This window comes from Carica papaya, chromosome 8 (assembly GCF_054855325.1).
Source record: "Carica papaya isolate Zhongbai chromosome 8, ASM5485532v1, whole genome shotgun sequence".
Taxonomy (NCBI): Eukaryota; Viridiplantae; Streptophyta; class Magnoliopsida; order Brassicales; family Caricaceae; genus Carica; species Carica papaya.
In genome coordinates this window covers 22,619,014-22,763,192 of record NC_142316.1, presented here as the reverse complement: position 1 = coordinate 22,763,192, position 144,179 = coordinate 22,619,014, and positions in this window count along the sequence as shown.

The following is a 144,179-nucleotide window of genomic DNA, read 5'->3' as shown; positions in this document are numbered from 1 at the left end:
CTACATCCTCCCGAAGTGAATTATTCCGGGCCGCTCGGTTTAGTGGGGGTCTTCCTCTCCTCATCTCTCTGCACCTGCATTTCATAAGGAATGGTTGAGTAACGATTTATCGGTGAGTATTTCTTTAAGCATTATTGTGTAAGGGATGGGTTCGAGGAATGCGGCTCTGATACCAACTGTAACTGCCCCGGAAATTTAAATGAAATGTATGTATTAAAAATCTCAAATGCGGAAGCGTAATAAAAATTTTGATTAACATCCCTTACACAATAACCAAAACGTACTTAAAACATGAAGGAACAAACTAACTAAAAGAGATACTCGAAATAAGAACTATAAATATAACTATGAAGTCTTTAGGCATCCCCTTCGTCGTCTTCCTGCGGAACAGGCTCAGGAACAACGTCTTCCTGATCTGAAATGATTAAATAAGGAATGAGCTACACCAGCCCAGTAAAGACATCACACTATCTCACCGCCACGGAAGTAAAGGTGGGTAGTAAACAAAAATGACCAATGAAGCCTAATTTATAACAAACTCGTTTATTAACATAAAAACCTTTACTGTCCACTTACCTCGGTGAGATCCACGAAAACAACATATGAAAGTAATAACATTATCATCATCATGAAATCATATAAACTTTATAACATAACACTTACCACGCCTTTGTATTTCAATCATTAAACAACATATTTTCCTCTTTTACCAGCCTACTAGTATCCATCGGAATCCATAAGGGGTCCCCGCTACCCGTGAACCATTAACATTACAACCTGATTCCAGGGCCGTCCCCATACCCCATCTAGTATGGGCGCCAAAACACATAAGGTCTCCATACCCCATCCAGTATGAGATACCACGTTCCCGACAAGGTTCCCTACGGACCCGGTCCATCCACTATCTCCGAGGATATCTAGTCAGGCTGTCCACATTTTCCACTTATCAATTCACATAATCTTTTTGCTTTTTTTCTTAATCTAAATCATCCAATCATACACAACATGTAAACCAGTAATTGACACCAAACAAGACAAACACAGTATCGGGTTCACCATAATACAAACCATAATAAAAAAAACCATGATTCATGCATACGAGACCATAACATAATTACATCAAACATCATGCTACATTTAATACTGAAAATTAGATCAAACAATAACGGACCAACACTGTATCAGACTCGGGCTCCATTGGCAACCTCAATCATTTATACATCTATAAAGTCTCAAAATACCGTTTAATTATTTATTAAGCTTTAATACCGTAATAGGAAAAAGGGTGAGGGGTCTTACTTGTTTCGGGGTCTTAAATCGACTCTACCATACGCCTACGGGCTATCCCTAATTTTTCTGAATTTTTTTCGGAAAACTAAAACGCATTACCGGTACCTACACGTGTCCCAAAAAATTCCAAATCATACCTAGGCCCCCTTTCGGCCAATATCATAATTCTGGCACAGTGGCTCCGTCGCCCGCGGCGACAATTCGCCTCGGGTTTGCCGTTTTCGGTCGAATTCGAGCAAACTTGCATCGGTCCCTGCGATAAAACAAACCTAGGGCCCTCAATGGGCCAAAAAATCATGAAAACTGAAACTTACCTGCGGCAGTGCTCTCGGGTGCGGTGGCTCCTCCGGCGTGAGTCACATTTTGATGTTTGGCTCTGATCAACCTGTAGAGAAAAGAACGGTGATCACAGTGGTATAAAATTTGCATCGAACGGAGGCTGGAAAGGGCCTCATCGGAGGCAAAAATAGAAAGGAGTCGCGGCGGCACCGCCGGACTTCAGCTGGGTTTTTCGGGCGTTTGGCTGTTGGTTTCGCTCCGGTTTAGTCATAGGCAGACTCAGCATCGAAAAATGAGCCAGGGGGAGAAAGTTTACCTCAATCGGCGGTCGGAAACTTCTCCGGTGCGGCGGCGGGTGGCGGCGGCCGGCTCCTCCAGCGTCTGGTTCTTCTTCTCCGGCGAGGCACTGGCGGCTAGGGTTTTGTGGTCAGGTGTGGGTGGGGTTATTTATACCCTTTGCCTTTTAATCTCAACCATCCATCAAGATTAAATCTGGACCGTCCGATCGCAATTTAATTGGGATTAAATATGGGCCGTCCATCGCAATGCAATCTGGGCCATCCATCGCGATGCAATCTAGGCCGTCCATGCCTGATTGAATCTGGGTCGTTCGTACGCGTGAATCTGGGTCGTCCGTGCGCGTGGGAATGGATCTGGGCCGTCTGTGCGCGCGGATCGCCCACGTGGCCCGTCCTGTGTCAGCGCTTCCTTGCCACGCGGTGTGTCCTGGTTGGCCAGGGCTGCTGACGTGGCTGCTGACATGGCATAACTTTTTTAAATTACGTTTTGACCCACGGTTTCTGATTTTCTTTTCAAAAACACCTACAGAATCTAAATTTTCATCCCTTTTTCCCAAAATCAATTTCAATTAAATCCAAATAATATTTTTACCCAATTTTATCATTATTATTATTATTATTTTTATTTTTATTAAATTAAATTAAATTAAATTAAATAAAAATCTAAAAAAATTAAATACAAAAAAAAGAAAAATAAAAATAATAAGAATAAAATTAAAAATACTTGGGTGTTACAAAAACAAAGTTTGGTTGTCATATTAATTCAATTGAAGAAGAATTTGAATGTACAAATCAACCAACAAATGACAAAATCATCAATTAGGCTTGATTTATTTTTGTTAGAAAAAATGAAGAGATAGGCTAGCTGAATATAATAATTTGTTGAAATATGAGAGGAAGAAGTAAGAGAGACTAATTGAGAAACTCAAGCTTTGATTTGTGGTTGATGCTAAAAGCTTTCAAGATCATGGGTATTTATAGGTACTAGTTTATTTTAATAGTATTATTAATTATCTAGAATTTTTTCTTTCAGATTTCCTTACTTGAATTAATTAATAAATTTAAATGAGGAAAAAAAAAATTTATTGCCATATTAATTCAATTGAAGAAGAATTTAAATGTCCAAATCAACCTACAAATGTAAAAATCACAAATTAGGCTTGATTTATTTTTGTTAGAAAAAATAAAGAGATATACTAACTGAATATAATAATTTGTTAAAATATGAGAGGAAGAAGTAAACTAGACTAATTGAGAAACTCAAGCTTTGATTTGTGGTTGATGGTAAAAGCTTTCAAGTACATGGGCATTTATAGGTACTAGTTTATTTTAGTAGTATTATTAATTATCCGAAATTTTTTTTTTCAGATTTCCTTACTTGAATTAGTTAATAAATTTAAATGGAAAAAAAAATTTGTTGTCATATTAATTCAATTGAAGAAGAATTTGAATGTAAAAATTAACTTACAATTGGCGAAATGATCAATTAGGCTTTATTTATTTTTTTTACAAAAAATTGAGAGATAGACTAGCTAAATATAATAATTTGTTGAAATATGAGAGTAAGAAGTAAAAAAGACTAATTGAGAAACTCAAGCTTTGATTTGTAGTTAATGCTAAAAGCTTTCAAGTACATGAGTATTTATAGGTATTAGTTTATTTTAATGGTATTATTAGTTATCCAACAATTTTTTCAGATCAGTTAATTAATTAATTTAAATAAAGATTTTTTTTTTGTAAAATAGTCATTAAACCACTATTATGACAACTCTATCCACGGTAAGTAAGAACCTTACCATGACAGACTCATATTTTTCCTACTTCTAGTGATTATCCTGTATATATATACATATATATACACACACGTATGCCAGGCAGTCTTTATTATGTAGTATATATGTGCTTCTGTGTGTGTGTGTGTATGCATGCATATATAAATATGACCATGTATATTTTTATGGACTTAGAATTTTCAGACCTAGTATTGGATGCCATCCTGAGATATCCTTATACTAAAAGACATGGTAATACAGATAAATGTGTTATACGCTATGACGACTTTACGCCTGGAGAAATTTTGCAAAGACTGCCTATTTGTGACCATACTTATCATTCTAGATGCATTAGTATATGGTTCTCAAGTGGCATATATTCATGCCCAGTTTCTAGGGAACACTGTACTAATTACAGAACATAATTATCTATAGATAAGGGTTTATAGATATAGGAACTACTTGGTGTATATATATAGTGAGAGTAAAGTTGATAACTTAACAAATGATGTACTGCATCTTAAAATGTTTAGCCCACTCTAATATATTGTGTGTGATATATAAATGTATAATTATAAATCAAGCTTTCTTTTTATTATGTACAAAATTAAATAGGTCCTGATTTTTTATTTAACTCAAACCCATTAAATATGTTTAGTCCATTCTTATGCATTGTGAGTGTGATATATAATATATAAATATATAATTATAAACACAGTTTTCTTTTTATTATGTCCAAAATCAAATAAGGTCCAGAATTTGTTTAGCCCATATTTTTTTTTTACTTATAAACCCAGCCTCAAACTAGTTGAACTTAGGGGCATCCATTTTGTTGTCTTTATATTTACTCCATTAAGTTAGAGAAAAAAAGAGTCATAGGCAAGAGTTTTTTGGAGAATGGAAAGAAAGAGAGGGAAGGATGAACAGGGAAGGAGAGAGTTACAACAGCAAGAAAAAAGAGAGTGTGAGATTACAACTGGAGAGACATCATGCTATTAAAGACTTAAATTACTTTTAATTCTTATATATACTTTTAACTATTTTAGTCATTTAAAAGAATTTAAAAATATGGGACTATTGTTTTTAATAAAATACACAATTACAATTACAAAAAAAAAAAAGATCAAAATTTGAACAGTAAAATAATGTTTTATCCTTAATATAATTTTTACAGTGTGAAATGAGCAGATTTACTATGATTCATATAATTATTTTTTAGTTTATTTATTTATTATGCATTCTATAATTATAATCATATTAAAACTAATTAATTAATTTTTTTTTCAAATTTCAAATAAAATTATATTAACTGTAATGCCCAATTTCAATTTAATGTAAATTAAAATAATTTATGCAATTTTTTAATTTTTTAAATTTTAATTTAGTGTAAAAATGAAGAAAATTTGATGGAGGATGGAATTGAAAACGATTTTGGAAAAAATTGGTGAAAATTTGGGTTATGGGAGTATTTTTGAAAGAAAAATTAGAAAACAGGGGTCAAAATACAATTTAAAAAACTTGTGCCACATAAGATGTCCGATCAATAGCCCCGGCGAACTAGAACGCGCCACGTGCGAACGGATGCTGACACGGTGCCACGAGAGAGGCCAGGCGGGCCACCAGCATGCCCGCGATCAAACAGCCCAGATTCGTTTCCACGCACACGGACAGCCTGGATGCGTTCCCTCCCTAAACACGATTAGATGGTCAGATTTAAATGCATTAGGGTTTAGTGTGAAGAGGGTTATTTATACTCATCCACTTTTAATGTGGGTTGTCCATCGCATTTGATCTGAACCGTCCGATTACGATTAAATAAGAAGTGAATCTAGACCAATCATCGTGATCTAATCTGAACCGTTCATCGCGATCTAATTTGGACCGTCCAATTGCATTTGAATCTGACCGTCCCATCACGTTTGGGGAGGGAACACATCCAGGCTGTTCGTGCATGCGGGAACAGATCTGAGCCATTTGATCGGAGGCACGCGGATCCCTGCGTGGCCTCTTGTGTGGCACCGCGTCAGCGCCCGTTGCCACGCGGCGGGTCCTGGTTCGTCGGGACTATTGATCGAGCATCCTACGTGGAAAAAATTTTTTAAACTACATTTCAACCTCCGATTTTTTATTTTTTTTTCAAAAATACCCTCAGATTCTAAATTTTCACCCCTTTTCCCCAAAATTGTTTTCAATTTCATCCTCCATCAAATTTACTTTATTTTTACTCTAAAGTAAAATTAAAATGTAACGGCCCCGGAAATTTAAATGAAATGTATGTATTAAAAATCTCAAATGCGGAAGCGTAATAAAAATTTTGATTAACATCCCTTACACAATAACCAAAACGTACTTAAAACATGAAGGAACAAACTAACTAAAAGTGATACTCGAAATAAGAACTATAAATATAACTATGAAGTCTTTAGGCGTCCCCTTCGCCGTCTTCCTGCGGAACGGGCTCGGGAACAACGTCTTCCTGATTTGAAATGGTTAAATAAGGAATGAGGTACACTAGCCCAGTAAAGACATCACACTATCTCACCGCCACAGAAGTAAAGGTGGGTAGTAAATAAAAATGACCAATGGAGCATAATTTATAACAAACTCGTTTATTAACATAAAAACCTTTACTGTCCACTTACCTCGGTGAGATCCATGAAAACAACATATGAAAGCAATAACATTATCATCATCATGAAATCATATAAACTTTATAACATAACACTTACCATGCCTTTGCATTTCAATCATTAAACAACATATTTTCCTCTTTTACCAGCCTACTAGTATCCATCGGAATCCATAGGGGGTCCCCGCTACCCGTGAACCATTAACATTACAACCTGATTCCAGGGCTGTCCCTATACCCCGTCCGGTATGGGCGCCAAAACCATGAACCTCAATATCCCGTTCGGTATGAGGGTGAAACGGGACGTCCCCATACCCCGTCCGGTATGGGCGCCAAAACACATAAGGTCTTCATACTCCGTTCGGTATGAGAGACCACGTTCCCGGCAGGGTTCCCTACGGACCCGGTTCGTCCACCATCTCCGAGGATATCTAGTCATGCTGTCTACATTTTCCACTTATCAATTCACATAACCTTTTTGCCTTTTTTCTTAATCTCAATCATCCAATCGTACACAACATGTAAACCAGTAATTGACACCAAATAAGACAACACAGTATCGGGTTCACCATAATACAAACCATAATAAAAGAAACCATGATTTATGCATACGAGACCATAATATAATTACATCAAACATCATGCTGCATTTAATACTGAAAATTAGATCAAACAATAACAGACCAACACTGTATCAGACTCGGGCTCCATTGGCAACCTCAATCATTTATACATCTATAAAGTCTCAAAATACCATTTAATTATTTATTAAACTTTAATACCGTGATAGAAAAAAGGGTGAGGGGTCCTTACTTATTTTAGGGTCTGAAATCGACTCTACTGTGCGCCTACGGGCTGTCCCTAATTTTCTTGAATTTTTTTCGAAAAACTGAAACACATTACTGGTACCTGCACGTGTCCCAAAAAATTCCAAAACAGACCTAGGGCCCCTTTCGGCCAATATCAGAATTCTAGCACGGCGGCTCTGCCGTGCTCTGGCGACGGCGCCGCCGCCTGCATCGGTGATCCACCTCGGGTTGGTCATTTTCGGCCGAATTCGGGCAAACTTGCATCGGTCCCTGCGATAAAACAACCCTAGGGCCCTCAGTAGGCCAAAAAATACGAAAAACCGAGACTTACCAGCGGTGGTTCTCTCGAGTGAGGCGGCTCCTCTGGCGTGAGTCGCGTTTTGATGTTTGGCTCTGATCAACCTGTAGAGAAAAGAACGGTGATCACAGTGGTATAAAATTTGCATCGAACGGAGGCCGGGAAGGGCCTCATCGGAGGCAAAAATAGAGGGGAGTCGCGGCAGCGCCGCCAGACTTCGGCTGGGTTTTTCGACCGTTTGGCCGGTGATTTATCTCCAGTTTGGCCATAGGCGGACTCAGCATCGAAAAACGAGCCAGGGGGATAAAATTTACCTCGATCGGCGGTCGAAAACTTTTTCGGTGCGGCAGCTGGTTGCGATGGCCGGCTCCTCCGGCGCCTGGTTCTTCTTCTTCGGTGAGGCACTGGCGGCTAGGGTTTTGTGGTCAGGTGTGGGTGGGGTTATTTATACCCTTTGCCCTTTAATCTCAACCGTCCGATTGCGATTTAATTGGGATTAAATCTGGGCCGTCCATCGCGATGCAATCTGGGCCGTCCGTGCCTGATTGAATCTGGGCCGTCCATAGGCGTGAATCTAGGCCGTCCGTGCGCATGTTTGATCTGGGCCGTCCGTGCGCGCGGGAACGGATCTGGGCTGTCCGATTGTACGCACGCGGATCGCCCGCGTGGCCCATCCCGTGTCAGCGTTTCCTTGCCACGTGGCGTGTCCTGGTTGGCCGGGGCTGCTGACCGGGCTTCTGACGTGGCACAACTTTTTTAAATTGTGTTTTGACCCCCAGTTTCTGATTTTCTTTTCAAAAACACCCCCATAATCAAAATTTTCACCCCTTTTTTCCAAAATCAATTTCAATTAAATCCAAATAATATTTTTACCCAATTTTATCATTATTATTATTTTTATTTTCATTAAATTAAATTAAATTAAATAAAAATCTAAAAAATTCAAATACAAAAAAACAGAAAAATAAAAATAATAAGAATAAAATTAAAAATACTTGGGTGTTACATAAAAAAATTAAAAAAATTAAAAAATTACATTTAAATCAACTTAATTACATTAAATTTAAACTTGGGCATTACAACTCTCCTCCCCTTAAAAAAATTTGGTCCCTCAAATTTGATTATTTCACTCACAATCAAATAACCGTGGATATTGCGCTCTGAAGTCTGATTCTAGCTCCCATGTGGCCTCTCTTGGCGTGTGATTCTGCCATATGACCTTAACAAAGGGAATTTTCTGGTTGTGGAGTAATCTGCTCTTTTGTTCTACAATACCGACCGATACTTCCTCGTAGGACAAATTCCCCTGGAGTGGAAGAGGTTCGTGGGCCAGAACGTGATAGGAATCCGAGTTGTACTTGCGTAACATGGACCCATGGAACACATTATGGACCCTGAAAAGTTCTGGAGGCAGTGCCAGTCTGTAGGCGGCGGTACTAATTCTGTCTAGGATTTTGAATTGCCTAATAAAGCAGGGATTTAATTTTCTCCTCTTGCCAAACCTACTAATTCCTTTGAAAGGCGTGACCTTAAAGAACACCCGATCACTTTTTTTAATTTCCAAATCCCTCCTCTGGGCATCTGCATAACTCTTTTGCCCACTCTGAGCCGTCTGAATATTCTTCTTGATCTTAACTATTTTGGCTATAGTCTCCTCTACAAGGTTTGGGCCCAATAGTTTCCTATCACCCACTTCTTCCCAGCAGATCGGTGATCTGCATGGATGGCCATACAATGCCTCATACGAAGCCATACCAATATTTGCTTGGTAGCTGTTGTTATAGGCGAACTCTATCAAGGGTAGATGGTCATCCCAATGGCCCCAAAAGTTAATAACACAAGCTTGGAGCATATCTTCAAGTGTGCGGATCATTCTTTTTGACTGTCCATCGGTCTGAAGGTGGAATGCAGTACTAAGGGATAGTTTCGTTCTTATGGCTTACTGAAGGCTAGACCAAAATCGAGAAGTGAACTTGGGGTCCTTGTTGGACACTACCGTCACTAGCACTCTATGTAATCTGATTATTTCTCGGATGTACATTCTTGCCAACTTGTCCAAGGGATCAGTCATCTTGATGGCCAAGAAGTGGGAAGAGTTGGTAAACCAGTCAACTATTACCCAGATGGCATCATGTCCCGAGCGTGCCTTAGGTAATCCTGTCACAAAATCCATGGTGATATGTTCCCACTTCCACTCCAGAATTAGTAATGGCTGAAGAGCCCACCTAGCCGTTGATGCTCTGCCTTGACCTGCTGACATACCAAACACTTAGAAACAAAGTTAGATATATCTCTTTTCATCATGTTCCACCAAAATCGAGGTCGCATACTTTGGTACATCTTAGTGCTTCCGGGATGCATGGCAAATTTTGAGCTATGGGCCTCTGTCATAATGTCCATTTTTAACTCACTATCACCTGGAATACACACTCTGTCCTAGAATCTGAGCAATCCATCCCCAGAGACTCAGAATTCTGAGTTAACTCCCTGTTCTGCATCTTTCTTGAGGGCTGCTAGGGTGGAATCAGCAGACTGAGCTTCCCTTATTCTATGGATTAACTCAGGCTGAATAGTCAAGTGGCCCAAACATGTGACTCTCTTCAGGTCCTGAAGCCGAACCTATTGTGCGGCCCCTATCTGCCTGCATTCTGAAACCATCAAATGGGCTAATGTACCAGCACTCTTCCTGCTAAGCAAGTCGGCTACCACATTGCCCTTACCCGCGTGATATAAGATTTCACAATCACAGTCCTCAAGAAGTTCTATCCACCTTCTCTGACGCATGTTGAGATCTTTTTGAGTGATTATGTATTTCAAATTCTTGTGAACGGTATAGATCTGAAAGGTCTCCCCATACAAATAATGGTGCCAAGTCTTCAACGCGTGAATAATTGCGGCAAGTTCTAAGTCATTGGTGGGGTAATTTTTCTCATAACTCTTCAACTGCCTGGATCCATAAGCTATGACCTTCCCATACTGCATCAAAACACAACCCAACCCTAGGTAGGAGGCATCACTGTAAAGTGTATATCAACCTGATCTGCTCTGCAATGTAACCACAAGTACAGTAGTCAGCCGCTTCTTTAGTTCTAAAAAGCTTCTTTCACAGTTCTCGTTCCACTCAAACTTGACATTCTTCTTTTTGAGCGGAGTCAGAGTAACAGCTAGACTAGAAAACCCTTGCACAAACCTGCAGTAATACCCTGCCATCCCCAGAAAGCTACGGATCTCCTTAACCAAGGTTAATTTTTCCCATCCGAGCACTGCTTTAGATTTTTCGAGGTTCATTGACACTCTATCCTTTGATATGATGTGTCCTAGGAAGGTAGTTTGCTCAAGTCAGAACCCACACTTACTCAACTTTGCATACAGCTTCTTCTCCTTGAGAACTTGCAAAACTTGAGTCAGATAGTGAACGTGTTCTTCTCTACTCTTTGAATGGATCAAGATATCATTGATGAATACAATGACAAACTGATCCAAGAATTGTTTGAAAACTCTATTCATCAAGTCCATAAAGATGGCTGAAGCATTGGTTAGTCCAAATGGCATGACAAGGAACTCATAGTGTCTATACCTAGTTCGAAAGGCTATTTTAGAAATGTCTTTTGCCCTGATTTTTACCTGATGGTAAGTTGAATGCAGGTCTATATTGGAGAAGACCTGGGCACCCTGCAATTGATCAAAGAGGTCATCGATCCTGGGGAGGGAATACTTATTCTTGATCGTGTCCCTGTTCAGACCTCTGTAATCAATACATAAGCTCAATGTCCCATCTCTCTTTCTTATAAATGTGACTCCGGCACCCCATGGGTACACACTATGTCAGATGAATCACTGTCCTACAATTCTATGATCTGTTTCCTCAGTTCCTCCATCTCAACACGGCTCATGCGGTAAGGAGCAACCGAAATAGGCGGGGTGCCTGACTGAAGGTCTATGGTGAATTCGATTTCTCTGTCCACTGGCAACCCAAGTAGTTCATCCAGAAACACATTTGAAAAGTCTCAGACTACTAGAATCTCTTGAATATAATTTTTTTTTTAGTTTTCCAAGTTAGAGAAAACAGTTGGGTTAAAGTACTTGATAATAAGAAAATTTGCCATGAGAGAACAAATGTTAAACAATTTTATTAATTTGTAAATGACTCCTCATTAGGAGGGTTGAATACAATCTTTTTGCTAAAATAATGTACAGTGGCATGATACGCCGCTAGTCAGTTCATTCTTAAAATTACATTAAAGTCCTCCATGTCAATTTCTATTAGGTCTACGCTCAATTTTCTATCTGCTATATCTATGACGCAGGCCCTGTATACAACCTCCCCCAGTAGTGTCCTACTTATAGGAGTAGAAACAAACAACACATAATCAAGTTTTTCAGGTAATACATCTAATTTTGATGCAAGAACATGTGAAACAAATGAATGCGATGCACCAGTATCAATCAAGACATGAGAAAGATGGTTACATATAGTGAGATTATAAACCTTGTCCTGGATAAGAGGTCTGGTCTGGTTCTGGTTCTTCGGACTCCCTTGCATAATATTGGGCGCTACCACATATGCGGCAAATGTTGTTGAGGCGATAGTAGGGTTGGTCCCCATGATCCTTGCTACAATACTGACAGATCTTGCCGCATCCTGCTGCTGGAACCTGAGGGGGAGCTTGAGTCATCGGCCTGGGTCTCTTGTTCTGTTGAACAGGTGTAGTAGGTGTAACACCCAAATAAAATAAAATTTTATTTTATTATTTTTATTTTTATTTATTTGATTTTTATTTAATTTAATTTAATGAAAATAAAAATAATAATAATGATAAAATTGGGTAAAAATATTATTTGGATTTAATTGAAATTGATTTTGGGAAAAAGGGGTGAAAATTTGGATTCTGGGGGTGTTTTTGAAAAGAAAATCAGAAACCGGGGGTCAAAACGCAATTTAAAAAAATTGTGCCACGTCAGCACCCACCTCAGCAGCCACGTCAGTGGCCCGGTCAGCAACCCCGGCCAACCAGGACCCGCGGCGTGGCAAGGCAATGCTGACCAGGGAACGGGACACGTGGGCGATCCGCATGCGCACCATCGGACGGCCCAGATCCGTTACCGCGTGCACGGACGGCCCAGATTCACGCACACGGACGGCCCAGATTCAATCAAGCATGGATGGCCCAGATTTAATCCCAATTAAATCACGATCGAACGGTCCAAATTTAATCTTGATGGACGGTTGAGATTAAAAGGTAAAGGGTATAAATAACCCCACCCACACCTGACCACAAAAACCCTAGCCGCTAGTGCCTCGCCGGAGAAGAAGAACCATACGTCGGAGGAGTCGGCCGCCGCTGCACCGGGGAAGTTTCCGACCGTCGATCGAGGTAAATTTTCTCTCCCTTGCTCGTTTTTCAATGTTGAGTCTGCCTATGGCCAAACTGGAGCCAAACCACCGGCCAAACGGCCCGAAAACCCAGCCGAAGCTCAGCGGCACTGCCGCGTCCCTCCTCGGTTTTTACCTCCGATGAGGCCCTTCCCGGCCTCCGTTCGATGCAAATTTTATACCACTATGATCACCATTCTTTTCTCTACAGGTTGATCAAAGCTAAACATCAAAACGCGACTCACGCCGGAGGAGCCGCCGCACCCGAGAGCACCGCCGCCGGTAAGTCTCAGTTTTTTGTGATTTTTTGGCCCACCGAGGGCCCTAGGGTTGTTTTATCACAGGGACCGATGCAAGTGTGGCCAAATTCGGCCGAAAATGGCCAACCCGATGTCTGATTTGAGATTTTTTTGGGACACGTGCAGGTACCGATAGTGCGTTTCAGTTTTCTGAGAAAAAATTCAGAGAAATTAGGGACAGCCTGTAGGTGCATTGTAGAGCCGTATTCAAACCTCGAAACAAGTAAGGACCCCTCACCCTATTTCTTATCACGGTATTAAAGCTAAATGAATAATTAAACTGTACTGTGTAACTTTATATATGTATAATTGATTAAGGTTGCCAGTGGAGCCCGAGTCTGATGCAATGTCGGTTTGTTATTGTTTGATCTAATTTTCAGTATTAAATGTAGCATGATGTTTGATGTAATTATGTTATGGTCTCGTATGCATGAATCATGGTTTCTTTTATTATGGTTTGTATTATGGTGAACCCGGTACTGTATTGTCTTATTTAGTGTCAATTACTGGTTTATATGTTGTGTATGATTAGATGATTGAGATTAAGAAAAAAGGCAAAAGGTTATGTGAATTTATAAGTGGAAAATGTGGACAGCCTGACTAGATATCCTGGGAGATGGTGGACGGACCGGGTCCGTAGGGAACCCTACCGGGAACGTGGTCTCTCATACCAGACGGGGTATGGAGACCTTATGTGTTTTAGCACCCATACCGGACGGGGTATGGGGACGGCCCGTTTCACCCTCATACCGGACGAGGTATTGAGGTTCATGGTTTTGGCGCCCATATCGGACGCGGTATGGGGACGGCCCTGGAATCAGGTTATAAATGTTAATAGTTCACGTGTAGCGGGCTATGGATCCCCAGGGATACTAGTAGGCTGGTAAAAGAGGAAATCTGTTTTCTGATGATTGAAATGTAAAGGTATGATATGTGTTATGTTATAAAGTGTGTATGATTTCATGATATTATAAGGTTATTATTTTCACATGTTCTTTTCATGGATCTAATAGAGGTAAGTGGACAGTAAAGGTTTTTATGTTAATAAACGAGTTCGTTATAAATTATGCTCCATTGGTCATTTTTGTTTTCTACTCACCTTTACTCCCATGGCGGTGAGATAGTGTGATGTCTTTACTGGGTCGGTGTAACTCATCCCTTATTTAACCATTTCAGATCAGGAAGACATTGTTCCCGAGCCCGTTCCGCAGGAAGACAGCGAAGGTGATGCCTAAAGACTTTATAGTTATATTTATAGTTTTTATTTTGAGTATCTCTTTTAGTTAGTTTGTTCCTTCTTGTTTTGAGTACGTTTTGGTTATTGTGTAAGGGATGTTAATCAAAATTTTTATTACGCTTCCGCATTTGAGATTTTTAATACATATATTTCATTTAAATTTTTGAGGCCGTTACAGTTGGTATTAGAGCAAGGTTTTCAAGGCATGAATGATTGCGGCAAGCTCCAAGTCATGGGTGGGATAGTTCTTCTCATGATTCTTTAACTGTCTAGACCCGTATGCTATAACCTTTCCATCCTGCATCAGGACACAACCCAGGCCCAGATAGGATGCATCACTATAAACTGTATATCCTCCCGATCCACTCGGTAAAGCCAGCACGGGTGCAGTGGTCAGCCACTTCTTTAATTCTGAAAAACTTCTTTCATAGTCTTTATTCCACTCAAACTTGGCATTTTTCTTTGTGAGTCGGGTTAGAGGAGCTGCTAGACTGGAGAATCCTTCAACGAACCTGCGGTAATAACCTGCCATTCCCAGGAAGCTACGGATTTCCTTAACTGATGTCAGCTTCTCCCAGCCAAGTACCGCTTCAACCTTTTCAGGATTCACTGATACCCCTTCCTTCGATATGATGTGTCCTAGGAAGGCGGTCTACTCAAGCGAGAATCCACACTTACTCAACTTCGCATATAACCTCTTGTTTCTAAGGACCTGCAAGACTTGGGCCAGATGATGAGCATGTTCTTCTCTGCTTTTTGAGTAGACTTGGAAGTGGGAAGACCTGAGGGGGAGCTTGAGTCATTGGCCTAGGTCTCTTGTTCTGTTTAACAGGTGTAGTAGGTGCTAGTCTGCGGTGTGGGGCTGAGGACTTGAGGTTCCTTGTTACTTGAGGGAAAGTGCGAAGGCTCCTCTCCACTAATTGTGCCTTGGCCAGAACAACCGAATAGGTACTAAGCTCGAGCACAAACAACTACTATCTGATCTCAGGACGGAGACCCCACTCGAACCTTCTAGCTTTCCTGCCTTCATCCATCATGCTCTCAAGAGAATATCGACCCAACTCTAGGAACTTGCAAGAATATTATGATATAGTCATTCCCTCTGGATCAAGTGTGCAAACTCCATCTCCTTCAGATATCAGAGATGCTCTGGGAGGTACTCTGCAAGAAAGGTCATCAGCAACTATTCCCAAGTGACTAAAAAAGGGAGGGTGGTCTGTTTGAGTTGCCACCAACGGTCTGCTTCTCCCACCAGCATGTAGGTAGCAAAGATGACCTTCTGTTCAGGGATCACCCTAAGGGTCTTGAAGACCTACTACGTCTCAGATAACCAGAACTCGACCTCTTCAAAGGAGGATCCCCTTGTAAAAGTTGAAGGATTTAGCCTTTTATACCTTTCTATGTAGCCTGGGTCCATCATGAGAGGAGCTGAGTCCCGTGGATGAGGGACTAGGTTGGGTTGAGGATGAACTGGATGGCCCTGCAGTGGTACTTGATGATACAGTGGAGGCATTGGATTGTATCGTGGTGGTGCCAAGTGATGCAGTGGCTGGGGCACCAGATCATATTGCGGTGGTGCTGTGGAGGAGTAGGGTCATATCGGAGTGGCTCGAGATCCTCCCGCTACAGGGGTGGCTCAACCTGTGGCAGTGGGGGAGGGTCAGGTAGCTCCTTCCTTTCCTCCTGGGCCTGCTGGGCAACAATGAGTCTCTCTACCATCTTAAATAATTTGTCAACATCCTCTCTAAGAGACCCTCCGGGGCTACTCAGTTTAGTGGGGGTCTTCCTCTCCTCATCTATCTATACCTACATTTCACAAGGAATAGTTGAGTGAGAATTCATTATTTTTGGTGTTTCCTAAGGGTTTTATGTAAAGAATGGGTCTGAGGAACGCGACTCTAATACTAACTGTAACGATCCCATAATGTCCAAAAAAATAAATTATAACTTAAGTGCGGAAGTGAAATAAATAATTAAGATTTACATTCCTTAGACATAAACTTAAAGTCCTAAATAGTGATACGGGAATTAACCATTTGAAGAAAATATAAAAAAATAAAGAAATAAACAGAAAAAAGAATAAAACTGGTATCCTACTCACAACCCTCTTGTGGATCAGACTCTGGATCCTGGTCCTCTTGATCTGAAATGGTTAAATAAGGAATGAGATACACTAGCTCAGTAAGAATATCACCCTACTCACTGATACAAAAATAAAGGTTGGTAGAAAATCAAAACAACTAATGAAGCACTTAATTAAACAAATACATTTCTTAATAATAAAACCATTTACCATCCACTTACCGTAGCGCGATTTTCAAAAACAACCTATAGAGACAACAACATAGCACTTATCATGATTTCATATGAAATTGGTAACAGGCACACATTATAAATCCATATTCAATAAGTCAAATAACAACATTTCCTTTTATTGGCCTACTAGTATCCATGGGAGTTCATAGAGATGTCCCCACTACGTGTGAACCCGATAAATCAGATACTATCATACATTTAAACTATAGAATAAATCAACAGAGAACAATTTCTGATTCTGGCTCCATTAGTAACCCGTAATTAATTATAAATATTTTCTAAGTATCACGAAATACCATCTTATTTAAAATTAAACTTCAATTCCATAAAGGAGGATAGGATGAAGGATTCTTACTCGATTTGATGCTCGAAATGCTAAACTATTGATTGTGCCTACTGGCGGTCCCCGGGTCCCCTGAATTTTTTTTCAGGAATCAAAACGCATTATAACTACTTAAAAATGTCCCAAAAAATCCAAAATCAGCCTCGGGGTCCAATTTTGGCCAGTTTCAAAATTTTGGCACGGCTGCTCCGCCGTACTCTAGGGACAACTGTCGTCGTCCGCAGCAGCAGTCTGCCTCGGGTCAGCTATTTTTGACTGTTTTAGGTTGAATTCAGTTGATTTTGCATCGATCCCTACGGAAAACATATTAAGGAGCCTTGGTTAGCTGAAAAAATATAAAAAACCAAACTCACCAGCGGCGGGGTACTCTGGTGCGACGGCTCCTCCAGCTCACATTGCAGTTGGGTGTTTTGCTCTGGTCAACCTGTAGAGAAGGAAACGGTGATCACAAAGGTTGAAAAATTATGCCGAATGGGAATCAAGAAGGGCCTCATCGGAGGTATTTTGTGAAATTTCCTGTGGCGGCAACGCTGGGCTTTACCGGCAGTTTTTGACTAATCAATCAGTCCTCTTACTATGATTTGGCCATGGGGGTGTTTAAAATTGAATTCCGAGAAAGAAGGGAAATTTTTAACTTTTTTGGTGGTCAGAAAGGGCTCCGGTGCGACGGCGGGTGGCGACGGCTCTCCTTCCTGGTGGCTGGGTCTTCTTATCCGGCGAGGGCGACTAACGGCTAAGGTTAGGGTTTGGTGTGAAGAGGGTTATTTATGCTCGTCCCCTTTCAATTTGGACTGTCCATCGCATTTGATCTGCACCGTCTGATCGCGATTAAATAGGAAGTGAATCTGGATCATTCATCGCGATCTAATCTCAACCGTCCGATCGCATTTGAATCTGATTTTTCAATTACGTTTGGGGAGGGATTGCATCCGGGTCGTTCGTGCGCGGGGGAACGGATCTGAGCCATTCGATCGCGAGCACGCCGATCGCCTGCATGGCATCGCGTTAGTGTTCGTTGCCACGCAGCGCGTCCTGGTTTGTTAGGGCTGCTGATCAAGCATCCTACATGGCAAAACTTTTCTAAATCGTGTTTTGACCCCGATTTCTGATTTTTCTTTCAAAAATACCCCCAAACCCAAATTTTCACCCATTTTTCCCAAAATTGTTTTCAATTTCATCCTCCATCAAATTTACTTCATTTTTACTCTAAAGTAAAATTAAAAAAATTAAAAAAAAATTAAAAATTACATTGAAATTAACTTAATTACATTAAATTTAAACTTGGGCATTACAAATATAGTTTTGAATTTATGTATGTTGATATGATTATCTTATTTATTTTATTTCATCTCATCTTTTCAGCACAAAAATTTTATAAAAGATACTCGTTTTGTAACATCATGATGTTTATATGAATAAATTTTTGCTAAAATTTTATTTATGCATTAGGGGCATTTTGGAAATAAAAGGAAAGCCCATGTAAATTTAAACAATTGAGAAAAACCATGAAAATTTATTAATTGTATTCACAAGAATATAATTGAAAAGCAAATATTAGAAATGGGCAAAACTGTAATTAACTAGGAAACCCATATGAAAGAAAATTAAGCGAAAGGGGGAATAACGTAACTTTAGAGAGGCAGGACACCTCAGCAGATGAAACTTACAAATAATGCCCCGCCACATGGACAGCCACGCCAGCTGACCTGCACATATGGTCAGTTGCGTAAGCAGGAGGGTGTGCAGATCAAACTACTAGGATTCTAGATGCCGATCGAATGGCTGAGGGGTAATCCGAAAATGAGTGGTTGGGACTAAAAGCCAGGAAGGTCAAACGACCAGGAGAACAAACAGTCATGATTTATGGAGTAGAGAGATCCAACGGCCCAGATTTTTCTAGGATAAAAAGTATGAAATTACCATTAGTGAGGCTTAATCCTACAGTCCTTCAATTTCCATGCACATAAAGATTGGATGGCTATGAAATTTAGGGGTGAGTATGAATAGAGTGGTCCTCTACCCCCTATTAAGCAGAAGCAAGACGAAGAAGAGAGAAGAGCGGTCAAGTTTTGTGGAGAATTGAGGTGTCGGGTTGCCGATGAGCTTTTCACTTCTCCTTCCTTTGCTATTTTGATTTAATTCCTCATTCACACCATGTATGTGTTTATACGTAGATTTAGAAAAGGTTTAAAGCTGGGAGAGAGGGAAACTTGAATGCCAAGAGGAGCTCCAACCCCCCTTTCCATTTAAATTCAGGTAAAGTGCAAGTTGCTATTGGAAGTCCTTAAAAATTAAATCTAACTAGTGGGTTTATTTTAATAAGAAATTTTATGCAGGATTCAACCTGACGGAGACTATTCACTTGTTTTTATTTTTTTTTAAAATTCTATTTTTCTAGCTTCAAATTTTTTTTTTGTTGATGGATGAAAACGAAGAAGGGAGGTGAGGGTACGTGTAAGGAAAGGTTTGAAGTCAAAAACAAATATTTATATATATGCTTCTATATATATCTATCTCTGCATGTCAGTACATATATATTGTGTGTGCGCGCGTGTGCTTTATGTGTGTATATATATACTTATTTATGTATATATGTATACATATATGCATGTGTGAGTATATGTAAACATTCTATATGTGTGCGTTTTCTATATATATATATATATATATATACTTAGTGTGTGTTGGTTCATAAATATACATATAATCAATACATATATGTATATAGCTATATAAATGTGTGTGCGTGACTGTATGCATGAAAATATTATGTATGCGTACAAATACCTGTGTACCTAAATGGAGTAAAACCCAGAATAGAAAATAGGTCGAACTAAAAAAAATACTCCAAAATTACTAGTGGGTAGAAACCAGAGTATATAACTTATGAAATAAAATAAAAGAAAAAAATGTACATAATAATAGTAATAAAGAAGAAGATATGTTTAATAGGGAGTTTGGGCTATCGGCCCAATTAAAGGATGAACTTGTAATGGGTCAAATAAAAGAGCACTGGTGGGTTTAGGCTTGTGGCGCCGTGGAACACTACATTTAATTATGAAGTTTGGTAATAGATTGAATATAAAAATCTATAAAGGGCTTTATAAGGGTATTAATACACCAAGGAAGAAAAAAAGGAAAAAATGTTATAAATACTTATAATCAAATAAAAAAATAGACCCTGTATGTCTGATAAAAATTAATTAGAGTGATTTTATAAATTTAAATTGGATTACACCGTAAAAAATATAAAGAAAATACGTGAATAACTATTAGACAAAGTAAAGGAAATTAAAAATGCTTAATGAGAGTACATGGGAAAAATTTAATTGAGAATATGGAGATTAAGACTTTTCATAAGGTCAAAATTTTAAAGAAAAAGTCACTAAAATTCAAATAAAATAAGAGTAAGAAGATACATTCACAAAGTCAAATCATAGTAGTAAACTTCAGAGAAATTTAATAAAGACTATTGAGTGAAAATTTGGGTCAATATACGGAAAATTTTTAATAGTACGAAACTGTGTGATACATCTAACTATTTAGTCAAATATCAAATGTGTGAGGGTGTGTATATGATCAAAATCTCGTCTATCTAAGTGATAGTGAACCCTATTACATGGACGATAAGGTTATTATACACTTTTCCTCTTGTATAATTATTATATATGAGAATAATGTTATTGTGCATTGTAGCTACTGTGTGATCTTATACAAATGTGATGCTATTATTGTGAATTGTATCTGCTGTGTGATTTTGTACAAATGTGATTAATGTTATTATGCATTGTATTTGTTGTTTGATCTAGTACAAATATGGTTATTTTACTATGCACTGTATTTGTTGTGTGATAAGGTAAAAATGTGATCATTGTTACCGTAATTGTATCCACGTTGATAGTGGTGTCCCGATAATGCTTCATGATAGTAAACTATAGTAAATTATATTAATTATTTAAATTAATTTTCTAAAAAATACTATTGCCCACAGCAATATCTTATATTTACTTTTAGCTCTTTTAGTCATTTAAAAGAATTTAAATATTTGTGATTGTTTTTTAATAAAATACACAATTACAATAACAAAAGAAAATAGATCAAAATTTAAATAGTAAAATATTATTTTGTCCTTAATATAATTCTTACATTGTGAAATGAGCAGATTTATTATGATTCATATAATTATTTTTTAGTTTATTTATTTATTATAATCATACTAAAATTAATTAATTTTTTTTATCAATTTTTAAATAAAATTATATTAAACTTAGACAATTGGAACTATAATTTCTATTAAAATTAAATTACAAAATTACTTAAAGCTTTTAATAAAATTATACGTAACACAACACAAAAAAATTAACTTTATTTTAATAGTATTATTAATTATCCAACATTTTTTTTTAGATTTTCTTACTTGAATTAATTAATTAATTTAAAATGAGGAAGAGAAGTTTCGTTGTCATATTAATTCAATTGAAGAAGAATTTGAATATACAAATCAACCTACAAATGGCAAAATGATCAATTAAGCTTGATTTGTTTTTGTTAGAGAAAATAAAGAGATAGGCTACCTGAATATAATATTTTGTTGAAATATGGGAGGAAGAAGTAAGAAAGACTAAAAGCCTTCAAGTAAATGGGTATTTATAGGTACTATTAATATTACTACTATTACTACTACTATTATTACTGCTGTTGCTACTATTGTTACTATTATTACTGTTGCTATTGTTATTACTGCTAGTACTGCTACTACTTTTACTATTAGTATTACTACTACTACTATTGTTGCTGTTGCTGCTACACTATTATTACTACTACTACTGCTGCTATTACTACTACTACTGCTACTGCTGCTGATGCTGCTACTGCTGCTACTGTTGTTACAGTTACTACTGTTACTACTACTACTACTGCTATTACTACTACTACTATTATTACTACTACTACTACTTTTTTTTCTTATTATTATTATTATTATTCTTCTTTTTTATACATTCTGAAGCGTAACCATACGAGTGTTCCTCTTACAATAATAAGTTGTTGAATATTATTTTATTTTTTAATAATAATAAAACTAATTAATCTTTGTTAATAATTAGTTAATTCATGAAAATATTAGATTATTCAATTTAAAAAATATTTTAATATTATTTAAAATTATAATATTTTGGATGGTACCAAATAGAAAGACTACCAATGTCTTTATAGTAACATAATCAAATAGCAAACCAAAAGGTAGTTTTATAACTTTTATTTTTAAAATGTATTGATGTATATACGTGTTTCTATTATAAAGTTTATATATTTATGAAGTAAGAAAAGTATTGATGCATATATGTGTTTGTATTATAAAGTTTATATATTTATGAAATAAGCAAAATAAAATAAAATAATTGTCTTCTTCATAAGAGGCAAAATATTTTCCAAAACAAAATAATTTCATAAATAATTAATTTCATGATATCTTTTTATTATTACTTTTTAAAGTTATATCTTTTAATTATTAACTAATATATAATTTTGTGAATTTAAATATACATAAATTTAAAAATAAAAAGAATATTTTGAAACCATGCATCACTTCACACAGTGTAATGACCCGCTCAAAAACCCACATACAAGTGCTGTAAACTAACATATCAAGAAAATAAATATATATATATATATAAGATAAATAAAATTCGAGAAAATCCAAAACATGTGTTCATACATTCATGTAGTTTCGAAATTCTACCAATTGAATGTACAAATTTTCTCTATCTATCCTACTGTTTCTTGCTGTTTTTTTTTTCTTCTCCTTTTCAGCAGCATTGTTCTTGTATTCCTATTCACTGTATGAACCTCTATCTAATTTCACTCCTTTACAACTTTAGTTTTTTCTTTTCTTGTTTCTCCATGTTTTCAGAACTAGGTTGACTGGATCGGGATCACTCTCCTATTTTATTTGATATGAAAAAACAATATTAAATAATATAATTAACATAAAACGTTCAATAAACCTAGATCAGCACCTCAAGCAATCAGAATTTACATTATAATGCAGTAACTCATTCACCCTGGTGGGTGTTTTCCTCAACTTAAATCACTTACCTGTAATTTACTCTTATCCTATAACGCCTTGCAACCTATAACAGTCGAGACGTCCTATTTTAAATTACCAAGTAATACATACTTGTCAAATTCATCATCATCTAATTTAATACAATCAGAAAATTCCTTACAAATATACATATAAAGGGCATAACCTCCTCCACGTAATCAAGTACACTTAGCTTCCTATCAACATACACTATACCATAGTGAATAACAAAGATGTTTTTATACATGTGTGTTAATTTTAACTGTTATGTCTGTATGAGTATAATGGCATAAATCTCACTTATTCTCTCCTTGTATCCCCTATGTATTGAATTCCACTGGTGGTGAATCATGTCCTGATTCTTGCTTCATTACATCTGTAAATAAACAGGAATGAGCCTACGCATGCCCATAAAGTTAAATTTAGATTTAAACAATGTATTAAAATCAATAAAATTCCTAAATTGGAGTCGCCCTCAACTCTCTCTCTCACTCCAGACAGTCCTCTTTTTCCCTCTATAGGAAAATTGTAGATATCTTAGACTTTCCCCAAAGCTCACAGGTACAAATAGCCCGCTATCCACTTCCCTTACTTGTCCCCAATAGTCTCTCTACTCTTTTTCATCACTCTCCCACTCAAATAGCCATTTATCCCTCTGCTTATATGGTTCCCATCACACTATTACCTAGATTTCCCTTGAATTTCACCATAATTACCATGGCAGCACTTATTTCATAACCCATACGTTACCTTGGTCTACCCAGTCGCCCCTTTCAGCCACTCCTTTGTAGGTTAAAACACCCTCCCAACACAATAACCATCTGCTACATATTCTCAGTTTTTAACCTTACCATTTGCAGTTCCATCTTTCACATTCTGGTTTACCTATTTCAGGATATTTTTCCTCACTCTTCAACCTATGTTCAACTTAATTTTTCCCACTCATAGTCCCTAAGTGCTCATTTTGTTCTACTTAATAATTTCATACTAATATGCCACCAATCTGTATGCTCACATTGTAACACCTAAATTTGTATTTTTATTATTTAATCTATTTTAATTTTTATTAGAATTTTTGATTAATTTTATTCTATTTTAATATTTAATTTATAAGGTTTTAATTTAATTTAATTTAATTTAATAGAAATAAAAATAATAATAATAATAAAATAGGGTAAAATTATTTTTGAGATTTAATTGAAATTAATTTTAGGAAAAATGGGTGAAAATTTGGATTCTGGGGGTCTTTTTGAAAAGAAAATTAAAAACTGGGGGTCAAAACGTAATTTAAAAAAGTTGTATCACGTCAGTAGCCACGTCAGCAGCCCAGTCAGCAGCCCCAGCCAACCAGAACACACCGTATGGCAAGAAAGCTTACGCAGGACGGAGCCATGTGGGCGATTCGCGTGCACGCGATCAAACGGTCCAGATCTCACGCTTACAGACGACCCAGATCTCACGCACACGGACGGCCTCGATCTCACGCATGCAGACAGCCCAGATTTAATCACGCACGGACGGCCTAGATTTATTTCTATTTTAATCGCGATCGGACGACGTAGATTAAATAGTGATGGACGGCTGAGATTAAAAGGGAAAGGTTATAAATAACCTCACCCACACCCAACCCCAAACCCTAGCCACAAGTACCCTCGCCGAAGAAGAAGAAGCAGTCACCGGAGGAGCCGACCGCCGCCACCCGCCGCCGTACTAGAGGATTTTTCGACCGTCAAACAAGGTAAATTTTCTCCCCTTGGCTCATTTTTCGATGCTGAATTCGCCTATGGCCAAATCGGAGCCAAACCACCAGCCAATCAGCCAAAAAATACCGCCAAAGTCCAGCAACGCCGCTGCGGCTTCCCTCGATTTTTGCCTCCGATGAGGCCCTTCCCGGTTCCTGTTTGATACAATTTTTACACCACTGTGATCATCGTCCTTTTCTCTATAGGTTGACCGGAGCAAAACATCAAATCGCGACTCGTGCCGGAGAAGCAACCGCACCTGAGAGTTCCGCTGCCGGTAAGTCTCGATTTTTCGTAAATTTTTGGCCCACCGAGGGCCATAGGATTGTTTTATCGCAGGAACTAATGCAAGTTTGGCCTAATTCGATTGAAAATTGCCAACTCGAGGCGGATCGCCGCCTCGGGCGACGGTGCCGTCGCTGGACCACAACGGAGCTGCCGTGCCGGAATTCCGATATTGGCCGAACAGGGCCCTAGGTCTGATTTGGGATTTTTTGGGACACATGCAGGTACCGGAAGTGTGTTTCAGTTTCCTGAGAAAAATTCAGGGAATTTAGGGACAGCCCGTAGGCGTAGTAAGAACCCGATTTCAGACCCCGAAACAAGTAAGGATTTCTCACCCTATTTTCTATCATGGTATTAAAGCTCAATAAATAATAAAACGACATTTCATGAATTAATACATGTGTATAATTAATTAAGGTTACTAATGGAGCCCGAATCTAATGTATTTTTTGGTCAGTTGTTGTTTGATCTATTTTACAGTTTTAAATGCAGTATGGTATTTGATGTGTTTATTCTATAGTTTCGTATGCATGAATCACAGTTTCGTTTATTATGGTTTGAATTATTGTGAACCCATTGTTGTCCTGTTTGGTGTTCATTACTGGTTTACGTGTTTATGTTTGATTGGATAATTAAGACCAAGAAAAATGGAAAAGGTTTGTGATTTGATAAATGGATAATGTCAACAGCCCAACTAGATATCTTGGGAGATGGTGGATGGACTGGGTTCGTAGAGAACCCTACCGGGAACGTGGTCTCCCATATCGGACGGGGTGTGGAGACCTTATGTGTTTTTGGCGTCCATACCGGACGGGGTATAGGGACGGCCCTAGAATCAAGTTATCAATGTGAATGGTTCACGTGTAGCGGGGACCTCCTATGGATCCCCATGGATACTAATAGGCTGATAAAAGAGAAAAATTGCTGTTTGATGATTGAAAAACAAGCGTATGATATGTGTTATGTTACAGAGTCTACATGATTTTATGATGTTTATGATGTTATTGTGTTTCATAAATTGTCTTCATGAATCTCACCGAGGTAAGTGGACAGTAAATATTTTTACTATTGATAAATGAGTTTGTTATAAATTATGCTCCATTGGTCGTTTTTGTTTTCTACCAACCTTTGCTCCTGTGGCAGTGAGATAGTGTGATGTCTTTACTGGGCTAGTGTAGCTCATTCCTTACTTAACCATTTCAGATCAGGAGGACTTGGTTCCCAAGCCCGTCCCGCAGAAAGATGACGAGTAGAGACTAAGGACTTCATAGATTTATTTATAGCATTCATTACTAGTATTTATTTTAGTTGGTTCTTTCTTTTATACGTTTAATACGTTTCGGTTATTGTGTAAGGGATATTAATCAGAATTTTTATTTCGCTTCCGCACTTAGAACTTTTTAATACATATATTTCATTTTTATTTCTGGGGTCGTTACACACATAGTAACCAGAATGATAATGTCAACAACAATTCAACGCACATTCTTTTTTCACATACCTGCAATCCTTTGGTGTTTTCCATCACTTTATTTTCCAACTCAGCATTTACCATTTTATATTGAATGTAAAACACATATTTAAACTGTAACAGCTCAAACTCTCATGGAGAGTCCTGATCGTACGCATACCATATCATGATAAAATAATCTATAAGAATACTTCACGCAATAAAAGTACACCCCTTGCATACTTAGCTCAAAATATCCAATATCCATGAGGCATGTCTAAACTCTAAAATAAATACTCACTAAAAATGAAATCAGTAACATTAATTACTGTTTGAATTAAAATAAAAATTAAACGATCTTCTAGCAAGTCTTTCACTCTTCAGGAGCGGGGTTCTGAATATCCTGATATAAAAAAATGAATAATAAATAGGGTAAACTTAATATGCAAATATAAAACTACCGACGGAGATGGTTTAACACTTTTCCCTTTAATTCAGAAAGCACATGGTATCTATACCCAAATTCATTATCCAAATCTTATAAATCATCTTATTTAGTAAATATTCAAAATTCATTTTTTCAGTACCATAACTCAAGGTATAAACAGTTCAATAATTAGCAGTTCAGTAGATATTAATTTAGTATTTTAGTATTATAAACGTTACACATGACTTTATATTTATTTTTATCGATTTATATCCTATTAACAATAATTTCATCGTGAGATGCCATTTCTGCTGGTATAAATGAGAGCAGTAAAGATCCCCTCTATGATGTGAATACATTATAGTTCAGCTCATAGTTTACAGTTTGTAGTATACAATATTCAGTTTATAGTTTCACAGTACTTATCGCTTCGCCACATCTGGCTAAAGTCATATCCACAGGTAGGGTTCACCACAGTCACATGACAAAAAGATATACACACATCCACCCTTAGTGATATCGGTTAAATGAGTTTTCCAAATCTTTTAATGTCTATTTATTTATTTCAACTCTCTAATAAATTTTCTCAGTTTTATTATTTAATATATTCTATACTTATAATATGAATACTAGAACTATTCACTAGCCTAGATTCTTCTACATATCCTTAATATATTTTCAATTACATAGCAACCAATACATATATGAATTCAGTTATCAAAACATAGATAAATAATTTATCACCAATTTTAGTAGTAAACATAAATAGGAACACAACAATCAATAGTAAAATATTGTCAGAATCCTGTGCTCAATTACCAATTATTAAACATCACAGTTTTAGTATTTTAGAAAGATTAAACTACATTTGTAATTGCTTATGCACTTACCTGATTTCTGTCTAAATCTTGATCATGAAATTATTTCTGATGTATAAAATCAACTTGTTACAGAGATATCCATATCGGGTTAATAATGAAAATTTCAAACATCCGTGTCCAGACTTATCCCTAATTTTAAACCGGATAAATAATTTATTGCATTAAAATTAAATAGGATTAATTAACCCTAAATGTAAAACACTAAATCAACAAGGTTTTTTGAACTCAACTACCCGAACTGGGTTTGTAGGACTCACTGCAACAACCACCAAAAGTTCGCGCGCCGTCACACGCACCTCCACAGGATCGCCATGCGCCGCTGCCATTCGCCATCGATTGCCGCTACAAATTGGTCAAAATTCACCGTAAAGCACTTCGCGCCCTCAGATCTGACATAGATTTGGTGGAATCCTGCCTAAGGGAGCGGTAGAACAGCAAAACACACGTCAAGCTGCTGCACATATCATCTTCTTCTCATGCGCGCCGTTGCATGCAGCACTGGACTCTCCTCTGCCTTTTTTTTCTTCTTCTTCTTCCTCTCCTCTCTTGGTTGCCAATTGATGGTAATTGTAGGCCTTCTCTCTCTATCTTCATCTCTCTCTCTCTCTCTCTCTCTCTCTTGCTCTCTTTCTGCACCGATTTCTTTCCCTCCCTTCACCTTTTATAGGGAGGGACGAAAGGAGTCCTACACGACCCTTCTTCTTTAGTGTGCAAGTCTCCTCTTCTTTCTTTTTGGCTGGTGGTAGAGGCATACACACCTTTGCCTCTTCACCTTTCCCAACCAGAGGTAAACATGCCTCTATTTTTTTTCCTAAAACGACGCCGTTTTGGGGTCTCCCAAAATGATGTCTTTTTAGTCTGTTACATAGAAAATCGTTGTCCAGCCACTCACACAACCCATCACAACATTCAGTTTTACCATTTGTCTAGGTTAGTAAATAAGCAGTAATACATTTAATATCCCGATGTCACACCCATTCTGGCCACAAGTTGGTCATTCACTTATGCAACACATTTAATAACCTACAGCAGGTTAATGCATTATACAGTAAAGAAAATCAATAGATAATGTGACAGGGAAATGATGTGAAATCTAACCCATATTTGGCCACTCACACACACATAACTATTAACACAACATACAACTCACAAATGTAATACACAATTGTTAATAATACAGCAGATGAGGTACACCATTTTCACACATTTTCCAGCCACCAGCTGGCAACACACCCACACAAAGTTGATCCACACACTAGAAATAGCAACCCATGTTTCCTTAGGAAGGTTTTCGATTTAACACCATAGTCCCCTAAAAGGTCGTCTAATTCCTCTCCCTTTTTTCTGCCTTGTAACCCTTTTCATTTTTTCCCATATCTCTCCATCCGTTCTCTCCCTCAAACACCTATCACTTATTCAAAATTTCATTTCTAAATCATTGCAAACAAAACCTACATTCTATTGTTTCGTCCCTTGACTCTTCCTCAAAACAGCCCCTGACTTCCCATCTATTTTCCGTCTCCAATGTTCATTCATACTTTTATATTTCTTTTATTTTAAAATTAATTTACATTCAGTTGTCCCTCTCTCTTTATCAAAACTGATTTATTCTTTCAGGTTACTTTTAGCCATTCATCCTATTTTCTAGTTTTTAGGACCCTAATTGATTTTCTCTAAAATGTCAACCTTCTATCATGAAAACTCTTTCAACAAACTAGATTGTGTTAGAGTCGATATGTGAAGTGTGTTGTTCTGTGACTACAAGCGTAAACCATGCTAGATTATTGAATATCGTATTGATGTTACTATAGTACATTGTGAAAATAATGGATGTGCGTTGTCACTGTAAATAGAGAAAATAAAACTATAGTCATAATTGTAACCGTTTAACAATACTATCAGCTATGACCAATACAAATAAAAGATTGAAGAAGTATGAGAGTAAAGAAAAAAGAGAAGAGAGGTATTCAATTATCAGTCTTGGAGGTTAAGGTATTAAATTATTTTTATTGAGCATTGTAGTTCATTTATTCCCATCTTTTAGAGCATGAAAACCAAGAAAAAACTCAAGATTAGCCAGAATAATGAGATCTATAGGGTGTGGAGGATATATGTTAACATCCGTTAGTGTCGACTTAATTTTTCACATCTAAACCATTATCTACCTTTCTGAAAGTGTTAACATCTCATGTTAGAGGCTAACTATTTTAAATTACACCAATGTTATAAGGGAAAAAGTCATAGACAAAGTTAATTTTTTCGCATTTTATGTTAATTCAACTTAGCATCAATTTGTGGTTGATATTCATGGATACTCATGACTCCATCTAGAGTACGGGTCATTCTAGTATATGGTACAAAAAATTTTTAAGTATATAAATCTGTGTGCTGTGGATATATATATATATAAGCATATATATGTACATATAGAAAAATAGAAAAAATGAAGGAAATAACCAACAATTGAATACGAAAAATGATTTTGAAATTTTAATCACAAGCTTAGTAATGCAAAATAAATTAAAGTCAAGAACGTGGTAGACCAAGAGAAACACACAAGTAAGTAGAAGTCTGCCACTGAACTTGTTTAAACACTTATAAAATTAATCAAGAAAGAAGGTCATAAGAACAATAAATTGAAAATAAAAGAATAGTGAAATAATAATAATACCTTAATAAAGCAAATGGAGAACCAAAGTAAGTACATTTAGAAATTTTATGAATAAAATAAATAGATAATTAAATTATGAATAATTGTCCAAAGTGGTAAAGTGATATGATAACAAAGTTTTTGGAATAACAAATGAAATTGAGAATAAAAAACGATATTAAGTTAAATTACAAATAAAAGAAACACTAATTAAAAAAATAAAAAAGGAACCAAATAAGCAATAAAATCGGAATAATATAAATAAGTTAAGGAATATTACAATAGGGGATAAAAAAATTCAAAATAACAATAAATAAAAATAAAAGAATTACTGAAAGACTATGAAACCTGTTTAGTATGTATTAGAGAAGGGGGGGTACGTGTGTAGCCATTTTTGGTAATTGATGTGCCTCAGTCAGACAAGCTGTGAAGCCCCATACTGAACATGTTTGAGAAAGTGTTCAGTGATACCCATTACTACAGGTGGAATGGGGATTTGAGTGTTAAGTGATTAGTATTTTCTATCCATGTTGTAGAAGGAATCCTTAATGCCCTCAATGGTACCAGTAAAAACAACATCATCATACAAAACTCTTTAATAAACAAAAATAGATGTCAACAGAAATGTTAGGGGTCTATTGTGGATGAGGAAGTCGATGTCCTTATGAGTATTCCGATAAGGCTGAGAAGTAGGGCTGATAAATGTGTTTGGAGTCACTCGAAGGATGGAAAATAGATCGTAAAATTGGCATACCAACATTTGATGGGTTTCCATACAAACCATGCACAATGATCATTTAACATATGGTAGTTAGAAGTCCCCTCTCCCCCCCCCCCCAAAGTAAGAATTTCATATGGAGATTGCTGAATAATATTAGTAAAATCTAAACTGCAGGAGAAAGGGATTGGAATTGTGAACTTGTGCCCTAGACGTGACAAGGAAAAAACTGGGTATACACTGCTAGACAAGACAAACCAATGACGTATTCAGATGGATGGAACATCAAGCTAAAACAATGGCAAAGCGAGAGTTAACAGAGATACTTTGCTACTTATGGTGCCTCTAACTTGAGCATAATGAATTTTTATGGACTTGAAGGATGTTTGGTGATTAGACCTCCATCTTTCTAGCGAGAAATTTTTCGCATGAATGGAGATAGGCACATTAAGTTAGAGACATAGGCAAGGAACAACTCTCGCACACCAAGTTAAGGCCCCTGTTGTGAGAAGCTCCATCATTCGGGGTCTGGAAATACAATGTGGACGGTACAAATTTTGACACAGGTTATGAGGCATGATATGGAGCAGTTTTCCGAGACTCATAGAAAGAGAATTGATGGTTTTCTCTGACATGTTATCAGGGTGCCGATCTCCTTATCTAATTGAACTACTTGGCTAGCGTGATTCACTGCAATATATAATCTCCAATATCACTGGGTTGGGCATTGTCGAAGTGGACGCACAAATGGTAAAAAATGCTTTCATGACCAATGGGGAAGATTATTCTGAGTTCAGATTCATTACTGAAGATTGTAAGACTCTGCTAGCACTTCACGCTAATGTATCCATAAGTTGGGTTCGAAGACAAGGCAAGGGTAGCCCATAACATTGCGTAGATTGCTTGTTCCCATTCTTGTTTGTATGTTTGGGAGAGTTTACCTCCCAATATTGCTGTAATGTTTTCCTAACTCTTAATGAATTGATTACTTAAAAAAATTTGAAGACACTAGAGTTTTTATTGTTTATGAATTAATCTTATTTGATATATATATATGTATATATACAGTTAGTGAAGTGCACACTACACTAAGCCACATCATCAAGTAATATTGATTTTTTATGCAATTAATTAAAAGATGCATTTAATTCATTAATTAAATGAATATATGTGTCATTTTATGAAGTAAAGTGATATGAAATGAATATATATATATATATAAGAATATACATTTTTATTAATAGATAGAAAAATTGAATGTAAATAAGAATATACATATTCTTATATGTATGAATATAAGAATATTAAATGAAATAAATCAAACAAAAAAATCATAACAAAATTGGTTGTCAGTCCATACTAGAATTGATCGGACTGGATCTAGTCATACCATAAAAATGTTCAATTTAATGTTTTACAAAATTTGAATTTTTCCAACATAAAAATTTTCTATTCTCATGTTTAATTTACTTGCTTTATGCTTGCTTTGCTTATTTCTCAATGATATTAATGAAATTCAAAAAAATATAATTATCTAGTACATCTCACCCCAACATAAAACCAAGGATGGGATGGAGGCTTGGGAAATATACTTTACCATCTTTATTTCTTCCTACCACACCTCAATATTATATACATATACATAAAACAAATATGTATGTTATACATATAACATTTAATAAATTCTTTAAAGAGAAAAGATAATACATTATCAAGTAATTTTAAGGGAGATTAATTTCATTTTAACTTTCCAAGAACACCATAAAAAAATGGAAGACCAAACTCTTTAGATCTCCATAAATTCAAAGCATAATTTTGATATCCTTTGTGTCCACAAATCAATAAGATGATGATTAGTTTCATCAACAAATCTACCTTCATAATATATTGTCTTTGTTCCATTACTGAGGCCCAATGAAAAGTGACCATTCCCCATTGAACGGCTAGGTCAACAAATTATTATATTCAGCTAGCCTATCTCCTCATTTCTTCTAACGAAAACAAATCAAGCCTAATTATTTGTTTTGCCATTTGTAAATTAATTTATACATTTAAATTCTTCTTCAATTGAATTAGCATGACAACGAAACTTTTTTTTTTCTCATTTAAATTAATTAAAGTAAGGAAATTTAAAAAAAAATTCTAGATTGTTAATAATACTATTAAAATAAACTAGATTTTTTGTATTGTGTTAGATATAATTTTATTAAAAGTTTTAAATAATTTTTTAATTTAATTTTAATATAAATTATAGTTCCAACTATCTAAGTTTAATATAATTTTATTTGAAGATTTATGAAAAAAATTAATTAATTAATTTTAGTATGATTATAATTAAAAAATGTATAATAAATAAATAAACTAAAAAATAATTATTTGAATCATAGTAAATCTGCTCATTTCACAATGTAAGAATTATATTAAGGACGAAACATTATTTTACTATTCAAATTTTGATCCATTTTATTTTGTAAGTATAATTGTGTATTTTATTAAAAAAAACAATCTCAAGTTTTTAAATTTTTTTAAATGACTAAAACAATTAAAAGTAAATATAAGACTTCTTTTAAAGTTGGAAATAATAGGAATATGTTGTCACTTAGACAAAAAACAGTAAGAAGTATAATTGATGGTTTTCTCTGACATGTTATCAGGGTGCCGATCTCCCTATCTATCTAAACTACTTGGCTAGCGTAATTCACTGCAATATATAATCTCCAATATCACTGGGTTGGGATTATCGAAGTGGACGCACAAATGGTAAAAAATGCTTTGATGACCAGTGGGGAAGATTATTCTGAGTTCAGATTCATTATTGAAGATTGTAAGACTCTGCTAGCACTTCACGCTAATGTATCCATAAGTTGGGTTCGAAGACAAGGCAAGGGTAGCCCATAACATTGCGTAGATTGCTTGTTCCCATTCTTGTTTGTATGTTTGGGAGAGTTTACCTCCCAATATTGCTGTAATGTTTTCCTAACTCTTAATGAATTGATAACTTTAAAAAAGTTAAAGACACTAGAGTTTTTATTATTTATGAATTAATCTTATTTGATATATATATATATGTATATATATAGTTAGTGAAGTGCACACTACACTAAGCCACATCATCAAGTAATATTGATTTTTTATGCAATTAATTAAAAGATGCATTTAATTCATTAATTAGATGAATATATGTGTCATTTTCTGAAATAAAGTGATATGAAATTAATATATTTATATAAGAATATACATTTTTATTAATAGATAGAAAAATTGAATGTAAATAAGAATATACATATTCTTATATGTATGAATATAAGAATATTAAATGAAATAAATCAAACAAAAAAATCATAACAAAATTGGTTGTCAGTCCATACTAGAATTGATCGGACTAGATCTAGTCATACCATAAAAATGTTCAATTTAATGTTTTACAAAATTTGAATTTTTCCAACATAAAAATTTTCTATTCTCATGTTTAATTTACTTGCTTTATGCTTGCTTTGCTTATTTCTCAATGATATTAATGAAATTCAAAAAAATATAATTATCTAGTACATCTCACCCCAACATAAAACCAAGGATGGGATGGAGGCTTGGGAAATATACTTTACCATATTTATTTCTTCCTACCACACCTCAATATTATATACATATACATAAAACAAATATGTATGTTATACATATAACATTTAATAAATTCTTTAAAGAGAAAAGATAATACGTTATCAAGTAATTTTAAGAAAGATTAATTTCATTTTAACTTTCCAAGACCACCATAAAAAAATGGAAGACCAAACTCTTTAGATCTCCATAAATTCAAAGCATAATTTTGATATCCTTTGTGTCCACAAATCAATAAGATGATGATTAGTTTCATCAACAAATCTACCTTCATAATATATTGTCTTTGTTCCATTACTGAGGCCCAATGAAAAGTGACCATTCCCCATTGGACGGCTAGGTATGCTATGTGAACTAAATACTTCTCTTCCCCAGCTCATGTAAGTAGGCAAATTCTTTAAAGAAGAAAATCTTTGTGATAGCTAAAATCTAATTTCCTCATCTTCATATGCCAATCATCCTAATTTAACATCAATAAAAAAAATTTCTCAATTAGAAAATAAAATAAATTTTACAAAATTAGTTAATTAGTACATTCATAGTTTTACCCAAAAAATTGTGAATTTATAAGAATATATTTCTAAACCATGTCCAGAAATTTTGGGAAGAGAAAAATCAAGAGAAATGTCCTTTTGAGCAGAGCAAGTGAATTAAAATATTGAAAAAAATACACATTTTAATAAAACAATTTTTTTAATGACATATGCATATTAACCTCAAAAAAAAATATAAATATCTCTATAAAATAGGAAAAAATAATAATAATCATTCTTAACCTTCCATTGTAGTTTTAATTAAGTCTGAGAATAAATTTAACCCAACATATAAAAAAAAAAGAACCAAAAGATCTTGTGACTTACTTTTACACCGGCTTCTATGTATTCATCGTTATTTTGGATGTAAATTTGACTTGAAGTAAATTTGGATGATCTAACGATAAGATTATATGCAAAATCAAACACTTCAGCTCAATTATACTTCTTACTGTTTTTTGTCTAAGTGATAACATATTATAGAAAAAAGTTTGTCTAAGTGACAACATATTCCTATTATTTCCAGCTTTAAAAGAAGTCTTATATTTACTTTTAATTGTTTTAGTCATTTAAAAAAATTTAAAAACTTGAGATTATTTTTTTAATAAAATACACAATTATACTTACAAAATAAAATGGATCAAAATTTGAATAGTAAAATAATGTTTTGTCCTTAATATAATTCTTACATTGTGAAATGAGCAGATTTACTATGATTCAAATAATTATTTTTTAGTTTATTTATTTATTATACATTTTTTAATTATAATCATACTAAAATTAATTAATTAATTTTTTTTCATAAATCTTCAAATAAAATTATATTAAACTTAGATAGTTGGAACTATAATTTATAATAAAATTAAATTACAAAATTATTTAAAACTTTTAATAAAATTATATCTAACACAATACAAAAAATCTAGTTTATTTTAATAGTATTATTAACAATCTAGAATTTTTTTTAAAATTTCCTTACTTTAATTAATTTAAATGAGAAAAAAAAAGTTTTGTTGTCATACTAATTCAATTGAAGAAGAATTTAAATGTATAAATTAATTTACAAATGGCAAAACAAATAATTAGGCTTGATTTGTTTTTGTTAGAAGAAATGAGGAGATAGGCTAGCTGAATATAATAATTTGTTGAAATATGAGATGAAGAAGTAAGAGAGACTAATTGAGAAACTCAAGTTTTGATTTGTGGTTCATGTTAAAAGTCTTCAAGTATATGGGTTTTTATAAGTACTAGTACTAATACTACTGCTACTACTTCTAATACTATCATTATTACTAATATTACTGCTACTGCTAGTACTACTGTTATTTCTACTACTTCTACTACTATTACTACTGCTACTACTACTACTACAGCTACTACTATTACTACTGCTTCTGCTACTATTACAGTTACTACTGCTACTATTACTACTATTTTTATTACTGCTATTACCACTGCTAATGCTACTATTGCTAATACTGCTACTGCTACTATTGCTACTGCTATTGTTACTGCTATTACTACTTCATTATATATAACACCACAAAAAATCTTATTTTAATAGTATTATTAACTATCCAACATTTTTTTTTTCAGATTTCTTGAATTAATTAATTAATTTAAATAAAGAAAAAAAAAATTTCGTTGTCCATAAAATTCAATTAAAGAAGAATTTAAATGTACAAATCAACCTACAAATGGCAAAATGATTAATTAATTTATTTTTTTAACAAAATAAAAAGATAGGCTAGCTGAATAAAATAATTTGTTGAAATATGAGAGGAAGAACTAAGAGAGACTAATTGAGAAACTCAAGTTTTGATTTGTGGTTGATGCTAAAAGTCTTCAAGTACATGAGTATTTATAGGTACTACTACTAATACTACTACTACTACTCCTACACTACTACTGTTACTTCTATTACTGCTTCTACTGCTGCTACTACTTCTACTACTACTGCTACTAATACTGCACTAAATGTAATAACGTAAAAAATGTAGTTTATTTTAATAACATTATTAACTATCCAGTATTTTTTTTAAATTTCTTTATTTGAATTAATTAATTAATTTAAATGAAAAAAAAATTTGTTGTCATATTAATTTAATTGAAGAAGATTTTGAATGTATAAATCAATTTTGAAATGGCAAAATGATCACTTAGGTTTGATTTGTTTGTATTAGAAAAAATGAAGAAATAGGCCAGTTAAATATAATAATTTGTTGAAATATGAGAGGAAGAACTAAGAGAGACTAATTGAGAAACTCAAATTTTGATTTATGGTTGATATTAAAAGCTTTCAAGTACATGAGTATTTACAGGTACTAGTATTACTACTACTACCACTAATGTTACTACTACTACTAATCTACTGCTACTGCTATTACTACTATTACTTTTACTGCTGTTATTACTGATACTACAACTATAGCAGGTACTACTACTACTGCTATTATTTCTATTACTACTACTGCTGCTGCTAATACTGCTACTGTTACTACTGCTACTACTATTACTATCACTGTTATTACGACTACTGCTAATACTGTTATTGCTAATACTGTTATTGCTACTACTGCTACTACTGCTATTACTGCTACTTCTACTGCTATTATTGCTGATATTACTGCTACTGCTACTGCTATTGCTACTACTGTTACTATTTCTACTATGCTACTACCACTGTTACTACACTATTGTTAATACTTCTACAACAGGCACTACTATTGCAGCCGTCACTGCTGCTATTGCTACTACTGTTACTATTTCGACTACTGTTCCTACTACTACTACCAGTGTTACTATTACTACTGCTAATACTGCTATTGCTGATGCTACTGCTGCTACTGCTTCTACTAATACTATTACTACTACTGCATTATATTTAACCAAAAAAAAATTAGTTTATTTTAATAGTATTGTTAACTATCCAACATTTTTTTTCAAATTTCTTTACTTTAGTTAATTAATTAATTTAAATGAAGAAAAAAAAGTTTCGTTGTCATATTAATATAATTAAAGAAGAATCTAAATGTAAAAATTAACCTACAAATGACAAAGTGATCAATTAGGCTTGATTTGTTTCTGTTACAAAAAATGAAGAGATAAGCTAGCTGAATATAATAATTTGTTCAAATATGAGAAGAAGAAGTAAGATAAACTAATTGAGAAACTTAAGTTTTGATTTGTGGTTGATACTTAAAGCCTTCAAGTACATGGGTATTTATAAGTACTACTACTACTAATACTACTACTACAAATGCTACTACTACTACTAATACTACTGCTACTGCTATTATTTCTAGTACTGCTACTACTACTACCACCATTACTACAACAACTGTTAATACTACTACTGTTACTGCTGCTACTACCACTGCTACTCCTATTACTACCACTGTTATTACAACTACTACTAATACTGTTATAGCTACTGCTACTGTTATTGCGACTACTTTTACTATTTCTACTACTGCTACTATCACTGTTACTACTACTATTGCTAATATTGCTACAACAAGTACTACAGCTATAGCCGCCACTGCTGTTATTCCTACCACTGTTACTATTATTACTGCTAATACTCTTATTGCTACTACTGCTACTACTATTGTTGCTACTAGTGCTGCTACTATTACTACTACTCCTACTATCACTACTACTGCATTATATGTAACACAAAAAAAAAATTAGTTTATTTTAATAGTATTATTAACTATCCAACATTTTCTTTCAAATTTCTTTACTTTAATTAATTAGTTAATTTAAATAAAGAAAAAAAGTTTTGTTGTCAAATTAATTCAATTGAAGAAGAATTTAATAGTAAAAATCAACCTATAAATGAAAAAATGATCAATTAGGCTTGATTTCTTTCTGTTAGAAAAAATGAAGAGATAAGCTAGCTGAATATAATAATTTGTTCAAATATGAAAAGAAAAAGTAAGATAGACTAATTGAGAAACTTAAGTTTTGATCTGTGGTTGATGCTAAAAGTCTTCAAGTACATGAGTATTTATAAGTACTACTACTACTAATACTACTACAAATGCTACTACTACTACTAATACTACTGTTACTACTACTACTACTACAACTGCTATAACAGGTACTACTGCTACAACTACTATACCATGTATTACTGCTACAGCCGCCACTGTTGTTATTACTACTACTGCTACTATTTCTACTACTACTAATACTTCTATTGCTACTACTGTTATTACTACTATTACTACTACTACATTATATGTAACACCATAAAAAAATTTAGTTTATTTTAATAGTATCATTAATTATCCATAATTTTTTTTAGATTTTCTTACTTGAATTAATTAATTAATTTAAATGAGAAAAAAAATTGGTTGTCATATTAATTCAATTGAAGAAGAATTTAAATGCACAAATCGACCTACAAATGGGAAAATCATTAATTAGGCTTCATTTGTTTTTGTTAGAAAAAATAAAGAGATAGGCTAGCTGAATATAAAAATTTGTTGAAATATTAGAGGAAGAAGTAAGAGAGACTAATTGAGAAATTCAAGCTATTATTTGTGGTTGATGCTAAAAGCTTTCAAGTACATGAACATTTATAAGTACTAGTTTATTTTAATAGTATTATTAATTATCCAGCATTTGTTTTTAAGATTTCCTTGCTTGAATTAATTAATTAATTTAAATGAGGAAAAAAATTTGTTGTTTTATTAATTTAATTGAAGAAGAATTTGAATGTACAAATCAATCTACAAATGAAAAAATGATCAATTACGCTTGATTTATTTTTGTTAAAAAATGAAAAGATAGGCTAACTGAATATAATAATTTGATGAAATATGAGTGGAATAAGTTAGAGAAACTAATTAAGAAACTCAAGTTTTGATTTGTGGTTGATGTTAAAAGCTTTCAAGTACATTTGCATTTATAGGTACTAGTTTATTTTAATAATATTATTAATTATCCATAATTTTTTTACTTTTATTAATTAATTAATTTAAATAAATAAAAAAAATTTGTTGTCATATTAATTCAATTGAAGAAGAATTTGAATGTACAAATCAACCTACAAATGGCAAAATCATCAATTAGCCTTGATTTATTTTTGTAGAAAAAATAAAAACAAAAGCTAGCTAAACATAATAATTTGTTGAAATATGAGAGGAAGAAACAAGATAGACTAATTGAGAAACTTAAGATTTGATTTTTGGTTGATGCTAAAAGCTTTCAAATACATGGGTATTTATAGGTACTAGTTTATTTTAATAGTATTTATAATTATCTAGAATTTTTATTTTCAGATTTCCTTACTTGAATTAATTAATAAATTTAAAATTTTGTTGTCATATTAATTCAATTAAAGAAGAATTTGAATATACAAATCAAACTAAAAATGACAAAATCATCAATTACGATTGATTTGCTTTTGTTTGAAAAAATGAAGAGATAAACTAGCTGATGAATATAATAATTTATTAAAATATGAGAGGAAGAAATAAGAGAGACTAATTGAGAAACTCAAGCTTTGACTTGTAGTTGATGCTAAAAGCTTTCAAGTACATAAGTATCTATAGGTACTACTTTAGTTTAATAGTATTATTAATTATTTAGCATTTTTTTTAGATTTCCTTACTTGAATTAATTAATTAACTTAAATTAGGAAAAAAAATTTGTTGTCATATTAATTCAATTGAAGAACAATTTGAATGTACAAATCAATCTACAAATAGCAAAATAATATATTAAGCTTGATTTGTTTTTGTTTGAAAAAAATGAAGAGATAGGCTAGCTGAATATAATAATTTGTTGAAACATGAGAGGAAGAAGTAAGAAAGACTAATTGAGAAACTCAATCTTTGATTTGTGGTTAATGCTAAAAGCTTTCAAGTACATAGACATTTATAGGTACTAGTTTATTTTAATACTATTATTAATTATCAAGATTTTTTCTTTCAGATTTTCTGACTTTAATTAATTAATTAATTTAAATGAGGAAAAAAAATTTTGTTGTCATTTAATTCAATGAAGAAGATTTGAATGTACAAATCAACCTACAAATGACAAAATGATATATTATGATTTATTTATTTTTGTTAGAAAAAATGAAGAGATAGGCTAGCTGAATATAATAATTTGTCCACTCCATAGATCGAATTTGAACAAACGATTCAAGAATCATCTGATTACTAATTCTTGAATCTTTTTTCGTTTCACTCAATTCAGATATTTCTTTCAATTGAAATAATGGACTTCGATTTATTCACGAGTATCCATGCATATCAACCACAAATTGATACTAAGATGAATTAACATAAAATGCGAAAAAATTAACTTTGTCTATGACTCCTTCCCTTACAACATTGGTAAAATTTAAAATAGTTAGCCCGTGACATGAGATGTTAACACTTTCAAAAAGGTAGATAATGGTTTAGAGTTTGAAAAATTAAGTTGACACTAACTTACGTTAACATATATCCTCCACACCCTATTGATCTCATTATTCTAGCTAATCTTAAGTTTTTTGCTTGGTTTTCGTGCTCTAAAAAATGGGAATAAATGAACTACACATGCTCAATAAAAATAATTTAATACCCTAACCTCCAAGACTAATAATCGAATACCTCTCTTTTCTCTTTTCTTTACTCTCATACTTCTTCAATCTTTTATTTGTAGTGGCCACAGCTGATAGTATTGTAAAATAGTTACAATTACAACTATAGTTTTATTTTCTCTATTTACAGTGACAATGCGCACCCATTGTTTTCATAATGTACTACAATAACATTAATACAATATTCAATAATACAGTATGGTTTACGCTTATAGTCACAAAACAACACAATTCACAAATCGACTATAATACAATATAATTTATTGAAAGGGTTTTCATGATAGAAGGCTGACATTTTGGAAAAAAATCATTTAGGGTCCTAAAAACCAGAAAATAGGATTAATGGCTAAAATTAACCCGGAAGAATAAATCAGATATGATAAAGAGAGAGGGATAACTGAATGTAAATTAATTTAAAAATAAAAGAATAGAAAAGTATGAATGAACATTGGAGACAGAAAATAGATGGGAAGTCAGGGTCTGTTTTGAGGGAGAGTCAAGGGGAGGAAACAACAGAATGTAGGTTTTATTTGCAATGATTTAGAAATGAAATTTTGAATAAGTGATAAGTGTTTGAGCGAGGGAACGGATGGAGAGATATGGGAATAAATGGAAAGAGTTACAAGGCAGAAAAAGGGAGAGGAATTGGATGGCCTTCTAGGGGACTATGGTGTTAAACCGAAAACCTTCTTAAGGAAACATGGGTTGCTATTTCTGGTGTGTGGCCAGCTGGTGGCCAGAAAGTGTGTGAAAATGGTGTACCTCATCTGCTGTATTATTAACAATTATGTATTGCATTTGTGAGCTGTATGTTGTGTTAATAGTTATATGTGTGTGAGTGGCCAAATATGGGTTAGATTTCACATCATTTCCTTGTCACATTATCTACTAATTTTCTTTACTGTGTAATGCATTAACTTATTGTAGGTTACTAAATGTGTTGCGTAAGTGGATGACCAACTATTGCAGTAGTAGTGAGAGTAACAGTAGCAGTAGTAGCAATAGTAGTGTTACTAGTAACAGTTGTAGTAGCAGTAGTAGCAGTAGTAGAAATAGTAACAGTAGTAACAACAGCAGCAGTGGCAGCTGTAGTAGTAGTAGTAGCATTAGTACTAGTAGTAGTAGTACTAGTACTAGTACTATAAATACCCACGTACTGGAAAGCTTTTAGCATCAACCACAAATCAAAACTTGAGTTTCCCAATTAGTCTCTCTTGTTTCTTCCTTTCATATTTCAACAAATTATTATATTCAGCTAGTTTATCTCTTCATCTTTTCTAACAAAAATAAATCAAGCCTAATTGATCATTTTGCCATTTGTTGGTTAATTTGTACATTTAAATTCTTCTTCAATTGAATTAATATGGTAATAAAACTTTTATTTTCTTTATTTAAATTAATTAATTAATTTAAGTAAGAAAATCTGAAAAAAAATACTGAATAATTAATAATACTAGTAAAATAAACTAGCTTTTTATGGTGTTACATATAATGCAGTAGTAGTAGCAATAGTAGTAACAGCTGTAACAACAATAACAATAACAGTATTAGCAGTAGCAGTAGTAGTAGCTGTAGTAGAAATAATAACAGTAGTAGCAGTAACAGTAGTATCAATAGTACCTGCTGTAGTAGTAGTAACAATAATAACAACAGTAAAAGTAGCAGTAGTAATAGCAGTAGTAATAGTATTAATAATAGTAGTAGTAGTAGTAATAGTAGTAGTAGTAGTAGTATTATTATTATTTATAAATACTTAAGTATTTAAAGGCTTTTAGCATCAACCACAAATCAAAATTTATATCTCAATTAGTCTCTGTTACTTCTTCCTCTCATATTTCATCAAATTATTATATTCAGCTGCCCTATATCTTCATTTTTTCTAACAAAAATAAATGAAGCCTAATTAATTATTTTTCTATTTATAGTTGATTTAAACATTAAAAATCTTCTTTAATTGAATTAATATAACAATGAAATTTTTTTTTCTCAATTAAATTAATTAATTAATTTAAGTAAGGAAATTTGAAAAAAATGCTAGATAATTAATAATACCATTAAAATAAACTATATTTTTTGTGTTATTACATATAATGCAGTAGTAGTAGCAATAGTAGTAGTAGCAGTAGTAGCAATAGTAGCAGATAGTAGCAGTAGTAGTAATATTAGTAGTACTAGTAGTAGTACCTTTAAATACCCATGTACTTGAAAGCTTTTAGCATCAACGATAAATCAAAACTTGAGTTTTTCAATTAGTCTCTCTTACTTATTCATCTCATATTTTAAAAAATTATTATATTCAGCTATCCTATCTCTTCATTTTTTCTAACAAAAACAAATCAAACCTAATTGATCATTTTATTATTTGTAGGTTGATTTGTACAATTAAATTCTTCTTCAATTAAATTAATATAGCAATGAAACTTTTTTTCTCATTTAAATTAATTAATTAATTTCAATTAAAGAAATCTATAAAAAATTAGATAGTTAATAATACTATTAAAATAAATAATTTTTTTGTGTGTTACATCTAATGCAGCAGTAATAGCAGCCGTAGTAGCAGTAGTAGTAGTAGTAATAATGGTAGTAATAGTAGTACCAGTAGTAGCTATAGCAGTTGTAGCAATAGTAGCTGCTGTAATAGTAACTATAGTAATAACAACAGTAAAAGTAATAATAGTAATAACAATAGCAGTAGTATTAGTAGTAGTAGTATTAGTAGTAGTAGTAGTAGTATTAGTAGTAGTAGTAGTAGTATTAGTAGTAGTAGTAATAATAGTACCTATAAATACTCATGTACTTGAAGGCTTTTAGCATCAACCACAAATCAAAACTTGAGTTTCTCAATTAGTATCTCTTACATCTTCCTCTCATATTTTATCAGATTATTATATTCAGCTAGCCTATCTTTTCATTTTTTCTAACAAAAACAAATGAAGCCTAATTGATCATTTTGTCATTTGTAGGTTAATTTGTACATTTAAATTCTTCTTCAATTGAATTAATATTACAACAAAACTTTTTTTTTCTCATTTAAATTAATTAATTAATTCAAGTAAGAAAAGTTGAAAAAAATGTTGGATAGTTAACAATGCTATTAAAATAAACTATATTTTTTGTGATGTTGCATATAATGCAGTAGCAACAGTAGCAATAACAATATTAGCAGCAGTAGTAGTAACAACAGTAGTAGGAGCAGTAGTAGTAATAGAAATAGTAGCAATAGTAGTAATGGTAGTAGCAGTAGCAGTAGCAGTATTGGCAGTAATAGTAGTAGTGGTAGTAAAAGTAGTAGAAATAATATCAATAGTAGTAGTACTTGCTGTAGTAGTAGTAGCAGTAATAACAGTAGTAAAAGTAATAAAATCAATAGTAGTAATAGCAGCAATAGTAATATTAATAGTAGTAGTAGGAAAGAATATATCATTTCTTGCTATGGAGCCCGCAAAGGGGTTGTGCCTACTCTGCATAGATTAGGCATACAGGCATTCCAACCAATTTTAGTGGAAGTACGCGCTATTTGTTTACATCCATTAGTTTGTAAGGGATTCAATGCAGACTTTGATGGGGATCAAATGGCTGTTCATGTGCCTTTATCTTTAAAGGCTCAAGCTGAGGCTTGTTTACTTATGTTTTCTCATATGAATCTCTTGTCTCCAGCTATTGGGGATCCCATTTCTGTACTGACATAAGATATACTTATGGGGCTCCATGTATTAACAAGCGGAACTTGTCGAGGTATTTGTGCAAATAGGTATAATCCATGTAATCGAAAAAACTATCAAAATGAAAGAATTGACGATAATAACTATAAGTACTACTACTGCATTATATGTAATACCACAAAAATTTTAGTTTATTTTAATAGTATTATTAACTATCCAACATTTTTGTTTCATATTTCCTGACTTGAATTAATCAATTAATTTAAATGAGGAAAAAAAATTTGTTGTCATATTAATTCAATTAAAGAAGAACTTGAATGTACAAATCAACCTACAAATGGTAAAATAATCAATTAGCCTTTATTTGTTTTTGTTAGAAAAAAATGAAAAGATAGGCCAGCTGAATATAATAATTTGTTAAAATATGAAAGAAAAAAGTAAAAGATACTAATTGAGAAACACTCAAGCTTTGATTTAAGGCTGATGCTAAAAGCTTTCAAGTACATGAGTATTTATAGGTACTGCTACTACTACTACTAATGCTACTACTACTACTAATACTACTGCTACAACGGTACTATTGATACAGCCGACACTGCTGCTATGCTACTACTATTACTAGTTCTACTACTATTACTACTGCTACTACCAATATTACTACTACTATTGCTAATACTTCTGTTGCTACTGCTGCTACTACTACTTACACTACCATTGCATTATATGTAACACCACAAAAAAATTAGTTTATTTTAATAGTATTATTAATTATCCAGCATTTGTTTTTAAGATTTCCTTACTTGAATCAATTAATTAATTTAAACGAGAAAAAAAAGTTTTTTTGTAATATTAATTAATTAAAGATAATTTTGAATGTATAAATCAACCTACAAATGGTAAAATGATCAATTAGGCTTCATTTATTTTTGTTAGAAAAAATGAAGAGATAGCTAGCTGAATATAATAATTTGTTGAAATATGAGAGGAAGAAGTAAGACAGACTAATTAAGAAACTCAAGTTTTGATTTGTGGTTGATGCTAGAAGCCTTCAAGTACATGAGAATTTATAGTTACTAGTACTACTACTACTACTAGTACTACTACTACTACTAGTACTAATGCTCTACTACTATTAATACTACTACTACTACTACTACTATTATTTCTATTACTCTAACTACTATTATTTTTAGTACTGCTACTACTGCTACTATCACTGCTACTACTACTATTGCTAATACTACTATTGATATTGTTGTTACTGCTACTGGTACTACTACTACTATTGTTAATGCTACTACTACTACTGCTACTACTATTGTTACTTCTACTACAGTTACTATTGTTATTGTTGTTACTGCTGCTACTGCTACTACTACTACTACTGTCACTACTACTGCATTATATGTAACACCAAAAAAAAATTAATTTATTTTAATAGAATTATTAATTATCCAGCATTTTTTTCAAATTTTTTTACTTTAATTAATTAATTAATTAATTTAAATGAAGAAAAAAAGTTTCATTATCATATTAATTCAATTGAAGAAGAATTTGAATATAAAAATCAACCTACAAATGATAAAAATGATCAATTAGGCCTAATTTATTTCTGTTAGAGAAAATGAAGAGATATGCAAGTTGAATATAAAATTTGTTGAAATATGAGAGGAAGAAGTAAGAGAAACTAATTGAAAAACTTAAGTTTTGATTTGTGGATGATGCTAAAAGTCTTCAAGTACATTGTTATTTATAGGTACTAGTACTAGTACTACTACTAATACTAATATTACTGGAACTACTACTAATACTAATACTACTGCAACTACTACCACTACTATTACTTTTACTGATGCTACTACTGCTACTACTGTAACAGTTGTTACTACTACTGCAGCTGCTACTGGTAGTACTACTACCACTGCTACTATTGTTATTACTACCACTACTGCTACTAGTATAGCTACTAATGCTACTACTAATACTGCTACTACTACTGCTGTTACTAGTATAGCTACTAATGCTACTACTAATACTGCTACTAGTATAGCTACTAGTGCTACTATTGCTACTAGTACTACTACTGTTACAACCAATTCTACTACTATTACTACTAATACTGCTACTGATGGTACTGCTGGTACTACTACTGCATTGTATGTAACATCACAAAAAATCTAATTTATTTTAATAGTATTATTAATAATCCTGTTTTTTTTTAGATTTCCATATTTAAATTAATTAATTAATTTAAATGAGAAAAAAAAGTTTTGCTGTCATATTTATTTAATTAAAGAAGAATTTGAATGCACGAATTAACCGACAAATGACAAAATCATCAATTAGGCTTGATTTGTTTTTGTTAGAAAAATGAAGAGATAAGCTAGCTGAATATAATAATTTGTTGAAATATGAGAGCAAGAAGTAAGAGAGACTAATTGAGAAACTCAAGCTTTGATTTGTGGTTGATGCTAAAAGCCTTCAAGTACATGGGTATTTGTAGGTACCAGTTTATTTTAATAGTATTATTAGTTATCCAATATTTTTCTTTTCATATTTCCTTACCATCTAGCCCCTATATCATCAAAATATTACTCCTCTTTTTTCAAAACCTTTGAGATTTGGTACTTTCTTTTCACCTTTTATAGTATTTTAAAATTTTGTTTCTACTAAATCTTTTCAACATACTTCGAGCGTCGCTATTTGATTTTTGGGATGTTACATATCCTCATCCTGTAAGTTTCTTCAAAACACTTTCAAGACGTTCAATTATGAATTAGACTATGCGCATTTAACAAAATGATACACATTTAAATTGCTTACCTCTTTACCCATTCTACAGAACTATACTCATTTACCTGTACTATTCTGTTTCATCCATTCTGGAATTTAGATATATGCAACAATTTTTCTAGCAAGTTGGAACATTATAACAGGACATACATATCCCTAAGATTATTCAACACAACTACTGAACTTACCTAATTAAATTTCCAATTTTCATTCTCATCATTATACCTCGTTTATATATGTTTTTCTTTAACTTCTTTCCCACTAGATTTCATACTTGGCTCCACCAGCCCAACTCTTTATTTGCATTGGTCACACCAAAATGTAATGCACGCACATACATAGAGCTTGCACTTTGCACATTGAACCAAGCCCTTCAGAGCCTTCTCTTTCTTGACTACATCTCTGGCCTCATTTATCATATGCATTTGGGAGATTCACTCCCATTTGAACCCTCTGATATTTGATCCACTTTATTGACTGAGCATGGGTTAGCTGTTCCACACCACATGGCCAACATAGGCCACACACACACCACAATGAGAGATCACCAACAAAGAAAAATATGTTTTAGTTGCAGCTCAATCCCATCCTACATCTAGCCTCTGGTTTGGATCATTTAACCCTCCAAATTTTGTCTCATTTCTACCCAACGTATTCTAGATTCAACACTCAACTCTCTTCAAGGCTTACATCCAGTAGTTCTAGTCTAGTATCATTCCCAGTAATAAATCTTTAAATTAATTATGTGAGTCGTCTGAGGGTTTCCTTCAACCTAACTTTATTTGGTTCACTATTCTCGATCACCCTGAACACCTTCCCTTATTATTCTTCCCCTCTCTGTGTCTGGTTTGTCAGGTTTTTATCTCCAATTTACTTCTAGAATTTATTTGGTTGAAGTGCCTGTCCTGAATCCCTTCTCCCACTCTCGGTTGCTACCTATCTTTTCCTCAATGACTCCTGTGTACTTCTAAAATTTTCTTTTCCTCTTTTTTTTTCTTGTTTTCCTTTCCTAAACCATTACTTGATAAAACTCACCTCATTATCTTAGCCATATCTCACCAGATTTATGCACTGAATACTTGAACCACCAGCACATCTGAGTCCTCTTTTTCAAACACTAACATGCCCATATTTAACATTTATTTCGAAGATAAGGACATACACATGTATGTACGCCCATTTATAAATTCATATGATGCTATACCTTACTCTGTTTTCTAAATTTCCATTATAAATCTTCCTCATGCAATTTAAATGAACTAACATGCACTTTAAACTCAAATTCGAATCGAAAAGGGCTGAAATGATCTTACCTCTTGTTCCCAACAACAATGTTAATATGGTTGTTGTTTCCTTCATTCGCTCTTCTTTCTCTTTGCCTTCCTCGCCATCCATTGACAGTCTCTCTCTCTTACACCCTATTCAGATAAATTTTTGTAACGACACTAGAATGTCCAAAGAAATAAATGATAATTAAAGTGCGAAAGTGAATAAATGTTCAAGGTGTACATTCCTTACACAATAACTTAAAGTAACAAAAAATGTTACATAATTCACCCTTCTGAAATAAATACAAGAAATGAGGAAATGAACGAAAAATAAAGAAAATTAGCATCTATTCGCAATCCTCTTGCGGATCAGGCTTTGGATCTTGGTCCTCTTGATATGAAATGGTTAAATAAGGGATGAGCTATACTAACCCAGTAAGAATATCACACTATATCACCGACATAGAAAAGAAGATTGACAAAAAAAATCAGAAAACAACTAATGGAGCACTAAATTAAGCAAATTCATTTATCAATAATAAAACTATTTACCGTTCACTTATCATAGTTAGATTTATAGAAAACAACCTATAGAAAACAATAACATTATATATATCATGATTCCGTATATAATTTGCAACACAGCACATATTATACTTTCATATTCAAATCAACAAACAACAATTGCTCCTTTTTCCACCAACCTGCTCGTATCCATGGAGGTTCATAGGGATGTCCCCGCTACGCGTGAACCTTTTTCTTTAACATTCTCAATTACAGGCCGTCCCCATACCCTGTCAGGTATGAGCACCAAATTACCAAACCTCAATACCCCGTCCGGTATGAGGGTGAAACGGGTTGTCCCCATACCCTGTCCGGTATGAACGCCAAGTTTCCAAGTCTCCATACCCCATCCAGTATGAGACACGTTCATGGTAGGGTTTCCTGTGCACCCGGTCCGTCCACCATCTTCCAGGATGTCCAATAAGGCTCTCGTTTTATTAAGTCACTTAATCACACAAGTTTTCTATTTATCTTTAACCTCTATTTTTCCAATTCGACCAAAAACATGTAAAACAACGATACATGCATTCAAAGCTATAAAATAAATAAATAAGGCAATATCATGCATTTAAACTATAAAAACAATCAACATAATCAATAGAGAATAGTTTACAGTTCTGGCTACATTAGCAATCCGTAATTAATCATGCACATTTTCTAAATTGTACAAAATACCATATTTTTTGTTAATTAGACTTCAATTCTATAACAGAGAATAAGGTAAGGGATTCTTACTCAATTTGGTGCCCAAAAAGCTAAGTTGTTTACTACGCCTATAGGCGATTCCCGGGTTCCCTAAATTTTCTTTCAGAAATCAAAATGCGCTATAAGTACCTACAAATGTCCCAAAAAAATCCAAAATAAGTCTCAGGGCCACTTTGGCCAATTTCAGAATTCTGCCTCAGGTCGGCTATTTTCACTCGAATTCGGCCAATTCTGCATCAATTGCTACGAGAAAGCACATTAAAGGGTCTTAGTTGGCCCAAAAAACCAAAACTCACCGGTGGCAGGGCGCTCCGGTGCGGCGGCTCCTCTGGCTCACGTTGCAGTTGGGTGTTTTGCTCTAGTCAACCTGTAGAGATAGGAAACGATGGTCATAGTGGTGGAAAAATTATGTAAAACGGGAATCGAAAAGGGCCTCATCGAAGGCATTTTGTGAAATTCCCTACGACGGCAGTGCCTGGCTTTGCCCATATTTTTCGGCCAATCGGCAGGTCCTTTTGCTCCAATTTGGCCATGGATGTGATTAAAATTGATTTTCTGAGCAAAATTTTTTTTTTTACCTCTTTTGGTCGTCGGAAAGAGCTTCAGTGCGGCGACGGGTGACGGTAGTCTCCTTCCCGGCAGCGAGGTCTTCTTCTCCGACGAGGGGGTCTGGCGGCTAAGGTTAGGGTTTGGTGCGAGTTGGGGTTATTTATATCCGTCCGCATTTAATCTAGGTCATCCATCGTATTTGATCTGGACCATCCGATCGTGATTAAATAGGGAGTGAATCTGAGCCGTTCATCGTGATCCAATCTGGATTGTTTGATCGCATTTAAATATGACCGTCTGATCGTGTTGAGGAGGGAACGCATCCAGGCCGTTCGATCGCGAGCACGTGGATCGTCTGCATGGCCTCCTGCGTGGCATCGCATCAGCTTCCACTGCCACGTGGCGCGTCCTGATTGACCAGGCCTGCTAATCAGGCATCCGACGTGGCAAAATTTTTTTAAATTATATTTTGACCCCAAGTTTATGATTTTTCTTTCAAAAATATCCCCATAACCCAAATTTTCATCCCTTTTCCCTGAAATGGTTTTCAATTTCATCCTCCATCAAATTTGTTTCATTTTTACTCCAAAATAAAATTAAAAAATTTAAAAAATTGCATTTAAATAAATTTAATTTACATTAAATTCAAACTTAGGCATTACAATTTTAGTGATGGTTAATTAATGTATGGTAATGACAGTGATTAGAAGGCACTAACACAGGATGAGAATGACAAATTTTTTTTATGTTTGGATGATTGTATATTAATGTATGTTAATGTCATATTTTTGTTTGGATGATAGGATGATATGGTTGTATTTTTAGTTAAATTACTAATTTACCCCTACCTATTATATGTAATAGTAAATGGTATATAAGAAGTATGTAATGAAAAAATAAATAAATTGTTTACCAACATAATTACATTTGTATTTAAATAAATTATTCTTACACATAATCAAATTAAATTTTTATATTTAACAAAATAAATAATAATTTGTGAGGTTAAAAATGAAATTAAATATATTATATGAGGGTATAAGGGGAAAAAAAGTAACCTGCCATTCATATTCAATCGATTCGGTGGTTTTAAAATTTATCCCGAATTTACCGATCAGATATTATTTGCTACCATTGGAAGTTGAAAAAAACATGATTTTCTCACACCTGTGGAATACCATACATTAAAATTCTATCATTCACCATGATCCAAACAAGGTGTTAGGGTTTCTTCCTTTTTTTGTGTAGAAACAATGCCTTTTATATAGTAGCTGAAGTTAAATCGTATCCTTCCATTACAGAATGAGATCTGGACCGTTGATCTCTTATTTCCTTTTAAAATTTTCAAGTTTCTTCCCCCATTTTTTATTGGGATGATACACACATACTTGAATTTGAGATGGAAATATAGAAATATTTATAATTATAAACCGTTGAACTTTTTTGGGTTTTTTTCTCTCTTTTTTTTTGTCATCTGAAAAGCTAATTTAAGCTTGACCCAAACATTTGCTTCAAATTGGCCCCTAACAGAAAAGCCCAACACAGGTGGATCATAGTTTGTCCACTATCTATATAAATTTTTTTATATATTGATATAATATTATATATGAATCACACAATAAATATTTTAATAAATAAATTATATTATTTTTATAAATTTAAATTTAATTATTTATGTAAATTTTTAATTGTAATAAGAATTTTAATTAAATTATTAATTTACTTAAATATTAAAATATTACTTTAGTCACAAAATTAATAGAAATCTTCATATATAATTCTAAATCTCCTAATGTATGTCAAAGATCTTCTTTTTATTTTAAATATATTATCTTCAAAAATAAATAAATCTACTTTGCATATTCAAATTTATTTGAAATCTTTCTTTACCTTTATTGATACTTAAAGTTTTTGGATTTTTTATTTAAATTACTTTAAATCCTTATATCGATCTATTTTTAGCAGTTTTAATCATTTAAAAAAAATTTAAAAAAAATTCAGTAGAATACACAATTACTAGTACAACCAAAAGGGGATTAAAATTTAAACAGTAAAAATATTATTTTGTTTGTAATATCATTTTTATATTGTGAACAAGACCGATAAAATCTTATTATCAACCACATAATAAAATTGAAATAATATAATTAACTCAAAAAAAATTCCAAATAAAATATCTTCAAGAAACATAAAAAAAATAAATTTTATTTACAAATATATAATAATATACATGATTAATTAATAAAGCAATGAAGAAAAAAGAGACAAAAGACAAGTTAGTAAATGATCCTGAACGCCTGGAACTTCAAAGAAAATAAATTATAAATTGAATGCAGAAGCGAAATAATAAAGTTAGGATTTACATTCCTTACACAATAATTTAGAATACTCAATAGGATTACGGGAATGACCCTTCTAAAAGAACAATGAAAAATCAAAGAAATAAATGAAAAGTAAACAACTAGACATCCTATTCGTAACCCTCTTGTGGATCGGAATCTGGATCTTGGTCTTCTTGATCTGAAATGGTTAATGAAAGAGTGAGCTACACTAACCCAGTAAGAATGTCACACTACTCACCGATACAGAAATGAAGGTTGATAAAAATCATGAAAACAATTAATGGAGCTCTTTAGTTAAGTAAATTTATTTATCATAAATAAAATCATTTATACCGTAGTGAGATTTCCAAAACTGACCTATCGAGGCAATAACACAAACAATATCATAATCTCATATTCACTTAACCAGAACAACAACTTTCCCTTTTTATCTGCATACTGGTATCCTTGGGGGTCCATAGGGATGTCCCCACTACGCGTTAACCCTTATTCAACATTGTCAACTAACCGGCCGTCCTCATACCTCGTCCAGTATGAGCACCAAAAATACTATTCCTCAATACCCCGTCATATGTGAGGGTGAAACGGGCTTCTCCATACCCCGTCCGATGTGAGCACCAAAATACCAATCCTCGATACCCCATCCAGTATAATGCAACATTCATGATAGGGTTCCCTATGAACCCGGTCCGTCCACCATCTCTCAGGATATCCAATAAGGTTATCGTTCATTCATTCACTTAATCAAATAATTTTCCATTTATATTTAATTTTTAGTTCCATAATTTAACTGTAAATCGCGCATAACAAGCAATACATGCATGAAGAAAACACAACTGAATTATCTTACCAACTCCAGCATATTATCATGCATTTAAAACTGTAAAATAAATAAATCAGTTAAAATAGGATAAACAGTAATAAATAACCAGTTTCAGCTCTATTAGTAACCTGCAATTAATTATCAAATTTTTTTAAATTAAGAAAAATACCATATTATTTATAATTAGACTTAAATTCCATAACAGGGAATAAGGTGAAGGATTCTTACACGAATCGGTGTTTGAAACACTAAACTCTCAGCTGCACCTACTGTTGGTTCTCGGGTTTCTTGAATTTTTCTTTGGAGATTAAAACACGGTTCAAGTACTTAGAAATATTTCAAAAATTCAAAATTAGTATTAAAACCCTTTTTCGGCAAATTTTAGAATTTCGGCATGGTGGCACCATCGTGCTCTAACAACGGCGACCAGTGGTTTGCCTCGAACTAGCAATTTGCAGCCAGTTTTGGCCAATTTCGGCTGATTTTATACTCATCCCTTTGAGAAAATACGTTAAGGGACCTCGGTTGGCCGAAAAAATTCGAAAAAAAGAAGCTTACCGGTGGTGGGGTTTTTCGATGCAGCAGCTCCACCGGCTCACCTTCGCGATTGGACGTTTTTCTTCAATCAATTTGTGGGAAGCAGAATAGTGAATACAATGGTGGAAAAATCGCATGAAACAGGAATTAGGAAGGGCCTCATCGGAGGGGGTTTTTGGTTTTTCCTGTGGCAGCACTGCAGGGCTTTACCCGCTGTTCTCGGCTCATCCGGTGATCCTTTTGCTATGATTTTACCACGGGGGTGTTCAAAATTTAATTTTGAGTGAATGAGAAATTTTTTACCTTTTTTGGCGGTCGGAGGTGGCTCTGGCACGGTGGCGGTTGGCTCTCTTCTCCGGTGACTGGTTCTTCTTCGGCGGCAGGGGGCTGGCAGCTAGGGTTCGGTTGAAGTGAGATATTATACCCGTCTCCCTTTAATCTGGGTCCTCCATCGCATTTGATTTGGACCATATAATAGCGTTTAAAGAGGGAACGAATCTAAGCCGTTCATCGCATTTAATCGCGACCGTCTAATCGCGCTTGAGGAAATGGATCCAGACCGTCCACGTGTACAGGAATAAATCTTGATTGTCTGATCGCAGGCATGTGGATTGCCAACATATCCTCTCCCGTGGCACTGAGTTAGCGTGCCTTGCCACATAGCGCGCTCCGATTCGTCTCGGCTACTGACTAGGCAGTCCTACGTGGGGTCCGGGTTGTACTTGCGTAGCATGGACACATGAAACACGTTATGGACCCTACATAGTTCTAGAGGTAGTGCCAGTCTATAAGCGGTGGTGATAATTCTGTATAGATTTCAAATGGCCCAATAAACTAGGGATCTAGTTTTCCCCTCTTACTAACCTACTGATTCCCTTGAAAGGAGTGACCTTAAGGAACATCCGATTACCTTTCTCAAATTCCAAATCCCTCCTCCGGATATCTGCATAACTCTTCTGCCTGTTCTAAGCCATCTGGATGTTCTTCCTGATCTTAACTATTTTGGTTATAGTCTCCTCCACAAGATTTGGACCAAATAATTTTCTATCACCCACTTCTTCCTAATAGATCGGTGATCTGCGTAGGTGGCCATATAACGCATCGTATGGAGCCATACTGATACTTGCTTGGTAGTTGTTATTATAGGCGAACTCTATTAGGGGTAAATGATCATCTCAATGGCCCCAAAAGTAAAGAATACAAGCTCAAAGCATATCTTCCAGTATGTGGATTATCCTTTCTAACTGTCCATCAGTTTGAAGGGGGAATGCGGTACTAAGGGATAGTTTTGTTCCCATGGCTTGCTAAAAATTATACCAGAATCAAGAAGTGAACTTGGGTTCCTTGTCGGATACTGCTGTCACTAGCACTCTATTTAACCTGACTATCTCCCGAATATACGTTTTTGCTAGGTTGTCTAAGGGGTCGGTCATCTTGATGGCCAAGAAGTGGGAGCACTTGGTGAGCCAGTCAATAATTACCCAAATGGCATCATGTCCTGAGCTTGCCCTGGGCAATCCTATCATGAAATCCATTGTGATGTGTTCCCACTTCTACTCCGAAATTGGTAACGGCTGAACTAACCCATTTGGGTGTTGATGCTTGGCCTTGACTTGCTGACATACTAAACACTTGGAAATAAAGTTGGCCACATCCCTTTTCATCCCGTTCCACCAAAATTTGGGTCGTATACTTTGATACATCTTAGTGCTTCCGGGATGTATGGCAAACTTTGAGCTATGGGCCTCAGTCATGATGTCCCTTTTCAGCTTACTATCACATGGAACACACACCCTGTCCTGAAATCTAAGCAACTCATCAGTAGAGACTCAAAATTCTTAATTAACTCTCTGTTCTACATCTTTCTTGAGGGCTGCTAGGGTGGAATCGGTGGATTAGGCTTCCTTTATTCTCTGAATCAACTCAGGTTGAATAGTTAAGTGGGCCAAGCATGTGACTCTCTTCAGGTCCTGAAGTCGTACCTGTTGTGCAGCCCTTATTGCCCTACATTTTGAAACCGTTAGGTGAGCTAATATACCTCCACTTTTCTGCTGAGTGCATTGGCTACCACGTTGCCCTTGCCCGGGTGATACAAGATGTTACAATCATAGTCCTTGAGGAGTTCTATCCATATTCTCTTACGCATGTTGAGATCTTTTTGAGTGAATATGTATTTCAAGCTCTTATGGTCAGTATAGATTTGATCATACATTCATATAGTTATGAAATCCTATCAACTGAATGTATAAATTTTCTTTATCTATCCTACTGGCTCTTGTTTTTTTTTTCTTCTCTTTTTCAGAAGCATTGTTCTTGTATTCCTATTCATTGTATGAACCTCTATTTAATCTCACTCTTACACAGCTTTATTTTTCCCTTTTCTTGTTTCCTCCATGCTTCCAGAACTAGGTTGACTGGATCGGGATCACCATCCTATTTTATTTGATTTGGAAAAACAACATTAAATAACAGGATGAGTATAAATCGCTCAGTAAGCCCATATCAGCACCTTAAGCAATCAGAATCTGCATTACAGTGCAGTAACTCATTCACCTTGGTGGGTATTTTCCTCAACTCAAATCACTTACCTGTAATTTCCCCTTATCTTGTAACACCCCGCAACCTATAATAGTCTAGGCATCCTATTTTAAATTACTAGTAATACATCTCAAATTCATCATCATCTAATTCAACAAAGTCAAAATGTTCCTCAGCTTCCTATCAACATATGCTATACCACAGTGAATAACAAAGATGTTCTTATAGATGTGGGTTAATTTTAGCTATTATGTCCGTATGAGTATAATGTCGTAAATCTCACTTATTCTCTCTTAGATCCCGTATGTATTGGATTCCGCTGGTGGTGAATCCTATCTTGATTCCTGCTTCACTATATCTATAAATAAATAGGAATGAGCTTACACATGTCCATGATGTCAAATTTAAATTTAAACAATGTATTGAAATCAATAAAATTCTTAAACCGAAGTCGCCCTCAACTCTCTCTTTAACTCCAGACAGTCCCCTTTTTCCCTCTAAAGAAAAATTCTAGATATCTTATACTCTCCTCAAAGCTCACAGGTATAAATAGCCTATTATCAACTTCCCTGACTTGTCCCAACAGTCTCTCTACTCTTTTTCATCACCCTTCCACTCAAATAGCCTATTTATCCCTCTGCTTATATGCTTCCCAACACATTATTGCCTAAATTTCCCTTGAATTTCAACATAATTACCATGGCAACTCCTATTTCATAACCCATATGTTACCTCATCCTTAGTCGACCTAACCACCCCTTTCAGCCACTCCTTTACAGGTTAAAACATCCTCCCAAAACAATAACCATATGCTACATATCCTTGGTTATTAACCTTACCATTTGCAGTTCCATCTTTCACATTCTGGTTTACCATTTTTCCTCACTCTTCAACCTATATTCAGCTTAATTTTTTCCACTCATAGTCCCCAAGTGCTCATTTTATTCTCCTCGATGATTCCATACTAATCTGCCTCCAATCTGCATGCCCACATAGTACCCAAAAGGATAATATCAACAACCACTTCACGCACATTCTATTTTTACATACCTACAATTTTTTGGTGTTTTCCACTACTCTATTTTCTAATTCAGCATATACCATTTTATATTGAATGTCAAACACATAGTTAGATGACCGTTGTCTTGCCACTCACACAACCCATCACAACATTTAATTTTGTAGATAGTTTGTCCAGTTTAGTAAATAAATAGTAGCATTATCAATATCACATTGTCACACCCATTCTGGCCACGAATGGGTGTTGATATTATCGAGTTGGCCATTCACTTACACAACACATTTAATAACCTACAGCAGGTTAATGCATTAGATAGTAAAAAAAATCAGTAAATAATGTGACAACGAAATGATGTAAAATCCAACCCATATTTAGCCACTCATACACACACAACTATTAACACTGCATATAGCTTACAAATTTAATATATAATTGTTAATAATACAACAGATGAGGTACACCATTTTCACACACTTTTTGGCCACTAGCTGGCCACACACCCGCACAAAGTTGATCCACACACCAGAAACAATGACCCATGTTTCCTTAGGAAGGCTTTCAGTTTAACACCACAGTGCCATAGAAGGCCATCTAATTCCTCTCCCTTTATTTGCCTTGTAACCATTTCCATTTATTCCCATATCTTTCCATCCGTTCTCTCCCTCAAACCCCTATCATTTATTCACAATTCAGTTTATAATCATTGCAAACCTATGTTCTGTTGTTTCCTCCCCTTAGCTCTCCCTATCATTTTATTTAATGTAAAATTAGGAAAAAATAGGTGGATGATGAAATTGAAAATAATTTTGGGAAAAAGGGGTGAAAATTTGGGTTCGAGGGGTATTTTTGAAAGAAAAATTTAAAACTAGAGGTGAAGACGTAATTAAAGAAAAATGCACCACGTAGGACCGCCCAGTTAGCAGTCCCAACAAATCGGAGCTCACCGCGTGGCAAGACACGCTAATTCGGTGCCACATAGGAGGCCACGCTAGCAATCTCCGTGCCCGCGATCAGACGGCCCGGATGCGTTCTCGTACGCGTGGACAGTCCAGATCCGTTCCCTCCTCAGGTGAAATTGGACGGTCACGATTAAATATAATGAACGGTCCATATTTGTTTTTTCTATAAATGCGATCGTACGATCAATATCAAACTGCGATGAAAGGTCCATATTCATTTTCTCTTTAAACACGATCGGACGGTCGAGATCAAATGCGATGAATGGCCCAGATTTAAGGGAGACGGGTATAAATATCTCACTTCACACATAACCCAAACCCTAGCCACCAACCCCCCGTTGGAGAAGAAGAACCAATCACTGGAGATGGGAGCCGATCACCGCTCGCCGCCGTGCCAGAGCCATCTCCGACCGCCAAAAAAGGTAAAACTTCTCCTATTCGCTCAAAATTTGATTTTGAACACCTTCATGGCCAAATCAGAGCAAAACAAATGGTGAATGAGTCAGAAATCGTGGGTAAAGCCCAGTGCCACCACCGCGAGAAAAACCAAAAATCACCTTCGATGAGCCCCTTCCCGATTCCAATTCGTGCAATTTTTTCCACCATTGTGTTCACCATTCTATTTTCTACAGGTTGACCAAAGAAAAAGGCCCAACTATGAAGGTGAGCCATTAGAGCCGCCGCACCAGAAAATTCCGCTGGTAAGTTTTTATTTTTTGACCATTTTCGGCTAACCGAGGCCCCTTAACATGTTTTCTCATAGGGATAGGTATAAAACTGGCCAAAACCAGCCAAAACTGACCAAAAATGGCCTATCCAAGGTAAACTGCCGTCGTGGGCAGCGATGCCGTCGCGGGAACACGGCGCTACTGTGCCGAAATTTTAAAATTAACTGAAAAAGATTTTTAACACCGATTTTGAGTTTTTTGAGGTATTTTTAGGTACATGAAGCGTGTTTTTACCTCTATAGGAAAATTCAGGAAACTCGGGGACTGCTAGTAGGCGCAGTAGAAAGTTCAGTATTTCGGACATCGATTCGAGTAAGAATCCCTCACCTTATTCCCTATTATGGAATTGAAGTCTAATTATAAATAATACGATATTTTGCGTAATTTAGAAAACTTTGATAATTAATTACAGGTTACTAATGGAGCCGGAATCGGTTATTTATTACTGTTTGTCTTGTTTTAACTGATTGTTTGATTGTACAGTTTTAAATGCATGATAATACACTGAAATTAGTAAGATGATTCAGTTATGTTTTCTTGATGCATGTATTGCTTGTCTTGCGTGATTTATAGTTAAATTGTGAAATTAAAATTTAAATGTAAACAAAAAATTATTTTGTTAAGTTAATTAATGAAACAGTTGTCTTACTGGATATCTTAGGAGATGGTGGACGGACCGGGTACATAGGGAACCCTACTGTAAACATTACCTCATGGGGTATCGAGGAATGCTATTTTTGGCGCTCATACCAGACGAGATATGGGGACGGCCTGATTCACCCTCACACCGAACAGGGTATTGAGGTATGGTACTTTTGGTGTTCATACTGGATGGGGTATGGGGATGGTCGGTTAGTTGATAAGTTTTGTTATGGATTTACGTGTGGTGGGACATCCCTATGGACCCCCAGAGGTACCAGTAAGAAAATAAAAAAGAAAAAGTTGTTGTTCTGCCTAATTGAATATGAGATTATGATGTTGTTTGTGTTATTGCCTCTGTAACGACCCCAGAAAATCTAAAAGAAAATATATAATAATTTAAGTGCGGAAGCAAAATAAAAGGTTAAGGTTTACATCCCTTACACAATAACTTTAAAGTAAAACAAACATTACGGAATGAATTCTCTGAAAAAAACACAAGAAATGAGAAAAGTAAAGGAAAATATAAAGTATCTAACATCTACTCGCAATGTTCGTGCGGATCAGGCTCGGGAACCAGGTCCTCTTGATCTGAAATGGTTAAATAAGGGGTGAGCTACACTATCCCAGTAAGGACATCAACTATATCACCGGCACAGAAGTAAAGGTTGGTAGAAAATTAAAACAACTAATGGAGCACTAAATTTAAACCAAAATATTTATTAAAAATAACACCATTTACCCTCTACTTACCATTGTGGAATTTATTAAAATAACCTATAAAGACAATAACATCATACAGATCATAACTTCATGCACAATCAATAACATAAAATATATTATAAATTCATATTCATTAACAATAACTAAATCATAACCGTTTCTCATTTCACTAGCCCACTAGTATCCATGGGGATCCATAGGGGTGTCCCCACTGCACATGAACCCTTTTCCTTAATAATCTTAATTACAGAGCCATCCCCATACCCCGTCTGGTATAAGCACCAAGACATTAAACCTCAATACTCTGTTCGGTATGAGGGTGAAGCGGGCCATCCCCATACCTCGTCCGGTATGAGCGCCAAATTACCAAGTCTCCATACCCCGTCCGGTATGAGACAACATTCAGGGTAGGGTTCTTTATGAACTCAGTCCATCCACCATCTCCCAGGATATCTAGTGAGGCTGTAGTCTTATCTGTTTATTTGATCACACCCCTTTCCTATTTTTCCTTAGTCTCCGTTACCAAATCAAATATAATCATGTAAAGAAATAAACATGCATAAGGTAATGCAATCATGTCTCAAATCTCAAAATCAAACAAGGGTCAAGTAAAATAGTAATACATACATTTGAACCCTAAAATAGATAAACCAGAAACCATCATGCTTTTAGACTGCAAGATCAATCAACAAAAATCAACAGAGAACAATGTCTAATTCGGGCTCCATTAGCAATCTGTAATCAATTATGCACATTTTCTAAAATCACACAAAATATCGTATTATTGTTTATTCAAACTTCAATTACATGATAGCAAATAGGGTGAGGGGTCCTTACCTGATTTGACACCGAAAAGCTAAATGGTTTACTGCGCCTACGGGCAGTCCTTGGGTTCCCTGAATTTTTCTTCGAGAATTGAAACCCACTTACGGTATCCACAAATGTCCCAAATAACCAAAAAATAGTCCTAGGGCCTACTCGGCCAATTTTAGAAATCTGGCCGTCGTGCTCTGACGACGGTGCCACCGCTCGCGGGGCGATTCGCCTCAGCTTGGTTGTTTTTGGCTATTTTTGGCCGAATTCAGCCAAATCTGCATCAGTTCCTGTGAGAAAACACACTTAGGGCCCTTGGTTGGTCGAAAAAACGTAGAAAATCGAAACTCACCGTTGGCGGGGCCCTCCAGTGCGACAGCTCCTCTGGCTCACGTTGCGGTTGAGTGTTTTGCTTTGGTCAACCTGTAGAGAAGGAAACGATGATCATAACGGTGGAAAAATAACATCGAACAGGAATCGGGAAGGGCCTCATCAGAGGCATTTTTCAAAATACCCCACGGCGACGTCACTGGGCTTTACCAGCATTTTTCAGCCAATCGGCCGGTCCTTTTGCTTCGATTTGGTCATGGGTGTGTTAAAAATTAAATTCTGAGTAAAGGGTGAGATTTTTAACTTGTTTAGCGGTCGGAAATTTCTGTAGTGCGGCGGCAGGTGGCGGTGGTCGGCTCCCCAACGGCTAGGGTTAGGGTTTGGGTGCGGATGGGGTTATTTATACCCATTCGCTTTTGATCTGAACTGTCTGATCACGATTAAATAGGGAGTGAATCTGGATCGTTCATCGCGATTCAATCTGGGCTGTTCGTGCGTGATTCAATCTGGACTGTCCGTGCGCGATTCAATATGGGCCATCCGTGCGCGATTTAATCTCACCGTCCGTGCGCACTTCCAATCTGGGCCGTCCGTGCGCGCGAGAATGGACCTCAGCCGTTTGATCACGCACACGCGGATCGCCCACGTGGCTCCCCCCACGTGGCCTCCCGGATTAGTGCCTCTGCCACCTGGTGCGTCTTGGTTGGTCGGGGCTTCTGACTGGGCATCTGACGTGGTGTAATTTTTTTAAATTATATTTTGACCCCCGATTTCTAATTTTTCTATCAAAAATACCCCCAGAACCCAAATTTTCACCCTTTTTTCCAAAATTATTTTTAATTTAATCCTTAACAAATTTTTACCCTTCTTTTCATTAAAATAAAATAAAATAAATAAATAAATAACTATATTAAAAAAATAAAAATAAAAATAAAATAAATTATTGGGTGTTACAGCCTCTATAGGTCGGTTTTAAAAATCTCGCTACGGTAAGTATTCAATAAATGATTTTATTTATGATAAATTAATTTACTTAATTTAAGAGCTCCATTTATTATTTTTATAATTTTTACTAACATTTATTTCTGTATCGGTGACTAGTGAGATATTCTTACTAGGTTAGTGTAGCTCACTCATTCATTAACTATTTCAGATCAAGAGGACCAAAACTCAGATCCCGATCAACAAGAGGGTTGTGAATAGTTCACCACCCAAACTCCTTCAAAAGCTAGTGTAGATCGTCCTAAGATGCTCAGTTGTCTATTTTTTGTTTATTTCTTTAATTTTTTATTTGTTCTTTTAGAAGAAACATTCTTTAAATCTCCCTAAATTCAAAGCATAGTTTTGATATCCTTTGTGTCCATAAATCAATAAGATAATGATTAGTTTCATCAAAAAATTTAACTTTATAATATATTGCATTTGTTCCATTATTGAGGCCCAATGGAAATTGACCATTCCCTATTGGACGGCTAGGTATGTTATGTGAACTAAATACTTCTCTTCCCCAACTCATGTAAGTAGCCAAATTCTTTAAAAAGGAAAATCTTTGTGATAGCCAAAATCCAATTTCCTTATCTTCATACGCCGACCATCATAATTTAACATCAATAAAAAAAAAATTCAATTAATAATAAAAATAAATTTTACATAATTAGTAAATATTAATATTTATATTTTTATCCAAAAAATTGTGAATTTATAAAAATATATTTCTAAACCACGTCTAGAAATTTTGGGAAGAGAAAAATCAAGAGATATGTCCTTCCAAGCAGAGCAAAGTGAATTGAAATATTGACAAAAATACACATTTTAATAAAATAATTTTTTTTAATGACATATACATATTAACCTCAAAAAAATATATAAATATCTCTATAAAAATAGGAAAAAATAATAATAATCGTTGCTAACCTTCCGTTGTAGTTTTAATTAAGTTTGAGAATAAATTTAACCCAACATCTGAAAAGAAAAAGAACCAATTGTGAAATGAGCAGATTTACTATGATTCATATAATTATTTTTTAGTTTATTTATTTATTATACATTTTTTAATTATAATCATACTAAAATTAATTAATTAATTTTTTTTCATAAATCTTCAAATAAAATTATATTAAACTTAGACAGTTGGAACTACAATTTCTTTTAAAATTAAATTATAAAAGTATTTAAAACTTTTAATAAAATTACATCTAACACAATATAAAAAATCTAGTTTATTTTTAATAGTATTATTAACAATCCAGATTTTTTTTTTTCAAATTTCCTTACTTGAATTAATTTAAATGAGGAAAAAAAAGTTTCGTTATCATATTAATTCAATTGAAGGAGAATTTGAATGTACAAATTAACCTACAGATGTCAAAATAACCAATAAGGCTTGATTTGTTTTTGTTAGAAAAAATAAAGAGATATGCTAGCTAAATATAATAATTGAATATGAGAGGAAGAAGTAAGAGAGACTAATTGAGAAACTCAAGTTTTGATTTGTGGTTAATGTTAAAAGCCTTCAAGTAAATGGGTATTTGTAGGTACTAGTACTAATACTATTATTACTACTAATATTATTGCTATTGCTAGTACTATGTTACTTCTACTACTATTATTACTATTACTATTATTGCTACAACTGCTACTGCTGGTAACGTTACTACTGGTACTATTACTACTCTTTTTACTACTGTTACTACCACTACTAGTGTTATTATTGCTAATACTACTACTGATACTGTTACTGCTGTTACTGCTATTACTACTTTATTATATTTAATACCACAAAAAATCTTATTTTAATAGTATTATTAACTATGCAACATTTTTTTAAAGATTTTCTTACTTGAATTAATTAATTAATTTAAATAAGGAAAAAAAGTTTCATTTTTATATAAATTCAATTGAAGAAGAATTTAAATGTACAAATCAACCTACAAATGACAAAATGATCAATTAATTTATTTTTTAAAAAAATGAAAAAATAGGCTAGCTGAGTATAATAATTTATTAAATATGATAGGAAGAAGTAAGGCAGACTAATTGAGAAACTCAAATTTTGATTTATAGTTGATGCTAAAAGCCTTCAAGTACATAGTACATATAGGTAGTAGTAGTACTACTACTAATGCAACTATTACTATTACTAATATTACTGCTATTGTTTCTACTACTGTTACTTTTATTATTGCTACTATTGCTACAACTGCTACTACTATTACTATTACTACTATTATTACTACTACTTCTATTACTATTACTACTATTACTACTATTGCTACTACTACTACTACTAATAAGACTGCTACTACTACTGCTGCTACTGTTACTATTACTATTAAGAATACTGCCACTACTACATTATATTTAACACCACAAAAAATCTTATTTTAATAGTATTATTAACTATCCAACATTTTTTTTAGATTTTCTTACTTAAATTAATTAATTAATTTAAAAAGAAAAAAAAGTTTCGTTGTCATATTAATTCAACTAAAGAAGAATTTAAATTTACAAATAAACCAACAAATAGCAAAATGATTAATTAGGCTTGATTTGTTTTGTTAGAAAAAATAAATAGATAGGCTTCCTGAATATAATAATTTATTGAAATATGAGAGGAAGAAGTAAGAGAGACTAATTGAGAAACTCAAGTTTTGATTTGTGGCTAATGTTAAAAGCCTTCAAGTACATGGATATTTAAAGGTACTGGTACTAAACTACTATTACTACTAATGCTACTACTATTATCATATTATTGCTACTGCTACTACTACTACTACTGTTACTTCTACTGTTGGTACTACTGCTACAACTGCTGCTGCTGCTGCTGCTAATACTGTTACTACTACTACTGCTACTGTTGCTACTACTACTTCATTATATTTAACACCACAAACAATGTAGTTTATTTTAATAGTATTATTAACTAGGTTGAGTAAATCGGGATCACCTTCTTGTTTTATTTGATATGAAAAAATAATATTAAATAATAGGATTAATATAAAACGCTCAGTAAACCTAGATCAGCACCTTAAGCAATCAGAATTTACATTACAATGCTGTAACTCATTCACCCTAGTGGGTGTTTTCCTCAACTCAAATCACTTACTTGTAATTTCCTCTTATCCTGTAACATCGCGCAACCTATAACAGTCAAGACATCCTATTTTAAATTACCAAGTAATACATACTTGTCAAATTCATCATCATCTAATTCAACACGGTCAAAATATTCCTTACAAATGTACATGTAAAAGGCATAACCTCCTCCACATACTTATATATCAAGTACACTTAGCTTCCTATCAACATACACAGTGAATAACAAAGATGTTCTTATACATGTGTGTTAATTTTAGCTGTTATGTCTGTATGAGTATAATGGCGTAAATCTCGCTTATTCTCTCCTTGTATACCCTAATGTATTGAATTCAACTGGTGGTGAATCATGTCTTGATTCCTGATTTACTGCATCTGTAAATAAACAGTAATGAGCCACACATGCCCATAAAGTTAAATTTAAATTTAAACAATGTATTAAAATTAATAAAATTTCTAAATCGAAGTCGCCCTCAACGCTCTCTCTCACTCCAGACAGTCCCTTTTTTTCCCTCTATAGGAAAATTCTAGATATCTTAGACTCTCCCCAAAGTTCATAGGTACAAATAGCCTGTTATCTATTTCCCTAACTTGTCCCTAATTGTAACGGCCCCGGAAATTTGAATGAAATATATATATTAAAAATGTCAAATGCGGAAGCGTGATAAAAATTTTGACTAACATCCCTTACACAATAACCAAAACGTACTCAAAATATAAATTTCAAACTAACTAAGAGAGAAACTAAAAAATAAAAGCTATAAATATAACTACGGAGTCTTTAGGCGTCCCATTCGCTGTCTTCCTGCGGAACGGGCTCGGGAACAATGTCTTCCTGATCTGAAATGGTTAAATAAGGAATGAGCTACACCAGCCCAGTAAAGACATCACACTATCTCACCACCACGGAGGTAAAGGTGGGTAGAAAACACAAAAAGACCAATGGAGCATAATTTATAACAAATTCTTTTATCAATAATAAAATCCTTTGCTGTCCACTTACGTCGGTGAAGTTCATAAAACAACATACGAAAGCAATAACATAATCATCATCATGAAATCATATGAACTGTATAACATAATACTTACCACGTCTTTGCATTTCAATCATTACACAACATATTTTCCTCATTTACCAGCCTACTAGTATCCATGGGGATCCATAGGGGTCCCGCTACCTGTGAACCCTTAACATTTGTAATCAGATTCCAGGGCCGTCCCATACCCCGACCGGTATGGGCGCTAAAACCATAAACCTCAATACCCCGTCTGGTATGAGGGTGAAACGGGCTGTCCCCATACCCCGTCCGGTATGGGCGCCAAAACACATAAGGTCTCCATACCCCGTCCGGTATGAGAGACCACAATCCCGGTAGGGTTCCCTACGGACCCGGTCCATCCACCATCTCCCAGGATATCTAGTCAGGCTGACCACATTATACAATTATCAATTTTCATAACCTTTTATTTCCTTTTCCTCAGTCAGCATCATCAAATCACACACAAACCAGCAAACCAGTAATTTATGCCAAACAAGACAACACACAACATCGGGTTCTCAGTCATTCAACCCAAAATCAATAAAATAGTGATATATGCACACGAAACTATGAAATGAGGACATCAGACATCATACTGCATTTAAAATTATAAAATAGAACAAACAACAACTGACCGACAAATATACCAGACTCGGGCTCCATTAGCGACCTTAAACAATTTCACACATCTATTGATTCATGAAGTACCGTTTTATTATTTATTGAACTTTAATACCGTGATAGGAAATAGGGTGAGGGGTCCTTACTTGTTTCGGGGTCTGAATACGGCTCTACAGTGCGCCTACAAGCTGTCCCTAATTTTTTCTGAATTTTTTCCGGCGAACTGAAACGCACTACTAGTACCTGCACGTGTCCCAAAAAATCCCAAATTAGACCCAGGGCCCCTTTCGGCCAATATCGCAATTTCGGCACGGCGGCTCTGCCGTGCTCCGGCGATGGCGCCGCCGCTTACGGTGGTGATTCGCCTCGGGTTGGCCGTTTTCGGTCGAATTCGGCCATGCTTGCATCGATCCCTATGATAAAACAACCCTAGGGCCCTCGGTGGGCCAAAAAATCACGAAAAATCGAAACTTACTGGCGGTGGTGCTCTCTGGTGCGGCGGCTCCTCCGGCGTGAGTCACGTTTTCATGTTTGGCTCCGATCAACCTGTAGAGAAAAGAACGGTGATCACAGTGGTATAAAATTTGCATCGAACGGAGGCCGGGAAGGGCCTCATCGGAGGCAAAAACTGAGGAGGGGCGCGGCAGCGCTGTTGGGTTTTGGCTGAGTTTTTCGGCCGTTTGGCCGGTGGTTTGGCTCTGGTTTGGCCATAGGCGGACTCAGCGTCGAAAAATGAGCAAGGGGGAGAAAAATTACCTCGATCGGCGGTCGGAAACTTCCCCAGTGCGGCGGCGGGTGGCGGCGGCCGGCTCCTCCGGTGACTGGTTCTTCTTCTCCGGCGAGCACTGGTGGCTAGGGTTTTTTTGGTCAGGTGTGGGTGGGGGTATTTATACCCTTCGCCTTTTAATCTTGACCGTCCATCAAGATTGAATCTGGGCCGTTTGATCGCGATTTAATTGGGATTAAATCTGGGCTGTTCATCGCAATGCAATTTGGGCCGTCCGTGTGCGTGAATCTGGGCCGTCCGTGCGCGTGAATCTGGGCCGTCCGTGCGCGTGAATCTAGGCCGTCCGTGCGCGTGAATCTGGGCCGTCCGTGCGCACGTTTGATCTGGGCCATCCGTGCGCGCGGGAACGGATCTGGGTCGTCTGATCGCGCGCACGCGGATCGCCCACGTGGCCCGTCCCCCGGCCAGCGTGTCCTTGCCACATGGCGCATCCTGGTTGGCCGGGGCTGCTGACCGGGCCGCTGACGTGGCTGCTGACGTGGTACTGACGTGGCACAACTTTTCTAAATTATGTTTTGACCCCCGGTTTCTGATTTTCTTTTCAAAAATACGCCCAGAATCCAAATTTTCACTCCTTTTTTCCAAAATCAATTTCAATTAAATCCAAATAATATTTTTACCCAATTTTATCATTATTATTATTTTTATTTTTATTAAATTAAATTAATCAATTAAAATTTCAATAATTACAAAATAAACTAAATAAAATAAATTAAAAATTAATAATAATAATAATAAAATTAATGGGTGTTACACTAATAGTCTCTCAACTCTTTGTCATCACTCTCCCACTCAAATAGCCATTTATCCCTCTGCTTATGGTTCCCATCATACTACTACTTAAATTTCCCTTGAATTTGAGCATAATTACCATGGCAGCTCCTATTTCATAACCATATGTTACCTCATCCTTGGTCTACCCAATTTCCCCTTTCAGCCACTCCTTTGTAGGTTAAAACACCCTTCAAACACAGTAACCATCTGCAACATATTCTCGATTTTTAACCTTACCATTTGCAGTTCCATCTTTCACGTTCTTCTTTACCTATTTCAAGGTATTTTTCCTCACTCTTCAACCTATGTTCAACTTAATTTTTCCCACTCATAGTCCCTAAGTGCTCATTTTCTTCTCCTTAATAATTTCATACTAATCTTCCTACAATCTTCATTCCCACATAGTAACCAGAGCGATAATGTCGGCAACCATTCCGTGCACATTCTATTTTCACATACCTGCAATCCTTTGGTGTTTTCCACCACTCTATTTTCCAACTCAGCATATACCATTTTATATTGAATGTCAAACACATATTTAAATTGTAACAGCTCGAACTCTCATGTAGACTCCTAATTGTACGCACACCATATCATTATAAAATAATCTATAAAAATACTTCGCACAACAAATTTTAAAATAATAAAAAGTACATCCCTTGCATACTTAGCTCAAATATCCAATATCCATGAGGCATGTCTAAACTCTAAAATAAATACTCACTAAAAATGAAATCATTAACATTAATACTATTCGAATGAAAATAAAAATTAAATGATCTTCTAGCAAGTTTTTCACTATTCAGAAGCGGGGTTCTGAATCTCCTAATCTAAAAAAAGTGAATAATAAATAGGGTGAGCTTAATATGCTCAATAAGCATGTAAGTACCAACAAATAATAGGATAATATGTCCAAGTTGGTAGAGAACATTAAACTACCGACAAAGATGGTTTAATATTTTTCTCTTTAATTAAGAAAGCACGTGGTATCTACACCCAAATTCATTAACTAAATCTTATAAATCATTTTATTTAATAAACATTCAAAATTCATTATTTCAGTATCATAGCTCCAGGTATAAACAGTTCAATAAATAGCATAATTTAGTATTCAGTATCACAATTTAGACAATAAGCAGTTCAGTAGATATTAATTTAGTATTTTAGTATTACAAATGTTACAAATGACTCTCTATTTATTCTTATCGGTTTATATCCTATTAACAATAATTTCATCGCGAGACGCCATTTCTTCCGATATCAACAAGAGCAGTAAGGATCCCCTCTACGATGTGAATACGTTATAGTTCAGTTCATAGTTTACAGTTTACAGTTTGCAGTATATAATACTCAGTTTATAGTTTCATAGTACTTTTTGCTTCTCCACGTTTGGCTAAAGTCGTAACCACGGGTAGGGTTCACCACAGTCACACGATAAAAGGCTATACACACACCCACTCCTCAGTGATACCGGTTAAATGAGATTTCCAAATCTTTTAATGTTTATTTATTTATTTCAATTCTAATAAATTTTCTAATTTTTATTATTTAATATATTTTATACCTATAATGCGCATACTGAACTATTCACAAGCCTAGACTCTTTTACATATCCTTAATAAATTCTCAATTACATAGTAACTAGTACATATACGAATTCAGTTACCAAAATATAGTAAAACAATTCATCAGCAATTTTAGTAGTAAATATAAATAAGAACACAACAATCAATAGTAAAATATTGTCAGAATCCTGCGCTTAATTACCAATTATTAAACATCACAGTTTTAGTATCTTAGAAATATTAAACTATATTTATAATTGCTTATCCACTTAACTTATTTTCATCTAAATCTTGTTCGTGAAATTATCTCTGATGTGCAAGATCAACTTGTTATAGTGATATCTGTATCATGGTAGTAATGAATTGGTTATCCCCTAATTTTAAACCAGATAAATAATTTATTGCATTAAAATTAAATAAGATTAATTAACCTTAAATATAAAACGGTAAACCATTAGGGTTTTTTGAACTCACCTACCTGAACCGAGTTCCTAGGAATCACTGTGCGCAACCACCAGAAGTCCACGCAACTCCACCGGATCGCCATGCACCACAACCGTTCGCCGTCGATTGCTCCTATAAATTGACTGAAATTCACAATAAAGCACTTCATGCCCTCAGATCTAACACAAATCTAGTGGAATCACGCCGAAGGGAGCCGCAGAACAGCAAAACATATGTCCAGCTGCCGCACAGATCATCTTCTTCTCATGCGCACCGTTGCATGCAGCACTGGTCTCTCCTCTCTCGGTTTCCAATTGATGGTAATCGTAGCCCTTCTCTCTATATCTTCCTCTCTCTCTCTCTCTCTCTTTCTCTCTCTCTTTCTCTCTCTCTCTCTCTCTCTTTCTCTCTTTCTTCCTGCACCATTTTCCTTCCCTCCCTTTGTATTTTATAGCGAGGGGCGAAAGAAGTCTTGCACGACCCTTCTTCCTCAGTGTGCAGGTCTCCTCTTCTTTCCTTTCAGCCAATAATAGAGGCATACACACGTTTACCTCTTCACCTTTCTCACCTAAAGGTAAACATGCCTCTATTTTTTTTAACCTAAAACGACACCGTTTTGGGGTCTCCCAAAACGACATCATTTTAGTCTCTTCCATAGATGATCATTGTCCAACCACTAACACAACCCATCACAACATTCAGTTTTATGGACGGTTTGTCTGTTTAAGAGGGAGTTTGGGGTACTGGCCCAGTTAAAGGATGAGCGGGGTGGTTAAGAACTTGCAATGGGTCAAATAAAAGAGCACTGGTTGGCTTAGGCTTGTGGTGCAAGGGAACACTACCTTTAATTATGAATTTTGGTAATGGAATGAATATAAAAATCTATAAAGGGCTTTATAAGGGTATTAATACACCAAGGAAAAAAAAGGAAAAATGTTATAAATACTTATAATCAGATAAAAAAACAGACCTTGTATGTTTGATAAAAATTAGTTAGAGTGATTTTTTAAATTTAAATTGGATTATGATTTTTTAAATTTAAATTGGATTACACCGTAAAAAATACAAAGAAAATACATGAATAACTATTAGACAAAGTAAAGGAAATTTACAATGCTTAAGGAGAGTACATGGGAAAAACTTAATTGAGAATACAGAGATTAAGACTTTTCGTAAGGTCAAATGTTTAGAGGAAAAATCATTAAAATTCAAATAAAATAAGAGAAAGAAGATACATTCACAAAGTTAAATTATAGTAGTAAACTTCAAAGAAATTTAATAAAGATTATTGAGTGAAAATTTATATCAATATAAGGAAAATTTTAAATAGTATGAAACTGTGTGATACATCTAACTGTTTAGTCAAATATCGAGTGTGTGAGGGTGTGTATATGATAAAAATCTCGTCTATCTAATTGATAGTGAACCCTATTACATGGACAATAAGGTTATTGTACACTTTTTCTCTTGTATGATTATTGCTTATGACAATAATGCTATTGTGCATTGTAGCCGTTGTGTGATCTTCTACAAATGTGATGCTGTTATTGTGAATTGTACATGTTGTGAGATTTTGTACAAATGTGATGTTATTATTGTGAATTGTACCTGTTATGTGTTCTCGTACATATGTGATTAACGTTATTATGCATTATATTTGTTGTGTGATCAAGTACAACTATGATTATTTTTACTATGCATTGTATTTGATTTGTAATAAGATAAAAATGTGATCATTGTTACTGTAATTGTATCCACGTTGTGTAACACCCAAGTGTTTTTTTTCTTATTTTATCTTATTATTTTTATTTTTTATTTATTTGAATTTTTTAGATTTTTATTTAATTTAATTTAATGAAAATAAAAATAATAATAATGATAAAATTGGGTAAAAATATTATTTGGATTTAATTAAAATTGATTTTAGGAAAAAGAGGTGAAAATTTAGATTCTGGGGGTGTTTTTAAAAAGAAAATCGAAAATCAGGGGGTCAAAACGCAATTTAAAAAAGTTGTGCCACGTCAGCGGCTCGGTCAGCAGCCCTGACAAACCAGGCCATGTCGCGTGGCAAAGAAACGCTGACACGGGACGGGCCACGTGGGCGATCCGCGTGCGCGCGATCGGACGGCCCAGATCCGTTCCCGCGTGCAGAGACAGCCCAGATCAAACGTGCGCACGGACGGTCCAGATTCACGTGTACGGACGGCCCAGATTCAATCAGGCACGGACGGCGCAGATTGCATCGCAATGGATGGCTTAGATTTAATCCCAATTAAATCGCGATCGAACGGTCCAGATTTAATCTTGATGGACGGTTGAGATTGAAAGGTAAAAGGTATAAATAACCCCACTCACACTTGACCACAAGACCCTAGCCGTCAGTGCCTTGCTGGAGGAGCCGGCCGCCGCCACACCGGGGAAGTTTCCGACCGCCGATCGAGGTAAATTTTCTCCTCCTAGCTCATTTTTCGATGCTGAGTTTGCCTATGGCCAAACCGGAGCCAAATCACCGGCCAAACGGCTGAAAAACCCAGCTGAAGTCCAGCGGCACTGCCGCGACCCCCCTCTGTTTTTACCTCCGATGAGGCCCTTCACGGCCTCCGTTCGATGCAAATTTGATACCACTGTGATCACCGTTCTTTTCTCTACAGGTTGATCGGAGCCAAACATCAAAACGCGACTCACGCCGGAGGAGCCGCCGCACCCGAAAGCATCACCGTCGGTAAGTCTCAATTTTTCGTAATTTTTTGGCCCACCGAGGGCCCTAGGGCTGTTTTATTGCAGGGACTGATGCAAGTGTGGCCGAATTCGACTGAAAATGGCCAAAAAACGCCAACCCGAGGCGGATCGCCGCCGCTTATCGCCGGAGCACAGCGGAACTGCCGTGTCGAAATTTTGATATTGGCTGAAAGAGGCCCTAGGTCTGATTTTTTGGAACACGTGCAGGTACCGGTAGTGCGTTTTAGTTTTTCAGAAAAAATTCAGGGAAATTAGGGACAGGCTGTAGGCGCACTGTAGAGTCGAATTCAGACCCCGAAACAAGTAAGGACCCCTCACCTTGTTTCCTATCACGGTATTAAAGCTAAATAAATAATTAAACTGTACTTTGTGACTTTATAGATGTATAATTGATTAAGGTTGCCAATGGAGCCCGAGTTTGATATATTGTTGGTTAGTTGTTATTTGATCTAATTTTCAGTATAAAATGCAGTATGATGTTTGATGTAATTATGTTATGGTCTCATATGCATAAATCATGATTTTTTTTTTATTATGGTTTGTATTATGGTGAACCCGATACTGTGTTGTCTTGTTTGATATCAATTACTAGTTTACATGTTATGTATGATAGGATGATTAAGATCAAGAAAAAAGGCAAAATGGATAATGTGGACAGTCTGACTAGATATCCTAGGAGATGGTGGACGGACCGGGTCCGTAGGGAACCCTACCGGGAACTTGGTCTCTTATACCGGACGGGGTATGGAGACCTTATGTGTTTTGGCGCCCATACCAGACGGGGTATGGGGACGGCCCGTTTCACCCTCATACCGGACGGGGTATTGAGGTTCATGTTTTTGGCGCCCATGCCGGACGGGGTATGGGGACGGCCCTGGAATCAGGTTGTAAATGTTAATGGTTCATGTGTAGCGGGGACCCCCTATGGATCCCCAGGGATACTAGTAGGCTGGTAAAAGAGCAAATCTATTTTCTGATGATTGAAATGTAAAGGTATAATATGTGTTATGTTATAAAGTGTGTATGATTTCATGATATTATAAGGTTATTGTTTTCATATGTTTTTTTCATGGATCTCACCGAGGTAAGTGGACAGTAAAGGTTTTTATGTTAATAAACGAGTTTGTTATAAATTATGCTCCATTTGTCATTTTTGTTTTCTACCCACCTTTACTTCCGTGGCGGTGAGATAGTGTGATGTCTTTACTGGGCTGGTGTAGCTCATCCCTTATTTAACCATTTCAGATCAGGAAGACGTTGTTCCCGAGCCCGTTTCACAGGAAGATGGTGAAGGGAACGCCTAAAGACTTCATAGTTATATTTATAGTTTTTATTTCGAGTATCTCTTTTAGTTAATTTGTTCCTTCATGTTTTGAGTACGTTTTGGTTATTGTGTAAGGGATGTTAATCAAAATTTTTATTACGCTTCCGCATTTGAGATTTTTAATACATATATTTCATTTAAATTTTCGGGGCCGTTACACGTTGATAGTGGTGTCCCGACAACTCTTTGTGATAGTAAACTATAGTAAATTATATTAATTATTTAAATTAATTTTCTAAAAAATATTGTTGCCCAGATCAATATCAAATATTTACTTTTAGCTCTTTTAGTCATTTAAAAGAATTTAAAAACTTGTGACTATTTTTTAATAAAATACACAATTACAATAACAAAAGAAAATGGATTAAAATTTGAACAGTAAAATATTGTTGTCCTTAATATAATTCTTACATTGTGAAATGAGCAGATTCACTATGATTTATATAATTATTTTTTAGTTTATTTATTTATTATAATTATACTAAAATTAATTAATTTTTTTTTATCAATTTTCAAATAAAATTATATTAAACTTAAACAATTGGAACTATAATTTCTATTAAAATTAAATTACAAAATTGTTTAAAGCTTTTAATAAAATTATATGTAACACAACACAAAAAATTTACTTCATTTTAATAGTATTATTAACTGTCCAACTTTTTTTTTCAGATTTTCTTACTTGAATTAATTAATTAATTTAAAATGAGAGAAAAAAAAGTTTTGTTGTCATATTAATTCAATTGAAGAAGAATTTGAATGTACAAATCAACATACAAATGGAAAAATGATCAATTAGGCTTGATTTATTTTTGTTAGAGAAAATAAAGAGATAGGCTGCCTGAATATAATACTTTGTTGAAATATGGGAGGAAGAAGTAAGAGAGATTAATTGAGAAATTCAAGCTTTGATTTGTGGTTGATGCTAAAAGCTTTCAAGTACATGGGTATTTATAGGTACTACTACTACTACTATTATTATTACTACTATTACTACTGTTGTTGCTACTATTGCTACTATTGCTTCTGTTGCTATTGTTATTACTGCTAGTACTGCTACTGCTAGTACTACTACTACTGCTACTATTGTTGCTGTTGCTGCTACTACTGTTATTACTTTTACTACTGTTGCTACTACTATTACTACTATTACTACTATTACTACTGCTGCTGATACTACTACTACTGCTGTTGCTACTACTACTACTACTACTACTGTTGCTGCTGTTGCTACTGTTACTACTGCTGCTATTGCTATTATAGTTACTACTACTAGTACTACTGCTGCTGTTATTTGTAATGACTCTAGAAATCCAAAAGGAAATATATAATAATTTAAGTGCAGAGGCAAAATAAAAGGCTAAGGTTTATATTCCTTACACAATAACTTAAAAGTACTAAACAGCATTACAGAATTAATTCTCTAAAAGAAACACAAGAAATAAGAAAAACAATAGAAAATAGAAAATATCTAGCATCTACTCGCAATTTTCTTGCGGACCGGGCTCTAGAACCAAGTCCTCTTGATCTGAAATGGCTAAATAAAGGATGAGGTACACTATCCTAGTAAGGATATCACACTATATCACCAGCACAGAAGTAAGGGTTGGTATAAAATTAAAAACTACTAATGGAGCATTAAAATTAGTAAATTCATTTATCAATCATCAAATCATCTTTAGTTCACTTTCCATAGTGAAATTTATGAAAACAACCTATAAAAACAATAATATCATATATATCGTAATTTCATGAACCATCAGCAACATAGAACGTATTATAAATTCATATCCATTAACAATAAACCAAACAATAACTGTTTCTCTTTTCACCAGCCTACTAGTATCCATGGGGGTTCATAAGGATGTCTCTGCTACACGTGAACCCTTTCCTTTAAACATCTCAATTACAGGGCCGTCCCCATACCCTATCCAGTGTGAGCGCCAAAACACTAAACCTCAATATCCCGTCTGGTATGAAGGTGAAGCGGACCGTCCCCATACCCCATCCGGTATGGGCACCAAATTATCAGGTCTCCATACCCCGTCCAGTATGAGACAACGTTCACGGTAGGGTTCCCTAAGTACCCGATCCGTCCACCATCTCTCAGGATATCTGGTAAGGCTACCTTTTTATTTATTCATTTAAATCACACAATTTCGTTACCGTTTAACATTCCTTTTTTCCCGATTCAGTATTAAACACAGCAATTAAACATACATGCATTCAAGGCCATAAAATAAATCAGATACCATCATGCATATAAACTGTAAAATTGATCAACAAATAACAGTAGATAATTTTCGGTTCCGACTCCATTAGCAACCTGTAATTAATTATGCATATCTACTAAAATCGTACAAAATACCACATTATTATTTATTTAAACTTCAGTTCTATGATAGAGAGTAGGGTGAGGGATCCTTACACGATTTAACGCCGAAGAGCTAAACAGTTTACTGCGCCTATGGGCGATTCCTAGGTTCCCTAAATTTTTCTCTAGAAATTGAAACGCACTTATAGTACCTACAAATGTTCCAAATAAACCCAAAATTAGTCCCAGGGCCCATTTGAGCAATTTCGAAAATCCAGCACGGTGGCTCCGTCGTGCTCCGGTGACTGCACCGCCTCGAGTCGACCGTTTTTGGTAGAATTTGGTTGATTTTGCATCGATTCCTGCAAGCAAATACGTTAAAGGGCCTTGGTTGGCCAAAAAAAATAAAAAAACTGAGACTCACCAGTGGCAGGGCTCTCCGGTGCGGCGAATCCTCTGGCTCACATTGCGATTGGGTGTTTCGCGTCACTCAACCTGTAGAGAAGAAAATGATGATCACAACGGTGGAAACATTACGCAAAACAGGAATCAGGAAGGGCCTCATTAGAGGAAGTTTGTGAAATTTCCCGCGGTAGTGCCGTCGAGCTTTGCAAGTGTTTTTCGGCCAATTGGCCGATCTTTTCACTCCGATTTGGCCATGGGTGAACTTAAAATTGAATTTTGTGCAAAAGGGAAAGTTTTTACCTTTTTTGCGGTTGGAAAGGGTTTCGGTGCAGCGCTGGGTGGCGGTGGTCGGCTCCCTGGTGGCTAGGTTGTCTTCTCTAGCGAGGGGTTCTTGCGGCTAGGGTTAGGGTTTGGTGCGGATGGGGGTTATTTATACTCATTTGCTTTTGATCTGGGTCATCCAGTGTGTTTGATCTGGACTGTCCGATCGCGATTAAATAGAGAGTGAATCTAGACCGTTCATCGCGATCTAATCTTGGCCATCCATCGCAATTCACTCTGGGCCATCCGATCGCTTTTAAATCTGGCCATTCGATTTCGTTCAGGATGGAGCGCATCCAGGTTGTCCATGCGCGCGGGAACGGACGTCAGCCGTTCGATCACGCGTCGGATCGCCCATGTGCCCCCCCCCCCGGTGTGGCCTCCCGCGTCAGCGCTTCTGCCACTCGGCGGGTCCTGGTTAGTCAGGACTGCTGACTTAGAGTCTAACGTGGTGAAACTTCCCAAAATTGCATTCTGGCCCCTGTTTTCTGATTTTTCTTTCAAAAATACCCCCATAACCCAAATTTTCATCCCTTTTCCCCAAAATTATTTTCAATTAAATCCTCCTTATATTTTATTCCAGTTTTTACTCTAAATTAAATAAAATAAAATACAATAGTACAAAATAAAATAACAAAATCATAAAATTTTATATTTATTAATTTTTAATCCTCAAAAAAGAAAATTATGGGTGTTACACTATTACTGTTACTACTACTATTGCTACTATTACTATTTCTTTTTCTTATTCTTCTTATTCTTCTTCTTCTTTTTTCTACATTCTGGAGCACAACCAGGCGAGCGGTCCTATTACAACTACAAGCCAGGTCCATTTCTTTTTTTTTTATATTTTTCTATTTTCTGCATATTATTATTTTCTTGCACAACTTAATTTTTTTGCTTCTTGTTACTAATTTTAATAATAAGTTGTTGAATATTATTTTATTTTTTAATAATAATAAAACTAATTAATCTTTGTTAATAATTAGTTAATTCATGAAAATATTAGATTATTCAATTTAATAAATATTTTGATATTATTTAGAATTATAATATTTAGGATGGTACCAAATAGAAAGACCACCAATATCTTTCTAGTAACCTAATCAAATAGCAAACCAAAAGTTAGTTTTATAACTTTTATTTTTAAAATGTATTGATGTGTATACGTATTTCTATTATAAAGTTTATATATTTATGAAATAAGCAAATGTATTGATGCATATATGTGTTTCTATTATAAAGTTTATATATTTATGAAATAAGAAAAGTAAAATAAAATAATTTTCTTCATAAAAGGTAAAATATTTTCCAAAATAAAATAATTTTAGAAATAATTAATTTCACTACATCTTTTTATTATTATTTTTTAAAATTATATCTTTTTATTATTAACTAATATATAATTTTATGAATTTAAATATATACAAATTTAAAAATAAAAAGAATATTTTGAAACCATGCATCACTTCACAGAGTGTAATGACCCAGCTCAGAAACCCACATACAAGTTCTCATAAACTTACATATCAAGAAAATATATATATATATAAAAGATAAACCAAATTCAAGAAGATCCAAAACATGTGTTCATACATTCATATAGTTCTGAAAGTCTACCAACTGAATATACAGATTTTCTCTATCCATCCTACTGTTTCTTGCCTTCTTTTTTTCTTCTCCTTTTCAGCAGTATTGTTCTTGTATTCCTATTCGCTGTATGAACCTCTATCTAATTTCACTCCTACACAACTTTAGTTTTCTCTTTTCTTGTTTCCTCCTTGTTTCCAGAACTAGGTTAACTGGATCAGGATCACTCTCCTGTTTTATTTGATATGGAAAAACAATATTAAATAATAAGATTAACATAAAACACTCAGTAAACCTAGATCAACACCTCAAGCAATGCAGTAACTCATTCACCCTAGTGGGTGTTTTCCTCAACTCAAATCACTTACCTGTAATTTACTCTTATCCTGTAATGCCCCCCAACCTATAACAATCGAGACATCCTATTTTAAATTACCAAGTAATACATACTTATCTAATTGATCATCATCTAATTCAACACAGTCAAAATGTTCCTTAGCTTCCTATCAACATACATTATACCACAGTGAATAAAAAAGATGTTCTTATACATGTTTGTTAATTTTAATTATTATGTCCATATGAGTATAATGGCATAAATCTCACTTATTCTCTTTTTGTATCCCTTATGTATTGGATTCCGCTGGTGGTGAATTCTATCTTGATTCCTGTTTCAGTGCATCTGTAAATAAATAGGAATGACCCTACACCTGCCCATAAAGTTAAATTTAAATTTAAACAATGTATTGAAATCAATAAAATTCCTAAACCAGAGTCGCCCTCAACTCTCTCTCTCACTCCAGACAGTCCTTTTTTTCCCTTTATAGGAAAATTCTAGATATCTTAGACTCTCCCCAAAGCTCACAGGTACAAATAGCCCGTTATCCACTTCCCTAACTTGTCCCCAACAGTCTCTCTACTCTTTGTCATCACTCTCCCACACAAATAGTCATTTATCCCTCTGCTTATATGGTTCCCATCACACTACAACCTAAATTTCCCTTGAATTTCAACATAATTACCATGGCAGCTCCTATTTCATAACCCATATGTTACCCCATTCTTGGCCTACATAGTCGCCTCTTTCAGCCACTCGTTTGCAGGTTAAAACATCCTCCCAACACAATAACCATTTGCTACATATTCTCAATTTTTAACCTTACAATTTTCAGTTCCATCTTTCACATTCTGGTTTACTTATTTCAGGGTATTTTTCCTTGCTCTTCAATCTATGTTCAACTTAATTTTACCCACTCATAGTCCCTAAATGCTCATTTTCTTCTCCTTAATAATTCATACTAATTTGCCTCCAATATGCATGCCCACATAGTAACCAGAACGATAATATCAGTAACCACTCCACGCACATTCTATTTTTACATTCCTGCAAAAAACCACCACTCTATTTTCCAACTCAGCATATACCATTTTATATTGAATGTCAAACACATATTTAACCTATAACAGCTCGAACTCTCATGTAGAGTCCTGACCGTACGCACACCATAACATGATAAAATAATCTATAAGAATACTTCGCACAACAAATTTTAAAATAATAAAAAGTACATCCCTTGCATACTTAGCTCAAAATATCCAATATCTATGAACGAAATCATTAACATTAAGTACTGTTCGAATTAAAATAAAAATTAAACGATCTTTTAGCAAGTCTTTCACTATTCAGGAGCGAGTTTCTGAATATATTGATATGAAAAAAATAAATAATAAATAGGGTGAGCTTAATATGCTCAATAAGCATGTAAGTATCAATAAATAATAGGATAATCTGTCCAAGTTGGTAGAAAATATAAAACTACCGATGAAGATGGTTTAACACTTTTCTCTTTGATTCAGAAAGCATGTGGTATCTACACCAAAATTCATTAACCAAATCTTATAAATTAGTATTCGGTAAATATTCAAAATTCATTATTTCATTATCACAACTCAAGGCATAAACAGTTCAATAAATAGCATAATTCAGTATTGAGTATCACAATTTAGACAATAAGCAATTTAGTAGATATTAATTTAGTATTTCAGTATTATAAACATTACACATGACTCTCTATTTATTCTTATCTATTTATATCCTATTAACAATAGTTTTATTGCAAGATGCAATTTCTACCGGTATCAACGAGAGTAGTAAGGATCCCCTCTACGATGTGAATACATTATAGTTCAGTTTACAGTTTACAGTTTGCAGTATACAGTATTCAGTTTACAATTTCAAAGTACTTGTTGCTTCGCCATGTCCGGCTAAACTTGTATCCATGGGTAGGGTTCACGTCAGTTAAACGACAAAAGGCTATACACACACCCACCTCTCGGTGATACCGGTTAAATGAGTTTCCCAAATTTTGTAATGTCTACTTATTTATTTCAACACTCTAATAAATTTTTTAATTTTATTATTTAATATATTCTATATCTATAACATGTATACTATAACGATTCACCAGCCTAGACTCTTCTACATATCCTTAATATACTCTCAATTACATAGCAACCACTAGATATATGAATTTAGTTACCAAAACATAGCAAAACAATTAATCAGCAATTTCAATAGTAAACATAAATAGGAACACAACAATCAATAGTAAAATCTTGTCAGAATCCTGTGCCTAATTATCAATTATTAAACGTCACTGTTTTAGTATCTTAGAAAGATTAAATTATATTTGTAATCGCTTATACACTTACCTAATTTTCATCTAAATCTTGTTCGTGAAATTATCTCTAATGTACAAGATCAACCTGTTATAGTGATATCTGTATCGGGTTAGTAATGAATTGGTTATCCCCTAATTTCAAACATCAATGTCCAGACTTATTCGTACTTCTAAACTGGATAAATAATTTATTGCATTAAAATTAAATATGATTAATTAACCATAAATATAAAATGGTAAACCATCAGGGTTTTTTGAACTCACTTACCCGAATCGAGTTCCTAGGACTCACTGTGCGCCTCCACACACACCTCCACTAGATCGCCATACACTGTTGCCGTTCGCCATCGATCACTACTACAGATTGGCCCAAATTCACCGTAGAGTGCTTTGCGCTCTCATATCCGACACAGATCTGGTGGAATCGCGCCAAAGGGAGCCACAAAATAGCAAAACACGTGCTAAGCTGCCGGCAGATTGTCTTGTTCTCATGCACACCATTGTGCGCAACACTGGCCTCTCCTTTGTCTTTTTTTTTCTTCTTCTTCTTCCTCTCCTCTCTTGGCTGCTGATTGATGGTAACCGTAGCCCTTCTCTCTCTATCTTCCTTTCTCTCTTTCTCTTTCTCTCTCTCTCTTTCTCTTTCTCTCTTTCTTTCCCTTTCTCTTCTGGAATTGATTTCCTTCCCTTCCTTCGCATTTTATAGGGAGGGGCAGAAGGAGTCCTACACGACCCTTCTTCCTCAGCGTGCAGGTCTCCTCTTCTTTCTTTTTGACCAGTGGCAGAGGCATACACATCTCTACCTCTTCACCTTTTTCGACCAGAGGTAAACACGCCTTTGTTTTTTTTTTTTGCCTAAAACGGCATCGTTTTAGGGTCTCCTAAAACAACGTCATTTTAATCTCTTACATAGACGATCATTGTCTGGCCACTCACAGAACCCATCACAACATTCAAATTTGTGGACAATTTATCCAGGTCAGTAAATAAGCGGTAAAATATTCAATATCTCAGTGTCACGCCCATTTCGGTCACAAGTTGGCCATTCACTTACACAACACATTTAATAACCTACAACAGGTTAATGCATTACACAGTAAAGAAAATTAGCAGATAATGTGACAAGGAAATGATGTGAAATCTAACCCATATTTGGCCACTCACACACACATAACTGTTAACACAACATATAGCTTACAAATGCAATAAACAAATGTTAACAATACAGCAGATGAGGTACACCATTTTCATACACTTTTCGGCCACCAGCTGGCTACAGACCCACACAAAGTTGATCCACACACCAAAAATAACAACCCATGTTTCCTTAGGAAGGTTTTCGATTTAACACCATAATCCCCTAGAAGGCCGTCCAATTCCTCTCCCTTTTTCTGCCTTGTAACCCTTTCCATTTATTCCCATATCTCTCCATCCGTTCTCTCCCTCAAACACCTATCACATATTCAAAATTTTGTTTCTAAATCATTGCAAACAAAACCTACATTTTGTTGTTTCCTCCCCTTGACTCTCCCTCAAAATAGGCCCCGATTTCCCATTTATTTTCCGTCTCCAATTTTCTTTCATACTTTTCCATTTTTTTATTTTTAAATTAATTTACATTCAGTTGTCCCTCTATCTTTATCATATTTGATTTATTTTTTTGGGTTACTTTTAGCCATTCATCCTATTTTCTAGTCTTTAGGACCCTAATTGATTTTCTTAAAAATGTCAACCTTCTATCATGAAAAACCTTTCAGTAAACTATATTGTGTTAGAGTCGATATATGAAGTGTGTTTTTCTATGACTATAAGCGTAAACCGTACTATATTATTGAATATCATGTTAATGTTATTTTAGTACATTGTGAAAACAATGGGTGTGCATTGTCACTGTAAATAGAGAAAATAAAACTATTGTTGTAATTGTAACCATTTAACAATACTATCAACTATGGTCACTACAAATAAAAGATTGAAGAAGTATGAGAGTAAAGAAAAAAGAGAAGAGAGGTATTCGATTATCAGTCTTGGAGGTTAGGGTATTAAATTGTTTTTATTGAGCATGTGTAGTTTATTTATTCCCATTTTTTAGAGCACAAAAACCAAGAAAAAAACTCAAGATTAGCCGAAATAATGAGATCTATAAGGTGTGGAGGATATATGTTAACATCAGTTAATGTCGAGTTAATTTTTCAAACTCTAAACCATTATCTATCTTTTTGAAAGTGTTAACATCTCATGTCACGGGCTAACTATTTTAAATTTCACCAATGTTTTAAGGGAAGAAGTCATAGACAAAGTTAATTTTTCCACATTTTATGTTAGTTTGACTTAGCATCAATTTGTGATTGATATGCATGAATACTAGTGACTCCATCTAGAGTATGGGTCATTCCAGTATATGTTACTATGAATACATATATTTATATGGGCGTAGTTATATGTACGAAAAAAATTTAACTATATAAATCTGTGTTATGGATATATATATATATAAGCATATGTATGTACATATGGAAAAATAAAAGAAATGAAAGAAATAACCAACAATTGAATACAGAAAATGATTTTGAAATTTTAATCACAAGCTTAGTGATTTAAAGTAAATTAAAGTCAAGAACTTGGTAGACCAATAGAAACACATAGGTAAGTAGAAATCTGCCACTAAACTTGTTTAAACACTTATAAAATTAATCAACAAAGAAGGTCATAAGAACAATAAATTAAAAATAAAATAATAGTAAAATAATAGTAATACCTTAATAAAGCAAATGGAGAACCAAAGTAAGTACATTTAGAAATTACATTAATAAAATAAATAGACAATTAAATTATGAATCATTGACCAAAGTGGTAAAGTGATATGATAACAAAGTTTTTGGAATAACAAACAAAATTGAGAATAAAAAAAGATATTAAGTTAAATTATAAATAAAAGAAACACTAATTAAAAAAATAAAAAAGGAACCAAATAAGCAATAAAATCGAAATAATATAAATAAGTTAAGGAATATTATAATAGAGGATAAGAAAATTCAAAATAACACCAAATAAATATTAAAGAATTACTGAAAGACTATAAAACTCGTTTAGTATGTATTAGAGAAGGAGGGTGCGTGTGTAGCCATTTTTGGTAACTGATGTGCCTTAGTCAGACAAGCTGCGAAGCCCCATACTAAACATGCTTAAGAAATTGTTCAGTGATACTCATTACTACAGGTGGAATGGGGATTTGAATGTTAAGTGATTAGTATTTTCTATCCATATCGTAGAAGGAATCCTTAATGCCCTCAATGGTACCAGTAAAAACAACATCATCTGATGAAACTCTTTAATAAATAAAAATAAATGTCAACAGAAATGTTAGGGGTCTATTGTGGATGAGGAAGTCGATGTCATTATGAGTATTCCGATAAGCCTCAGAAGTAGGGTTGACAAATGTATTTGGAATCATTCGAAGGATGGAAAATAGATCGTAAAATTAGCTTACCAGCATTTGATGGGTTTCCATGCAAACCATGCACAACGATCATTTAACATGTAGAAGTATTTCTGGCAGTCATAAGTCCCCCCCAAAGTTAAGAATTTCACATGGAGATTGCTGAATAATATCCCCCTGGTAAAATCTAAACTGCAGGAGAAAGGGATTGGAATTATGAATGTGCACCCTAGATGTGATAAGGAGGAAACCACTGAGAATGTCTTATTTGACTGTGAAAAAAGCCAGGGCTTGCTGGTGAAAACTGGGAATTCACTTCTAAGCAAGATAGATAAATGACATATTCAAATGGATGGAACATCAAGCTAAAACAATGGCAAAACGGGAGTTAATGGAGATACTTTGCTACTTATGGTGGCACTTCTAACTTGAGTAGAATGAATTTATATGGACTTGAAGGATGTTTGGTGATTAGACCTCCATCTTTTTAGCGAGGAAGTTTTTGCATGAACGGAGACAGACACATTAAGTTAGAGACAGAGGCAAGGTATAACTCTCGCGCACCAAGTCAAGGTCCTTGCTGTGAGAAGCTCCATTGCCTGGGGTCTGGAAATGCAATGTGGACGGTACAACTTTTGGCGCAGGTTATGAGGCAGGATAGGGAGTAGTCATCCGAGACTTGGCAGAAAGAGTATTGACAGTTTTCTTTGACAGGTTATGAGGGTGCCGATCTCCCTATCTAACTGAACTACTTGGCTACTGTAATTCACTGCAATATATAATCTCCAATATCACTTGGTCGGGTGTTGTCGAAGTGGAGGCATAAATGGTAAAAAATGCTTTGATGACCAATGGGGAAGATTGTTCTGAGTTCGGATTCATTATTGAAGATTGTAGGACTTTGTTGACACTTCAAGCTAATGTATCCATAAGTTTCATAGACAAGGCAAGGGTAGCCCATAACATTGCGCAGATTGCTCATTCCCATTCTTGTTTGTATGTTTGGGAGAGTTTACCTCCCAATATTTCTGTAATGTTTTCCAAACTCTTAATGAATTGATTACTTAAACAAAATTGAAGACACTAGATTTTTTATTATTTACAAATTAATCTTATTTGATATATATATGTATACATACCGTTAGTGAAGTGTGCACTACACTAAGCCACATCATAAAGTAATATCAATTTTTTACGCAGTTAATTAAAAGATGCATTTAATTCATTAATTAGATGAATATATGTGTCATTTTATGAAGTAAAGTGATATGAAATGAATATATATATATATAAGAATATACATTTTTATTAATAGATAGAAAAATTGAATGTAAATAAGAATATACATATTCTTATATGTATCAATATAAGAATATGAAATGAAATAAATCAAACCAAAAAGTTATAACAAAATTGGTTGTCAGTCCATACTAGAATTGATCAGACTAGATCCATACCATAAAAATGTTCAATTTAATGTTTTAAAAAATTTGAATTTTTCCAATATAAAAATTTTATATTCTCATGTTTAATTTACTTGTTTCATGCTTGCTTTGCTTATTTCTTAATGATATTAATGAAATTCAAAAAAACATAATTATCTAGTACATCTCACCCTAACATAAAACCAAGGATGGGATGGAGGCTTGGGAAATATACTTTAACCATATTTATTTCTTCCTACCACACCTCAATATTATATACATATACATAAAACAAATATGTATATTATACATATAACATTTAAAATTTTCTTTCAAGAGAAAAGATAATACATTATCAAGTAATTTTAAGAAAGATTATTTTCATTTTAACTTTTCTAGACCACCATAAAAAAAATGCAAGACCAAACTCTTTAGATCTCCCTAAATTCAAAGCATAATTTTAATATCCTTTGTGTCCACAAATCAATAAGATGATGATTAGTTTCATCAACAATTCTAATTTTATAATATATTGCATTTGTTCCATTACTGAGGCCCAATGGAAAGTGACCATTCCCTATTAGACGGCTAGGTATGTTATGTGGACTAAATACTTCTCTTCCCCAGCTCATGTAAGTAGCCAAGTTCTTTAAATAAGAAAATCTTTGCGATAACCAAAATCCAATTTCCTCGTCTTCATATGCCGACCATCCTAATTTAACATCAATAAAAAAATTTTCTCAATTAAAAATAAAAATAAATTTTGCATAATTAGTAAATTAATATATTCATACTTTTACCCAAAAAATTGTGAATTTATAAGAATATATTTCTAAACCACGTCTAGGAATTTTGGAAGAAAAAAATCAAGAGATACGTCCTTTCGAGCAGAACAAAGTGAATTAAAATATTAACAAAAAATACACATTTTAATAAAATAAATATTTTTAATGACATATGCATATTAATCTTAAAAAAATATAAATATCTCTATAAAAATAGGAAAAATAATAATAATCTTGCTAACCTTCCATTATAGTTTTAATTAAGTTCGAGAATAAATGTAACCTAACATCTGAAAAGAAAAAGAACCAAAAGATCATATGACTTAATTTCTAACTGGCTTCTATGTATTCATCGTTATTTTTTATGTGAATTTGACTTGAAGTAAATTTGGATGATCCAACGATAAGATTATATGCACAATCAAACACTTCAGCTCAATTATACTTCTTACTATTTTTTGTCTAAGTGGCAACATATTATGCAAAGATTTTTGTCTAAGTGACAACATATTCCTATTATTTCTAGCTTTAAAAGAATTCTTATATTTACTTTCAACTTTTTTAGTCATTTAAAAAAATTTAAAAACTTGAGATTGTTTTTAATGAAATACACAATTATAATTACAAAATAAAATGGATCAAAATTTGAACAGTAAAATAATATTTTGTCCTTAATATAATTCTTACATTGTGAAATGAACAGATTTACTATGATTCATATAATTATATTTTATTTTATTTATTTATTATACATTTTTTAATAATAATCAAACTAAAATTAATTAATTAATTTTTTCCATAAATCGTTAAATAAAATTATATTGAACTTAGACAGTTGGAACTATAATTTATATTAAATTTAAATTACAAAATTATGTAAAACTTTTAATAAAATTATATCTAACACAATACAAAAAATCTAGGTTATTTTAATTGTATTATTAACAATCTAAAAAAAAATTTAAATTTTCTTACTTGAATTAATTAAGTGAGGAAAAAAAGTTTCATTATCATATTAATTCAATTGAAGAAAAATTTCAATGTACAAATTAACCTTCAAATGGCAAAATAAACAATTATGTTTGATTTGTTTTTGTTAGAAAAAATGAAGAGATAGACTAGCTGAATATAATAATTTGTTAAAATTTGATAAGATGTAAGAGAGACTAATTGGAAAACTCAAGTTTTGATTTGTGGTTAATGTTAAAAGCCTCCGAGTACATTGAGATTTATAAGTACTAGTACTAATACTACTACTACTACTAATACTACTAGTACTACTATTAGTTATACTACTACTACTTCTACTACTATTACTACTGTTACTATTACTGCTACAGCTGCTACTGCTGTTAATGTTACTACTACTACTATTACTACTATTTTTACTACTGCTACTATTACTGCTAGTACTACTATTGCTAATACTGCTACTGCTACTGCTACTACTATTGCTACTATTGTTGCTACTGTTGTTACTGCTATTACTATTTCATTATATATAAAACTACAAAAAATCTTATTTTAATAGTATTATTAACTATCAAGTATTTTTTTTCAGATTTTCTTACTTGAATTAATTAATTAATTCAAATAATAAAAAAAAAGTTTCGTGGTCATATAAATTCAATTAAAGAAGAATTTAAATGTACAAATCAACCTATAAATGACAAAATGATTAATTTATTTATTTTTTAGAAAAATAAAAAGATAGACTAGCTGAATATAATAATTTGTTGAAATATGAAAAGAAGAAGACAGACTAATTGAGAAACTCAAGTTTTGATTATGGTTGATGCTAAAAACCTTCAAGTACATAGTATATATAGGTAGTAGTAGTAGTACTACTACTACTACTAATGATACTATTACTACTACTAATACTACAACTACTTCTACTACTATTGTTACTTCTACTACTGCTACTATTGCTACTACATCTACTACTACTACTGCTACTACTGTTATTATTACTACTACTTCTATTACTATTACTACCACTACTATTACTGTTGCTACTAATACTGCTACTACTACTGCTACTACTGTTGCTACTACTATGAAGACTACTGCCACTACTACTACATTATATCTAACACCACAAAAAATCTTATTTTAATAGTATTATTAACTATTCAGCATTTTTTTTCAGATTTTTTTATTTAAATTAATTAATTAATTGAAGTAAGAAAAAAAAATTTCGTTGTCATATTAATTCAATCAAAAAAGAATTTAAATTTACAAATAAACCAATAAATGGCAAAATGATCAATTAGGCTTAATTTGTTTTTGTTAAAAAAATGAATAGATAGGCTAGTTAAATATAATAATTAGTTGAAATATGAGAGGAAGAAATAAGAGAGACTAATTGAGAAACTCAAATTTTAATTCGTGGTTGATCTTAAAAACCTTCAACTACATGGGTATTTATAGGTACTAGTACTACTACTACAACTACTACTAATGCTACTACTACTTTTAATACTACTTCTATTGCTACTATTACTATTACTTTTACTGCTGCTACTAATGCTATAACTACTACGACTACTAATGCTACTACTACTACCGCTACTACTACTGTTACTGTTAATACAACTACTGCTACTGTTGCTACTACCGCTACTTCTACTACATTATATTTAACACTATAAAAAATCTAGTTTATTTTAATAGTATTATTAACTATACAACATTTTTGTTTTAGATTTGTTTACTTGAATTAATCAATTAATTTAAATGAGAAAAAAAAATTGTTGTCATATTAATTCAATTGAAAAAGAATTTAAATTTACAAATCAACCTACAAATGGCAAAATGATCAATTAGCCTTAATTTATTTTTGTTAAAAAAAATGAAAAGATAGGCTAGCTGAATATAATAATTTATTAAAATATGAGAGCAAAAAGTAAGAGATACTAATTGAGAAACTCAAATTTTCATTTGTGATTTATGTTAAAAGCTTTTAAGTACATGGATATTTATAGGTACTAGTATTCTTGCTATTGCTAATACTATTACTTCTATTGTTGCTATTACTGCTACTATTGCTACAACAGGTGCTACTGATGTAGTCGTTACTGCTGCTATTGCTACTATTATTACTATTTTTACTACTACTACTACTACTACTGTTGCTAATACTACTACTGTTATTATTGTTATTACTATTGCCACTACTACTGTATTATCAGTAACACCATAAAAAAATTAGTTTATTTTAATAGTATTATTAACTATACAGCCTTTTTTTTTTCAGATTTCTTTACTTGAAATTAATTAATTAATTTAAATAAGAAAAAGAAAGTTTCATTGCCATATTAATTTAATTGAAGAAGAATTTAAATGTACAAATTAACCTACAAATGGCAAAATGATCGATTAGACTTCATTGATTTTTGTTAGAAAAATGAATAGATAGGCTATCTGAATATAAAAATTTATTGACATATGAGAGAACGAAGTAAGAGAGACGAATTGAGAAACTCAAATTTTGATTTGTGGTTGATGTTAAAAGCTTTTAAGTACATAGGTATTTATAGGTACTGCTATTACTACTACTACTAATACTACTACTAGTACTAATACTTCTGCTACTTTTACTGCTGCTACTATTGTTATTGTAACACCCAACAATTAATTATTTTTATTTTTATTTTTATATAAATATAATTATTATTTATATGATTTTAATTTTTATTTTATTTTAATTTGATTTAATGAAAATAATAATAATAAAAAGGGTAAAAAAATTAGTTAGGGATTTAATTGAAAATAATTTTGGAAAAAATGGGTGAAAATTTAGGTTCTGGGAGTATTTTTGAAAGAAAAATCAGAAACCAGGGGTCAAAACACAATTTAGAAAAGTTATGCCAAGTCAGCTGCCCGGTCAGCAGCCCCGACCAACAGGATGCACCAGGTGGCAGATGCCTTGACGCGGGAGGCCACACGGGGGGAGCCACATGGGCGATCCGCGTGCGTGCGATCAAACGGCTAAGATTTGTTCCCGCGCACACGGACGACCCAGATTAAAAATGCGCATGGATGGCCCAGATTGCATCACGCATGGACGGCCAAAATTAAATCGTGCATGGACGGCCCAGATTCACTTCCTATTTAATCGCGATCGGATGGTCCAGATTAAAAGCGATGGATGGCCCAGATCAAAAGCAGATGGGTATAAATAACCCCATCCGCACCCAAACCTTAACCCTAGTCGCCAGAATCCCTCGCCGGAGAAGATAGCCCCGCCGCTGGGGAGTCGACCGCTGCCGTACCAGAGCAATTTTTGACCGCTAAACAAGGTAAAAATTTCCCCTCTTGCACAAAATTCAATTTTAAACCCATCCATGGTCAAATCGGAGTGAAAAAACCGGCTGATTGGCCAAAAAACACTGTTGCGGGGTGTTTCAGAAAATGCCTCCGATGAGGCCCTTCCCGATTCCCATTTGATGTGATTTTTCTACCGTTGTGACAACTGTTTCCTTCTCTACAGGTTGACCGTAGCAAAACACCCAACCGCAACATGAGCCGAAGGAGCTATCGCACCGGAGAGTCCCACCGCCGGTGAGTTTTGATTTTCTACGTTTGTTCGACCCACCGAGGGCCATAAGTATGTTTTCTCATAGGAATCGGTGCAAGTTTGGCATGAATTCGATAAAAAATGGTCGAAAACAGCAAACCCAAGGTGGATCACCACCGTGGGCAGCAGCGCCATCGTCGGAGCACGGTGGAATCGTCATGCCGAAATTTTGAAATTGGCTGAGTAGGCCCTGGGACTGATTTTTGGGTTTATTTGGGACACTTGTAAGTACCGCAAGCGCATTTTAGTTCCCGAATAAAAATTCAGGGAACCCAAGGACTGCTCGTAGGCACAATAATCATCTAGTTTTCGGTGTCGAATTAAGTAAAGACCCTCACTCTATTTTCTATCATGGAAGTAAAGTTTAAATAAATAATAATACGGTCCTGTATAAATTAAATAGATGTGTTTGATTAATTACGGATTGCTAATAGAGCCCAAATCATACATTATTTTCTGTCGATTATTGTTGATTTATTGTACAGTCTAAAAGCATGATGATATCTAGTTTATATATTGTATGGTTTAAATGCATGTATTACTGTCTTACTTGTCCACTGTGTGATTTTGGGAATCTAAGATATGATTGCATTGTTGGATACATGTTACTTGTTTATGTATTTATGTTTGATTTCGTGACGAAGACTAAGGACAAACAGGAATGGGATGTGATCTGATAAATTGATAAGGTGACAGCCTCACTAGATATCCTGGGAAATGGTGGACGGACCGGGTTCATAGGGACCCCTACGGTGAACGTTGTCTCATACCGGACGGAGTATGGAGACTTGGTCATTTGGCACTCATACCAGACGGGGTATGGGGATGGCTCGCTTCACCCTCATACCAGACGGGGTATTGAGGTTTAATGTCTTGGCGCTCATATCAGACAGGGTATGGGGATGGCCCTGGAATTAAGATGTTAAGAAAAATGGTTCACGTATAGCGGAGACACCCCTATAGATCTCCATGGATACTAGTAGGCTGGTAAAACGAGAAACGATGATGATTAATTACTGTTAATGAATACGAATTTATGATATGTTCTATGTTACTGATTATGCATGAAATTGTGATCCGTATGATATTATTGCTTCTATAATTTGTTCCCATAAATTCTCCAATGGTAAGAAAAAGGATAAATGGTTTTATTTTAAATAAATGTATTGGTTTAAATCTACTGCTCCATTGGTTGTTTTGATTTTCTACTAACCTTTACTTCTTTGACGGCGATATAGTGTGATGTCCTTACTGAGCTAGTGTATCTAACCCCTTATTTAACCATTTCATATCAGGAGGACCCGATTCCCGAACCCGATCCGCAAGAAGGCTATGAGCAGATACTAGATACTTTATAGTTTCCTTTATTCTTTTCATTTTTCGTATTTCTTTTAGAGAATTTGTTTCGTGATGTTTGTTAGTACTTTTAAGTTATCGTGTAAGGGATGTTAACCTTAACCTTTATTTCGCTTCTGCACTCAAATTATTATATGCATTTCCTTTTGAATTTCTGGGGCCGTTACAGTTGGTATCAGAGCCACATTCCTCAAACCCATCCCTTACACAATAATACTTAGATAAACACCAAACAATGAATTATCACTCAATCCTTCCTTGTGAAATGCAGGTACAGAGAGATGAGAAGAGGAAGACCCCCACTAAACCGAGCAGCCCAGGAGGGTTCGCTTAGGGAAGACATGGATAGGATATTTGAGATGTTAGAGAGACTCATTGCGGCCCAGCAGGGCCGAAAGGAGAGGAGGGAGCTACCTGACCCTCTTCTGCTGCCACAGGTTGAGCCACCATTGCAGCAAGAGGATCCTGAGCCTCCCCGGTACGACCCTGCTCCTCCACAGTACCACCCGGTATCACTGCCACAGTACAGTCCGGTGCCCCCACCGTATAAATAAGTACCACCACAGGGCCCCCCAGTTTACCATTAGCTTGGCCCAGTCCCTTTTTCACGGGACCCAGTTCCTCCCACGATTGACCCGGGATACATAAAGAAGTACAAGAGACTAAATCCATCCACTTTTGTAGGGGGATCCTCTTTTGAAGATGCTGAGTACTGGTTGGCAGAGACAGAGAATGCCTTCAAGACCTTAGGGGTGACTTCTGAGCAGAAGATCACCCTTGCTACCTACATGCTAGTGGAAGAAGAAGACCGCTGGTGGGGACTCAAGTAGACCACCCTGCCCGTTCTAGTTACTTGGGAATAGTTCCTACCACCCTTTCATGCAGAGTACCTCCCAGAGCATCTCTGACATCTAAAGGAGATGGAGTTCGTCCACTTGGTCCAGGGGAACATGACTGTATCAGAATATGCTCGTAAGTTCCTAGAGTTGGGCCGATACTCCCCTGAAACGTTGTTGAATGAGGGTAAGAAGGCTAGGAGATTCCAGTGGGGCCTCCGCCTAGAGATCAAGCAACATTTGTTCGTGCTGGAGCTCAAGACCTATTCGGCCGTTCTGGCCAAGGCACAGCTGGTGGAGAGGAGCTTCCACACCCTCCCTCAGGCAGCAGGGAACCTCAGACCCTCAGCTCCACCCCGCAAACCGGCACTTACTATGTCTATCCAATAGAACAAGAGGCCTAGGCAGGTGATCCAGGCTCCCCCTCAGGCTTCAGTGGTAGGACATGGTAAGATTTGTCCGCCTTGCGGCAAGGATTACGGGGACCGACCTTGCTACTGCCTCAACAACACCTGTCGCATATGTGGTCATGCCCAACATTATGCGAAAGAGTGCCCAAGGAACCAGAATCAGGGTAGACCTCCTATTCAGGGTAGAGCTTACAACCTTACCCAGCAGGATGCCGAAGCCGACCCGCACGTGGTACAGGGTATATACACTATCTGTAACCATCTTGTTCATGTTTTAATTGACACTGGTGCATCGCATTCATTTGTTTCACCTATTTTTGCATCAAAATTTAATGTATTACTTGATAAACTTGATTCAATGTTGTTTGTGTCTACTGTTGGAAGTATAACACTATTGGGAGAAGTTGTCTAAAGGGCTTGTGCCGTAGAGATAGCAAATAGGAAACTGAGTGTAGACCTAATAGAATTAGACAAGGGGGATTTTGATGTAATTTTAGGGATGAATTGGCTAGCAGTGTATCACGCCACCGTAGATTGTTTTAACAAGTAGGTTGTATTCAATCCTCCTAATGAGAAGCCATTTACAAATTAATAAAATTATTTAGTACTTATTCCTTGATGACAAGTTTTCTTATTCGTCGAGTACCTTAACCTTGTTGTTTTCTCTAACTAGGCAAACCCAAGAAAGAAAATTGTATTTAAGAGATTCTGGTAGTTCGAGACTTTCCAGATGTGTTTCCTGATGAACTACCCGGACTGCCAGTGGATAGGGAAGTCGAGTTCACCATAGATCTATAGCCAGGCACCCAAGCTATTTCGGTTACTCCTTACCACATGAGCCGTGTTGAAATAGAGGAGCTGAGGAAATAGATCACTGAATTGCAAAACAATGGTTTTATCAGACATAGTGTGTCCCCTTGGGGTGCCGGAGTCACTTTTGCCACAAAGGGAGATTGAACGTTGAGACTATGTATTGATTACAGAGGATTGAACAGGGTCACCATCAAGAACAAGTATCCCTTTCCCAGGATTGATGACCTCTTCGATCAGTTGCAGGGTGCGCAGTTCTTCTCTAAAATAGACCTGTGATCAAGTTACCATCAGGCAAAAATAAGAACAGAAGACATCCCCAAGACTGCTCTTTGAACCAATTACGGATATTATGAGTTCTTGGTCATGCCATTTGGGCTAACCAACGCCCCAACCATCTTCATGAATTTGATGAACAGGGTCTTCAGACAATTCTTAGATCAATTTGTTATCATGTTCATCGATGATATCCTGGTCTATTTAAAAAACAAAGAGGAACATGCTCACCATCTAGCTCAAGTTTTGTAAGTTCTTAGAAGAAAGAAGCTGTATGCAAAGTTGAGTAAGTGTGGATTTGAGCTTGAGCAGACCACCTTCCTGGGACACATCATATCAAAGGATGGAGTATCCGTGAATCCTGAAAAGGTTGAAGCGGTGATCGGCTGGGAGAAATTGACATCAGTTAAAGAAATATGTAGCTTTCTAGGAATGACGGGCTATTATTGCAGGTTTGTTGAAGGATTTTCTAGTCTAGCTGCTCCCCTAACCCGACTCACAAAGAAAAATGCTAAATTTAAGTGGAATGAGGATTGTGAAAGAAGTTTTTTAGAACTAAAGAAGTGGCTGACTACTGCACCTGTGCTGGCCTTACCGAGTGGATCGCGGGATATACAGTTTACAGTGATGCCTCCTATCTAAGCCTGGGTTGTGTTCTAATGCAGCATGGGAATGTCATAGCCTATGGGTCCAGATAGTTAAAGAGTCATGAGAAAAATTATCCCACCCATGACTTAGAGCTTACCGTAATCATACATGTCTTAAAGACTTGGCGCCATTATTTATATGGAGAGACCTTTCATATCTATACCGATCACAAGAGTTTAAAATACATATTCACTCAAAAGAATCTCAACACGCGTTAGAGAAGGTGGATAGAACTTCTTAAGGACTATGATTGCGACATGTTGTACCATCCGGGTAAGGGCAACGTGGTAGCCGATGCACTCAGCAGAAAAAGTGCAGGTATATTAGCCCATTTGATGGTTTCAGAATACAGGCAAATTGGGGTCACACAACAGGTTCGACTTCAAGACTTGAGGAGAGTCACATATATGGGTCATCTTACCATCCAGCCTGAGTTAGTCCAGAGAATAAGGGAAACTCAGTCAGCTGATCCCGCCCTAGTAGCCCTTAAGAACAATGCAGAATAGGGAGTGAGCTCAGAATTTTGAGTCTCCACCGATGGGTTACTCCGATTCCAGGACAGTTGACAATGAATTAAAGAGAGACATCATGACAGAGGCCCATAGCTCAAAGTTTGCCATGCATCCCGGAAGCACTAAAATATACCAAAGTATACGACCCCGATTTTGGTGGAACGGGATGAAAAGAGGCATAGCTGACTTTGTGTCAAAATGCTTGGTATGTCAGCAAGTCAAGGCAAAGCATCAGCACCCAGGCGAGTTACTTCAACCATTACCAGTTCCAGAGTGGAAGTGGAAACATATCACCACGGACTTCGTGACAGGGTTACCTAAGGCACACTCAAGACATGATACCATATGGGTAATTGTTGACCAGCTTACCAAGTCTTCCCACTTTTTGGCCATCAGGATGACCGATCCCTTGGACAAGTTAGTAAGAATGTATATCCAGGAAATAGTCAGATTGCATGGAGTCCCGGTGATAGTGGTGTCTGACAGGGACCCCAGGTTCACTTCTCGGTTTTGGAGTAGCTTTCAGCAAGCCATGGGAACAAAGTTGTCCCTCAGTACTACCTTCCACCCTCAGACTGATGGATAGTCAGAAAAGACAATCCATACACTTGAGGATATGCTCCGAGCTTGTGTCTTTGACTCCGGGGGCCATTGAGACGACCATCTACCCCTGATAGAACTCGTCTACAACAACAGCTACCAAGTGAGTATTGGCATGGCTCCATATGAGGCATTATATGGGCACCCATGCAGATCACCGATTTGTTGGGAAGAAGTAGGCAATAGAAAATTGTTCGACCCGGAGCTGGTAGAGCAGACTACATCCAAAATAGTTAAGATCAAGAAGAACATTCAGATGGTTCTGAGCAGGCAGAAGAGTTATGCGGACACCCAGAGGAGAGATTTAGCGTTTGATGAAGGCGACCGGGTGTTCCTTAACGTCACTCATTTCAAGGAAATCAGTAGGTTCAGCAAGAGGGGAAAACTGAACCCTGATTTATTGGACCATTTGAAGTCTTAGACAGGATTGGTACTGGAGCCTACAGACTAGCACTGCCTCTAGAACTTTCTAAGGTCCACAGTGTGTTTCATGTGTCCATGCTACGCAAGTACAACCCAGACCCCTCTCATGTCTTGGCCCACGAACCTCTTTCACTCTAAGAGGATTTATCCTATGAGGAAGTATCAGTCGGCATTGTGGATCGAAAGAGCAGATTACTCCGCAACCGGCAGATATCCTTTGTGAAGGTCATATGACAGAACCACACACCAAGGGAGGCCACATGGGAGCTAGAATCAGACTTTAGAGCCCAGTACCCCCAGCTGTTCGATCGAGAGTAAGAGGAAAATTTGACGGACCAAATTTCTTTTAAGGAGGGAGAGTTGTAACACCCAACATTTAATTATTTTTATTTTTATTTAATTATTATTATTTTTATATAAATATAATTATTATTTATATGATTTTAATTTTAATTTTAATTTAATTTAATTTAATTTAATGAAAATAATAATAATAATAATAATAATAATAATAAAAAGGGTAAAAAAATTAGTTAGGGATTTAATTGAAAATAATTTTGGAGAAAATGGGTGAAAATTTGGGTTCTGGGGGTATTTTTGAAAGAAAAATCAGAAACCAAAGGTCAAAATGCAATTTAGAAAAGTTCCACCAAGTCAGCTACCCGGTCAGCAGCACCGACCAACTAGGACGCGCCAGGTGGCAGAGGTGCTGACGCAGGAGGCCACATGGAGGGAGCTATGTGGGCGATCCATGTGCGCATGATCGAACGACTGAGATCTATTCCCGCGCGCACGGACAGCCCAGACCGAAAACACGCATGGACGGCCCAGATTGCATCGCGCATGGATGGCCAAAATTGAATTGTGCACGGACGGCCCAGATTGGATTGCGATGAACGGCCCAGATTCACTCCCTATTTAATATCGATCGGACGATCCAGATTAAAAGCGATGGACGACCCAAATCAAAAGTGGATGGGTATATATAAGCCCATCCACACCCAAACCCTAACCCTAGCCGCTAGAGCCCCTCGCCAGAGAAGAAAGCCCAGCCGCCAAGGAGCCGACCGCCGTACCAGAGCAATTTTCGACCGTCAAAGGAGGTAAAAATTTTCCCTTTTGCACAAAATTCAATTTTAAACCCACTCATGGCCAAATAGGAGTGAAAGAACCGGCTGATTGGCCGAAAAATGCCGCCGAAACTTGACGGTGCCTCCGCGGGGTGTTTCGGAAAATGCCTCTTATGAGGCCCTTCCCAATTCCCATTAGATGTAATTTTTCAACCGTTGTGACCACCGTTTCCTTCTCTACAGGTTGACCGGAGCAAAATACCCAACTGCAACATGAGCCGGAGGAGTCGCCGCACTGGAGAGCCCCACCACAGGTGAGTTTCGATATTTTACGCTTTTTCGGCCCATCGAGGGCCCTAAGTGTGTTTTCTCACAGGAACCGGTTCAAGTTTGGCTAAATTTGGCCGAAAATAGCAAACCCGAGGCGAATCGCCATTGCCGTCGCCGAAGCACGGCGGAGCCGCCGTGCTGAAATTTTGAAATTGACCGAGTAGGCCTTGGGACTAATTTTTAGGTTTATTTGGGACACTTGTAGGTACCGTAAGTGCGTTTTAGTTCCCAAAGAAAAATTCAGGGAATCCAGGGACCGCCCGTAGGCGCAGTAACCATCTAATTTTTGGCATCGAATCAAGTAAGGAACCCTCACCATATTTCCTATCATGGAATTAAAGTTCAAATAAATAATAATACGATCCTTTGTACAAATTAAATGGATGCTCTTAATTAATTACGAATTGCTAATGGAGCCCAAATCGGACAATGTTTTCTGTCGATTACTGTTGATTTATTATACAGTCTAAAAGCATGATGATATCTGGTTTATATATTGTATGGTTTAAATGCATGTATTACTGTCTTGCTTGTCCACTGTGTGATTTTGGGAATCTAAGATATGATTGCATTGTTGGATACATGTTACTTGTTTATGTATTTATGTTTGATTTCGTGACGAAGACTAAGGACAAACAGGAATGGGATATAATCTGATTAATGGATAAGGTGACAGCCTCACTAGATATCCTAGGAGATGGTGGATGGACCGGGTTCATAGGGACCCCTACGGTGAATGTTGTCTCATACTGGATGGGGTATGGAGACTTGGTCATTTAGCTCTCATACCAGACGGGGTATGGGGACGACCCACTTCACCCTCATATCGGACGAGGTATTGAGATTTAATGTCTTGGTGCTCATACCAGACGGGGTATGGGGACGGCCCTGAAATTAAGATTGTTAAGAAAAATGGTTCACCTGTAGCGGGGACACCCCTATGGATCCCCATGGATTCTAGTAGGCTGGTGAAATGAGAAACGGTGATGATTAATTATTGTTAATGAATACGAATTTATAATATGTTTTATGTTATTGATTATGCATGAAATTGTGATCCGTATGATATTATTGCTTCTATAATTTGTTCCCATAAATTCCCCAATGGTAAGAAAAAGGGTAAGTGATTTTATTTTAAATAAGTGTATTGGTTTAAATCTACTACTCCATTGGTTGTTTTGATTTTCTACCAACCTATACTTATGTGATGGTGATATAGTGTGATGTCCTTACTGGGCCAGTGTAGCTCACCCCTTATTTAACCATTTCAGATCAGGAGAACCCGGTTCCCGAGCCCGATCCGCAAGAAGGCTACGAGTAGATGCTAGATACTTTATAGTTTCCTTTATTTTTTCCATTTTTCATATTTCTATCAAAGAATTTGTTCTGCGATGTTTGTTAGTACTTTTGAGTTATCGTGTAAGGGATGTTAACCTTAACCTTTATTTCGCTTCCGCACTTAAATTATTATGCATTTCCTTTTGAATTTCTGGAATCGTTACAGTTACTATTGCTAAAACCACTACTCTACTATTTTTACTACTATTACTACTGTTATTACCACTGTTACTTCTATAACTAATATTGATACAATTATTGTTACTACTACTGCTGTTATTACTACTGCATTATATGTAATAACACAAAAAATTAAGTTTATTTTGATAGCATTATTAACTATCCAATATTCTTTTCAGATTTTCTTACATGAATTAATTAATTAATTTAAACGAGGAAAAAAAAATGTTTCGTTGTTTAATTAATTCAATTGAAGAAGATTTTTAATGTTAGAAAAAATAGAGAGATAGGCTAGTTGAATATAATAATTTGATAAAATATGAGAGGAAGAAGTAAGAGAGACTAATTGAGAAACTTAAGTTTTGATTTTGGTTGATGCTAAAAGCCTTTAAGCACATGAGTATTTATAGGTACTAATACTGCTCCTACTACTACTACTACTACTAATACTATTGCTATTACTATTACTACTATTACTTTTACTGCTATTGTTACTGATTTTACTACTACAGTAGCTACTATGGCTATTGCTATTACTGCTACTACTATTATTTCTACTACTGCTACTACTACTACTACTTCTACTACTGTTACTATTACTATTATAACTACTACTGCTGCTAATATTGTTACTGTTATTGTTGCTACTGCTGCTACTAGTACTACTACTACTACTCCATTATATGTAATACTATAAAAAATTTAGTTTATTTTAAAAGTATTATTAACTATCCAGTATTTTTTTAGATTTCCTTACTTGAATTAATTAATTAATTTAAATAAAGAAAAAAAGTTTTGTTGCCATATTAATTCAATTGAAGAGAATTTGTATGTATAAATTAACCTACAAATAGCAAAATGATCAACTAGACTTGATTTATTTTGGTTTTAAAAAATAAAGAGATAGGGTAGCTGAATATAATAATTTGTTGAAATATAAAAGGAAGAAGTAAGAGAGACTAATTGAAAAACTCAAGTTTTGATTTGTGGTTGATGGTAAAACCCTTCAAGCACATGAGTATTTATAGGTACTACTACTACAAATGCTACTACTATTACTAATACCACTGCTACTACTATTACTACTGTTACTTCTACTGCTGCTTCTACTAGTGCTACTACTGCTGCTACTACTTCTATTACTTCTACTACTACTACTACTACTGCATTATATATAATAACAAAAAAAATGTAGTTTATTTTAATAATATTATTAACTATCCAGCATTTTTCTAAATTTTTTTACTTGAATTAATTAATTAATTTAAATAAGAAAAAAAAGTTTGTTGTCATATTAATTTAATTGAAGAAGACTTTGAATGTATAAATCAATTTTAAATTGGCAAAATCATCAATTAGACTTGATTTAGTATATTTAACTAGCTTATCTCTTTATTTTTATTAGAAAAAATAAAGAGATAAGCTAGTTAAATATAATAATTTGTTGAAATATGAGAGGAAGAAATAAGAGAGACTAATTGAGAAACTCAAGTTTTGATTTATTGTTGATACTAAAAGCTTTCAAGTACAAGAGTATTTATAGGTACTAATACTACTACTACTAATGTACTACTACTAATACTACTGCTACTACTGCTACCACCATTACTACTACTACTACTGCTGCTAATACTGCTACTGTTACTGCTGCTGCTGCTACTACTACTACCACTGTTATTACAATTACTGCTAATACTATTATTTGTACTGCTGCTATTACTGTTACTGCTTCTACTTCTATTACTACTACTGCAACTGCTACTGCTACTGCTATTGCTACTACTTTTACTATTTCTACTACTGGTACTACCACTGTTACTACTATTATTGCTAATACTACTACAACAGGTACTATTGCTACAACCACCACTACTGTTATTCCTACTACTATTACTGTTTCTACTACTACTCCTACTGCTACTACAACTGTTACTATTACTACTACTAATACTGCTATTACTACTGTTGTTGCTGCTGCTCCTACTACTGCTGCTCCTGCTACTGTCACTACTACTGCATTATATGTAATACCAAAAAAAATTTAGTTTATTTTAATAGTATTATTAACTATCCAACATATTTTTTAAAATTTCTTTACTTTAATTAATTAATTAATTTAAATGAAGCAAAAAAAGTTTTGTTGTCAAATTAATTCAATTGAAGAAGAATTTGAATGTAAAAATCAACCTACAAATGGCAAAATGATCAATTAAGCTTGATTTGTTTCTGTTAGAAAAAATGAAGAGATAAGCTAGCTGAATATAATAATTTATTGAAATATAAGAGGAAGAAGTAAGACAGACTAATTGAGAAACTTAAGCTTTGATTTGTGGTTGATGCTAAAACCTTTTATGTACATGGGTATTTATAGGTACTACTACTAAAACTATTACTACAAATGCTGCTACTACTACAAATATAACTGCTACTAATACTATTGCTACAACTGCTAGAACAGGTACTGCTGCTACAGCTGCCACAATTGCTATTGCTACTACCATTACTATTTCTACTACTGCTACTACTACTACTGCTGCTACTACCACAGTTACTACTACTACTGCTAATTATTATTATTGCTACTGCTGCTACTACTACTGTCACGACCATTGCATCATATGTAACACCATAAAAATTTAGTTTATTTTAATAGTATTATTAATTATCCATAATTGTAACACCCAACCTTTCTTTTTTTTCTTTTTATTTATTTATTATTATTTTTTTAAATAAATATAATTTTTATTTATATGATTTTAATTTAATTTATTTAATTTTAATTTGATTTAATGAAAATAATAATAATAATAATAATAAAAAGGGTAAAAATTGGTTAGGAATTTAATTGAAAACAATTTTGGAGAAAATGGGTGAAACTTTGTGTTATGGGGGTATTTTTGAAAGAAAAATCAGAAATCATGGGTCAAAATGTGATTTAAAAAAGTTCTGCCATGCCAGTTGCCTGGTCAGCAGCCCCGACCAACCAAGACGCGCCAGGTGGCAGAGGCGCTGACGCGGGAGGCCACGAAGGGGAAGCCATGTAGGTGATCCGCGAGCACGCAATCTAATGGCTGAGATCCGTTCCCGTGCGCACGGACGGCCCAGATAAAAAATGCACACAGACAACCCAGATTGAATCGCCCATGGACGGCTCAGATTGAATCGCGATGAACGGCCCAAATTCACTTCCTATTTAATTGCGAATGGACAGTCCAGATTAAAAGCGATGGACGGCCTAGATCAAAAGTGGATGGGTATAAATAACTCCATCCGCACCCAAACCCTAACTCTAGCCGCCAGAGCCCCTCGCCGGAGAAGACAGCCTAGCCGACCACCACCACCCGCCGCCGTACCGGAGTAATTTTCGACTACCAAAAGAGGTAAAAATTTCCCATCTTGCACGAAATTCAATTCTAAACCCACTTATGGCCAAATCAGAGTGAAAAACTGGCTGATTGGCCGAAAAATACCGTCGAAGCTCACCGCCGCCGCTGTGGGGTGTTTCAAAAATTGCCTCCGATGAGGCCCTTTCCGATTCCCATTCGATGTGATTTTTCCACCATTGTGACCACCATTTCCTTCTCTACAAGTTGACCGAAGCAAAACACCCAATCGCAACGTGAGCCAGAGGAGTTGTCGCACCGGAGAGCCCCACCACCGGTGAGTATGGATTTTTTACATTTTTTCGGCCCACAAAGGGCCCTAAGTGTGTTTTTTCGCAGGAGCCGGTGCAAGTTCGGCTTAATTCGACCAAAAATGGCTGAAAATAGCCAATCCGTGGTAGATCACCGCCGTGCCAAAATTCTAAAATTGGTCGAGGAGGCCCTGGGTCTAATTTTTGGGTTATTTGGGACACTTGTAGGTACCGTAAGTGCGTTTCATTTTCCAAAGAAAAATTCAAGGAACCCAGGGACCGCCCATAGGCGCAGTAACTATCTAGTTTTCGGCATCGAATCAAGTAAGGACCCCTCACCCTATTTCCTATCATAGAATTAAAGTTTAAATAAATAATAATATGGTCTTTTATACAAATTAAACGGATGTGCTTGATTAGTTACGGATTACTAATGGAGCCCAAAATCGGACATTGTTTTCTGTCAATTACTATTGATTTATTGTACAGTCTAAAAGCATGATGATATATGGTTTATAGATTGTATGGTTTAAATGCGTGTATTACTGTCTTACTTGACTACTGTTTGATTTTGGAAATATAAGATATGATTGCATTGTTGGATGCACGTTACTTGTTTATGTATTTATGTTTGATTTGGTGACAGAGACTAAGGACAAATAGGAATGGGATGTGATCTGATAAATGGATAAGATGACAGCCTCACTAGATATCTTTGGAGATGGTGGACGGACCAGTTTCATGGGGAACCCTACCATGAACGTTGTCTCATACCGGACGGGGTATGGAGACTTGATCATTTGGCGCTCATACCGGACGGGGTATGGGGACGACCCTGAAATTAAGATTATTAAGGAAAATGGTTCACGTGTAACAGGGACACCCCTATGGATCCCCATGGATACTAGTAGACTGGTGAAATAAGAAGTGGTGATGATCAATTATTGTTAATGAATACGAATTCATGATATATTCTATGTTACTGATTATACATGAAATTGTGATCCGTATGATATTATTACTTTTATAAATTGTTTCTATAAATTTCACAGTGGTAAGTGAACGATAAATGATTTCATTTATGATAAACGAATCTATTTGAATCTACTGCTCCATTGGTTATTTTGATTTTCTACCAACCTTTGTTTTTGTGATGGTGATATAGTGTGATGTCCTTACTGGGCTAGTGTAGCTCACCCCTTATTTAACCATTTCAGATCAGGAGGACCCAGTTCCCGAGCCCGATCCGCAAGAAGGCTACGAGTAGATATTAGATACTTTATAGTTTCCTTTATTTTTTTTTATTTTTCGTATTCCTTTCAGAGAATTTGTTCCATAATGTTTGTTAGTACTCTTGAGTTATCGTGTAAGGGATGTTAACCTTAACCTTTATTTCGCTTCCGCACTCATATTATTATATGCATTTCTTTTTAAATTTTCGGGGTCGTTACAATAATTTTTTTATAGATTTTCTTGAATTAATTAATTAATTTAAATGAGAAAAAAAGTTCGGTTGTCATATTAAATCAATTGAGGAAGAATTTGAATGTACAAATCAACCTACAAATGGTAAAATGATCAGTTAGGCTTGATTTATTTTTGTTAGAAAAATGAAAAGATAGGCTAATTGAATATAATAATTTGTTGAAATATGAGAGGAAGAAGTAAGAGAGACTAATTGAGAAACTCAAGCTCTAATTTGTGGTTGATGTTAAAAGCTTTCAAGTACATGGGCATTTAAAGTTATTTTAATAATATTATTAATTATCCAAAAAAAAAATTTATTTCCTCACTTGAATTAGTTAATTAATTTAAATAGAGAAAAAAAAAGTTTTATTGTCATTTAATTCAATAGAATAAGAATTTGAATGTACAAATCAACTTATAAATTACAAAATCATCAATTACGCTTGATTTTTTTCTTTTAAAAAAAAAAAAAAAAAAGGCTAGGTGAATATAGTAATTTGTTGAAATATGAGAGGAATAAATAAGAGAGATTAATTGAGAAACTCAAGCTTTGATTTGTGGTTGATGCTAAAAACTTTCAAGTACATGGGTATTTCTAGGTATTAATTTATTTTAATAGTATTATTAGTTATCCAACATTTTTTTTTTCAGATTTCCTTACTTTAATTAATTAATTTAAATAAAGAAAGAAAAGTTATGTTATCATATTCATTCAATTGAAGAAGAATTTGAATGTACAAATCAAACTAAAAATGACAAAATTATTAATTAGGCTTGATTTTTTTTGTTTGAAAAAAAATGAAAAGATAGGCTAGCTAAATATAATAATTTGTTAAAATATGAGTGGAAGAAGTAAGAGAGATTAATTGAGAAACTCAAGCTTTGATATGTAGTTTATAATACCCTTAATTTATTTTAATATAATTAAAATAAATTGTATAAATATAATTTTTTAATTTTTTATTTAATGTGAAAATGAAGAAAAATAAGTGGAGGATGAAATTGAAAATAATTTTGGGAAAAATGGGTAAAAATTTGGGTTATGGAGGTGTTTTTAAAAGAAAAATCAGAAATTGGAGGTCAAAACGTAATTTAAGAAAATTGTGCCACATAGGACGCCCAGTCAGCAGCCCCGACGAACCAGAGTCCGTCAATTGTAAGGCACACTGACGCAGTGCCACGTGGGAGGCCACGCTAGCAATCTGCGTGCCTGTGATTGGACGGTCCGGATTTGTTCCTGTGCATATGGACAACCCGGATCCCTTCCACCTTTAAACGCGATCGATGACCCAAATCAAATCGCAATAAACAGCCCAGATTCACTTCCTATTTAAACGCGATCGGACAGTCCAGATCAAATGCGATGGACGACCCAAATTAAAAGAGATGGATATAAATAACCATCTTCACACCAAATCCTAACCCTAGCCGCCGACACCCTGCCAGAGAAGAAGAGCTAATTGTCGGGAAGGGAGTTGACCACCGACTATTGCCGCGCTAGAGCTACTTTCGACCACAAAAAGTGGTAAAATTTTTTCCATTCACTCAAAATTTAATTTTGAACACCTCCATGGCAAAATCAAAGCAAAAGGACTGGCGGATGAACCAGAAACTACAGGAAAAATCTCGACAGTGTCGTCGCAAGAAAAAGCAAAAAAACTGCCTCCGATGAGGCCCTTCCTGATTCCCGTTTCGTGTAATTTTTCCAACATTGTAATCACCATTCCTTTCTCTACAGGTTGACCAAAGCAAAACACCCAACCGCAAAGGTGAGCCGACGGAGCCATCGTATCGAAAAACTCCACTGCCGTTAAGCTTTGGTTTTTCGACTTTTTTCGGACAACCGAGGCCTCTTAACATGTTTTATTGAAGAGACATATACAAAACCGGCCAAAATAAGCCAAAAATATCTCACTCGAGGTAAACCGCCGTCGCCAGAGCACGGCAAAGCCGCTGTGCTGAAATTTTAGAATTGGCCAAAAAGGATTTCTAACACTAATATTGGATTTTTTGGGGTATTTGTAGGTACTTGGAGCGTGTTTTAATTCCCGAAGAAAAATTCAGGGAACTTGGGGACCGCCAACAGGTGCAGCCAAAAGTTTAGCATTTGGATACCAATCCGAGTAAGAATCCCTCACCTTATTCCTTGTTATGGAATTGAAGTTTAATTAATAATAATACGATATTTTGTGTAGTTTAAAAAATATTCATAATTAATTACAAGTTACTAATGGAGCCGAAACTGATTATTTATTAGTGTTTGTCGTATTTAGCTGATTGGTTGATTTTACAGTTTCGAATGGATGATAATACACTAAAATTGGTATGATGATGCGATTGTGTTTCCTTGAAGCATGTATTGCTTGTTTTATGTAATTACAGTTAAATCGGAAAACTGAAAATTAAGAGGGCCATCCAGTCCATCCTCAGCACAATCCAATCCCTCTCCCACAGGACCCAGTTCCTCCCATGATGGACCTAGACTACATTGAGAGGTATAAAAGACTAAACCCATCTACTTTTGCAGGGGGGTCTTCCTTTGAAGAGGTCGAGTACTATATAGCTGAGACATAGAAGGCCTTCTTGACTCTTGGGGTGATTCCCGAACAGAGGGTCATACTTGCCACCTACATACTGGTGGGAGAGGCAGGCCGCTGGTGGGAACTGAAGCAGGCCACCCTGCTCATTCCAGTCACTTGGGAAGAATTCTTGATGGCCTTTAATGCAGAGTACCCCCTAGAGCATCTCCAACATCTGAAAGAAATAGAGTTTGCACACCTGGTCCAGGGTGACATGATTATATCAGAATATGCCCGAAAGTTCCTAAAGTTGGGCCGGTATTCCCCTGAGAGCATGATGGATGAAGGTAGGAAAGCAAAAAAGTTTGAATGGGGCCTCCATCCTGATATCAGACAATAACTGTATGTATTCGAGCTCAGTACTTACTTGGCTATTCTGGTCAAGTTACAGCTAGTGGAAAGGAACCTTCACATTTTTCCTCCAGTAGTAGGGAACCTCAGGCCCCCGGTTCCACACCGCAGACCAACACCTACTGCACCTGTTCAGGAGACAAGAGACCCAGGCCAATGACTCAGGCTCCTCCTCATATTCCAACAACAAGATGCGGCTGAACTTGCTAACACTATGGCAAGGATCATAGGGACCGACCCTGCTATCGCCTCAACAATACCTGCCGCATATATGGGAGTGCCCAGCATTATACGAGGGAGTGCCCGAGGAATCATAACAAAACAAGACCTCCTATCCAGGGTAGAGCTTACAACCTCACTCAGCAAGATGCAGAAGCCAACTCAGATGTGGTATAGAGTACGTACACTTTTTGCAATCATCTTGCACATGTTTTGATTGATACTGATGCCTCACATTCATTTGTTTCACATATTTTTGCATCAAACTTGAATGTATTACTTGAAAAACTTGATTCTGTGTTGTTTGTGTCTACTCCTGGGAGTAGGACACTACTGGGGGAGGTTATATACAAAGCCTATGTCATAGATATAGCATATAAAAAATTGAGTGTGGACCTAATAGAGATTGACACAGGGGACTTTGATGTAATCCTAGGAATGAACTAGATAGTGGTGTATCGTAAATTATTTTTATAAGAAGCTTCTATTCAACCCTCCCAATTAGGAGTCATTTAAAAATTAATAAAATTCTTTAACATTTGTTCCCTCATGAAAAATTTTTCCATTATCAAGTGCTTTAACCCGGCTATTTTCTCTAACTAGGAAAACCCAAGAAAAAAATTTATATTTAAGAGATTCTGGTAGTTTGAGACTTCCCAAATGTGTTCTTGGATGAACTACCTAGACTACCAGTGGACAGAGAAGTTGAGTTCTGGGTGTGATTTATAGTATATAAATGTATAATTAAAAACACAGTTTTCTTTTTATTATATCCAAAATCAAATAAGGTCCAGAATTTATTTTGCCCTTTTTTTTTTTACTTGTAAACCCAACCTCAACCTAGTTAAATTTAGCGGCATCCATTTTGTTGTCTTTATATTTGCTCCATTAAGTTAGAGAAAAAAAAAAGTCACAGACAAGAGTTTTTTTGGAGAATGGAGAGAGAGACAGGGAAGGATGAACAGGGAGAGAGAGAGTTGCAACAACAAGAAGAAAAAGAGTGTGAGATTACAACTTGAGAGACATCATCCTAATCAAGACTTAAATTACTTCAAATTCTTATATGTACTTTTAACTATTTTAGTCATTTAAAAGAATTTAAAAATCTAGAATTATTTTTTTAATAAAATACACAATTACAATTATAATTACAAAAAAAGGATTAAAATTTGAACAGGAAAATATATATATATTTATTTATGTATATATGTATACATTCTATATGTGTGCATTTTATATATATATATATATACTGAGTGTGTGTTGGTTCATAAATATACATATAATCGATACATATATATATAGCTATATAAGGGTGTGTGCATGACTATATGCATGAAAATATTATGTATGCGTATAAATACTTGTGTACTAAATGGAGTAAAACCCAAAATAAAAAATAGATCGAACTAAAAAAAATACTCCAAAATTACTAGTGGGCAGAAACCAGAGTATGTAACTTATGAAATAAAATAAAATAAAAAAATGTACATAATAATGATAATAAAGAAAAAGTTATGTTTAACTGGGAGTTTGGGCTACCAGCCTAGTTAAAGGATGAGCTGGTGGTTAGGAACTTGCAATGGGTCAAATAAAAGAGCACTAGTTGGTTTGGGCTTATGGTGCAGAGGAACACTACATTAGGGACTCCAGGTTCACTTCTCAGTTTTGGAATAGCTTTCAGCAAGCCATGGAAACGAAGCTGTCCCTTAGTACTGCATTCCACCCTAAGACCGATGGACAGTTAAAAAGGATAATCCATACACTTTAGGATATGCTCCGAGCTTGTGTCCTTGACTCTGGGGGCTATTGGGATGACCATCTACCCCTGATAGAGTTCGCCTACAACAATAGCTACCAAGCGAGTATTGGCATGGGTCTGTATGAGGCATTATATGGGCACCCATGCAGATCGCCGATTTATTGGGAAGAAATGGGCGATAGAAAACTGTTCGGCCCAGATCTGGTAGAGGAGACTACATTCAAAATACTTAAGATCAGGAAGAACATTTAGACAGCTCAGAATAGGTAGAAATGTTATGCAGACACCCGGAGGAGAGATTTGGAATTTGAGAAAGGTGATCGGGTGTTTCTTAAGGTCACTCATTTCAAGAGAATCAGTAGATTCGGCAAGAGGGAGAAACTGAACCCCCGATTTATTAGACCATTTGAAGTCTTAGACAGAATTGGTACCGATACCTACAAACTAGTACTGTCTACAGAACTTTTCAAGGTCCATAATGTGTTTCATGTGTCCATGCTACCAAGTACAACCCAGACTCCTCTCATGTCTTGGCCCACGAGCCTCTACCAATCCAGGAGGATCTGTCCTACGAGGAAGTACTGGTCGGCATTGTGGATCAAAAGAGCAAATTACTTCGAAACCGGGAAATTCTCTTTGTAAAGATCATATGGCAGAACCACATACCAAGGGAGGCTATATGGGAGCTAGAATCAGACTTTAGAGTCCAATATCCCCAGTTGTTTGATTGAGAGTGAGAGACAAATTTGAGGGATCAAATTTCTTTTAAGGGGGGGAGAGTTGTAACACCCACAAAAATTTTTCTTTTAATTAAATAATTAATAAATATAATTTTTATTAATTTATTTTATTTTATTTGTGGTAAAAATGAAATAAAATTGATGGAGGATTAAATTGAATATAATTTTGGAGAAAAAGGTGAAAATTTGGGTTTTGGGGGTATTTTTGAAAGAAAAATTAGGAAACATGGGCCAAAATGTAATATAGAGAAGTTTCGCCACGTCAGATGCCCGGTCAGCAGTCCTGACCAACCAGGACACGCCAAGTGGTAGAGACGTTGACGCAAGAGGCCACGCGGGAGATCCGCGTGCCCACGATCGAATGGCTGAGGTCCATTCCTGCACGCACAGACGGCCAGGATGCACTCCCTCCCAAACACGATCAAACAGCCAGATTCAAACATGATGGGACGGTCCAGATTAGATCGCAATGGATGACCGAGATTAGATCGCGATGAACGGTCCAAATTCACTCCCTATTTAATCACGATCGGACAGTCCAGATCAAACGCGATGGACGATCTAGATCAAAAGCAAACGGATATAAATAACCCCCAACTGCACCAAACCCTAACCTTAACCGCCAGACCCCCTTGACGGAGAAGACAACCCAGCCGCAGAGGAGTCGACCGCTGCCACACGCCATCGCATCGGAACCCTTTTCGACTGTAAAAAAAGATAAAAACTTCCACTTTTGCACAAAATTCAATTTTAAGCTCACCCATGGCAAATTCGAAGCAAAAAGACCAGCCAATTGGCCAAAAAACAACGGCGAAGCCCGGCAGAGCTGCCATAGGGAATTTCACAAAACGCCTTCGATGAGGTCCTTCTCGATTCCCATTTTGCATAATTTTTCTGCCATTGTGATAATCATTTTCTTCTCTACAGGTTGATCGAAGCAAAACACCCAACCGCAACGTGAACCGGAGGAGCCGCTGCACCGGAGAGCCCCACCGCCGGTGAATTTTGGTTTTTTGTGTATTTTTGGCCAACTGAGGCCCTTTAACATGTTTTCTCATAGGGATCGATGTAAAATCAGCCGAATTCAGTCGACCTGAGGCAGATCATCACCGCGGGTGGCGATGTCATTGTCGGAGCACGGCAGAGCCGCTATGTCGGAATTCTGAAATTGGTCGAGTGGGCCCTGAGACTGATTTTAGGTTCATTTGGAACATTTTTAGGTACTATTAGTGCATTTTGATTCCTGGAGAAAAATTTAGGGACCCCTCGTAGGCGCAGTAAACAGCTTAGCTTTTCAGGTATCAAAATTGAGGAAGGATCCCTCACCCTATTCTCTATCATAGAACTGAAGTTTAAATAAATAATAATATGGTATTTTGTGCAATTTTAGTAAACATGCATAATTAATTACTGATTGCTAATGGAGGCAGAACCGAAAATTATCTACTGCTGTTGTTGATTATTTTTACATTTTACCTGCATGATGGTATCTTATTTATTTATTTTATGGCTTTGAATGCATGTATCGTTTATTTTATTGTTTACTGCTTAATCGAAAAAAATGAAGTTTAAACGGTAAAGAAATTGTGTGATTAAATGATTAGATGAAATGACAGCTTTAATGGATATCCTGAGAGATAGTGGACAGACTTGGTACATAAGAAACCCTACTGTGAATATTGTCTCATACTGGACGGGGTATGGAGACTCGATAATTTGGCACTCGTACAGGACGGGGTATGGGAACGACCCGCTTCACCCTTATACCGGACGGGATATTGAGGTTTTGTAAATTGGCGCTCGTACTGGACGGGGTATGGGAACGACCCATAATTGAGAATGATAAATGAAAGGGTTCGCGGGTAGCTGGGGCATCCCTATGAACCCCCATGGATACCAGCAAGCTGGTGAAAAGAGTGGTAATTATTGTTTGGTTTATTGATAATGGATATGGATTTATAATATGTACTATGATGGCTGATTATGCATAAAATATTGGTCTGTATGATATTATTGTTCTTACAGATTTTTCTCATAAATTCCACTGTAGTAAGTGAACGGTAAATAATTTTATGATTAATAAATAAATTTGCTAAATTTAATGCTCAATTAGTAGTTTTCGATTTTATAGCAACCTTTACTTCTGTGTCAGTGATATAGTGTGATATCCTTACTGGGCTAGTGTAGCTCATCATTTGTTTAACCATTTCAGATCAAGAGGACCAGGTTCCAGAGCCCGATCTGCAAGAAAATTATGAGTAGATGCTATATATTTTCTATTTTCTGTTTGTTTTCTTATTTTTTATGTTTCTTTCAAAGAATGAATTCTGTAATGTTGTTTAGTACTTTTAAGTTATTGTGTAAGGAATGTAAACCTTAACCTTTTATTTTGCTTCCCCACTTAAGTTATTATCTATTTTCTTTAGATATTTTCGGGGCTCTTATAGTACAAATCAACCTACAAATGGCAAAATTATCAATTAAATTGATTTGTTTTTGTTAAAAAAAAAATGAAGAGATAGGTTAATGGAATATAATAATTTGTTGAGATATGAGAGGAAAAGTAAGAGATACTAATTGAGAAACACAAGTTTTCATTTGTGATTGATGCTAAAAGCCTTCAAGTACATAGATATTCATAGGTACTACTACTTCTTGTAGTACTACTACTAATACTACTGCTACTTCTACTACTGCTATTTTTATGGTTGCTACTACTACTACTACTGCTACAGTAGGTACTACTGATACAGCTGCTACTGATGCTATTGTTACTATTATTACTCTTTCTATTACTGCTACTACTACTACTAATACTGTAACTGCTACTGCTGCTACTGCTGCTACTACTACTGCCACTATTATTGTATTATGTGTAACACCATAAAAATTATAGTTTGTTTTAATTGTATTATTAACTACCCAGCTTTTTTTTCAGATTTCTTTACTTGAAATTAGGCTAACCTACAAATGACAAAATGATCAATTAGACTTGATTTGTTTTTGTTAAAAAAAATGAAGAGATAGGCCAGCTGAATATAATAATTTTTTAAATATGAGAGGAAGAAGTAAGAGAGACGAATTGAGAAACTCAAGTTTTGATTTGTGGTTGATGCTAAAAGCTTTTAAGTACATGGATATTTATAGGTACTACTACTACTACTACTACTATTGTTATTAATAATACTACTACTACTAATACTTCTGCCGCTGCTACTGTTACTGTTACTTCTATTGCTGCTACTACTGCTACTACTGCTAAAGTCGCTATTGCTGCAACTACTAATACTGCTACTATTTTTACTACTGCTACTATTGTTACTACTGTTATTATCACTGCTACCACTACTACTATTAAATTGTTAAAGCTAATCCTACTACTACTGCTGCTATTATTACAGCATTATATGTAATAACACAAAAAATCAAGTTTATTTTAATAACATTATAAACTATCTAGCATTTTTTCTTGAGATTTTCTTACTTGAATTAATTACTTAATTTAAATGAGAAAAAAAATGTTTCATTATCATATTAATTCAATTGAATAAGATTTTGAATGTATAAATCAACTTATAAATAGAAAAATGATCAATTAGGCTTCATTTGTTTTTGTTTAAAAAAACAAATAGATAGGCTAGCTGAATATAATAATTTGTTAAAATATTATAGGAAGAACTAAGAGATACTAATTGAGAAAGTCAAGTTTTGATTTGTGGTTGATGCTAAAAGCCTTCAAGTACTTTAGTATTTATAGGTAATAGTACTATTACTACTAATACTACTAATACTACTAGTACTACTACTAATATTATTGCTACTACTATTACTACTGTTATTTTTACTACTGTTATTACTGCTACTACTATTACAACAGGTACTATTGATACTGCTGTTATTACTACTACTGCTATTATTTCTACTACAGCTACTACTAGTAGTAGTAGTACTACTACTGCTGCTGATAATACTGCTACTGCTACTGTTGTTACAACTGTTACTACTACTGCTATTACTACTGCATTACATATGACACCATAAAAAATTTAGCTTATTTTAATAGTATTATTAAATATTCAGTATTTTTTTCAGATTTCTTTACTTGAATTAATTAATTAATTTAAATAAAGAAAATAAAAATTTTGTTGCCACAATAATTCAATTGAAGAAGAATTTAAATGTACAAATCAACCAACAAATGATAAAATGATTAATTAAGCTTGATTTGTTTTTATTAGAAAAGATGAAGAGATAGTCTAGCTGAATATAATAATTTATTGAAATATGGAGGGAAGAACTAAAAGAGACTAATTGAGAAACTCAATTTTTGATTTGTGGTTGATGCTAAAAGCCTTCAAGTACATGAGTATTTATAATACTAGTACAAGTACTACTACAAATACTAATACTACTGCTACTACTACTTATATTACCACTATTACTACTACTGCTACAGCTAATATTGCTATTGCTACTACTGCTACTGCTGCTACTACGACTACTGCTACTGCATTATATGTAACACAATATAAAATATAGTTTATTTTAATAGTATTATTAACTATCCAACATTTTTGTTTCAGATTTTCTTACTTTAATTAATCAATTAATTTAACTGAATAAAAAAAATATGTTGTCATATTAATTCAATTGAAAAAGAATTTGAATGTACAAATCAACCTACAAATGACAAAATAATCAATTAGGTTTGATTTATTTTCATTAGAAAAAATGAAGAGATAAGCTAGCTGAATATAATAATTTGTTGAAATATGAAAGGAAGAACTAAGACAGACCATTTTTTTTTGTGTTCTTCAATTTTCTGCATATTTTTATTTTCCTGTACAACTTAATTTTTTTGCTTCTTGTTGCTGATTTTTAATAATAAGTTGTTAAGTATTATTTTATTTTTTAATTATAAAAAACTAATTAATTTTTGCTAATAATTAGTTAATTTGTCAAAATATTAGATTATTCAATTTAATAAATATTTTGATATTCTTTAGAATTATATTATTTAGGATGTTACCAAATAGAAAGATTACCAATGTCTTTCTAGTAACCTAATCAAATAGCAAACCAAAATGTAGTTTTATAACTTTTATTTATAAAATGTATTGATGTGTATTCGTGTTTCTATTATAAAGTTTATATATTTATGAAATAAGCAAATGTATTGATGTATATACATGTTTCTATTATAAATTTTATATATTATGAAATAAGCAAAGTAAAATAAAATAATTGTCTTTTTCATAAAAGACAAAATATTTTCTGAAACAAAATAATTTCAAAAATAATTAATTTTACTATATCTTTTTATTATTTTTTTTTTAAAATTTATGTCTTTTTATTATTAATTAATATATAATTTTGTGAATTTAAATATACACAAGTTTAAAAATAAAAAAATATTTTAAAATCATGTATCACTTCACACAGTGTAATGACCCAGCCCGAAAACCCATATACAAGTGTTCATAAACTTCCATATGAAGAAAATATATATATAAGATAAAAAAAATTGATAAGATCCAAAACACGTGTTCATACATTCATATAGTTCCGAAATGCTGCCAACAAAATGTATAAATTTTCTTTATCTATCCTACTGCCTCTTGCTGTTTTTCTTTCTTCTCTTTTTCAAAAGCATTGTTCTTGTATTCCTATTCGCTATATGAACCTCTCTCTAATTTCGCTCCTGCACAACTTTAGTTTTCCCCTTTTTTGTTTCCTCCATGCTTCCAGAACTACGTTCATTGGATTGGGATCACCCTCTTATTTTATTTGATTTGGAAAAATAACAATAAATAATTGGATGAGCATAAATCGCTCAGTAAGCCCAGATCAGCACCTCAAGCAATCAGAATCTGCATTACAGTGCAATAACTCATTCACCCTGGTTGGTGTTTTCCTTAACTCAAATCACTTACCTGTAATTTTCTCTTATCTTGTAACGCCCAACAACCTATAGTAGTCGAGGCATCTTATTTTAAATTATTAGTAATACATATTTCTCAAATTCATCATCATCTAATTCAACACAGTTAAAATGTTCCTTAGCTTCCTATCAACATATGTTATACCACAGTGAATAACAAAGATGTTCTTATACATGTGTGTTAATTTTAGCTATTATGTCCTTATGAGTATAACTGTGTAAATCTCACTTATTCTCTTCTTGTATCCCTTATGTATTGGATTCTGCTGATGGTGAATCCTATCTTGATTCTTTCTGCATCTGTAAATAAACAGGAATGAGCCTACGCATGCCCATAAAGTTAAATTTAGATTTAAACAGTGTATTGAAATCAATAAAATTTCTAAATCAAAATCGCCCTCAACTCTCTCTCTCACTCTAGAGAGTCCCTTTTTCTCTCTATAGGAAAATTCTAGATATCTTAGACTCTCCCCAAAGCTCACAGGTACAAATAGCCCGTTATCCACTTCCCTGACTTGTCCCCAACAGTCTTTCTAATCTTTATCATTGCTCTCCCACTCAAATAGCCCACTTATCCCTCTACTTATATGGTTCCCATCACACTACTACCTAAATTTCCCTTGAATTTCAACATAATTACCATGGCAGCTTTTATTTCATAACCCATATGTTACCTCATCCTTAGTCTACCTAGCCACCCCTTTTAGCCACTCCTTTGTAGGTTAAAACACCATCCCAACAAAATGACCATCTGCTACATATCCTCAGTTATTAACCTTACCATTTCTAGTTCCATCTTTCACATTCTAGTTTGCCTATTTCAGGGCATTTTTCCTCTCTCTTCAACCTATGTTTGCCTTAATTTTTTCCACTCATAGTCCCTAAGTGCTCATTTTATTCTCCTTGATAATTCCATACTAATCTGCCTCTAATCTGTATGCCCACATAGTAACCAAAATGATAATATCAACAACCACTCCACGCACATTCTATTTTTACATACCTGTAATCATTTGGTGTTTTCCACCACTCTATTTTCCAACTCAGCATATATAATTTTATACTGAATGCAAACACATATTTAGGCGACCGTTGTCCGACCACTCACACAACCCATCACAACATTTAGTTTTGTAAACGGTTTTTCAAGTTTAGTAAATAAATAGTAGCATATTCAATATCCCAATGTCACACCCATTCTAGCCACGAGTTGGCCATCCACTTACACAACACATTTAATAACCTACAGCAGGTTAATTCATTACATAGTAAAAAAAATCAACAGATAATGTGACAAGGAAATGATGTAAAAGCCAACCCATATTTGGCCACTCATACACACACAACTGTTAACACAACATATAACTTACAAATGCAATACATAATTATTAATAATAAAATAAATGAGGTGCACCATTTTCACACATTTTTCGGCCACCAGCTGACCACACACCAGAAACTGTGACCTATGTTTCCTTAGGAAGGTTTTTGGTTTAACATCACAGTCCCTTAGAAGGTCGTCTAATTCCTCTCCCTTTATCTTCCTTGTAACCATTTCCATTTATTCCCGTATCTCTCCATCCGTTCTCTCCCTCAAACCCCTATCATTTATTCACAATTTCATTTCTAAATCATTGCAAACAAAACCTATGCTATGTTATTTCCTCCCCTTAGCTTTCCCTCAAAACAAGCCTTGATTTCCCATCTATTTCCTTTTTCTAGTGTTCATTCATACTTTTTTTATTTTTTTATTCTTAAATTAATTTACATTTAGTTGTCCCTCTCTCTTTGGCAAATCTGATTTACTTTTAGCCATTCATCCTATTTTTTGGTTTTTAAGACCATAATTGATTTTTTTTAAAATTTTAGCCTTCTATCATGAAACCTTTTCACCCTCGATTCTCCTACCTTGTTGCTGCATCATCATATATCTATATATACTTTCAGGTTTAGCCTTTTATGACGCACGATCTAACATTTTATTAAAAGTTCAAATATCTTCTCTTTTTTTTTCACCCCCAATAATGCATACATCCTTCGAAAGAAGGAATTTAAAAATATAGATCTCTATTTTCGTGTCTGAAACCCAAATTTGTCTTACCTCCTATCACCACGTGGATGTTTAGTTATAATGTCGGTTCTCTCTCAAGTCCTCTTTGGCGACGTCATAACACAATGCCATCGGTTCCTCTTTAGATCTTCGTACCCTTTCTACCCATTCTTCTCTAGATCAAACTAGCTATTTTAAGATCCTACTTCCTCTCCTACTTCCTCTCTAGAATCTTGTACTCATTCGGCTTGCTCTCTTATGAGTCGATCTCACTATCTCTCTCTCGCAATCGACCCTCCCTTTTCTGTTAGGGTTGCCCCCCCCCCCCCCCCCCCCTCCCCTCCCCACCAAGTGGCTGAGAAGAAGAAGTTTTTATAAGGGTTGGGAGGACTGTTTGATGTTAAGGGTAAATCTGCATCCTTGGTTTTATTTTATTTTTTTGAAATTCCCAAATTTCCCTTCTTTTTTTGAAATCCTTACCATTTAGCCCAATATCATCTCCATATTACTCATCTTTTTTAAAAAAACTTTTGAGATTTGGTCCTTTCTTTTAACCTTTTATAGTTGTAACGCCCACTAATTTTATAATAATTATTATTATTATTATTAATTTTATTTAGTTTATTTTATAATTTTTGAATTTTAATTGATTTATTTAATTTAATTTAATTTAATTTAATAAAAATAAAAATACTAATAAAGATAAAATTGGGTAAAAATATTATTTGGATTTAATTGAAATTGATTTTGGGAAAAAGGGCTGAAAATTAGGATTCTGGGGGTATTTTTGAAAAGAAAATCGGAAACCGGGGGTCAAAACATAATTTAAAAAAATTGTGCCCCGTCAGCGCCACGTCAGCGGCCCAGTCAGCAGCCCTGGCCAACCAGGACCTGCCGCGTGGCAAGACCACGTCGACCCGGGAACGGGCCACGTAGGCGATCCGCGTGTGCGCGATGGGACGGCCCAGATGCTTCCTCGCGCGGACGGACGGCCCAGATGCACGCGCACGGATGGCCCAGATTCAATCGAGTACGAACGGCCCAGATTTAATCAAAATGGACGGCTGTGATTAAAAGGCAAAAGGGTATAAATAAAACCCCCACACCTGACCACAAAAACCCTAGCCGCCTGCCCTCGCCGGAGAAGACGAACCAGACGTCGGAGGAGCCGGCCATCGCCACCCGTCGCCGCACTGGGAAGTTTTTCGACCGCCGATCGAGGTAAATTTCATACCCCCAGCTTGTTTTTCATTGCTGAGTTCCCCTGTGGCCAAATCAGAGCCAAAATCCCAGCCAAACCGCTGAAAAACACGGCCGAAACCCAGCGGCACCGCCGCGCCCCTCCTCAATTTTTGCCTCCGATGAGGCCCTTCCCGGCCTTCGTTTGATACAATTTTTATATCACCATGATCATCATTCTTTTCTCTACAGGTTGATCGGAGCCAAATCACCAAAACACGAACCTCGCCGGAGAGCTGCCGCACCTGAGAGCACCGCCGCCGGTAAGCTTCGGTTTTTCGTAATTTTTTGGCCCCCCGAGGGCCCTAGGGTTGTTTTATAGCAGGGACCGATGCAAGTGTGGCCGAATTCGACCAGAAACGGCTGAAAACGGCCAACTCAAGGCGAATCGCCGCCGCTTGCGGCGGCGCCGTCGCCGAAGCACGGCAGAGCCGCCGTGCCAGAATTGCGATATTGGCCGAAAGGGGCCCTGGGTCTAAGTTGAGATTTTTTGGGACACGTGCAGGTACCAGTAGTGCGTTTGAGTTCCCCGGGAAAAATTCAAGGAAAATTAGGGACAACCTGTAAGCGTACTGTAGAGCCATATTCCGACCCCAAAACAAGCAAGGACCCCTCACCCTATTTCCTATCACGGTATTAAAGTTCAATAAATGATAAAACGGTATTTCATGAATCAACATATGTGTGAAAATGTTTAAGGTCACTAATGGAGCCCGAGTTTGGTGTGTTTGTCGGTTAGCTGTTATTTGGCCTATTTTACGGTTTTAAATGCAGTATGAGGTCTGATGTTTTCATTTCATAGTTTCGTGTGCATATTTTACTGTTTTATTGATTATGGGTTAAATGACTGAGAACCCGATGTTGTATGTTGTCTTGTTTGGCATAAATTATTGGTTTATTTGTTTGTGTGTCAATTGATGATGCTGACTGGGGAAAAGGGGAATGAAAGGTTATGTAAATTGATAATTGCATAATGTGGTCAGCCTGACTAGATATCCTGGGAGATGGTGGACGGACCAGGTCCGTAGGGAACCCTACCGGGATTGTGGTCTCTCATACCGGACGGGGTATGGAGCCTATATGTGTTTTGGTGCCCATATCGGACGGGGTATGGGGACGGCCCGTTTCACCCTCATACCGGACGGGGTATTGAGGTTTATAGTTTTGGTGCCCATACCGGACGGGGTATGGGGACGGCCCTGGAATCTGATTACAAGTGTTAAGGGTTCACGGGTAGCGGGACCCTAATGGATCCCCATGGATACTAGTAGGCTGGTAAATGAGGAAAAATATGTTGTGTAATGATTGAATTGCAAAAGGCGTGATAAGTATTATGTTATACAGCTCATATGATTTCATGATGATGATAATGTTATTGCTTTCGTATATTGTTTTATGAATTTCACCGAGGTGAGTGGATAGTAAAGGATTTTATTATTGATAAAAGAATTTGTTGTAAATTATGCTCCATTGGTCTTTTTGTGCTTTCTAGCCACCTTTACCTCCGTGACGGTGAGATAGTGTGATGTCTTTACTGGGCTGGTGTAGCTCATTCCTTATTTAATCATTTCATATCAGGAAGACATTGTTCCCGAGCCCGTTACACAAGAAGACGGCGAAGGGGACGCCTGAAGACTCCGTAGTTATATTTATAGCTTTTATTTTCGAGTTTCTCTTTTAGTTAGTTTGTTCTTTTATACTTTGAGCACGTTTTTGGTTTTAGTGTAAGGGATGTTAATCAAAATTTTTATTACGCTTCCGCATTTGACCTTTTTAATACACATATTTCATTTTAAAATTCCGGGGCCGTTACAATAGTATTTTAAAATTTTGTTTCTACTAAATCTTTCTAACATACTTCGAGGGCCACGATTCGATTTTTGGGATGTTATATATTCTCATTCTGCAAGTTTCTTCAAAACACTCTCAAGACATTCAACCATGAATTAGATTAAGCACATTTAATAAAATATCCACATTTAAATTACTTACCTCTTTACCCATTCTGCAGAACTATACTCATTTACCTGTACTATTATGTTTCATCCATTCTAGAATTTAGACATATGCAGCAATTTTTTTAGCAAGTTGGAACATTATAATAGGACATACATATCACTAAGATCATTCAACACAACCACTGAACTTACCTAATTATATTTCCAATTTTCATTCTCATCATTACACCTCTTTTATATATGTTTTTCTTTAATTTCTTTTCCAGCAGATTTCACACTCGGCTCCACCAGCCCAACTCCCTATTTGCACTGGTCACACCAAAATGTAACTCACGCACATACACAAAGCTTGCACTTTACACATCAAACCAAGCCCTTCAAAGCCTTCACTTTCTCGACTACATCTCTGGCCTCATTTATCACATGAATTTGGGAGATTCACTCCCATTCGAACCCTCTGATATTTGATTCACTCTGCTAACTGAGCATGGGTCAGCTGTTCCACATCACGCGGCCAACATAGGCCACACATACACCATAACGAGAGATCATCAACACAGAAAAATATGTTTTAGTTCCACCTCAATCCCATCCTATATCTAGCCTCTAGTTTGGATCATCTAACCCTCCTAATTTTGTCTCATTTCTACCCAGCATATTCTAGATTCAACACTCAACTCCCTTTAAGGCTTACATTCAGCAGTTCTAGTATAGTATCATTCCCAGTAATAAATCTTTAAATTAATTATGTGAGTCGTTTAAGAGTTTCCTTCAACCTAACTTTTATTTGGTTCATTATTCTCCATCACCCTGAACACCTTCCCTTATTATTCTTCCCCTTTATGTGTTTGGTTTCTCAAGTTTTTATCTCCAGTTTATTTCTAGAATTTATTTAGTTGAATGTGCCTACCCGAAATCCCTTCTCCCACTCTCGGTCGCTACCTATCTTTTCCTCAACGACTCCTGTGTACTTCCATATTTTTTTTTCTTCTTCTTCTTTTTCTCTTATTTTCCTTTCCTGAACCATTACTTGATGAAAATAACCTCATTATCTTAGCCATATCTCACCAGATTTGTAACACCCATTAATTTTATTATTATTATTATTATTATTAATTTTTAATTTATTTCATTTAGTTTATTTTGTAATTATTGAAATTTTAATTGATTTATTTAATTTAATTTAATTTAATTTAATAAAAATAAAAATAATAATAATGATAAAATTGGGTAAAAATATTATTTGGATTTAATTGAAATTGATTTTGGGAAAAAGGGGTGAAATTTGGATTCTGGGGGTATTTTTGAAAAGAAAATCAGAAACCGGGGGTCAAAACGTAATTTAAAAAAGTCGTACCACGTCAACAGCCACGTCAGCAGCCCGGTCAGCAGCCCTGGCCAACCAGGACGCGCCGCGTGGCAAGGACACGCTGGCCAGGGGACGGGCCACGAGGGCGATCCGTATGCGCGCGATCGGACGGCCCAGATCTGTTCCCGCGCGTACGGACAGCCCAGATCAAACGTGCGCACGGACGGCCCAGATTCACGCGCACGGACGGCCCAGATTCAATCAGGCACGGACGGCCCAGATTGCATCGCGAAGGGTATAAATACCCCCACCCACACTTGACCAAAGAAACCCTAGCCGCCAGTGCTCGCCGGAGAAGAACCAATCGCCGGAGGAGCCGGCCGCCAACACCCGCCGCCGCACCGGGGAAGTTTCTGACTGCCGATCGAGGTAATATTTCTCCCCCTTGCTCGTTTTTCGATGCTGAGTCTGCCTATGGCCAAACCAGAGCCAAACCACCGGTCAAATGGTCAGAAAACTCAGCCGAAACCCAGTGGCGTCACCGCGCCCCTCCTTGGTTTTTGCCTCCGATGAGGCTCTTCCCGGCCTCCGTTTGATACAAATTTTATACCACTGTGATCACTGTTCTTTTCTCTACAGGTTGATCGGAGCCAAACATCAAAACGTGACTCACGCTGGAGGAGCCGCCGCACCCGAGAGCACCGCCGCAGGTAAGTTTCTATTTTTCGTGATTTTTCAGCCCACCGAGGGCCCTAGGGTTGTTCTATCGCAGGGACCGATGCAAGCGTGGCCGAATTCAGCCGAAAACGGCCAACCCGAGGCGAATCGCCGCCACAAGCGGCGGCGCCGTCGCCGGAGCACGGCGGAGCCGCCGTGCCGGAATTGCGATATTGGCCGAAAGTGGCCCTGGGTTTAATTTGGGACACGTGCAGGTACCAGTAGTGCGTTTCAGTTCCCCAGGAAAAATTCAGAAAAAATTAAGGACAGCCTGTAGGCGCACTGTAGAGCCGTATTTAGACCCCGAAATAAGTAAGGACCCCTCACCCTATTTCCTATCACGGTATTAAAGTTCAATAAATGATAAAACGGTATTTCATGAATCAATAGATGTGTGAAATTGTTTAAGGTCGCTAATAGAGTCCGAGTCTGGTGTGTTTGTCAGTCAGCTATTGTTTGTCCTATTTTACAGTTTTAAATGCAGTATGAGATCTGATGTTTTCATTTCATAGTTTCATGTGCATATTTCACTGTTTTATTGATTATGGGTTGAATGACTGAGAACCTGATGTTGTGTGTTGTCTTGTTTGGCATAAATTACAGGTTTGCCTGTTTGTGTGTGATTTGATGATGCTGACTGAGGAGAAAGGGAATAAAAGGTTACGTAAATTGATAATTGGATAATGTAGTCAGCCTGACTAGATATCCTGGGAGATGGTGGACGGACCGAGTCCGTAGGGAACCCTACCGGGATTGTGGTCTCTAATACCGGATGGGGTATGGAGACCTTATGTGTTTTGGCGCCCATACCAGACGGGGTATGGGGACGGCCCGTTTCACCCTCATACCGGACGGGGTATTGAGGTTTATGGTTTTGGCGCCCATACCGGACGGGGTATGGGGACGGCCCTGGAATCTGATTACAAGTGTTAAGGGTTCACGGGTAGCGGGACCCCTATGGATCCCCATGGATACTAGTAGGCTGGTAAATGAGGAAAAATATGTTGTGTAATGATTGAAATGCAAAGGCGTAGTAAGTATTTTGTTATACAGTTTATATGATTTCATGATGATGATAATGTTATTGCTTTCGTATGTTGTATTATGAACTTCACCGAGATAAGTGGACAGTAAAGGATTTTATTATTGATAAAAGAATTTGTTATAAATTATGCTCCATTGGTCTTTTTGTGTTTTCTACCCACCTTTACCTCCGTGGCGGTGAGATAGTGTGATGTCTTTACTGGGCTGGTGTAGCTCATTCCTTATTTAACCATTTCAGATCAGGAAGACATTGTTCCCGAGCCCGTTCCGCAGGAAGACGGTGAAGGGGACGCCTAAAGACTCCGTAGTTATATTTATAGTTTTTATTTTCGAGTTTCTCTTTTAGTTAGTTTGTTCTTTTATACTTTGAGCACGTTTTTGGTTTTAGTGTAAGGGATGTTAATCAAAATTTTTATTACGCTTCCGCATTTGACATTTTTAACACATATATTTCATTTAAATTTTCGGGGCCGTTACAAGATTTATGCACGGAATACTCAAACCACCAACACATCTGAGTCCTCTTCTTCAAACACTAACATGCCCATGTTTAACATTTATCTCGAAGATAAGGACATACACATGTATATACGCCTATTTGTAAATTCATATGATGCTATACCTTACTCTGTTTTTCAGATTTCCATTCTAAATCTTCCTCATGCAATTTAAATGAATCAACATGCACTTTAAACTCAAATTCGAATCGAAAAGGGCTTTAAACCAGATTTATAAATGGAATACTCGAACAACCAACACATCTGAGTCCTCTTCTTCAAACACTAACATGCCCATATTTAACATTTATTTCAAAGATTAGGACATACACATGTATGTACGTCCATTTGTAAATTCATATGATGCTATACCTTACTCTACTTTCCAGATTTCCATTCTAAATCTTCCTCATGCAATTTAAATGAATCAACATGCACTTTAAACCCAAATTCGAATAAAAAAGGGCTGAAATGATCTTACCTCTTACTCCCAGCAACAATGTTGATCTGGTTGTTGTTTCCCTCATTCGCTCATCTTTCTCTTTACCTTCCTCGCCATCCGTCGACAACCTCTCTCTCTCTCTTATAACCTATTTAGATAAATTTTAGTGATCATTAATTAATGTATGGTAATGACAGTGATTGGAAGACACTGACACAGGATGAGAATGACAAATATTTTTATGTTTGGATGATTGTATATTAATATATGTTAATGACATATATTTAGTTGGATGATAGGATGATATGGTTGTATTATTAATTAAATTACTAATTTACCCATATCTATTATATGTAATAGTAAATAGTATATAAGAAGTATGTAATGAAAAAAAAATTATTTACCAATATAATTACATTTGTATTTAAATAAATAATTATTACACATAGTCAAATTAAATTTTTATATTTAATAAAATAAATAATAATTTATGATGACAAAAATAGAATTAAGTATATTATATGGGGGTATAAAGGAAAAAAAAAGTAACCTGCCGGTCATATACCATTAATTCAGTAGTTTTAAAATTTATCCCAAATTTACCGGTTAGATACCGTTTGCTACCACTAGAAGTTGAAACAAACATGATTTTCTCACACCCGTGGAGTACCCTATATTAAAATTTTATCATTCACCACGATCCAAACAAGGTGTTAGGATTTCTTCCTCTTTTTTTATATAAAAACAATGCCTTTTATATAGTAGCTGAAATTAAATCCTAGCCTTCCATTATGAAATGAGATCTTTACCGTTGATCTTTTATTTCCTTTTAAAATTTTTTCTTCCCCTTTTTTTTATTGGGATGATACACACATACTTGGATTTGATATGAAAATATAGATATATATATATATAATTGTAAACTATTGAACTTTTCTGGGTTTTTTTTTTCTTTTTGTTTATGTCATCTGAAAAGCTAATTTAACCTTGACCCAAACATTTGCTTCAAATTGGCCCCTAACAGAGAAGCCCAACACAGATGGGTCATATTTTATCCACTATCTATATAAAGTTTTTTTATATATTGATATAATATTATCTATGAATCACACAATAAATTACATTATTTTTATAAATTTTAAATTTAATTATTTACATAAATTTTTAATTATAATAAGAATTTTAATTAAACAATTAATTAAAATTCTGCAACTGCTACTGCTATTACTACTACTGCCACTGCTATTGCTGATACTGCTACTGCTACTACTACTACTATTGCTACTACTACTGCCACTACAACTATATTATATGTAACACCACAAAAAATGTAGTTTATTTTAATAGTATTATTAACTATCTAGTTTTTTTAGATTTATTTACTTAAAATTAATTAATTAATTTAAATAAGAAAAAAATTGTCATATTAATTCAATTCAAGAAGAATTTGAATGTACAAATTAACCTACAAATGACAAAATGATCAATTGTGCTTGATTTGTTTTTGTTAGAAAAAATAAAGAGATACGCTAACTGAATATAATAATTTATTGAAATATGAGAGGAAGAAGTAAACTAGACTTATTGAGAAACTCAAGCTTTGATTTGTGGTTATACTAAAAGCTTTCAAGTACATGGGTATTTATAGGTAATAATACTACTACTGCTGCTGCTACTACTACCAATAATATTATTACTACTGCTACTACTACTGTTATTACTACTACTGCTGCTTCTACTACTACTGCTAATATTGATACTATTGTTACTACTACTACCACTACTACTCTACTTTTGCTGCTACTGTTACTGCTAATATTGCTATTGCTGCTATTAGTACTACTGTTGTAAAGGCCCAGAACTTAAGAGAAAATAAAGTCATGAATTAAATGCGGAAGCGAAATAATAGAATTTAGGGTTTACATTCCTTACACAATAATTTAAAATGCCCAATAAGGTGACCAGAATGTCCCTTCTAAAAGAAATTATGAAAATTAAGGAAATAAACAAAAAGTCAATAACTGAGTATTCTAGGACGACCTTCACTAGCTTCTGAAGGGAGTTTAAGTGGTGCATTTATTCACAATCCTCTTGTTGATCGAGATCTGGGTCTTGGTCTTCTTGATATAAAATAGTTAATGAAAGAGTGAGGTACACTAGCCTAGTAAGAATATCACACTACTCACCGATACAGAAACTGAAGGTTGGTAAAAATGATAAAAAACCAATGAAGTTCTTGATTTAAGTAAATTCATTTATCATAAAGAAAACCATTTATTACATATATTTACTGTTGCTAGATTTCCAAAATCGACGTATAGAGACAATAACTCAAATAACATTCCAATCTCATTTTCAAGTGAGTAATAACAACAACTTTTCCTTTTTTATTTGCCTACTGGTTACCCTTGGGGGGGGGGGGATGTCCCACTACGCGTGAACCAATATTCAACATTTTTAACTAATCGGCCGTCCCCATACCCCGTCCGATATGAGCGCTAAAAATACCATTCCTCAATATCCCATCTGGTATGAGGGTGAATCGAGCCGTCCCCATACCCCATCTAGTATGAGCGTTAAACTACCAATCCTCAACACCCTATCCGATGTGAGGCAACGTTCACGATATGGTTTTCTATGTACTTGGTCTGTCCACCATCTCCCAGGATATCTAGTAAGGCTACCATTAATTCACATGACCAAACAATTTCTCGTTTGCATATTAATTACCAATTTCTCAAATCAATCGTAAATCACACAAGACAAGTAATATCTATATATATCAAGGAAGCACAATTAAATCATTTAACCATCCTGGTATATCATCATGTATCTAAAGCTGTAAATTCAACAATCATTTAAACAGGATAACAAATAAATGACTAATCGATTTTTGGCTCTATTAGTAACCTGTAATTATTCTCAAAGTTTTTTAAAGTGCACAAAATATCATATTACCGCTTATTAAGCTTCAATTCTATAATAGAGAATAAGATGAGGGAGTCTTACCCGAATCAGTATCTGAAATACCGAACTTTCTACTCCGCCTATTAGCGATCCCTGAATTTCTTGAATTTTTCTGTGGAGATTAAAACACGCTTCATGTACCTAAAAATAACCCAAAAAACCCAAAATCAATGTTAAAAACCTTTTTCGGCCAATTTAAGAATGCTCCGGCGACGACACCATCACCCACGGTGGGGTTTGCCTCGGCCTGGCTGTTTTCGGTCAGATTTGGTCGGTTTCGGCCGGTTTTATACCCATATCTACGAGAAAACACGTTAGGGGGCCTCAGTTGGCCAAAAAAAGTCAAAAACCAAGAACATATTGGTGGCGAGATTTTTCGGTGCGGCAACTCCATTGGCTCACCTTCGCGGCTGGGCATTTTTCTTCAGTCAACCTGTAGAAAACATATCTGTGAACACAATGGTGGAAAAATCACACCAAACGGGAAATGGAAAACGACTCATCGGAGGTGATTTTAGATTTTTCCCATGGCGGGGCCATTGAGTTTTTCCCCCCGATTTCTGACTCATTCACCATTCCTTTTGCTCCAATTTGGCAAATTCTGAGTGAATAGGAGAATTTTTAGCTTTTTTGGCGGTCGAAGGTGGCTCCGATGCGGTGACAGGCGGCGGTCAGCTCCCTTCTCCAGCGACTGGTTATTCACCGGTGGGAGGCTGGTGGCTAGGGTTTGGGTTCAGTGTGATGCGAGATATTTATACCCATCTCATTTAAATCTGGGTCGTTCATCGCGTTTGATCTCGATCGTCCGATCACGTTTAAAAAGGAAATGAATCTAGACTACTCATCACGATTTGATCTTGACCATCCGATCACGTTTAAAGAGGGAATGAATCTGGACCATTTATTGCGTTTAATCGCGACCGTCCGATCGCGCCCGAGGAGGGAACGGAATTGGACTGTCCACGTGCACAGGAACGCTTCTGGGCCATCCGATCGTGGGCACGCGGATTGCCAGCGTGGCCTCCCGCGTGGCACCGAGTCTGCGTGCCTTGCCCCGCGGCACGCTCCGATTTGTCCGGACTGCTGACTTGGTGATCCTACAGGGTGCAATTTTCTTTAATTGTGTTTTGACCCCCAGTTTCTAATTTTCTTTCGAAAGCACCATCCAAACCCAAATTCTCACCCCTTTTTCCAAAAATTATTTTCAATTTCATCATCAACCTACTTTTTTCCTAATTTCACATTAAATAAAAATTTATTAATTTTAAAATTATATTTTTATACATTTTTTAAATTTCAAAATTAATCCCAGACTAAATTTTGGGGCTGGGTATTACAAATGTTACTAAATAATTTTAGAAATAATTAATTTCACTATATTTTTTTATTATTAACTACTATATAATTTTGTAAATTTAAATATACACAAGTTTAAAAATAAAAAAATATTTTAAAATCATGCATCACTTCACAAAGTGTAATGATCCAGCCCGGAAACCCACATATAAGTGCTCATAAACTTCTATATCAAGAAAATATATATATCAGATAAATAAAATTTGAGAAAATCCAAAAATGTGTTCATAGATTCATATAGTTCCGAAATCCTACAAACTGAATGTATAAATTTTCTTTATCTATCGTACTGCCTCTTGTTGTTTTTTCTTTTTCTCTTTTTCAGAAGCATTGTTTTTGTATTCCTATTCGCTGTATGAACCTTTATTTAATCTCACTCCTATACAACTTTAGTTTTCCCTTTTATTGTTTCCTCAATGCTTCCAGAACTAGGTTAAGTGGATCGGGATCACCCTCCTATTTTATTTGATTTTGAAAAACAACATTAAATAACAGGATGAGCATAAATCACTCAGTAAGCCTAGATCAGCACCTCAAGCAATCAGAATATGCATTACAGTGCAGCAACTCATTCACCCTGGTGGGTGTTTTCCTCAACCCAAATTATTTACCTATAATTTTCTTTTATCCTGTAACGCTTTGTAACCTACAATAGTCGAGACATCCTATTTTAAATTACCAGTAATACATGCTTCTCAAATTCATCATCATCTAATTCAACACAGTCAAAATGTTCCTTAGCTTTCGATCAACATATACTATACCACAGTGAATAACAAAGATGTCCTTATACATGTGTGTTAATTTTAGTTATTATGTTTGTATGAGTATAATGGCGTAAATCTCGCTTATTCTCTTCTTGTATCCCCTATGTATTGGATTCTGCTGGTGGTAAATCCTATCTTGATTGCTGCTTCACTGCATCTATAAATAAACAGGAATGAGCCTACGCATGCCCATAAAGTTAAATTTAAATTTAAACAATGTATTGAAATCAATAAAATTCCTAAACGGGAGTCGCCCTCAACTCTCTCTCTCACTCCAGACAGTCCCTTTTTTCCCTCTATAGGAAAATTCTAGATATCTTAGACTCTCCCCAAAGCTCACACATATAAATAGCCCGTTATCCACTTCCCTAACTTGTCCCCAATAGTCTCTCTACTATTTGTCATCACTCTCCCACTCAAATAGCCATTTATCCCTTTGCTTATATGGTTCCCATCACACTACTACCTAAATTTCCCTTGAATTTTTGCATAATTACCATGGCAGCTCCTATTTCATAACCCATATGTTACCTCATCCTTGGTCTATATAGTCACCCCTTTCAGACACTCCTTTGTAGGTTAAAACATCCTCCCAACACAATAACCATCTACTACATATTCTCAATTTTTAACCTTACAATTTGCAGTTCCATCTTTCACATTTTGGTTTACCTATTTCAGGGTATTTTTCCTCACTCTTCAACCTATGTTCAACTTAATTTTTCCCACTCATAGTCCTTTAGTGCTTATTTTCTTCTCCTTAATAATTCTATACTAATCTGCCTCCAATATGCATGCCCAAATAGTAACCAGAATGATAATATCAACAACCACTTCACGCACATTCTATTTTTACATACCTGCAATCCTTTGGTGTTTTCCCCCACTCTATTTTTCAACTCAGCATATACCATTTTATATTGAATGTCAAACACATATTTAACCTATAACAGCTCAAACTCTCATGTAGAGTCCTGATCGTATGCACACCATATCATGATAAAATAATCTATAAGAATACTTCGCACAACAAATTTTAAAATAATAAAATGTACATCCCTTGCATACTTAGCTCAAAATATCCAATATCTATGAGGTATGTCTAAACTCTAAAATAAATACTCACTAAAACTAATATCATTAACATTATGTACTGTTTGAATTAAAATAAAAATTAAACGATATTTTAGCAAGTCTTTTACTATTCAGTAGCGGGGTTCTGAATATCCTGATCTAAAAAAATGAATAATAAATAGGGTGAACTTAATATGCTCAATAAGCATATAAGTACCAACAAATAATAGGATAATCTGTCCAAGTTGGTAGAAAATATAAAACTACTGACGGAGATGGTTTAACACTTTTCTTTTTAATTTAGAAAGCACGTGGTATTTACACCTAAATTCATTAACCAAATCTTATAAATCAGTTTATTTGGTAAACGTTCAAAATTCATTATTTCAATATCACAACTCAAGGTATAAACAATTCAATAAGTAATTCAGTATTCAGTATCACAATTTAGAAAATAAGTAGTTTAATAGATATTAATTTAGTATTTTAGTATTATACATGACTCTCTATTTATTCTTATCGATTTATGTCCTATTAACAATAGTTTCATCGCGAGATGCAATTTCTACCGGTATTAACACAGTAAGGATCGCCTCTACGACGTGCATACGTTACAGTTCAGCTCACAGTTTACAGTTTGCAGTATACAGTATTCAGTTCACAGTTTCACAGTACTTGTCGCTTTGCCACATTTGGCTAAAGTTGTATCCACTAGTAGGGTTCACCACGATCACCTGACAAAAGGCTATACACATACCCACCCCTCGGTGATACTGGTTAAATGGGTTTCCCAAATCTTGTAATGTCTATTTGTTTATTTTAACTCTCTAATAAATTTTTTAATTTTTATTATTTAATATATTCTATACCTATAACAAGTATACCGTAACTATTCACCAGTCTAGACTCTTCTATATATCCTTAATATACTCTCAATTACATAGCAACAAGTAGATATACGAATTCAGTTACCAAAACATAGCAAAACAATTCATCAGTAATTTCAGTAGTAAACCTAAATAGGAACACAACAATCAATAGTAAAATCTTGTCAGAATCCTGTGCCTAATTATCAATTATTAAACATCACAGTTTTAGTATCTTAGAAAGATTAAACTACATTTGTAATCGCTTACGCAATTACCTAATTTCCATCTAAATCTTGTTCGTGAAATTATCTCTAAAGTACAAGATCAACCTGTTATAATGATATCCGTATCGGCTTAGTAATGAATTGGTTATAACCTAATTTCAAACATCTATGTCTAGACTTTTTCCTAATTCTAAACTGGATAAATAATTTATTACATTAAAATTAAATAAGATTAATTAACCCTAAATATAAAGCGATAAACTATCAAGGTTTCTGAACTCATATACCCGAACCAGGTTCCTAGGACTCACTGTGAGCAACCAATGGAAGTCCATCGCCTCCACATGCACCTCCAATAGATCGCCATGCGTCATTGCCGTTCGCCATCGATCGCTGCTATAGATTGGCCAAAATTCACCGTATAGCATTTTGTGCCCTTAGATCTAACATAGATCTGGTGGAATCATGCCAAAGGGAGCCACAGAACAGCAAAACACGCATTGAGCTGCCAGTATATCGTCTTCTTCTCATGCCCATCATTGTGCGCAACACCGGCCTCTCCTCCATCTTTTTCTTCTTCTTCTTCTTTCTCTCCTCTCTCGACTGCCGATTGATGGAAACCGTAGCCCTTCTCTCTCTATCTTTCTCTCTCTCTCTTTTTCTATCTCTCTCTCTTCCTGCACCTATTTCCTTCGCTCCCTTTTTATTTTATAGGGAGGGGCAGAAGGAGTCTTGCATGACTCTTCTTCCTTAGTGTGCAAGTCTCCTCTTCTTTCTTTTCGACCAGTGACAGAGGCATACACACCTCTGCCTCTTCACCTTTCTTGACCAAAGGTAAACACGCCTCTGTTTTTATTTTTTTGCCTAAAACAACACCGTTTTAGGGTCTCCCAAAATGACATCGTTTTAGTTTCTTATATAGACGATCCTTGTTTGGCCACTCACATAACCCATCACAACATTCAATTTTTTGGACGATTTGTTCAAGTAAATAAGCGGTATTATATTCAATATCTTGGTGTCACACCCATTCCGACCACAAGTTGGCCATCCACTTACGCAACACATTTAATAAACTACAGCAAGTTAATGCATTACACAATAAAGAAAATCAGCAAATAATGTGGCAAGGAAATGATGTGAAATCTAACCCATATTTGGCCACTCACACACACATAACTATTAACACAACATACAGCTTACAAATGTAATACACAAATGTTAATAATAGAGCATATGAGGTACACTATTTTCACACGCTTTTCGGACACCAGCTGACCACACACCAGAAATAGCAACCCATGTTTCCTTAGGAAGGTTTTCGATTTAACACCATAGTCCCCTAGATGGCTATCTACTTCCTCTCCCTTTTTCTGCCTTATAAACCTTTCCATTTATTCCCATATCTCTCCATCCGTTCTCTCCCTCAAACACCTATCACTTATTCAAAATTTCATTTCTAAATCATTGCAAACAAAACCTGCATTTTGTTGTTTCCTCCCCTTGACTCTCCCTCAAAACAGGCCCTGATTTCCCATCTATTTTCTGTCTCCAATGTTCGTTCATACTTTTCCATTTTTTTATTTTAAAATTAATTTACATTCAGTTTTCCCTCTCTCTTTATCAGATTTGATTTATTCTTCTGGGTTATTTTTAGCCATTCATCCTATTTTCTATTTTTTAAGACCCTAATTGATTTTCTCCAAAATATTAGCCTTCTATCATGAAAACCCTTTCAGTAAACTATATTGTGTTAGAGTCAATGTGTGAAGTGTGTTGTTTTGTGACTATAAGTGTAAACCATACTGTATTATTGAATATTGTATTGATGTTACTGTAGTACACTGTGAAAATAATGGGTGTGCATTGTCACTATAAATAGAGAAAATAAAACTATAGTCGTAATTGTAATAATTTAACAATACTATCAGCTATGGCCATTACAAATAAAAGATTGAAGAAATATGAGAGTAAAGAAAAAATAAAAGAGAAGATTATCAATTTTAGAGGTTAGGGTATTAAATTGATTTTATTGAGCATGTGTAGTTCATTTATTCCAATTTTTCATACCATGAAAACCAAGAAAAAAACTCAAGATTAGCTGGAATAATGAGATCTGTAGGGTGTGGAGGATATATGTTAACATTAGTTCGTGTCGACTTAATTTTTCAAACTCTAAACCATTATCTAACTTTTTGAAAGTGTTAACATCTCATGTCATGGGCTAACTATTTTAAATTTTACCAATGTTGTAAAGGAAGAAGTCATAGACAAAGTTAATTTTTCCGCATTTTATATTAATTTGACTTAGCATCAATTTGTGGTTGATAAGCATGGATACTTGTGACTCCATCTAGAGTAGGGGTCATTCCAATATATGTTACTATGAATACATATATTTATATGGGTGTAGTTACATGTACAAAAAAATTTTAAGTATATAAATCTATGTGCTGTGGATATATAGATAAGCATATGTATGTAGATATAGAAAAATAAAAGAAATGAAGGAAATAACCAACAATTGAATACAAAAAATGATTTTGAAATTTTAATCACAAGATTAGTGATTTAAAATAAATTAAAGTCAAAAACTTAGTAGACCAAGAGAAACACATAGGTAAGTAGAATTCTACCATTGAACTTGTTTAAACACTTATAAAATTAATCAACAAAGAAGGTCATAAGAACAATAAATTGAAAATAAAAGAATAGTAAAATAATAATAATACCTTAATAAAGCAAATGGAGAACCAAGTAAGTACATTTAGAAATTACATTAATAAAATAAATAGACAATTAAATTATGAATCATTGACCAAAGTGGTAAAGTGATATGATACCAAAGTTTTTGGAATAACAAATGAAATTGAGAATAAAAAAAGATATTAAGTTAAATTACAAATAAAAAAACACTAATTAAAAAAATAAAAAAGGAACCAAATAAGCAATAAAATCGGAATAAGATAAATAAGTTAAGTAATATTATAATAGGGGATAAAAAAATTCAAAATAACAACAAATAAAAATAAAAGAATTACTTAAAGACTATGAAACTCGTTTAATATGTTTTAGAGAAGGAGGGTCCGTGTGTAGCAATTTTTGGTAACTGATGTGCCTCAGTCAGACAAGTTGCGAAGCCCCATACTGAACATGTTTTAGAAAGTGTTCAATGATACCCATTAGTGCAGGTGGAATGGGAGTTAAGTGATTAGTATTTTCTATCCATGTTGTAGAAGGAATCCTTAATGCCCTCAATGGTACCAGTAAAAACAACATCATCATACGAAACTCTTTAATAAATAAAAATAAATGTCAACAGAAATGTTAGGGGTCTATTGTGGATGAGGAAGTCGATGTCATTATGAGTATTCTGATAAGCCTGAGAAATAGGGCTGACAAATGTGTTTGGAGTCACTCGAAGGATGGAAAATAGATCGTAAAATTTGCATACCAGAGTTTGATGGGTTTTCATGCAAACCATGCACAACGATCATTTAACATATGGAAGTATTTATGGTAGTCAGAAGCCCCCCCCCCCCCCCCCCTAAAGTTAAGAATTTCACATGGAGATTGCTAAATAATATCCCCCTAGTAAAATCTAAACTGCAGGAGAAAGGGATTGGAATTATGAACTTGTGCCCTAGATCTGACAAGGAGAAAATTGGGTATACATTTCCAGGCAAGACAGACCAATGACGTATTCAGATGGATGGAACATCAAGCTAAAACAATGGCAAAACGAGAGTTAACGGAGATACTTTGCTGTTTATGGTGCCTCTAACTTGAGCCGAATGAATTTCTATGGACTTGAAGCATGTTTGGTGATTAGACCTCCATCTTTCTAGTGAGGAAGTTTTCACAGGAACGGAGACAGGCACATTAAGTTAGAGACATGGGCAAGGTACAACTCTCGTGCACCAAGTCAAGGTCCCTGCTGTCAGAAGCTCCATCGCCTGGGGTCTGGAAATGCAATGTGGACGGTACAACTTTTGACGCAATTTATTAGACAGGATCGGGAGCAGTCGTCTGGGACTCGACAGAAAGAGTATTGATGGTTTTCTCTGACGGGTTATGAGGGTGCCGATCTCCCTATTTAACTGAATTACTTAGCTACTGTAATTCACTGCAATATATAATCTCCAATATCACTAGGTCGGCCGTTGTTGAAGTGGACGCACAAATGGTAAAAAATGCTTTGATGACCAATGGGGAAGATTTGATTTTTTAGGTAATTAATTAAAAGATGCATTTAATTCATTAATTAGATGAATATATGTGTCATTTAATGAAGTAAAGTAATATGAAATGAATATATATATAAGAATATACATTTTTATTAATAGATAGAAAATTTGAATGTAAATAAGAATATACATATTCTTATATGTATTAATATAAGAATATGAAATGAAATAAATCAAACTAAAAAAATATAACAAAATTGGTTGTCAGTCCGTACTAGAATTGATCGGGCTAGATCCATCATACCATAAAAATGTTCAATTTAATGTTTTACAAAATTTGGATTTTTCGAACATAAAAATTTTCTATTCCCATGTTTAATTTACTTGCTTTGCTTATTTCTTAATGATATTAATTGTAACACCCAAGTGTTTTTTTTTTCTTAATTTATCTTATTATTTTTATTTTTATTTATTTGAATTTTTTTAGATTTTTATTTAATTTAATTTAATTTAATGAAAATAAAAATAATAATAACGATAAAATTGGGTAAAAATATTATTTGGATTTAATTAAAATTGATTTTGAGAAAAAGGGTGAAAATTTGGATTCTGGGGGTGTTTTTGAAAAGAAAATCAGAAACTGGAGATCAAAATGCAATTTAAAAAAGTTGTGCCACGTCAGCAGTCACGTCAGCGGCCCAGTCAGCAGTCCTGGCCAACCAGGCCACGCCGCGTGGCAAGGAAACGCTGACACGGGACGGGCCACGTGGGTGATCTGCGTGCATGCGATTGGACAGCCCAGATCCGTTCCTGCACGCACGGACGGCCCAGATCAAACGTGCGCACGGACGGCCCAGATTCACACGTATGGACGGCCCAGATTCAATCAGGCATGGACGGCCCAGATTTAATCTCAATTAAATCACGATCGGACGGTCCAGATTTAATCTTGATGGACGGTTGAGATTAAAAAGCAAAAGATATAAATAACCCCACCCACACCTGACCACAAAACCCTAGCCGCCAGTACCTCGCCGAAGAAGAAGAACCAGACGCCGGAGGAGCCGGCCGCCGCCACCCGCCGCCACACTGAGGAAGTTTCCGACCGCCGATCGAGGTAAATTTTCTCCCCTTGGCTCGTTTTTTGGTGTTGAGTCCGCCTATGGCAAAACCGGAGCAAAACCACTGGCCAAACGACCGAAAAACTCAGCCAAAGTCCAGTGGCACCGCCACGACCCCCCTCTGTTTTTGCCTCCGATGAGGCCCTTCCCGGCCTCCGTTCGATGCAAATTTTATACCACTGTGATCACCGTTCTTTTCTCTACAGGTTGATCAGATCCAAACATCAAAACGTGACTCACACCGGAGGAGCTGCCGCACCCGAGAGCACCGCCGCCGGTAAGTTTCAGTTTTTCATAATTTTTTTGGCCCCTCGAGGGCCCTAGGGTTTTTTTATCGTAGGGACCGATGCAAGTGTGGCCGAATTCGGTCTAAAGCAGCCAACCCGAGGCGGATCACCGCCGCTTGCGGCGGCGCTGTCGCTAGAGCACGGCGGAGCCGCCGTGCTGGAATTCTGATATTGGCCGAAAGGGGCCCTAGGTCTGATTTAGAATTTTTGGGACACGTGCAGGTACTGGTAGTGCGTTTTAGTTTTCCAAAAATAATTCAGGAAAATTAGGGACAGCCTGTAGGCGCACTGTAGAGTCGAATTCAGACCCCGAAACAAGTAAGGACCCCTCACCCTATTTCCTATCACGGTATTAAAGCTAAATAAATAATTAAACTGTACTTTGTGACTTTATAGATGTATAATTAATTAAGGTTGCCAATGGAGCCCGATTCTGATACAGTGTTGGTCTATTATTGTTTGATCTAATTTCCAGTATTAAATGTAGCATGATATTTGATGTAATTATGTTATGGTCTCGTATGCATGAACTATGGTTTCTTTTATTATGGTTTGTATTATGGTGAACCCGGTACTGTATTGTCTTATTTGGTGTCAATTACTGGTTTAAATGTTTTGTATGATTAGATGATTGAGATTAAGAAAAAAGGTAAAAAGGTTACGTGAATTGATAAGTGAAAAATGTAGACAGTTGGACTAGATATCCTGGGAGATGGTGGACGGACCAGGTCCGTAGGGAACCCTATCGGGAATGTGGTCTCTCATACTGGACAGGGTATGGAGACCTTACGTGTTTTGGTGCCCATACCGGACAGGGTATGGGGACGGCCCGTTTCACCCTCATACCGGATGGGGTATTGAGGTTCATGATTTTGGCGCCCATACCGGACGGGGTACGGGAACGACCCTGGAATCAGGTTATTAATGTTAATGGTTCACGGGTAGCGGGGACCCCCTATGGATCCCCATGGATACTAGTAGGCTGGTAAAAGAGGAAAATATGTTGTTTAATGATTGAAATGCAAAGGCGTGGTAAGTGTTATGGTATAAAGTCTATATGATTTCATGATGATGATAATGTTATTACTTTCATATGTTATTTTCATGGATCTCACCGAGGTAAGTGGACAGTAAAGGTTTTTATGTTAATAAACGAGTTTGTTATAAATTATGCTCCATTGGTCATTTTTATTTTCTACCCACCTTTACTTCCATGGCGGTGAGATAGTGTGATGTCTTTACTGGGCTGGTGTAGCTCATTCCTTATTTAACCATTTCAGATCAGGAAGATGTTATTCCCGAGCCCGTTCCGCAGGAAGACGGCGAAGGGGACGCCTAAAGACTTCATAGTTATATTTATAGTTTTTATTTCGAGTATCTCTTTTAGTTAGTTTGTTCTTTTATGTTTTGAGTACGTTTTGGTTATTGTGTAAGGGATGTTAATCAAATTTTTATTATGCTTCCGCATTTTAGATTTTTAATACATACATTTCATTTAAATTTCTGGGGCTGTTACATTAATGAAATTCAAAAAAACATAATTATCTAGTACATCTCAACCCAACATAAAACCAAGGATGGGATGGAGGCTTGGGAAATATACTTTACCATATTTTTTTCTTCCTACCACACCTCAATATTATATACATATAACATTTAAAAATTTCTTTCAAGAGAAAAGATAATACATTATCAAGTAATTTTAAGAAAGATTAATTTCATTTTAACTTTCCAATACCACCATAAAAAAATACAAGACCAAACTCTTTAGATCTCCCTAAATTCAAAGCATAACCAACGCTCCAGCCATCTTCATGGACTTAATGAACCTGGTTTTTAGACAATTCCTGGATCAGTTTGTCATTGTGTTCATCGATGATATCTTGGTTTATTCAAAAAGCACAGAGGAACACACTCACCATCTGACTCAAGTTTTGCAAGTTCTTAGAGAGAAGAAGTTGTATTCGAAGTTGAGTAAGCGTGGATGCTGGCTTGAGCAGATTACCTTCCTAGGACACATCATATCAAAGGATAAAGTGTCAGTGAATCCTAAAAAAGTTGAAGCAGTGCTCGGCTAGAAAAAATTGATCTCGGTTAAGGAGATTCGTAACTTTTTGAGGATGACAATTTATTACCACAGGTTTATAGAAGGGCTTTCTAGTCTAGCTACTCCTCTAACTCAGCTCACAAAGAAGAACGTCAAGTTTGAGTGCAACGAGTACTGTGAGAGAAGCTTTTCAGAACTAAAAAAATGGTTAATCACCGCACCTATGTTGGCCTTTCCGAGCAAATCAGGTGTATATACAGTTTACAGTGATGCCTCCTACCTAGGGTTGGATTGTGTTTTGATGCAACATGAGAAGGTCATAGCCTATGGGTCCACACAGTTGAAGAGTCATGAGAAAAACTACCACACCCATGACATAGAACTTACCGTAGTTATCTACACCTTGAAGACTTGGCACCATTATTTGTATGGGGAGACCTTTCAGATCTATACCGATCATAAGAGCTTGAAACACATATTCACTAAAAAAGATCTCAACATGTGTCAGAGAAGGTGGATAGAACTCCTCAAAGACTATAATTGTGACATCATATTTTGCCCGAGTAAGGGCAACGTGGTAGCCGATGCACTCAGTAGGAAAAGTGCAGGTACATTAACTCATCTGATGGTTTTAGAATGCAGGCAGATAGGGGTCGTACAACAGGTACGACTTCAGGACCTGAAGA